This window comes from Mya arenaria, chromosome 5 (genome assembly GCF_026914265.1).
Source record: "Mya arenaria isolate MELC-2E11 chromosome 5, ASM2691426v1".
Lineage (NCBI taxonomy): Eukaryota > Metazoa > Mollusca > Bivalvia > Myida > Myidae > Mya > Mya arenaria.
The window spans coordinates 79,818,179-79,961,935 of record NC_069126.1 but is presented as its reverse complement, the minus strand read 5'-3'; the positions used below and the strand labels follow the sequence as shown (position 1 = coordinate 79,961,935).

Below are 143,757 nucleotides of genomic sequence, written 5' to 3'. Positions count from 1 at the left end.
TAATTAGATGATAATACAGAGTTGAATCTTGGCCTTGAATGCAAATAGCCCGATTTACTGCAAACGGGCCGTTCTGTAAACGAAACGAAACTATCAATAATATAAAATACGCGTAGAAGGTTTTTACAAATTAATGTTTGGATCAAAAAATATTTTGATGTGTTAGGTTCTATTAAAAGATAATTTGTAATATTATTAAGCTATATGTTCTAAATAAAACTGGCAAATTTAATGAAACACTAAATTATTCAAACATATCCAAGGTCGTCTATTCATCAAATGTCCGTATTCCCAAACATCTTATTGCACTTATTAATTCAAGTCTTGGTACGCCCTACTTTGACATTTCGAGGTATGCGCTAGCTAATATTGAAATCGCCAGACATATCACAATTTGCTTCCTATCACTTTTTCATATGCTGTTTATTCTTTCAAATTCCATATAATGATTAAATAGTATACATACGTAGTATTACTCATTTCAATGAAATTATACTTTATTTCGTGGAATTATTCCTTTAAATGTTGTACTTACAAGATATCTCAGGCGAACAGGAAGATTCTCACGCTGGTTTAATTGGCGGATCCGTAGGTGGAATTGCTGCAGTTTTAGTTATCATCGCAGTAGTCTTCATTGTAAAAAAGTTCAGAACATCAGGTAAACGATAATTGATACTTTGGTGTTGAGTGATTGTGGCTGAATATTTTGTAGGTAAGAAAAATGATGAAAGTAACATTTATGACCAATTCATATTGACTGAATGTAAAAAACACACAATTGAATTGAATTGAATAACAATTATTACACTGTATAGTAGGCGCATCCAGTAGCAATGACCTCTCAATCAAGTCTAGGTTTACGGCAGCAATATCATACTGATATTTTATCTTTCTGATACTGCTTTTTAAGGTATTGTGTTAAAGAACCGAATATACCGAAATAAGCGCAATAAAGAAGCACAATGTAATGAAATAAAATATCCGAAACGGCGTAAAAAAGTTAAGATCTACTTCTGAGTATTTCTTAAAGAAAATTACGGACCAGGTCGATATTGATCGTTTGTTTTTCTCTTCATTTCTCTTTATTCTATATCATAGTATGAAAAGTATTCGACAGGATCTGCTATATTGAATTATACTGAGATTTATGATATATAAGCATGTTCTTACTCTCTGTGTTGAAAACAGGTTACGTGTTGTAAACAAAGATGAAATTTATGCTTGTATACGGACCTTTTTCCATTGTTATATTTAATAATTACTTTTCCTCTTATCATTTACCTTCGAATAATATACAGCGTTGACAGTGGTGATTTTTCGGACGGCATGTGCGGAAGCCATCCGACCACTGAACATGATAAACATAAACTTTCCTTCGAATTTTGAAATCTGGGCCTTTTCTGAGTGCGGGGATGATGTGCGTTTTCGAACGGCGGAGTGTTGTTTTGTTTCTGGATGGAGGAGTCAAGGCCATGTCTCCTCGGCTGTAATTATGCGAACGAGAACTTGATCGCATTCCCACGCATAACGTCTGATAAAGCTCTAAAGTCATGAGCTCATTTTCATTTTTGATATTCCTTGTGTGTTACCAATTTCCTGTAAACCTATGGAAGTTATCAAATATTATAATAAATTATACATAAGACATATTTACTATTTCTATAAACACGTGGTATATGATTTTATAATCAATGCCTGACCATCAATCGTCTATCGACATCAAGCTCGTCGCGGAATGACGTCAATATCGTCGCGTTGTATATATTATACTTTATTCTGCTGCTGATGGAAGTTTATTTTGTCGTCTACTTAATAATTCCATAAGTCTAAAGGTGTTTAATCAATATATTCACAAAACTTTATTGTGGCCCGTATTTCAAGTTGATCAGGCGACGAAATAGTTAGGTGACACTCGTTGATACCACAGCGATGTAAAAAATGTTCATTTCAAGATGTGACGTCCCAATTGCGTGAAACTTTACCATGACGTCCTATTATATATTTGCCGTAATGCGACAACGTTTGTCGGCCTTTCCACATTTCACTATTCAATAAGGTGTCGTTTGAAATTTTCAACGAGTACGTCTCTAGAGAGAGATAGAGAGATAGAGAGGGAGAGAGAGAGAGAGAGAGAGAGAGAGAGAGAGAGAGAGAGAGAGAAAAATAACATGAACGAGAAACAATATCATCATAATATTATATATATATAAAATATGATAACATAATAATTCACAATGCATGTACTTGGTGTTTTAGTTATGAGTTGAAATATCCATGTATAAATTGAAATAATTGAAATTGAAAATTGAAAATAATATGTTTGTATTTTGTTATAACTTATATACTTTACAAAAATACAATATTTATTTCATCATTTTATAAAGTTGTATCACAGTATTATTTTCCTTTTACGTCCTTCCATTTTGAATTATATGACTCGCATTGTATATATTGACATGTTCGAATGATGGGTCATATTGAACTAATTCAACTATTTGGGGTGTATATAATAAAAAAACAAGTGTCAAAGTGTGTTATTGTCTTTCAATGAATTATATATTTCAGCTAAGCCAGCTGGACAATCCGAGTAAGTGGTTTCTATTTCGTGAGGAAATTATTTAGTCTGAAACACGTTATGGGTTTTCCTCTTTAGCCAGTATGCATTGACAGTAAACTAATTTTCTAACTGTCTTCTTACTACCTTGCTTACGGTTCTTCTTCAGCATGTATTGACAGTGTACTACCTTGCTTACTGTTTTTCTTCAGCATGTATTGACAGTGTACTACCTTGGTTACTGTTATCCCTCAGCATGTATTGACAGTGTACTACCTTGGTTACTGTTCTTCTTCAGCATGTATTGACAGTGTACTACCTTGGTTACTGTTCTTCTTCAGCATGTATTGACAGTGTACTACCTTGCTTACTGTTCTTCTTCAGCATGTATTGACAGTGAACTACCTTGCTTACTGTTCTTCTTCAGCATGTATTGACAGTGAACTACCTTGGTTACTATTATCCTTCAGCATTTATTGACAGTGTACTACCTTGGTTACTTTTATCCTTCAGCATGTACTGATAGTGTACTACCTTGGTTACTGTTATCCTTCAGCATGTACTGACAATGTATTACCTTGCCTACTGTTATCCTTCAGCATGTATTGAAAGTGAACTACCTTGCTTACTGTTCTTCTTCAGCATGTATTGACAGTGTACTACCTTGCTTACTGTTATCCTTCAGCATGTATTGACAGAGAACTACCTTGCTTACTGTTCTTCTTCAGCATGTATTGACAGTGAACTACCTTGCTTACTGTTCTACTTCAGCATGTATTGACAGTGAACTACTTGCTTACTGTTCTTCTTCAGCATGTATTGACAGTGTACTACCTTGCTTACTGTTATCCTTCAGCATGTATTGACAGTGTACTACCATGGTTACTGTTCTTCTTCAGCATGTATTGACAGTGTACTACCTTGGTTACTGTTATCCTTCAGCATGTATTGACAGTGTACTACCTTGCTTACTGTTCTTCTTCAGCATGTATTGACAGTGAACTACCTTGGTTACTATTATCCTTCAGCATGTATTGACAGTGTACTACCTTGGTTACTTTTATCCTTCAGCATGTACTGACAGTGTACTACCTTGGTTACTATTATCCTTCAGCATGTATTGACAGTGAACTACCTTGGTTACTATTATCTTTCAGCATATATTGACAGTGAACTACCTTGGTTACTATTATCCTTCAGCATATATTGACAGTGAACTACCTTGGTTACTATTATCCTTCAGCATGTATTGACAGTGTACTACCTTGGTTACTGTTATCCCTCAGCATGTACTGACAGTGTACTACCTTGCTTACTGTTCTTCTTCAGCATGTATTGACAGTGTACTACCTTGGTTACTGTTCTCCTTCAGCATGTATTGACAGTGTACTACCTTGGTTACTTTTATCCCTCAGCATGTATTGACAGTGTACTACCTTGCTTACTGTTCTTCTTTAGCATGTATTGACAGTTTACTACCTTGGTAACTATTATCCTTCAGCATGTATTGGCAGTGTACTACCTTGGTTACTGTTATCCTTCAGCATGTATTGACAGTGTACTACCTTGGTTACTGTTATCCTTCAGCATGTATTGACAGTGTACTACCTTGGTTACTGTTCTTCTTCAGCATGTACTGACAGTGTACTACCTTGCTTACTGTTCTTCTTCAGCATGTATTGACAGTGTACTACCTTGGTTACTGTTCTCCTTCAGCATGTATTGACAGTGTACTACCTTGGTTACTTTTATCCTTCAGCATGTATTGACAGTGTACTACCTTGGTTATTGTTCTTCTTCAGCATGTATTGACAGTTTACTACCTTGATAACTGTTATTCCTTCAGCATGTATTGACAGTGTACTACCTTGGTTACTGTTATCCTTCAGCATGTATTGACAGTGTACTACCTTGGTTACTGTTATCCTTCAGCATGTATTGACAGTGAACTACCTTGGTTACTGTTCTTCTTCAGCATGTATTGACAGTGTACTACCTTGGTTACTGTTCTTATTCAGCATGTAATGACAGTGTACTACCATGGTTACTGTTCTTCTTCAGCGTGTATTTACAGTGTACTACCTTGGTTACTGTTATCCCTCAGCATGTATTGACAGTGAACTACCTTGGTTACTGTTTTTCTTCGGCATGTATTGACAGTGTACTACCTTGGTTACTGTTCTTCTTTAGCATGTATTGACAGTGTACTTCTTTGGTTACTGTTTTCCTTCAGCATGTATTGACAGTGAACTACCTTGGTTACTGTTCTTCTTCAGCATGTACTGACAGTGTACTACCTTGGTTACTGTTATCCTTCAGCATGTATTGACAGTGAACTACATTGGTTACTGTTCTTCTTCAGCATGTATTGACAGTGTACTACCATGATTACTGTTCTTCTTCAGCATGTATTGACAGTGAACTTCTTTCCTCACTGTTCTTCTTCAGCATGTATTGTGATTTATTTACCTTGCTAACTGTTCCTCTTCTATGCCATTATTGCTTAATCCCAATAAAAATAATAGTACGTATCATTTTTATGAAATTGTTTTTGAATGTAGGGAAATATTGTTTTATTTGACGGAATTTTCTCCGTTGATATGTCTTAAATTATACATTGACATTGAAAAATGAGGTTCAATACAGAAATAATCCAATTAACGAATAGGTTTTATTGTTTTACAGTTTCTAGTTTAAGTGTACGTGTCCGTTATTTAAAGCACACGATCCGCAAAGCTACATTCATCTTGGATCCGTTAAATAACAATTAAAGTGGATACTACTACTCGAAATATACATTTTCACTAGACACTTCATTTCAATTAATACACTATGACATATGCATTGCAAGTCTTACATTTAAAATAATTTGTTTAAAAAATGCTGACGCCATACTTCTAATTCTAGTAGCCTTTGCATGCATATTTTGAGTGAAAATGACCACGATTTTCAATTTAAATGAACTTTAAAATGCCAATGCGTATACAATAAATGGTTTACCAAATCAATCGCAATGACAATAAAGGTTATCTTTATCAAACTCACAACAGAAAGATATACTTGATAAAGATACACGTTTGTCTCGATTCATTCAATAAACAATGACCTCAAACTAGAAAATCAATGTAACTATTTCCCCCAATTAAATTACCAAAGCATAACTAACATTCATTAAAATGTGGGCACATGTGTCTTTGTCATTTAGTAGAGCTGGTAAAGACAGCCATGGTTGTAAGGCAGCCCAGGCGTCCGAGCAAATGATCACGGCAACAGATACATCAGTTTACGACGCTATTAGTAAGTTATACAACTTAATTTGGTAATTTAATATAGTTTTTAATATTTGATTAATGCAAGCACATAGGGGGGCTCTGTCTTGAGCAGAAAGTGTAACAGTTACCACATCGTTCTTAATATAGCGCCAGAAGCTTGTATCACATATGATATGTTTTTAATTACTAGTCTTTGGTTTTTACAATATTGGCGTATTTCGTTGTTATTTATAGTTACGTATATAACTATATGTCACATTTTTGATAAAAAATAATACTGGACAAACTTTCACATTGTAATAAAAAAGCACACTATGTATTATTTGCAACTACAGTCGAAACTCGATGGCTCGATATTCTAGGGACCGGCCAAAGTACTTCGAGTCTCGAGAATATCGAGCCTAGCGGGATTGCTTACAGAATGTTATTGTTTCATTTGTTACATAAAGTCTTATTTACCTCGTTTGTTCTTGGCTACGCTATCTCCGCAAGAGAAGGAAGAGTATTTATTGGGCATAGTTACGCACCCTAATTTTCGTAATATGACTTATTCGATTATTAGAAAATATCATTTACTTTTTTATTTATAATACAAATACATTTATGCGAAAACAAGCAATTGTAAACAGTTGGTAACACAAACATAGCTTAAAAGTTATATCAAAATGCATAGTAATTTAGGGATGGATAACAATTAGAGACATAACTTAAAGTGATGGCATGTTTATTCAAACTGTTAAACCATTTAAATTCGATAATAATTATAATATCAGTCAAGCAATTTTAATCGATTAGCGCCTTGTGCTAAATGAAGCCAATCAAACAAATCAAGGCGTGGGATTCTTAAATGAACCCGCGAAAATGACATCGACCCAAGCAACCAAATCAAAGTGTGAAACTTCGAGCGTGGAGAAATATCGACCCTCAAGATATCGAGCCATCCGAGCGAAATTTATATGATCAAAGAGTAAATAAAAATCGGTCCTTTTAATTTGGTTCGAGCCAACGAGGATATCGAGCCAACGAGTTTCGACTGTATATGAATACACTGATTTACGTGTACAACGGTTTTGATTGCTTACCATCGAATTTAATTTTCAGAAAACGGTGACAATAGGTAAGATAAAAATAAGAAAATAATATAATTAAACTGTCAGACGTAATGTTGTGCATAAATCAGTCATACTTAAGATATTTGTAATGAGTATGAAATTGAATGTTCAGTAGCCAATTGAAACAAACTTTAATACACAGGTTATCCTTTGCATAGTTTTCAGATTGCATATAGTTGATTGTTTGATACTGAATATTTTATAACAAATAAACCATTCAATTAGTTATGAAAATAATCGTGTATTTATATCAAGTTTTAAACAGAGAAAGGGACGATTCATTGCATTAAATTTGACCTCAAAACCTTAAAAAAATATGTGAAACCATTTCCTTAATGAAATTTACGAAATTGAATTGATAATAATGAAGATAGTCTGGGCACATGACTGTTTCATTTTATAGATCTGGTACAGACAGCCCCGGATGTAATGCAGCTCAACATTACGAGAAATTATCAAAGGAAATAGATACGTCGGATTACGATGCTTTAAGTTAGTATAACAATTTTATTTGGTAATTAAGTATTATTTTGAAATTTGATTAATACAATACCATAGAAGTGGTACTGTCTTGAACAGGAATTGTTACAGAAACCACACCATTTCAAACGCAGCTTCAGAAACATGTTCCACGTATGTTATGTTTTAATTACTAGGCGTCGATCGTTAAATAATTAAAAAAAATTATTGGTGTGAATATAGGTAACAATGTATCACATTTATGTCAACAAAATATGTTCTAAACATGATAAGATTTGACATGTATTTCAAAATGCGCACTGATGTATATTTTCAATTATATTTAAACAATGGTATACATATTTGATGGTATATTTGCTTATAATCCAATTGTGTTTTTTTTTTAGAAAAAGGAAACAACGGGTAAGTTAAGATCATGAAATTAGTAAATTAAAGGATTTTTGATTGGAAATAGTAGGGATGCAAACGAATGGTAAAATTGATATTCGAATATTCGATTACCAAAATACATCTTTAAGAAGTTGTGGTAAACTATTAGTTATATTCTTTTAAGTAATAGACGGGGCATTTTAACCCTACTTTGTCGTAGCTAGTATTCGCGATTTCCCGGATTTCCCCCCAAATGGCTCTGAAATTCCCCATTTTCAAAAAGAAAACAAAACAAAACATTTTGACCAAACAAAATCGAATAATTTCAATTCCGCTGCCTTCATATTTGTAAACAATGTGAAATTAGACGGAGTCCTGGTCAAATGGCGTTATGCGTCAATGGAGGGTCTTTCCGTAGGACATGAAACCTCGTTCTGGGATTGACATCTACTAGATATAACTACGGAAAAAACACTTTGGAACTAGGAAAAAATAAAACGAAAACGTAGGTGGATTTTGACTACATTGGATTTTGATTACATCAATGGAGGAAATATATACTAAAATGCTGTTCTATATAGTAACATTTTAAAGCGCGAGCATTTTATCGAAACATTGAAACAGTTTACATGTAACTTCATTATTGTAGCACGTGTCATTCAAATTAGCACAGCAATTTGTGCAATGTTGCACAGGTAAATATGCGACCAAGTCAACACATTCGTGTAAAGGCCAATTCCTTAAATCCTTAATTGGCATTAGCATTGGCATTTAAATTTCCCGATATTTACCGATTTTTTTAAAATCACTTGTCTTATAGCCAGTTATTGTAAAATTTCACGAGACTTTTTATGTTACCCGACGATATTTCCCTAAATGTCATATGGCGCGTGTATAGCGTATTGTCATCACATTCACACCTCTGGCGTTGTCAAAACAAGTAAACGAACTTCATGCACAAGAACAGAGTTATATACAAAAGGTTTTTTTATTCAACAGTTTTTTGTCGAATATTCGAATACCGATTTTTACATTCGAATACCAAACGTTTGATCGAATATTCAAAAATTCGTTTGCATCCCTAGTAAATAGTCATTATTTAATAAATACTGACCAATCAATACGTAAATAGAATACAAGTGTATCCATATCAGGTCTACAGCGCAAGGAAGAAACTCTTTTTAATGCAATGACTTAAAACTGGTTAATCTGTGTAACTGTTCTCCATAATCAAATTTATATAGCATAATTGCCATGAATTAAATCTGATTGAACAAAGTTTCTTTGTCAATTTATAGATCTGGTACAGACAGCCCCAGGTATAATGCAGCCCAGGCTTACGAGGAATTGTCAATGAAAACAGAAACATCGGTTTATGATGCTCTTAGTTAGTATTTCAATTTTATTTGGTAATTTATTATAAATCAATTTTTGATAAATGCATTCCATACGACTGGTTCTTCTTGAACAGTCATTGCATAAGTACCGCATCTCTCGAAATGTAGCTCAAGAATCATCTAACAAATGCTTTATGTTTAACCGTCATACCATTGTTGTATGTCATTGATGTTCATGTGTATTGAACACATTTCTGTTCACATATTCTATTCATTTCTAATATTGGCATGGTATTTTTAATTCACATTCAAATATATATTAACTTTGCAATAAGAGATAACCCTTATATACACGTATAATAATTTTGATTGCTTACTCTAATTAATTTTCAGAAAAAGGAGACAATGGGTAAGATAAAAGCATGAACATATTGCATTGAAACTCTCAGAGGTGATAACGAGCATATATTAGGTATACATACAAAAAAAATAAGTGATAAGTATGGAACTTAATGTAAATACTGTTTACGAACTAAGGTGATAGCCTTTCGACCCAAATGAGTGAAAAAACCTAAGACTACCTACAGTTTCCTAAATATCACACTAAGCTTTTTTAAACCTGATATCGTTCAAGACTTGCATTCAGTTACAGAGTAGGATCTTACATGCTCCCAGCTTATACAGTGAAGTACACAACTAAAAGATACTCTTGTTTTATGTAAAAACAATATATCAGTGTGTGTGAATGGAACGAAAAGTCAATATAAGCGTTCTATTTAAGGTGTTATGAAGATCAAAACAGGAGTTTAATAGTTTTGATTATCCAATAGGATTACGTCAAGGTGGTAATTTGAGACTAATTGTGTCTGCCTTGTTTATAAATGAATTGCATAGCTTGTTCTTAAACAACAATGTAAGAGGTTTATAATTATCTCCTGATAATACTGAAGAACTTTTAATTCTGTTTGCAGATGACATTACATGTGAATCTGAAACAGATGCACGCATTTAAATGCAGTTTAATATTCTACAGTATTGTTTGCAATTAATGCAAGCTTGTTGTTAATATGGTATTTCAGAATCGTCAGCACTTATCAAGGCATGAAATTTGGTCTGATGGAAATAGCAAACTTGATGATCTCAATGGTTTTGATTATGTTGGTGTTCATTTCTCAAGTTCATTATCTCTGTATAGAATGGACGAACATAAGTTAATTGAGGCAAAATGAGTATTATTGCTTGTTTTAGTTCATTTCAGAATTATAGTCATGTACCATGTACCAGACATTTTCGAAATTATTTTATGGAAAAGTTGTACCTATTATGTTATTTGACTCAGGATAATGGGGGCTAAAATATGCTTTGCATTGATAATGTACATAGGTTTGGATGCAAGATGTTTTTGAATGTTAGTCAAAGTGCTTGTAATGACGCGGGTCTAGGTGACTTGGAACGTTTTCCTTTGTATATAAATTTATCATAACTTTGTATTAAATTCTTGACTTGTTTTCTTAATATGCCAAATACTAGATACTAAATTATCCAAAATATGCTTTTATATTATGATAGCATTAAATTTTATAATTGGATGACTGCTGTAAGAGAACATTTAAAAAGTAACGGCTTTGGCTACTGAAGTTTAAGTTTGTAAATATGTCATTATCACTTTCTATCACGTTTGTAATACATATGTATGCTCTTGTGTTTGTGTATGGGCCGGAGGCATTTCGTTTAAACTTTGAACTGAACTTTTGAACTGATGAATTTGTGAATTGTATGTGTGCCTGGTACCTTGGTCAATGTTAATGTCTTTGCAAATTCCAACACACTTTCTTTCATTTTTGTTAACCCTTAGCATGCACATATGAATATCGAAATTGTGGTTACAATGCATTTAACGTTTTTTTTAAGACCCGATAACTCTCATGTGTACACGTCGTTGGATGAGTCGAAATCACAGCCGCCCATGTACTACGGAAATGTCAAGAAAGGTATAAACACTAAATATATTAAGACAGTTGGTGGTATATTTCAGCGGATTTGAGTAATCTGTTGATGGATGTAAAACGGTCATGATATGCTAAAATATCATATGTATATCAGGATTATGATAATATTGTTTTCTACGGACTGAATGAAGACAAACGATTAATCACAAAATGCTCTGTATCTACTCAAACGTAAGTTGAACTTAATATTATCAATATTTTTTTCAATATACACCATAAAATTGAAACAATTTGTTTGGGTAGCAGTTTTACATCGTTGTTTTAATCCTTTCTTTGTGTTTGCAGAGGATCCCGTTTACAACAATACTGTGCTGTAGAACTCCGGGACTAGCAGTACCTTATGTGGATAAATAAAAGTATAACACAGTTAGACATTGTAAATATTTTTACTTTTTACAATCATATTTGTCTATGCCAGTGAAGTATTGAGTGATTGTTTGTCTTTACCATTTCCAATGATCTAGCAAATGATTCCCCGAAACAGATATTGCAAAAGTAGAAGAAAAAATGTGAATTTCTGCATTGATATTTACAGTTGTGTAGATATGTGTTGCTTGACATCGTGTTGGGATAAGTAGTATTTAGAAGAACTCACAAACGGAACAAAATATTACGACATAAATACAAAACAGGCAAAGTTAAAGTGATATTTGTACCGGAAGGTCAAATGTCAAATATGAAGGTCACAATGACTGTGGACACAAAATCTTTGTCCGATCAGTAGAAAACGCATGGACCATCAGTCCTCAAAGTTAAAAAAAATCCGAGAGTAAATGAACATTTTAATTACTATATCGTTTTGTATGTCAAAAAAGATTTACTTTATAGGAAAAATACCACATAATAATAATTATTACATATGAATCACCCGGTGGTGATGAAAATAATGAAAGCAACAGGATTTCTTTACTTAATGAAAATAAAACAAAAATCTGATAAAATCAGATTTTCCGGATACGTATTAATAATTGACTGGCGAATACACGTGTTGAAGGTACATTTACCTTCATTCAACAATACAATGTTGACTACAACTATACGACAAAAACAGACTATCCTTGACATGAATACATGTTTACCGCGTAATCTTAAAATACTTGGTGTTGAACAGATTTGGGTTATCACTTATTGAATTATGCTGTTCACATATTAAGCATTTATTAAATGGTCTTCTTTTTGATAACACTGAGGAAATGTTTTACTTGAATAAATAATGAAACAATGTTGTCAATTTTATTGTTGCTTCAACTGAAGTATTTAAGCACCTTTAATTGAATCGTTTAATGTATCTCCATGTTATCAAGAAGATGAACATATTCGTAAGTACGGTGAGTACAAATGGCGCGACGAGTGTAAAGATAGCTTTATTTATAATAGAACATTTTCAACATTATACGATACATATTAATCCTGATGGTAAGCATAGTCCATTTAGAGATTGACAGGTGTATTCAAAACCAATGGTGATGATATGTGTATTAAACAAAATAGGTATTCGCGTATAACTATTCAAAATGAGCAGTCAGACTGGTGATGCAAAGCCTGGGATGAGACGAAACCGACCAAAAACAAACAAACTTATACGTCGTTGGCGAAACTCGAACCTATTACAGATTTTAGAAGTAAATTGACGCTAGAACTACATTATAGAATCTTTGCAGATCTAAATATGCGGAGCGTAGAGTTCTAACAGAGAAAAAAATCATTGACTCTCGAAATTACCCGAAATAAATCAGGTGGCATGTTTAGGAATCATCAAATAAAGGTTGTAAAAGTTTACAATATATCACATCAAACACGGGGAGTGCAGCTTTAATGAGAGTCTTACAAGTAAAATTATTAAAATAAACAAACATTACATACATCACAGCAACATATGCATAATAAAATTTAAAAGAAACATGCCCCAAAAAGGCATTCATATCAAAACTAATAAATAAATATTTATTTGAATTTTCAAAATTAAACAGTCAAATATTGGTGCTTACATTTTTTCTTATTAAAGGCCTATACTATTAATACAGAATGTGTCTTGGATAGTCAAAAAATAATTTTATTCAACGATTTCTAAAAAGAAATAATAAAGGAAATTTGGCGAGCATACCTACATATTTTTGCGACTTGAATATTATTGGTTATTATCTGATGACGAGTCTCCCATTCGTCTTATTAAATACAACAATGGAATAAAGTTGTTGAAATATAGTACTCGAAATGATTTCAAACAAAATATATAACGTACCGTTGTAATTTCATTTATAAGTTGAATGAACACTGAGATGATAATCAGTACATGCTATTAAGCATGATTCGAGTTCATATGATCAGAGTGTTCGGTTAGCATAATTCGTGTACATGTAAACGGAGTGTTAGTTTAGCATGATTCGTGTTTAGATTAATGATTCGTGTAGATGTTAACGGAATGTTCGGTTAGCATGATTGGTGAACATGTAAACGGAGTGTTCGGATAGTATGTTTCATGTTCGTGTCAACAAAGTGTTCGGAAGCATGATTTGAGTACATCGAAGTATTCAGTTAGCATGATTCGAGTACATTAAACAGAGTGTTTGGTTAGCATGATTCGAGTACACGTTAACAAATTGTTCGGAAAGCATGACCGGTGTACAAGTAAACAGAGTGCTCGGTTAGCATGATTCGAGTATATGTAAACAGAGTGTTCAGTTAGCATGATTCGAGTACATGTAAACAGAGTGTTCAGTTAGCATGATTCGTGTACACGTTAACAGAGTGTTCAGTTAGCATGATTCGAGTACACGTAAACAGAGTGTTCAGTTAGCATGATTCGAGTACACGTAAACAGAGTGTTCGGTTAGCATGATTCGAGTGCATGTAAACAGAGTGTTCGGTTAGCATGATTCGAGTGCACGTAAACAGAGTGTTCGGTTAGCATGATTCGAGTACACGTAAACAGAGTGTTCGGTTAGCATGATTCGAGTACATGTAAACAGAGTGTTCAGTTAGCATAATTCGAGTACATGTAAACAGAGTGTTCAGTAAGCATGATTCGAGTACATGTAAACAGAGTGTTCGGTTAGCATGATTCGAGTGCATGTAAACAGAGTGTTCAGTTAGCATGATTCGAGTACATGTAAACAGAGTGTTCAGTTAGCATGATTCGAGTGCATGTCAACAGAGTGTTCAGTTAGCATGATTCGAGTACATGTAAACAGAGTGTTCAGTTAGCATGGTTAGCATGATTCGAGTGCATGTCAACAGAGTGTTCAGTTAGCATGATTCGAGTACATGTAAACAGAGTGTTCGGTTAGCATGATTCGAGTGCATGTAAACAGAGTGTTCAGTTAGCATGATTCGAGTACATGTAAACAAAGTGTTCAGTAAGCATGATTCGAGTACATGTAAACAGAGTGTTCAGTTAGCATGATTCGAGTACATGTAAACAGAGTGTTCAGTTAGCATGATTCGAGTACATGTAAACAGAGTGTTCGGTTAGCATGATTCGTGTACATGTAAACAGAGTGTTCGGTTAGCATGATTCGAGTACATGTAAACAGAGTGTTCGGTTAGCATGATTCGAGTACATGTAAACAGAGTGTTCGGTTAGCATGATTCGTGTTAGTGTAAACAGAGTGTTTATGGTACCATCATTCGTGTATAAGAAACGCCTTTGCTGCCTCATTATACTGGTCTTCATAATATCATATGATTACCCCATTATGCTTTGTATACCTATGCTATGATTGGTGCGTATTCCATTTTTTATGCGAACAATTCATTATGTTATATATACTTATCAATATTTGAAGTGCATTTCGTTATGTGCCCACTTCATTATGTCGTGTGTACTTATCAATAAAGTATGTTATGTGTACACTTAATTGTTTTATGTGCATTTATCAATATGGTCTGTGCATTCTCCATTTTGTTATGTGCACACTTCATTATTTAATGTGTCCTTATCAAAATGGTATGTGCACATATCATTGTGTTTTATGCATTTATCAATATGTTAGATGCATTCTCCATTTCTTTATGTGCACAATTCATTATGGTATGTGTACTTATCAATATGTTATGTGCATTCTCCATTTCGTTATGTACAAACTTTATTATAAATTGTTATGTGTACTAATCAATATGTGAAAATGCTTTCTGAATTTCGTAGTGTGCAAACTTCATTATTTTATGAGTACTTATTATTTTGCATAATGCAGTCTCCAGTTCGTTAGGTGCATACTTCAATGTGTTATGTGAACCCATCACTGTATCGTTTTAAATTTCCATTTCGTTACGTGCATACCTCATTATGCTATGTGTACCGACCAATGTGTTAGGTTCAATCTTCATTTCGTAATGTATTTACTTCATCACGATAAGTACATCGATCATTGTGTCTTATCAATTTTCAAATTCGTTATGTGCTAGCTGCATTATGCTATGTGTTTGACAAGTGTGTTAGGTAGATTTTCCTCTTCTTTATGTACATACGTTGCTATGTTATGTGTACTGATCAATACTTGATGTGGTGACGTCACTATGTTATAGACAGCGAACGCCTGTTTTCGCCTCGATCGTGCTATAGTATATTTATTCATTAGACCGCTTGTGAATAAGTAAAAAAATGACCGATTATGAAATGGAGACAGTTTTAAATAAATTAGGATTAGATGCGTGCATTCCGGCATTTCGAACCGAAAATTTCACCGGATGTAGTGTGTAAACTTTCAATGCATGGAATGAAATATTTGGGCCTAACAAACAGTGCATATATGATGAAACTTCGAGTTGAATGCGGCACACACGGCCAGATGGGTAACGTGCAGACCAATCGTGCTGAACCGCAGTTCAACATTTGAAAGCAAATTATTGAATCTTTGATCCAATCCGGTTTATCAAAACTACTATTTGTTAATTAAATGACAATATACAGAAGAATGAATAGATATAATTTATCGGTGAACAAATATACACGATGAGGACCTTCGGAGTGAAGTCATCAGAATCGGGGAAACGGTATTCAGACAGGTTCTACACCAAAGAGGAATTAAGGTTTGATCATACAAACACATTATTTCTTTTTTGTATTGTTAGGTTTCTACAGAGGGCAGCTTGGCTGTGTCGCTCAATCGAGAGTTCCAGCTCAGCATAGGGATCCATTCTTAATTGATATATCTATGTTTTCTACGAAAAAATGTCCGGTGTCATGAATATAAATACAAGTACAATTAACATTAGAATAATACTTCCAGATGGATGATTTTCGATTTAAATGTATCAATTTTAACCCACACCAAACGTCAAAACGTGTTGTTATTTTCGCGATAGAATCTACTACACATATATAGTGCCCCAAGTTGTGGTAAAATACAAGTAAAAATACTGCCTGTATACAAGCAAGAGTATGTAATGGTTATTCTTTTCTTGAACAGAGTACAAGGTGTCGCCTCCGTGACGTATTGCACGATATTGATGAAGTGGGATCACAGAAAGGCTCCGCCGAAGGCTTCACCGAAGAGTTTACAATGTGGCCGCTCCAAATCATCTCTGGCATCTAGCCACAAACCATTAGCTGATACGCTGGCATTTCATTACTTGTGGAGTGTTGATGGATTAAGTCGTTTTATTGTGTTTTTATGAAGTAAAAGCAACAAAAAAGCCGCAAACGTTTACAGATGTTTCCAAGAAGAAACATCTAAATATGGCACTTCACTGAGGGTCCGCTCTGATCAGGGGATGGAAAAAATGCTTGTTGCTGAATATATGGTTCGTAAACGGGGAGTTAATAGACGAAGTATGATAACGGACAAAAGCTCTCATAATCAGCCTATGGAGCGGTTGTAGGAAAATGTCTATGAAGGTGTACTCTGGGTTTTTTATTATGATTTGTTGCATGTAATGTAAGATCATGGCATCTTTGACCCGCTGAATGAGCAACATATATACGCTCTACATGTTTGTGTTCATTGGAAAAATTAATGAAAAGCTTGAAATTTAGAAAGACGCCTTGGCAAGACATCGGTTGCGAACTGCACGGTCTTCACCACTGCGACTGTTCATGGCCGGTTCCATAAATTACCCGGTTGTCCTTCCGCTTATAAAGACAGACACAGAATTGTATGGGGCGGAGGGGAGTTAATCAAACAAATGATCACGTCCATCACTAAGTCCACTTGTCCACTTGGTGCAGACTGTGAAAACGAATTATAACAAAACTGTCATTAAGATTGGAATTCGGACAATTATGGTATTGATATTTAACTGAAAGCAGTTGACATTATACAAAAGCATTACATTTTGTTATTGTGTGGTGTAAAAATATTTGTAAACATGATCTTGCGATGTTTTAATTATGCTCGATATTTGAAATATATTTCAAAAAGCACATGTCAAAAAACAGAACTTAACAAAAGTTAATATCTGCCAAAAGAAATGTCGCCTTTAGCGAAGGTGGTATCTAAGATGATGCAAACCACAAGAAATGCAAATATCCAGATATATATGTTTAAATTATATTTCACTTGTGCAAAAAGACAATCTTTACAATTATATTTCCCCGTTTCAAAACAAGGTCACTTTCGGTCACATTTGAAAATAAATACAAGGTCATAACTTTGAAAATTATTATCAAAATTTTATGAAACTTTATTAGAATAGTTGTCTGCATGATATTTGGTACATTGATGAATATAGGTGTGGAATTGACCATTTCGTGTCAAAATCTAGGCCACTAGATCTAGATGAATTTAGATAATAAAGACCATTTCAAATATGAACCATCGTTAGTCAAAATCTAGGTCAATTGGTCCAAGCTACGAAAAAAAACTGTCATAAAATTTACAGTTATTATTCTAACAGCATGATATCTTAAGGCATCAAGAATATGGGTTATATCGGTCAATAACTAGGTCAATAGGATTTTCGCCTGTTCCAATTCAATATTTTATCAAATATTCATGAAACTTGTTCGAAACATTTCTTTTCATTGCAATCCTCACGCGCAAGGTTCCGCTAGTTAACTTTCCACTGTAAAATAAAAAGTTATTTCAAGAGTATAATTTAAAGGATAATCGTATACATTTAAATTGCAAAATTGTTAGTAGCTTTATAGACATAGGTTTTATAGCATGGTACATTGACGTGTATTTGGTTTAAATGTTATTATTAATCTATCTTGATAGGAAACATCTTTGGAAAGTGTTACTTGGAGGAGGTAGTGTATTTATCATGTAATTTAATTACTACCAGATTTTGCTGATATTATCAGCAACAGTAGCGTACAAAAAGCATAGCATTGTTTCTGTCATGATTAGGTCCCTCTTTGCCCGGCCACTGTTCTGACAATATCAGCACCAAACACTGCGTAAAAATGTTAATCTGATGATATAAATGTATATACCTACCCCCCGCCCCCGCCCCCGCACAACATAGTATGAACCCCAGCCGTATCCACTTCGCATACTCTATTGTATACAATGATGGTGTTCTGTTCTTTTTTGCTTTCATCTTATTCCACCGACCCCTTTCACCACAAGTTTTTCTTGTGGGTAAACTCAAACCGGAATTATATTAACTGAAATTCCTGCAAATTGATAGACTTAAGGGTTATCGTGTGAGCATATGTTATTGTTGGGTTACGTTCAGTTCCTACATGATATCATTGATAGCGTTATATGTAATGAGCGTTCGTTGACTTTTCAAAGTTACCCATTTATTGAAAATCAGATTATTATAGATAAGAAAAACATCCTCCGAAACGTTTTTACTGAGCTTTGATGAATCGAGTACTAAGGTTTGAAAACCAATATATAAAAAACCGTAGCCTACGTGTTTGAGAACAAGTTATTAAATGTGCTCAGAGGTTTGTAATACGGAAAAATGCAAAAGTTTCTTTGGTATCTTGATGTGTCCGGGTTTTTTTTGTAGTCAGTTTATACAATTGTTTTATTATAAAGCTTGTTTTTTATAGTTTTATTGTACCATGATAATAAAGGCTGGTCCATTTTGATCAAGTGATCCTCCATCGTTCAATATTGAGACCTATCCAAAACGTCACTGACAATTGCTCTCAATAAACAATATTAATTATGAATGTTTAACCACTTTAGGAATACAATCCGTTGCTTTCTGTTGTCATTTACCCAACAGAGGGCAGAATAATTTGTTGACCAATGCTAACAATCGTTTGAATCGTATCATTAAAACAGTTATACTTTGCACTCTTACTTCCAAATATATGATAACCATTGATTTATTTTACCGAAAATGCTGAATAAAATATCGAAAACATTGGTTGGTATGAAAGATACCGTGTTAAATTTGAAAGAGAGGAGCAGAAAACACGTTGACATTTCTACTGTACCATTTTTTGACGTTTTCTTTTAAAATTCTGCAATTAAAGACATCTTAGTATATTTTTTACATCCAAAATGCCACGTCAACGAGTACTTGTAAAGAGTATTTATGGTATTTGGTGACGTTTTCATAACAAATTGTTCAAAAGTGTGTATACAGCATACAGCGTTTGGAAAATATTGTTTGAATGTTTGTAATCACTAAAACGTTTCTGAAAAACAATACGCAAATTTTCGGAAAACTTATGTATGGTGCAGTCGGTAGGCTATGTTTCAAATAAATAACGTAGAAATATGCAAATAACTTAACCGGAATTTGCTCCTTTGCCATACTTCCTGTTTGTAGAGCGTAACAAGGCTCATAATGTTAGACTTGTGACCAGTATGAACTATTTCAAGACAAACATACATGTCAAAATCGTTTTAGATATATACTTTTGCGGGTATAATATTATTTTTATTATTATTATTATTATTATTATTATTATTATTATTATTATTATTATTATCACCGTCATCCATCACCATCATCATCATCATCATCATCATCATCATCATCATCATCATCAACATCATCACATAATCATCATCATCATCATCATCATCATCATCATCATCATCATCATCATCATCATCATCATCATCATCATCATCATCATCATCACCATCATCATTATTATTATCATCATCATCAACATCATCATCATATATTAAATATATAAAGAGTGTAAGCATTAATGGTAAATGAAACTCATGCATGTGATAATATTAATAAGAAATCCCCCTGGAGAATTGTAATTAGCATGTGATTATAATCATACTACAAGAAACGTCGTTCGTACGTAACATTTTAAGATATGTTTTTATTATGTTAGATATTGAAATAAAAACTATTATTTCTGTTATCATTTTTAAGTGTTAACGTTTTATATGTATTGTTATTATTATTATTAATATTATTGTAATAATAATAATTTTCGACGAAGCGACCGTGGTTTCTTATTTGCGAAGAAACTACTTAAAGATGCACTCTTACTCCCAAATGAGATTTACCACAATTTATGTTATTGTATTAATATTCCAAAAAGGATGAAAAAATGTCGAAAACAAAAGTTCTCATGAAGGATACTGAGTTTAATTTGTAAGAAATGAGCATAGAACACTGTATTTCTACCTCATGAGGCCATAGTAGATCGCAGTAAATCTTTTAGCATTCACCTATCATTTAATTTATTTGCTCTTTCTGCTATTAAAAACACGGTAACAATCTTGTTATCAGTAATTAATATTTTCATAAGTGCATTATTTAGTAAGTAATTAAAGGTTTATCAATCAAATATTGATGTATGTTATACATGTGTATGTACTGCTGTTTAATAAGAGTGTCACTTTATTAAATTATAACCGACTTAGTGTAAACCTCCCAAATGCATTAGCTTTAAAATAAAGCCGTGCGCCTGTTTAACCATCTCTGTGCCAAGGGCCTATTTTTGTATACTACGTTGAGTGCCACGGGCCTATTTTGGGCCTATTTTTGTATTCTACGTTGAGTGCCACGGGCCTGTTTTGAGCCTATTTTTATATACTACGTTGAGTGCCACGGCATATTTTGTGCCTATTTTGGTTGGGTCATTTAAGTTCAAATATCATATAGACGGCAACAATTACCAAGGAAACCGTCACTATATATAAGTTGTTTATCGTCCGTTACGTCATATCCGCCCGTGCCGAACCGCTCCAAGACGTACGCGACGTCATTTCGTTTGTCGCGTATTTCGTCATTACTATTTTTGGTCTTGCTTTTAAGTACTTTTAAACATATTATATTAACTTCATGTTATGCTTCATATCAATATAAATATATACTGTAGGACGTCATTTCAGGCACTTATAAAGCACAAATACGCTTAACAGAATGTGTATACGATATAAACTAAAAAGTCAGTACAAAAAACTACAGTTCGTAGAAATTTCCTTTAAATTTGAAAACAGGGGGTAGTAAAACTATGTACGGAAAGCTGTTTAAAATATATGACAAATGTTCGATATAATTGCAGACCGGAAACAATGTGATTGTTGTGTATGCAGCAATAGCATGGGTGCGAAACAGTGGCTCCAGCTTTTTTAGAAGCTGTATATGAAAAAGAGCCACTGACACTTCCGAGCTAGAGCAAAAGAACGGACATCATCATAAAACGTAAAAATGACTCGTTAATTTATCTAATATCACAATTATGAGGGCTTATTTGAGAAATCGGGGAAAACAGTGTCATATAAATATGTTTAATCTTCACACGTATTTCGCGTATTTTTGGAGTTATAAGACCAATTATCCCATCAAGCACATGCATGTTTACAAACGAAAAAAGAACATTTTCACCAATTTACAGCTGAATTTCACTCAAAAAGCTTTCATTTAAGATAAAACCAGTATTATCGAGCGCTTTTATTTTGTCGGGAATTAAAATGATCGCCTGTATACCGGAATAATCATGTTTATACTCTTTTTCTGGGTTGAGCTGGAGCCAAAAGTCAGGGAGCTTTATTTTAAAGCTGCACTCACACTCATATACTGTTTTTACAACTTTTTTTATTTTTTGTCTTGGAAAGAGCAAACTTTTGCGTAAATATCTGCAAACCAATGATAAAAGATTGCTGACAAAAGATCAGATCGCAGATTTTCATATTTCCGTTCGAAAAAATAATGTTTTATGGCTTAAACCTTTACTAACGGTTTAAGACAAAAGCATAAAACATCATTTTTGAACTTAAATATAAAAATCTGCGATCTAATTTTTGTCAGCAGTCTTATATAACTGGTGTCCATGCATTTTCGCAAAAAACTGGCTCGTTCTAAGACAAAAAAATAAAAAAAAGTTGTCAAAACGTTCAATCTGTGAGAGTGCAGCTTCAATTGTAAAGCATAACTACATGTATCTTGACCTTTTGACCTACAAATAAACAACATACTTTACTAAGTATGTCACACAGGTGTTGACGTACACATTTTATGAGCTGATTTTCAAAGGAACATGTCTAAACACTGTTCATGATAAACATACATTTTACATTCATGTATGCAATAGATGTAACATGATCATGTTCAGGAGCAAAACGTTATGTTGCAAATTAATAAATTATCGACATCAAAGTTTGGAGTGATGAAGACATACACAGCATGGTGCCAACTTAACTGCTTGTTCATTTTAAAACCCAATCTTTAAGCCCTGCTTGCATGAATGCGGACCTAATTACCCTTCGGCCCAAAACAGCGGTCCATTTTATTAAAAAATAAAATTACCAGGCCAATTTATCAGTGTTTATGTGTGTACTTTACTATAGGGAAAAAGCACTACTTACGTTATAATCCTCACTTCACCGATTCAGAAAAGTGATATTGTTGACACTTTGCCATTACATCCAAAATGTATGTACATGTGCATAGAAAATAGACGGAAGCAGGTTGATAGAGGAGATGTCGAATATTTCTGTGTGTTTGTCAAAAAATATTTACGATTGACTTACTTTAGAAATCACAGAGATTTGATGATTACAATGAAGACCTGATTCGGCCACCGTTTTGTTCCGCTATTAGCCATTCTCAAACAATATTCATGTATGTAAATTGTATTCTGATTGGCTATTTATGTCGTGCGCACGACTTAACCATCTCGTAGCTCGTACGCACGACATAGTATCTCGTGTGCACGCTGACTTAGTTTGTCGTGCGCACATACACATGTCACCTCTGTGCCACCGTATCGGAGAGCCAATTGATAATACACATAATGTCTGCCCAAAGACATTTTGGTTGCTTTGGCAGGTCTTTTTTGTATTGCTTGGCCAGTTTGATTGATTATACGACTAAAAAACCAGCAGAGCTATTGAAAAGGTGTCTTCTTACGGTTGTAAGCGGACAGTGAACGAGAATTTCGTACATTGTATTTAGAAAAGCCCTGATAACAATCTAATGTTTATCTTTCGATTAAATATTTCTATTTATAAATCTTTATTTATTTATTTATTTATTAATACATTTATTTGCTCACTAATATATGCAAAAGAACGTAAGAAACCGGATCGCTAGGACGAACACCAATTTTATACTTTGTATCTTTTAAATAACTGATACTAACACTGTACATATTTAGGTGAATATATATAATGAGTTCACTAATATATTCAAAAAAGTAAACCAAATGACTCAACACTGATTACACAGTGCACTATAAGGTCGTTCGGCTGATTGCATATATCAGGGATATTGGAAAGACTTCAAGTAGATTCGCTAAATGAACGGTTACAATCTTGTTATCAGTTATGAATAGTTTCCATAAATGCATTATTTAGTAAGTAGTTTAAGGTTTATCAGTCAAACTTTATGATGGTTATACATGTGTATTTTGAATAAGAGTGCACTACAAGGTCCATGTCGGCTTTCTTAAAACGAGGTAAATTTCCTTGCTAGATAGTGATTGCACGCAAACATCTTCCTGTAGGGTAACCAATTCACATTTGGACCTTACTCAAAAACCTTTACTGGGTATTCCCAAAAACTGAAATATTAGGTCATCAAAGAATTAAACATAACGAAAAAATAATCTTAATATTTATTAAGTTGAAACGAAATCAATCTAGTTTGATACAATTCAATACTGTAAAAGATAAGTCTTAACGTCCCTCCCCACAAAAGACAAACACATGTTTGCATGGGGAAAAAGTTCGATATTTATTTTGGCACATGTTGCAGCAGTGTGGCACACACAAACGCATACAAACAATTTTCTTTTAAAACAAATTCTCTACATAAATACTTTAACAACACTGAAAAGCTCGAACATACTGTTTCATTCTGTCTAAATGTTGCCGGCCCCTCCAGCACATGCCCTGATCAAATCTGTATACTACCAGGCGTCAACAATAACTAATTACAAAGTTTCAAAGAGTCTTAATTGCGCCTCTTAATTCTTACTAACGGTGATACAGATTTGATCATATATCCTTCATAGGAATGACAGCCGCCCACGAAAAACACCCGGTGGTTGAAACGTGTTACCGTAGCGATGCACGTAGGGCTTAACTAAAACAGATAACCCCTAATTCATTCCTCAGAATATAGGAACTACGGTATCTATCCGGACATGCATGCATATATAAACACATATCAAACATGTATACAAACATCCTTTTTTCGAATTTGAATGAAATCGTTGTTCGCTATTAGAGGTCAAGACTAGAACTGATTTGCCGCCCAAATAAAAGGGTGTATACAGCATGAAGTTGAATGACAACATAACAATTTATACCTGTATCTTAAAGAACTCGCTCAATAACTTACTGTTAAACTGACAATGGAAGAATGTAACATCACAATTAGAAGGTTACATAAATGCATGGTTGAACTATCAACATAAGAATGTCACATCGATATAAGAATGTCACATCAATATAAGAACGTTACATCAAAAAAGAATGTCACATCAACACCTTAATGTCACATCAATATAAGAATGTCACATCAATATAAGAATGTCACATCAATATATCAATGTAACATAAACATTGAAATGTCACATCAATATAAGAATTCACATAACATTAGAATGTCACATTAACTTAAGAATGTCGAATCAACATATGAAAGTCGCTTCAGTATAAGAATGTAACATAACAGTCAGTATAAGGTTGTCACGTAAATGTAAAAGTCTTATCGATCGACACAAGGCCCAAAAATAGAGTATCAATGTATTGAATATTTCATTTTCCATTGTGTTTCCCGTGAAAAGGCCTGATCCAGTTTAGCAATCAAGCCATTGTGTCATCAGTGAGGTGTTACCCATTGTGTCATCACTAAGTAGTCACCCATGATCAAAAGTGCTTAATGGAAGACAGGTACGTGCGGCCTTCGGGCTGAAATTGTATTAAACAACAAAATGTCAATCGTGTCTATGCATCTTGATGACAAAATCATTATCCTTTAACATAACAAGATCAGCATCATCACCAACCATACCAACATCATCGTTTTTACCATCTTCATTATAATTTTATTTATTAACTTTAATATCAAATAAAGTTTACATCTTTATTGTACGAATGCCATTCGAACGAACTAGAGTGAAATTTCAATTATGATATTTTCATTAAAAAGTATCTTTATTTAAGTTCTAAAATTCAATCAAGCAATGTTTTGATCAATTCGTACCATTGCAAATGCCACTGATGGAGCATCATTCAGGTTGTAAGAAGTATCACTTCGAGTTGCAAGGTGGGACACTTCCGGTTCCCTCGATACTGAAATATTGAACCACATATGGGTAAAGTGAGGGTTAAGTTAAAAATCATCATCATGATTAAAAATAAAGTCGATCAAGGGTAATAAATTGTATTTAGGATAATATGGAATTATGTTATCTTGTTAGATGGCCGAGTACAACTGTTAAGAATAAAATCCATTTAATGAACGTCATTTCATATCTAGGTAAAAACCCAAAGTTTTTAAGCCGATAACATGGAGTCAACTGAATGAAGAGTATAAAAGTTATTTGTGAAAATCCCAACTTATCTTAAACATTAACAAGGAAACACTGTACCCAAAATATAAACCCAAGGTTCCAAAGTCTATCAGGGGTCATAATTTTTATTAAGTATAATATGGAGGTATGTAACCTAATTGTGTGATGGTTCTGAACAACACTTTATAGTATGAACGCTGACAACAACGCTTAAACGATAAGTATAGCCCTCCTTATTCTTCGAAAAGTCAAGCTAGAAACAATACGATCATTTTGTAAGACCGAATTGACAATCAATAACACTAGTATCCCCTGTACAGTGACTGTAAGCATTTTTCATCACTATTACAATTGACCATGTATAACCGAATCATTGTTATATCATTTATTTCAATCTCAAGTTGTATACACAATGCTCACCTGCTCCTGTCTAAGTATCATACGTGATATGTCATCCAAAGCTTAATGCATGGGGCGTCGACTCCAAACCGGATGGTGGGACACATGCTGAAACATTGAACAAACGCAGTCACTTATATTTAAAAAAACGCTGAATGTAGTATTTTATCAAGTTTCATTATCAAATAAACAAATGTTAACCATATGAATTAAAGAGCTAATAAACAAATATCATTCAAATTCAATTAAAAATATGCTCATTTAACAAGTTTATTCATATTATCTGAATATTTTTAGATTGCTTTTAACATCTATTTCATGAGCATTTCCTACAGTCTAAAATAAACAACAATCAAACTAATACAAACTAAGCCCCTCCAATGTGCAATATAAAATTACTATATATAAACACGAGAATATGAAATAAGCATTTTCTGCTACTCGAGTTCGGTTTAAGAAATCGTGGGAAAGGATGCTGGCACCTTTTAGCATTTTCACTGTAAACTTTCTAAAACCAACAGAAAATGCCTTTTCAATGTTCGTGCATTCAAAAAAAAGAATCATTAACTCGAAGAATCATTGATACGTTGAATATAGTCATTAATTTAAGAAGAACATTTAAAAATGTAATCTATATATTTTAACTAATTCATCATGAGGCTATGAAATATAAAGTGACATACTGAGTGAACACATTCTTTCAAGATAAATTGTTTAAAAAAAAAAACCCAATCCTGAGCCTAATATTGCAAAAAACAACAAAGGACATCTCTTATATATAAAACAAGCAAGTATCATAATTAAATAAACAATTGTTAAACATGTAACTAAATTAGTTATAAACAAATATCATTCAAAATCAATAAAATTATGTTCATTAAACAATTATATTCATATCAATTAAATCAGTTTTATATTGTTTTGCACACATATTTCATGAGTCTTTCCTACCAGTTTAATTATTAACAATGTTTAGACTTATACAAACAAAGACCTTCCAATGTGAAACATTTTATTTAAAAATATTATATTTTGACATACACGAAAATGAAATAAATATTTTCTGCTACTTGGGTTCGGTTCAAGAAATCTTGGGAAAGGATACTGGCACCTTTTAGCATTTTCACTGTAAGATTTCTAAAACCAACAGAAAATCCCTTTTCAATTTTCGTGTATTTGGAAAAAAAGAATCATTTATTCGAAAAATCATTGATTATTAAATAAAATAATTGATTTACTAAGGACCTTTAACAATGTTAACTATATATTTTAATGTATTCATCATAAGGCTATGAAATATAAAGTGACATACTGAGTGAAAACATACTTTCAATATGAATTGTTTTAAAACAACAACAATGCTAAGCCAAAATAGTGCAAACAAAAACTTATACAAAAAAGTTAGCAAAATAATACATATCTTTGTTGATGAAGTTGTCCACATAATCTTACGCAAACCTGACTGCAACTGTAGCCGCATTACGCCTCTTCGCCAACTCCACTGCAAAGGGCATCTCTTCCGGTTGGATGGTTGGCCACTTCAGGTACCGTGGACGCTGTAACATTGATATTTATATGCAAACCAATGCAGTAACTAATTTCAAAAGGTAGTTTATATATAAAATAAGCAAGTATAATAATTAGATAATCAATTGTTAAACATGTGAATTAAAGTAACTATAAACAAATATCATTCGAAATGATTTAAATTATGTTCGTTAAACAAATATATTCATATAATTTAAAACAGTTTTATATTGTTTTGCACACATATTTCATGAGCCTTTCCTACCAGTTTAATTATTAACCACGTTTAGATTTATACAAATAAAGACCCTCTAATGTGAAACATTTTATTTAAAAATATTATATTTTGACAAACACGAAAATGAAAAAAGCATTTTCTGCTACTCGAGTTCGGTTAAAGAAATCTTGGGAAAGGATGCTGGCACCTTTTAGCATTTTCACTGTAAGATTTCTAAAACCAACAGAAAATGCCTTTTCGAATTTCGTGTTTTGGGAAAAAAAGAATTATTTATTCGAAAAATCATGATGATATAATAAAATAATTGATTTAATAAGAACCTTTAAAAATGTAATCCATATATTTTAATTAATTCCTCATAAGGCTATGAAACATAAAGTGACCTACTTAGTGAAAACATTCTTTCAAGATGAATTGTTTATAAAAATAACAATGCTGAGCCAAATAGTGCAAACGAAAACATACACAAAAAAGTGAGCAACATAATACATATCTTTGTTAATGAAGTTGTCCACATAATCTTACGCAAACCTGACTGCAACTGAAGCCGCATGACGCGTCTTCGCCAACGCCACTGCATAGGGCATCTCTTCCGGTTGGATGGTTGGATACTTCAGGTACCGTTGAAGCTGTAACATTGATATTTGTATGAAAACCGATGCAGTAACTTATTTCAATTAGTAGTTTATATATAAAATAAGCAAGTATCATAATTAAAATAAACAATTGTTAAACATGTAAATTCAATTAGTTATAAACAAATATCATTCGAAATGAATTAAATTATGTTCGTTAAACAAATATTTTCATATGAATTAAATCAGTTTTATATTGTTCTGCACACATATTTCATGAGCCTTTCCCGCCAGTTTAATTATTTACAACGTTTATACTTATATAAATAAGGACCCTCTAATGTGAAACATTTTATTTAAAGATATTATATTTTGACATACACGAAAATGAAATAAACATTTTCTGCTACTTGGGTTAGGTTCAAGAAATCTTGAGAAAGGATGCTGGCACCTTTTAGCATTTTCACTGTAAGATTTCTAAAACCAACAGAAAATGCCGTTTTAATGTTCGTGTATTTGGAAAAAAAGAATCATTAATTCGAAAAATCATTGATAATTTAATAAACTTGATCAATGTTATCCATAAATTTTAATTAATTCATCATGAGACTATGAAATATAAAGTGACATACTTAGTGAAAACATTCTTTCAAGATGAATTGTTTAAAAACAACAACAATGCTGAGCCAAATAGTGTGAACAAAAACTTATACAAAAAAAGTGAGCAAAATAATACATATCTTAGTTGACGAAGTTGTCCACATAATCTTACGCAAACCTGACTGCAACTGTAGCTGCATAACACCTCTTTGCTAACGCCACTACAAAGAACATCTCTTCCGGTTGGATGGTTGGCCACTACAGGTACCGTGGACGCTGAAACATTGATATTTATATGCAAACCGATGCAGTAACTTATTTCAATAAGTAGTTTATATATCAAATAAGCAAGTATAATAATAAAATAATCAATTGTAAAACATGTGAATTAAAGTAGTTATAAACAAATATCATTCGAAATCAATTAAAATATGTTAAAAAAACACACAAATATATTCATATGAATGAAATCAGTTTTATATTGTTTTGCACTCATATTTCATGAACCTTTCCTACCAGTTTAATTATTCACCACGTTTAGACTTAAACAAATGAAGCCCCTCTAATTTGAAACATTCAATTTAAAAATATTGTATTTTGACATACATTGTACACGAAACTGAAATAAACATTTTCTGCTACTTGGGTTCGGTTAAAGAAATCTTGGGAAAGGATGCTGGCACCTTTTAGCACTTTCACTGTAAGATTTCTAAAACCAACAGAAAATGCCTTTTCAATTTTCGTGTATTTGGAAAGAAATCATTAATTCGAAGAATCCTTATTTAATAAAATAATTGATTTACTAAGAACCTTAAAAACGTAAACCATATATTATAATTTATTCATCATAAGGCTATGAAATATAAAGTGACATACTGAGTGAAAACATACTTTCAAGATGAATTGTTTAAAAACAACAACAATGCTGAGCCAAATAGTGCAAACAAAAACTTATACAAAAAAAGTTAACCAAATAATACATATCTTTGTTGATGAAGTTGTCCACATAATCTTACGCAAACCTGACTGCAAATGTAGCCGCATTACGCCTCTTCGCCAACTCCACTGCAAAGGGCATCTCTTCCGATTGGCTGGTTGGCCACTTCAGGTACCTTGGACGCTGTAACATTGATATTTATATGCAAACCGATGCAATTACGTATTTCAATAAGTAGTTTATATATAAATTAAGCAAGTATATTGATAAAATAATCAATTGTAAAACATGGAGTTAGCGTAGCTATAAACAAATATCATTAGAAATCAATTAAATTATGTTCATTAAACAAATATATTCATATAATTTAAATCAGTTTTATATTGTTTTGCACTCATATTTCATGAGCCTTTCCTACCAGTTTAATTATTAACCACGTTCAGACTTATACAAATAAACGCCCTCCAATGTGAAACATTTTATCTATTTTGACATACACGAAAATGAAATAAACATTTTCTGCTACTCTTGTTCGGTTAAAGAAATATTGGGAAAGGATGCTGGCACCTTTAAGCACTTTCACTGTAAGATTTCTAAAACCAACAGAAAATGCCTTTTCAATTTTCGTGTATTTGGAAAAAAGGAATCATTAATTCGAAAAATCATTGATTATTTAATAAAATTTAATAAGAACCTTTATAAATGTTATCCATAAATTTTAATTAATTCATCATGAGACTATGAAATATAAAGTGACATACTTAGTGAAAACATTCTTTCAAAATTAATTGTTTTAAAAAGCAACAATGCTGAGCCAAATAGTGCAAACAAAAACTTATACAAAAAAGTGAGCAAAAGAATACATATCTTTGTTGATGAAGTTGTCCACATAATCTTACGCAAACCTGACTGCAACTGTAGCCAACGCCACTGCAAAGGGCATCTCTTCCGGTTGGATGGTTGGCCACTTCAGGTACCTTGGACGCTGTAACATTGATATTTATATGCAAACCGATGCAGTAACTTATTTCAAAAGGTAGTTTATTTATAAAATAAGCAAGTATAATAATTAGATAATCAATTGTTAAACATGTGAATTAAAGTAGTTATAAACAAATATCATTCGAAATCAATTAAATTATGTTCATTAAACAAATATATCCATATGAATTAAATCAGTTTTATATTGTTTTGCACACATATTTCATGAGCCTTTCCTACCAGTTTAATTATTAACCACGTTTAGATTTATACAAACAAAGACCCTCCAATGTGAAACATTTTATTTAAAAATATATTTTGACATACACGAACATGAAATAAACATTTTCTGCTACTTGGGTTCGGTTCAAGAAATCTTGGGAAAGGATGCTGGCACCTTTTAGCATTTTCACTGTAAGATTTCTAAAACCAACAGAAAATGCCTTTTCAATTTTCGTGAATTTGGAAAAAAGGAATCATTAATTCAAAGAATCATTGATTATTTAATAACATTTAATAAGAACCTTTATAAATGTTATCCATATATTTTAATGTATTCATCATGAGGCTATGAAATATAAAATGACATACTTAGTGAACACATTCTTTCAAGATGAATTGTTTAAAACAACAACAATGCTGAGCCAAAAAGTGCAAACAAAAATTTAAACAAAAAAGTGAGCAAAAGAATACATATCTTTGTTGATGAAGTTGTCCACATAATCTTACGCAATCCTGACTGCAACTGTAGCCGCATTACGTCTCTTCGTGAACGCCTCTGCAAAGGACATCTCTTCCGGTTGGATGGTTGGCCACGCTCCAGGTACCGTGGACGCTGTAACATTGATATTTATATGAAAATCCGATGCAGTAACTTATTTCAATAACTAGTTTATATATAAAATAATCAAGTAACATAATAACATAAACAATTGATAAACATGTGAACTAAAGTGGTTATAAACAAATATCATTCGAAATCAATAAGATTATGTTCATTAAACAAATATATTCACATGAATTAAATCAGTTTTATATTGTTTAGCACTCATATTTCATGAGCCTTTCCTACCAGTTTAATTATTAGCCACCTTTATACTTATACAAATGAAGCCCCTCCAATGTGAAACATTTTATTTAAAAATATTATATTTTGTCATACACGAACATGAAATAAACATTTTCTGCTACTTGGGTTCGGTTAAAGAAATCTTGGGAAAGGATGCTGGCACCTTTAAGCACTTTCACTGTAAGATTTCCAAAACCAACAGAAAATGCCTTTAAATTTTTGTGTATTTGGAAAAAAGAATATTAATTCGAAGAATCATTGATATATTTAATAAAATAATTGATTTAATTAGAACCTTTAAAATTGTAATTCATATATTTTGATTAATTCCTCATAAGGCTATGAAATATAAAGTGACCTACTTAGTGAAAACATTCAAGATAATACATAACTTTGTTGATGAAGTTGTCCACATAATCTTACGCAAACCTGACTGCCACTGTAGTTGCATTACGCCTCTTCGCCAACTCCACTGCAAAGGGCATCTCTTCCGGTTGGATGGTTGGCCACTTCAGGTACGGTTGACGCTGTAACATTGAACAGATGCAGTTACTTATTTCAATAGTTGTAAACAATTATAATTTACAATCAAATAAATGAGCCTTGCAAGTTGTATGGTAATTAAGATAAGGTCAACGTTTTAGAAAAAGTGTTTAGGTCCTAAGAATTAGTACATGTAGTACAATGGAAAAAAATCTGAACAAGTCTCAAGTGGGTTTGTGGATTGATTAAATACATCTAGAACGTTAGTAAGTTCTTTTTCCAGAATACTATTTTACAAAACGCGGTAATAAAGGCTCCTATATTCAACCAAAGAAAAATATTCAACACATCAAAATTACAAGTGCATTTCTTAAAGCAAAAGATGGAAATTGACAGAGATACAAAAAAGTATATAACAATGTGCAAATTATATGTGAATATTTTAAACGATTGTTACACCTTATCGATGATACACTGCTCACCTGGGTCTCAGTCATCATCAGTGAGTTGTCGCCCATAGCCATCTGGTCACCTAGCCAACTCCACTGCAAGGGGAATCACTTCCGGTTGGACGATTGGACAATTCTGGTACCATGGACGCTGAAAGTAGTGAACCATTGAACTGATGCAGTCACTTATTCAGAAAAAATAGTTTACTAAAAAATTAGTATAATGAAATAAAAATCTTCGTATATTTCTTAAAGCAACAGAAAAAGACTGTTTGCAATTCTTGTTATTCTATAGTTAAATTAATTATAAATACACTATTTGTTCTCTCAAACAATTATCGATTTCATTATGAACATAAGAGTATTTATGTACGTCAGCGACTATTTGAACTATATAAAACTGATTTTAAATACATCTGGACAGAGCACGCATATATAAAATCGTTCGACAGAAAAATGTAGATAAAGCTGACATTCTTGTAAATATTTCGCTATTTAACTGGTACCTTTGGAATGATCGAATGTCCTGAACGAATTGTTTCACAACCAGCAAGTGAAAGAAAAGTGAAAACTCAATGGAAACAGTTCCGCATAATCCAACACAATATTAAATCTAAGCTCAACGCAAAAGAAACACATGGAAACAGACAAGATTTTCCTCATGGCAGCCACTATAAGAATTTCTTTTTAGTTTGCTTTCCCACTTCAACTGACCATGGTAAAGCTAACACAGGTATATATTTGCAAGGTTGACCACATATGACTCCGTTCACTCAAACCTAATTGTACACATGTCCAGGGGCTAGAGTACATTGTTTGAATACAATATAATCCTTCTACCGTCTATTTTTGTTAGGATACTTAAAAGTTAGAGTGGTTGCCGTCCTGGCACTGATTAGATGAATTATGTTAATATAGCGTGTACTGTCGTAGTGGAGCGAAGTTAAAGTATGCATTTTTTGTTTAAAACAGGTCACAAGTATTTATTGGCCAATCAGCATTTTGCCTTTTGCCGATTACACAAAATACATATTGATATGGCCAAGACACAAACGAACATGAGCAAAAAACTTTATAGCATCTGATATGAATTATTAAATTTAACTCAGCTAGACCAGCTTGATTTATTTCAATGTTTTCTACGTATATCACGCTAAGTGGAACAACCTAGTAGAAACTGAAATTCTGACTCAAAAGAATTCTGTGGACATAATTTACATTTACGTTCTGCCCTTATTCCGTTGAAGACTTGTCGACGGATCTACTTTGTCTCGAGAGAGGTCTACGTAATAGATACAATAAATGCATTAATGAATAAATACAGTTTACAAATTGATAAATAGAAATATTTTTCCGAAAGATAAACATTAGATTATTATTATAGCCTTACTAAATACAATGTAATGGCTAGTGGGATTACTCGAAATTCTCGTGCACGATCCGCCTACAAGCGTAAGAAGACATTTTTTTCAATAGCTCTGCTAGGGGTATAGTCGTATAACTGCAGAAATCAATGATGCATGTAACATCGATACGTTAACTCTTATATTTACAGACTATTTTTGCAATAAAGGTAATAGATATTTTGCAAAATGTCGAACAGTGCCAATCGTACCATGTTTAGTGAAGGCGATGCAAATAAAAAAGATTGCGTGATAACGAAAGCAATACTTGCCTTTGGCCATTAGATTTAGAAACTACAATTAGCTATCATTTTATATCATTTTTCATTATTTGTGTATTTATGAATTACTGATTTGTGTATATGACGATAAGCTGTATATGCTTAAATTGAAATAAATTAATCTTATCTTATCTTTATATCCCTAATATGTAACATATACTAAAAAGGAAAAGAATCATCTGTCAGAACAAAATGTCTTATTTTGTTGTTGTTGTTGTTTAATGATTCATGTTACATTTTACGGTACGGTTATCTTAGGCTACCATTATGAATACACTACGATACTGAAGATTGCAGCAAGGTGGACCACACGCATACAATTTAGAAACCAAGAGTGTCTATCCTTGCTTATTTCTTTAGCAAAGTTTCGGACATCGTCGTAGGTGGCAACGGCGTATACAAACGTCATTTAGCGCTTGTAGAAACGTAATGGTAAGCCTTAAAGGCAGTGCAATAAATCGTCGAGATGGTCATTGTCCCTATGTCATGATTTTCGGGACGAACTTTAACGAAGTCGTGAGAGTAAGAGCTATGCTGAACGAAGAGCACTTTTATTGACTGAATACTGGTAAGTATTAACATAACGAATTATGCCATTCTGTCAGTTTCATGATATCTGTTTGTAAGCTGGTTGAAGGTTGCCTTTAAAGATGCACTCTTACTCCCAGATAAGAATTACCACAATTAATAATATTGTTTTGATATTCCAAAAAGGATGAACAAATGTACAAAACAATAGTTCTAATGAAGGATACCGAGTTTCATTGGAAATAAATGTGCATAAAGCACAGTATTTCTGCCTTATGATACTATAGCAGACAACAGTAAATCTTTTAGCATTCACCAATCATTTGATATTTTTCGCGCTTTCTGCTATTACATACAAGGTTACCATCTTGTTATCGGTTATTAATATTTTCCATAAATGCATTATTTAGTAAGTAGTTAAAGGTTAATCAGTCAAAATTTATGTTTGTTATACATGTGTATGTATTGATTTTGAATAAGAGTGTCACTTTAATAGAAGCAACTTGCATCAGTTCACATACGAGTCTAGTTGTAGATTAATAAATAATACTAAATTAAACAATAAAACACCTTTAAAGTAAGTTTAAAGCGTTGAAAGGTATTGAATTATTAAATGATCGTCGAGTGAACAGTGAACCACATTAAAATACGTCATATACTTTCTCAAATTTTCCATGAATGCGCAGACGCGGTTGCGAGGCGTTGGCACTACCATGTATGCTCGACGCACGCCTCCAGCACTGAGAGTGCTATACGATTATACTGAAGTGTACGTCTTTCGGTTGTGGTGGTCCGGGTTGACTTAATTGAGGTTTCACTGTGTTGCAAGTTTTGGGCCATTTTCATCCATTTGATCATACGTTGTCATTCCACTAAATTACTGAAGCAGTTACCATGTACATTTTATGTATTCAAAAATATAACGAAGAAATCGCAACTTTCCTCCCAGCATATAGCATGCTGACGAATAAGCTAAAAAATGGTGATTTAAAGAACGTATTCATTTATCATACATGCCATATCCCCCGAAGGGAAAAAAACCGATATTTCGAACTATCCACTGTTGGGGTATTAATATCCTACCGAATTAAAGATTATGAAAATGGCGATTATGAAAATCCCCTGGTACTGGACTCAAATTCTGAACAAAATCCCCTCGTGAGCCTTTCAATAATATGGCATGTATGATTCATGATTAGATTTAAGGACAAGTTCTTGATACAAAACCAGTCATCAATGGGAATAAAACTAACTCTCCTAAAACGCTTTTATATAATAAATGGTTAACGCTTTTATATAATAAATGGTTCTTAAGGTGTGCACCTAATACCGGCATTGGCTGCATCCCAAACTCAGTGTAATATCATGTTCTCCCATCTCCTGTGTATGCTTATCGTTTAAATACCTATGTTTATCTTAAAATAACATGAAATGATGTGTGTTTATATTTTAAATTACCAAATGTAACCTGTATAGACTATGTTTATCTTTAAAAACATGTTTACAAAATAAAAATGTGGTAATTTTTAAAACTTTCAAATGTGTTCATCTTTAAGACCCTCAAAAGCTTACATTAAACAAAAGGCCCATCCCTGCAAGCGGCCAACGAGGGCCTATGCTCTACTAGCATGGCTTATTTGGTCATTTCCCATCCAGAGAATGTACTGTACTCCGTAAGATAAAAGAGCGAAAAAAAAAAAAAAAAAATTGTCGAAAACCGACATAAACTTGGCATCGATGTGTACAATGCATTGAAACTTACTAACTGAAGTACCACATAGTTTACAATTTATTAAAGTTTAGCAGTTAAAACGTATTTTTCCATTAAAAAAGATTACTGGGTATATCTACCAGGTATAATTCATTCCTTATGCGTGATTGGCTAGTCGGTGTTATCACGGGATATTACCGAGGTAGGTGTATAACTTATGTCACCCGAATAGAGTAAGCCGTCGCAACTCAGTGGATACGACGCTGGACTGCATTTTTGGCGACACGGGTTCAAACCCGGTCTCCGACACAATTTTTTTTTACATTTTGGTACTTTTTTTACAATTATGATATCGAAGCGTAACACATTCTATTAGATAATTGTCCTGAGATTCGTTACAGAAAAAAACTTTTTTTGGTGCCAATCTGGTGTACAGTCCCTTTAAATACACTCTATCCAGCGGTGTTCAAATGATGATCCGAACTGGGAAGATTGCAATGGACTGACCGACCACAATTGACACTGACAAAATGACTGACCAACCACAGTTGACACTGACCAATTGACTGACCAATCACAGTTGACACTGACCCTCTCATTTCCTCATAGTTCATATCAAGTCCTACTACAAATTTAATATATTGTTGCACCAAACTATAAAACGAAATGAATAAAATCTTGATGTCATTTATTACAAACATTTTATTATAATTGTTATTGCCTCCATTCACTGAAGCTTGCATAAGACATAAACCAGTAAAATGATAACAGATACACATGACAAGGTAACGCATGAAAAGGGCATTTAAAAAAACATTCATCCAACACATGATCAATAGTATATGGTAGTTTCCAAGTGGGCGGCTGTAAGATACCAAAATGAGTGTACATGTGTGTGTTGTCTACAGATGTGTCCCCATACATTATCTGGCTGGGCTTATCACCCTGGCTGCGTTTTCTTCCCATCTCCATATTCGCACATTTTGCCGTGTAGTAGGCAAAACTCCACATCTAGGCTTACTCGTGCTGACCATCAGCTAAATGCCAAAATGACTGGTGAAAAGGATGACAATGTTGTCAGCTGGAGTTGTAGCGAAGATAAGCTGTTCACTTTCAAAGTATTAACCAAATTTAAACCTGCAACAGAGACATGCATATGCTACCTTGCCTAACGCAATTGTCTGAATCCTGCTGCTAAATTTCAATGGAAATGTGTATAGTGCAACACGTCTAGGATTGTTTTTTTATTTCTGTTTAAAATCGAAATTACTATTACTAGATGTCCTTGGTACAAGTACATACAACTTATGTAGTATTTCCATCCTCAACAATTGAACTGGGCATTTTGTGTTTCATTGACTGGTGTAACTCTTTCAATTTTCTTTTAACTAACAATATTTAAAAAAACAAGAGCTGTCACAGTATGTGACGAATGCCCCCGAATGTGACATTGACCTACGAACAAGGTCAGTACATGAAAAGTTGATCTTGCCTTTATGTGTCAAATACATATGGCAAGTTATTTTAAATTGCCTCTGAACATAAAAAATACCACCCATACTTGACAACCTACACTGTTATGTCCTTATATTCAGAATTCCATTGTGAATAAACACTTAGTGTATCTTTCACCTTAGAGGTAGGGACATGGGTCTTGCACACGACACGTCGTCTTCGTATGTGGAACACATGTAGCAAGTGATTTTAAAATCTGTCCATACAAGGGAAAGTAACAGCCCTGACACGACAACCTATACTCTATGTACTTATATGCAGCACTCCATTGTGAATAAACACTAGGAGTGTCCTTGACCTTTGAGGTAGGGACACGGGTCTTGCACGCGACACGTCGTTTTGGTATGTGGAACACATGTGGCAAGTTATTTTAAAATCTGTCCATACAAGGGAAAGTTACAGCCCGGACATGACAACCTATACTCTATGTCCTTATATGCAGCACTCCATTGTGAATAAACACTAAGTGTGACCTTGACCTTTGAGGTAGGGACTTGCACGCGACATGTCGTCTTGGTATGTGGAACACATGTGGCAAGTTATTTTAAATCTGTCCATACAAGAGAAAGTTACAGCTTTGAAACGACAACCTATACTCTATGTCCTTATATGCAGCACTCCATTGTGAATAAACACTAAGTGTGACCTTGACCTTTGAGGTAGGGACACGGGTCTTGCACGGGACACGTCGTCTTGGTACGTGGAACACATTTGGCAAGTTATTTTAAAATCTGTCCATACAAGGGAAAGTTACAGCCCGGACATGACAACCTATACTCTATGTCCTTATATGCAGCACTCCATTGTGAATAAACACTAAGTGTGACCTTGACCTTTGAGGTAGGGACACTGGTCTTGCAGGCGACATGTCGTCTTGGTATGTGGAACACATGTGGCAAGTTATTTTAAAATCTGTCCATACAAGAGAAAGTTACAGCCTGGACACAACAACCTATTCTCTATGTCCTTATATGCAGCACTCCATTGTGAATAAACACTAAGTGTGACCTTGACCTTTGAGGTAGGGACACGGGTCTTTCACGCGACACGTCGTCTTGGTATGTGGAACACATGTGGCAAGTTATTTTAAAATCTGTCCTTACAAGAGAAAGTTACAGCCCGGACACGACAACCTATACTCTATGTCCTTATATGCAGCACTCCATTGTGAATAAACACTAATTGTGACCTTGACCTTTGAGGTAGGGACACGAGTCTTGCACGCCACACGTCGTCTTGGTATGTGGAACACATGTGGCAAGTTATTTTAAAATCTGTCCATACAAGGGAAAGTTACAGAGGCGGACGGACGGACGGACGGTGCGATTTTAATATGCCCACCTTCGGGGGCATAAAAATATATATATATATATATATATATATAAAACTTGAACGCATTTCACACGCAACTGTTGATTTGCTTAAAAAAATCTTCATCTATGAGAAGAAAAAACACAAGTGAAATTACCCTTTAACAATCATTAACCATTACTTTAAGACTTATTAACATATATATGTACGTACACATATTAACACCAACAAAAAAGAACTAATCATTCAAAAAGTAATATAAAATATTTTAGTAAAAATCAGGATGCAGATTCTTAAAGCAGTGGTTATATTTCTCGTAAAATATGGCACATTTATTCAATCAACAATATTGGTTATTTTTATTGTTGGCTTAAGTGCCAGCCATGATTATTACTCTTTATTTGTAGAAAAACCATTAATTTTAATATATATTTTATTGCCAAAATAAAGTAGAAATTATTTGGACTGATTATTTTCAAATTCATCACACTTAAACAGACTTAAAGCATTAAAGGTAAAAACCAATCAGCAACTAGAAAACAATATCATTCAGGCAGTAAAAGAACGGCAACAACATGCTCAGAAACAATTTAGAATACAACCTACATTTTCAGCCAATGAGATTGCAGATAGGCAACCATTAAGTAGTTGACTTAATCATTAAGAGTTACAACTTCAGCGCATGTTTAAAGATCCGCCTACTGCCAATAATCCGATACACACTCCCTGCGTCAGATATTAAGTCGACAATGTACCGGTATCAGCCAATGAGATTGTATTCTAAGTCAGTTAGATGACACAAAGTGAATTCTAAATGATTAAGAAGGACCCGTTTGCTACTCCCTCTCTGACCACTCTTAGTCATTAAGAATTCACTTCATGTCATCTAACTATTACTATGTTCACATTGAAACCTTTAGTCTTAATCATAAATCATCTTAATTTGAAGCCATACGTGTTTACGGTAAATCTTTCAGTTGAGCCTTAGGAGTGAGTGTAAGATGGTTGATTTAATATCGGTTGCAAACTTTTTGCACTTTCATTCCTTGATGCCTATCCAACATAGTGTACATGTCATATTGTGGTACATCCAATTACATCCATCTACCAGCCTTCTGTGTTCCATCTTATTTTCTTCATCTGGAAGAGTGGGGTCAGCAGTTGTGACCTACAACAAATAGGAAGAACATAGAATACATATGAAATAGAATGGTTTGTGGCAGCTGGATTTACCCACAAAATTTGTGTCAAAATGGTTAATGAAGCCTCATTAGACAGTTTCACGAGAGTTGAATTAGACTGTGTATAATGAATTCTGTCTACAATAAGCATTCGGACAACACAGTATTATTCAGTCACCACATAACACATTCCAGCCAGTTTTGAACCCAGAAATCAATTTTTATTACTTAATTTTGGGTTTACAGAAGGTGAAACAAACAATTATTGTGTCAAAGTACAGAATATTGGAGACAGTAACAGTGATTCTCTTTGCTGCTCATTGTAAGTTTACATTCCTTTTTTTCCCTGAGGATTCATTTTTCTTCAACATGTGCATCAGCAAAATGCATTATTTTCAAAATGTGCACATATATATGCTTGGGACTCTCAGATTGCTTCCCAAGACAAATGGATGTCCTCTTGACAGTCCTCTTGGTTATAGCAGTAAATATTGATGCTAAGTAAGAAAGATAAGTTACATTTCTACAGTCCCCTTGACAGCCCTCTTGGTAATAGCAGAAAATATTGTGGTTTTAAAAGAAAGATAACTTACAAGACTACAGTAGTCTTGACAGCCCTCTTGGTTATGGCAGTAAATATTGTGGCTTAGAAAGAAAGATAACTTACAGGCCTCCAGTCCTCATGACAGCCCTCTTGGTAACAGCAGTAAATATTGTTGCTTAGAAAGAAAGATAACTTACAGGCCTCCATTCCTCATGACAGCCCTCTTGGTAAAAGCAGAAAATATTTTAGTTTTAAAAGAAAGATAACTTACAAGACTGCAGTCCTTTTGACAGCCCTCTTGGTTATGGCAGTAAATATTGTGGCTTAGAAAGAAAGATAACTTACAAGACTACAGTCCTCTTGACAGCCCTCTTGGTTAAGGCAGTAAATATTGTGGCTTAGAAAGAAAGATAACTTACAAGACTACAGTCCTCTTGACAGCCCTCTTTGTTACGGCAGTAAATATTGTGGCTTAGAAAGAAAGATAACTTACAAGACAATAGTCCTCATGACAGCCATCTTGGTTACAGCCGTAAATATTGTGGCTTAGAAAGAAAGATAACTTACAAGATTACAGTCCTCATGACAGCCCTCTTGGTTACAGCAGTTAATATTGTGGCTTAGAAAGAAAGATTGTGGTCAAGTAAGAAAGATAACTTACAGGCCTCCAGAGTTCTTGTAAGCCCTTTTGGTTAAGGCATTAAGTATTGCGCCTGAGTAAGAAAATTATCTTACAAGTCTACAGTCCTCTTGATAGTCCTCTTAGTAACTCCGGTCCTCTTGACAGCCCTCTTGATTACAGCATTAAATATTGTGACTAAGTAAGAAAATTATCTTACAAGTCTACAGTCCTCTTGACAGCCCTCTTGATTACAGCATTAAATATTGTAGCTAAGTAAGAAAATTATCTTACAAGTCTACCGTCCTCTTGGTAACTGCAGTCCTCTTGACAGCCCTCTTGGTTACTGCAGTCCTCTTGACAGTCCTCTTGGTAACTGCAGTCCTCTTGTCAGCCCTTTTGGTTGTGGAAGGCACTAATCCTTGAGCTGTGTCTGAAATGTCACAATAGGGAAAACATTTAAGTAAAGGCAAAACAAGAAAATTCGTTGAATTGATATCCCCCGCCTGATCAGGCAAAGTTCATGGATTGGAAATGAAAAGTAGGTGGAATATTCCTATATTATATATGTAATATGGCTGCAGAGAAATTGACCGTTATGAACATTGGATATAAGTTTGAGTTTTTTTGGAATTATTTGAAATAAAAGTTTTGTGTATAGAGTTACATTTGTAATAGTTTCTATGAATTTGAATGATTTCAAAGTGAAATATCAGATATGTCTGTATTGATAACAGTAAATATGGGAAAATTACATTTTAAGGTACCTGTTGATCATGTTCACTGTCATAGGAGCTTCATATTGGTGATTATTGATTATAACCTATCATAATCGATTAGAATGGAAGTTGATGGAAGTAAATCATCACAAAATACATATATTTATTATCATGCTTTCAGTCAAACATGTATAAACATAATCCGACCAATCACTACCATGAAATGGTTTCAGACAAGATTTTTGTAAGATTTGACCTAGTGACCTAATTTTTTATCACATGTGACCAAGTTTTCTAATTTTTTTATCACATGTGACCCAGTTTTAAACATGTCAACGAGTTAATTAAGGAAAGCATTCTGATCACATTTCATGAATATTAGACCATACATAATGCCTCTAATGTGTTCCAAATATTTTTCTAAGATTTGAGCTAGTGACCGAGTTTTTGACCAAATGTGACCCACTTTTACAAGCGGACCATATTTCATCAAGTACATCCTGACCAAGGTTAAACATAATCTGACCCACTTTTACAAGTGGTCGAGATTTGATCAAGGGGAACATTCTGACCAAGTTTAAACATTTTCTGATCAATGCCTACCAAGATATGGTTCCGGACGGACGGACAACGGAAGGACAGACAAAATGACAGACAATGCCAAAACAATATCCCCCTCCCAAAACCTTCGATTCGGCGGGGGATAATAATTGTAAATTATTAACTAGAACTCTGCGAGTCGGGTTTGTCGACTGATGAATTATTTACTGTCGACATTACAGCTGTAAGATTGGCATTTTATACATTTGTAGACATTGATGTTGCCATTTAACTTTCAAGTGCAGGTGGCATTTGAACTGATAGTTACAGGGTTAAGCCAGACAAAAATTAGCAACGAAAATTTACAATGGGCGAAAACTCTAAAAATATGGAAGCAAGAGTTACGCTTCTTGTACACTGCACTTGCCCTCAATGAGATTTATCTACCTATTAAGTTTCAGGTTGAAACCTCCTATAGTTTGCTATATATGCCCCTGACACAATTTAAGCTTGAACATTAACAAAGGGCAATAACTCTAAACATATATAGATGTAAGAGTTATGGTTCTTGTGCACTGCACTTGCCCTCAATGAGATTTATCTAGCTATGAAGTTTCTAGTTGATACCTCTTATATTCTTTAAGATATGCCCCAGACAAAACTGTTAAGCATGAAAATTAACAAAGGGCAATTACTCTATAACAAAGAAACCAAGAGTTACTGTTATTTTGCACTGCACTTGCCTTCCATAAGGTCTATCTTCATATCAAGTTTCAAGTTGATAACTCTTTTATTCTACAAGATATGCCCCAGACAAAACTTAAAGCATGAAAATTAACCAAAGCCAATTATTCCGAAAATATGGAAGCAAGAGTAACAATTCTTGTGCTCTGCACTTGCCCTCAATGAGATCTATCTACATATGAAATTTGAAGTTGATACCACTAATAGTTTCCAAGATATGCCCCGGACAAGCGAAAAGGGGATGCAACCGCCACCGCCACGACAAAAGTAACCCCTATATGTCGGTGGAAAAATGGCAAGATGTTCAACAAAGTATAGAGGTAAATAATCTTGTTCTTGTGTGTGATGAGACACTACCAAGTGGATGTTCACCTCTCAGACTGTTAAAAGAGGTAAGTAAGGGACAAGATTGTTTGGTTCGCTCGTGCAAGGTATGTGTTAATGGATCGGTGAAGGTGAGACCTGTTACGAAATTATGTCTGCTAGAAAACAGCGCATAAACACGTACATGTTGCTTAAAACTAAAGAAAGGTAAAATTGTTTTAAAGTTAGTCGTTGGTCATGTAGTATATGATGGTTGGTAAGTATACAACATGCATTTGTGTACGTCCTATAATCACGAATTTTATAACTGTAAGTTCCTATTTTGTTTTGGAGCATTTTATTCCTAGTTGCTTTAGGTAACTTGTTGAATGAACCTCAAAATGAAGGTTCATTGAGGGGCGATGTGCCGCAGCTAAGAATATGTTTATTAAATCCATAAGCTTTGTAGGTCCCTAACAAGTATGATTCATTGTAATAATGATAGAAGAAATTATTCAAACCCATTGCTTATTAATTTGGCCGGGATATGTAAGATACATATACAAAATATACTTAGCATGGTTACCATAGGCTTGTTTTGAATTTTGTTGGCTGGCTGCTGAGAGGGCTCTGGGTGAAAGTAAATTAAATATTATCCTCAGCTTCCCCTCGTACAAAATTGGTGTCCGTCCCAGCGAAACGGCTTCTTACTTCTGTAAGAGGAGAAAAAAGAGAAAACTCATACTGTATCTATTGCTTATCCAAACTGCTATCACAAATACTGAGTTAAGGAGAGAGGTACTTAATTTTTACTTTTTATCTTCTCAATCTTTATGATGATAGATGTACATATTATATGTGTTGTTTCAATGTATTTTGAACAAGAAACAAATAATGTTTAAACTAAATAAGAAATTCATAGGCATTAATTGTTTGAAAACCAGAGCAATAAATTTTTACATTGACTCTATTGATTATATTGAAAGAACATTCTACCACATGTGTGTTACGCAAAAATAGGTGTTTATTCCTTACATAGCTTTTATTCCTACAAATATACATATCCTTACATATTCCTATCATAATCACTTGCTCATATCTTTTGCAAATATAAGGACATTAGCTTAAAACTTTTAGCTCAAATTAAAAAAATTACTTCATAAACGTAAACAATATATATTAAAATACAGCCTGTATGTAATGTGCAAAAGTTTTAAACATCTCTCTCACCTAGGGCAGTCTGTTTCCCAGAGGGGTTTTTGTCCCCACCCCGACAGTGCTTTTGGACTTCTCCATGAGGGCTTCATACAGAAAAGACCTAAAATGGTTTAAAGAGTGTATATAGCAAAAAGAGTGCTGTGGTGCAAACCCCAACAGGTATGTTCTTGATTCCTCAGTATCATTATAGCCAGAGTTAATAATGCTCCTCACCATATTGTATGTATTGTATTTGCTAACATGTCTCATGATGTATACCAAGTTTCATTTGAATATCTTGAATGGTTTTTGAGTTATGGCCAAAGGTAGGTTTTACACACCGGCGTTTCTGACATCAGTGTCGCCAATGCTATGGTTTTTGAGTTAGGGCCAATTAGTGTTTGAAAATCGGACTCAATTTGCTATCAATAATCGAATGGAATCGGACCAATATGAGCATTTTGATTTAATATCAGACCATAATCGAAAGTTCAAAATTTAACTTGGGAATACATTTTTATACATAGTATCATCATGATCATTTAAATGGTATAACCTGGAGTCATTAAGTGTGATACTATAGTCATGCTTATTGGAGCAGTTAATTTTTTTTCATAAACTTGTAGTGACTTTAATACCTTCACAAATAAGCAAAACAACAAAACACATATATATCAGATGCAAAATGATGCACACCGCATCAAGAACATTTTAAGTTACCGCATTACAAAAAGATAGGTTATTACTGGAAGCAATATTAGCGACATCGATTTTGGACAACCACTATCGATTATCGCCGACATTACATTGTAAGCGACCATTTATCAATTGTACTCGATAATCGTTTCATTACTAAATCCTTTTATTTTCAGCAACAGGTGCACAATTCCATACAATGTAGATGTACGTTGTAACATTAAACTGTAGAAAATGCAAGCTTAACTCCTGTTTGTCTTTTAAGCCTAGATTTAAATCTAGACTTATATAAAACTGATGATCTTACGAGTACCTACTTGTCAGGTGAGGGTTGTAGCACAAGGAAGTTAATGTTTGATGGGAGATCTTTGAGGTAGTCCATATGAGTTGTGTAAACCTCCTGTTTCTTCCAGGCCTGTAACAAAACATAGAAATGTATATCATAATTAAATATAATGCTTCCCAATGGTTAACAGAGATTTATCAGTGAAATTAAACTACATGTTTCAAAGCCTTAAAATATCTACTCCATATCTTTCACTGCTTTAAACTTTAGCCCAGACCATTGACTAAATCAAACTCCACCCCAATTAGGGCTGGCACATAATATCAATGCAGTTCTTTTCCAGATGATTTTACATCTACATACAATTTGGCATGCATTTCAGATAAATCCAAATAAATGTTATAAATTTCTATTAGCATATAATAAAAATAATCCTAAAAGCAAATATGTAAATTCAACCATGTGACTTTCTACAATTTTTTTAATGTTTAAAAGTTGTCAAACTACATCATTAAGAAAAAGAGTGAAAATTAGATTCAATGATTCATAAAATCACTGAGCTCAGTGTTCAGTCACACTTAAACTCTCATTTTTACAAACACAGGCCAACACCTGTAAGTTATTCTCAGTCCATCCTACAAATGTATATTTAGAATATGTATTATTATTTTAAAATGGTTTACAGCCAAGGTAGAAGTTTCTGCATGATGATGGAGCACCAAGGGTATGCAATTACATCAGCTTTTTTTCGAGGAAGGAGAAGCTCAAAACCAAGTTTTTCATTTCATTTCCAGTACCTGCCAATCCCTTTCAAGAGCATCTTGCACCGACTGGTATGCTTGACTTGCAAGGGAGTTGGATGAAATCTCCCTTGACAGGAAGTTGGCTCGCTGTCGGAGAAGTGCGGCCATGTGTGACTGGGTTGGGTCAAGCTGGGTGACAGGTCAACAGGTCAAAAAGACGCTTAGAGGTCATACAGCTCTGATGAAGAGCAAGGAACCGGCTGGCGATCGCTGGGTCGTACTGGCCAAAACATTCCACTAATTCAAGGGAAGCAACTCCTGCCAAGTCCTGTGATAAATATGAAATGTTACATAATTTATTATGGTACACGAATTTCATTTACTTAACTGAGTAAAATTCTGTATTTAGTGGTTCATGTGACACGACTTATATGTTTGAAAGAGGGGTTTAAACCAGAAGTATATCAGGACGACCTGCAGAAAAAACGAACAAGTATATTTACATAGTTCATCCGCGTTGATTTTATATCATCATTAATTATAGTAAGATGTGTGATACTTTTTCCGATGATCAGACGGAGTATACAACTATGTTAGAATCATGAAGTGCCATTTTGTTTATGGCAAGAGAAATGGTTCCAATTTTTTTCTAGGGATATGGACAAAATTTATAACAAGATAAAAACATTTTTACCATTATATTTCTTGTTTAGGGCAAGGACCAGAGTGTGTACGAGACTCTCTGTCTTCCATTCATTTATATTATACATATAACATGAAGCCCATAAAAATGACATAAATGTATCTATTTTTGGCACATGTGTAATGTAAACGCTCTACTTAACATAAATATTTTAGTAAATGCAGATGGTCGTCTGCGTCAAAAAAGGAAGTATACCGAACAAATAGTTTAACCTAACTGTTGCCCTTATTTTAAGTTGTGCTTTTTGCGCATGCGCACTACAATTGTGATTCCCAGCGTAGGTAATATGTGATTTTGTAAACAACTGGAAACTTTTGGAAATTATCGTCTTATAATCATTACCTAATGAAAAGATTTGGTACCTGCTGAAACTTTTTAAACACCTGATTGATTTATATCAGGTGCTTGATATGTAACTTCCACAATAAGGCAAAAATCACGAGTGTCAGAGAACTGCTAGTGTCCGAGAACTACTCGCTGACTGGTAGATCCTCTATATATATGTAATGCACCAGTCAATTGTAACCATGCCCCCCCCAGGTCCGGGGAATAGCGGGGACTTTGACTTTCGGTCCAGCCAACCCCGGTTAAAATCCCTGCCCGGCGGGGAGGAACTGATGGTAAAACCCCGGCCAAATGCCCCCACACCCCAAAGACTCTGTATAAGGCCCAATCTCCGCTAAATTTGGCGCAAAGACAAAACCACCGCGGTCACCCAGCCATGCGGGGCCACCTGGAAAGTAAAAACATGGCCCATTTCCCCGGCTATCCCCGGTATACACCCGGACCTGGGGGGTCCGTGGTTACAATTGACTGGTGCATAATGTACACATTTGGTATTTTGGCACAAAATTTAAATCGCCCAAGCATTACGGCTTAATTTAATTAGTACAGGTCTGGTAAAAAAGTGTTGTGCATTAGTTAATTGCTGCACTTTAGTGAAAAGTTTATTTATTGTTCAATTGCAAAACTACCAAAAGATTAACTTTTAGGGAACTTTTCCAGTCTGCTATATTCTTATATGTATTAATCAAAATATATATTTTTTAATATAATTGGCATTTTGTTCTCATTTCAGATCTGGGACATGACAACACACAAGAGATCTAGGATATTCTGCGAAACAAGCACATCTACATGTGACACTAACTTAAACTGGGATAAACTACAAACACTGCATTATAAATGTTCGGACTTGTATGCTCTTGCTTGCATAAAATAAATTAAAAACGGAATTAAAATATAACTCAGATATCGATTTTTTTCTTGTACTCTTAGATGTAAGAACTGATACAACTTTGAGAAGCAACCGCAAAATTTTGCGAGTGCCTTTTGAGGGCAACTCGCAAAATGAAAAATCAACTTGCAATTTTATTATTTGCTTTATTCCCTTATAATATTGTCAAATTAAAGTAGAAATTTACACTTAAGACATACATGTAGTATGAATATTAAAAAATATCAATCTTGAGTGACTCAACCACTAGAACTTGTTGTCTGGCTTATTCTTTTTGGGGTACGGAAAGACTCATCAGATGCTGGCCGCTTTTTGATAACAAAGCTGTCCAATAATTTGACATTGTTCACTTTGTATATTTCAATACCCTCGCCATTGGGTAATACCCATTCGGCAAGCACGCTACAGATTTCATTAAGTCTATAAGTATCAAAAACAATAACATTATAAATTTAAAATAATAAAAGCAACAGTAAATGTAGCGTGGATTCTTTGGACCATGATAAATCGATCGACGAAGTCTATTCACTTTGATAGTTGGGCAGAAATATATTCAAAGGTTAATGGGGTTTACATTTAGTGTGCAAAAGCGCTAAATTTAGCCAATGATTGAGCTAGGTGATTACGTCATTTGTTAGACGCGGCCTGTCTATAGGGATACATGTTTGCAATTGTCAATGGGGAAGTGTATATGGATAAATTTTAGTTATGAAAAATAAGAAGATTTGTTAATGATATCAACTCTTATTCAACTTTACTTATAATTTGTCGTCAATAACCGTTTTGATGCGTGTAAAGCTTCCAAAACGTCATATAAAATGAATAAGCCTAATGTTTAAAACAGGAAATTAAAAAAAGTTATTCTCTGTGTTTTTGTATTGACTGGTCGCCGGTCATACAAATTCGTTATTTTAGAAATTTACTTTCTGTGAAAATGATTTATATACACACTGTGGTAGTAAAATAAGCATGTGAGAATTTACGGGCATATTGTGAATAATAGTTTAAATTATGCATTTAATAACAAACATACACGATTTTACTAACAAAGATAAGTCGTAATAACAAAATTAACACAATTTAATTTTAACTGATATAAAATGAAAGTTCAAAGCGTAATTCACACGATTTAAAACAAACATTAATGAATAAAAGTAGGCCGAAAAGGATCAGGTCGAAATGATATCTCGGCCGAATCGACCCGACACCAATAATTTTATCGGTGATAATGCAAGGTACCAGTCTAAATAATTTACGCATGCCAGAGACGACCGAGTAACTACGATCTAGAAAGTTAATTAAAGCATCATAGTTCGGCTATGTCCGTGTTTATTCGGAATGTTAACAATTGTTTACTCTTGAATGTGTTTCTGACAATATGACGCATGCCATGCCCGCTTTTTTCAATCATTTATATACAATGTATATTAAGTGTTAAAACTTATGCATGTTTATCGTTATTCGAATTATGCTGAAAACATATATTCACACTTAAACCTATTCTGCCGCGTCTTTGATGTCTTGCTTCGAAATTCGTCTTGTATTCACTTTGTATTATGCACGCCTCGGAGCATCCCGGAAAGAATTGAGATAAATCTCGGCCTTTTCCGTATTTGTTTAATTTTTGAAACCTTACTAGAGCTTGACTTCGTACTGTTTTCTTTATACTGGTAGTGTAAACATGCCACTTATAGGCTGTTTACACTCGACTACGTAGCGGAGTTAAGTACATGTTTATTCTACTATCCGTTTAACATTTTGTGGTCTAGAAAAAGCCATTCGCAGAATTTTGCAAACTTGAATAAAAGTCACTCGCAATTTGCAAATGTCGCTCGCATTTTGGGAGTATTGCGAGCTTGAATAAAAGTCACTCGCAATTTGCAAATGTTGCTCGCATTTTGCGAGTATGGCGGCGAGTCTAAATTCGAACCCTGAGTATGTGCAATGTCACTTTAAGGATGCATGTCAAAATCCCTTTCGAGCTCAGGCAGATACAGCTAACCTCAGACAAATAACTGGGCGACGCTTCAGGTCACATCAAGGTTAAAACCTGTCCATAACAAAAACTGGGGCTTGGGGGTATCAAACAAATAAATCGCTATACACCATAACAAGACCACATCATCCTCTTTAAAGATTGCTTTAAGCTTGAGAGATAGTAGAATTCCATTTTGAAGAATGTTATAAAAATTTACAATTCAATATTTTGAATCCAATTTCTTGTTTTTAAAGAGATATTTTAAAGTGACTCTCTTACGTTTTATTGGGATATAACCTTGATTTCATGAGTCATGTGGACAGACTGATTGCAAAAATGGTAAGGCTTTATTTAAAGATTATCCCTTTTATGAAAATACCACATTTTGCCAAACGGTTTGTAGGATTTTAGGTTTAATTAACGATTTTCTGTTCAAATAAGCTGCCCTATTCTGTCTGGTGTTTGTTTATATTGATCAATAAAATAACCTAATTCTAACATTATTTGAAAGGTTTCCTTAAACAGTCTTCTTTACTTTGTAAACCCTTCTACTTTTGTTTGTTTGTAATTTCAAAGTTTCCCTAAAAAACAAGATGCCACAGACACGTTTCAGTTTTGGGTGTTAAGTTTGATAAACAATAAGCTAATCTATGTATTTGTACTGAACATATTATTAACAACAGCACAATTTTTCCAGAATGTCTCAAGTCTGAGTTGAGACTCAAGACTGCAAATCTTCATTGTATTCATTCTAGCAGAGCATTGATATGAGAAAAAAAATAGATATTGTTATCAAAATAGAGCATAATCTTATCATGGATAAACAAGGAAAAATAATATATACATTTAGTTTAAACTTATTTATTTTACAACGATTGTGAAACAAGCTTTTGCAACTTATATTAATCACTCTCGTTGGCACGATGTTACGTGAGAGTGTGGTCTTGTGTAGTGAGGAATTTAAACCGGAGTACCCGGAGAAAACCCACTTGTCCGACTTGGTGACCACAAACCAAACTCACATGCGCCCAGGCCATGAATCGAACCCAGGTCACCTAGGTGAGAACCGAGTGTACTAACCACTGCGCTTACTGGACAACCATAAATACATTTAAATGAGGACTGCATGAAAGATTTCTCTAGCTTAAGTACGTAGTAACCTACTTTACAGTATCGACCCATTCTCGTTCCATGTGGGTATAATCTGGTGTGGAGCTGATGAAATCTTCCACCATATTCAGCACGGAGCCATAACGCTGGTCCCAGTAGCGCGCTGGTTTCCCGGGCGTGAACCAGAATACCTCCAGCAGAAGTTCCTCACATTGAAATTTTAATACCTCCAGCCTCAAGTTGTACAGGAAGTGACATGCCACGTGTCTGCAAATCAAATTGTAGATGATAGTAGCGCATTTTTTATAAGTACAAACCATTAAAGTTGGGATATGTTATGGTGTGCTCATAGATTTATATCAAAGAAGAAAAGCTGAAAAAGTTGGCTCAAATTCTGTTAGAAAAACTGCAGATTTTAAGGAAATTTCCATTAAATATATTAAGGGCTGTTCCAGGAAAAAATGTACTGGGGGGGGGGGCAGGAAATGAGATGAATTAAAATTGTCTTGGTGGTGGACTGTTAAAGGAGTTCCAATTGTCTTTTTAGGGGTGTTATAGGAGTTAAAATTGTCTGGTTGGGGGGTGTTTTGGAGTTAAAATTGTCTTGTTGGGGGGTGTTTTGGAGTTAAAATTGTCTTGTTGGGGGGTTTTTTGGAGTTAAAATTGTCTTGTTGGGGGGTGTTTTGGAGTTAAAATTGTCTTGTTGGGGGGTGTTTTGGAGTTAAAATTGTCTTGTTGGGGGGTTTTTTGGAGTTAAAAGTGTCTTGTTGGGGGGTGTTTTGGAGTTAAAATTGTCTGGGTTGTGGATGGTAAACCACATATTCCAATGTGTTGGTTGGGGGGTGTCAAAGGCTGACATACAGATAAAACATTCATTTGTAATATATAAAACCACTCCTTTAATAGAAGTTATGTGAGGCTACTTGAATACGTGTTATAAAGCTTAAAATATTCAATAATTAAGACATATTAAACAAGATAATAATTGCAAATGTAAAACCTTTATGGGGAGTTATAAATATGCACTGATAAACATGAAATAACCAGGTTTAATTATGTATTAATATTACATAATTCTACTAAATTGTGGGGTGTCTGCCCTATTCTTGTTGTGGCCGTGGGGGTGTTGGCTGTATTCTAGTTTTGGCTGTAGGGGTATCTGTCATTTTTTTATGGTGGTGAGGGGTGAAAACATAATTATAATTGTCTTGGTGGTCCCCCTTTTTTGGAAGTTCAGTTCCTGCCCCCAGTACATTTTTCCTGGAACAGCCCTAAAGATTAAAAGGTTAAAAAATGATGATTTAAACAACATTGCTTACTTCTTTAACACAAAGTTCAGAACAATCAGCCCTTTGTTTTTATACAATTTTCCACAATTGTTACAAATGTTTTATTATTTTAGGGCAAAGTTGAGTCAGTCAATATTAAAGTTCATAATTCAGAAAAGAAGATTTGTAAGAAAACATGTACTTTCTATGACAACTTCAACTTGATACATAATTGCACATAGGGATACCTTTATCATGTTTAAACCATGTTGTTGTTCTGGATCTGGATCTGGATGTATACGCTGCAGAGCCTTTCAGCATGTACGCAGCGGGAGAGAGAACACTTAGTAAGACTGTTGGACTGCTCTTCTGAAGCAGTTCACTGTATCAGCACACACAATGGAAGGGTCCAGGTTATTCCACTCGGTGATAGTCTTAGGTAGGAACGATTGCCTAAATTGTTCAGTTTTACAGTTTATATGTTTGTAACACTTTGAGTGGTTTATTGCGTGTTTTTGCACTAGGTTGTTTGATACAAAGTCTTTAAGATTTCTGGGTTTAATCAGGCGTTTGCCACTAATGGGGGTCAGATAGGCATTTGCTGGCATAGCTGGCACCTTTCCCTCGGTCATCTTGTAGAGGAAGGTCAAACGTGACGTTCGTCTTCTATCTTGTAGTGGTGGCAACTCAAGGGTCTTCAGCATGTTCGTCACACAGTCTGGATCTCGGGAAGAGTAGTCGCCGGTTATAAATCTCGCAGATCGGCGCTGTATCTGTTCAATTTTGTCGATATCCTTTTGGAGGAAAGGGTCCCATACAGTAGAACAATATTCCAAAGAAGACCTAACTAGGGATACGTATGCTGCCTTTCTGCATGATAGAGGACAGTGTTTGAGATTTCGTCTAATGAACCCTAGGGTGGAGCTGGTCTTGTTGCAGATGTTGTTTATGTGGTTTGAGAATTTCAAGTTTTCAGTGATCATAACACCAAGATAAGGGTTTTGCTCGACTTGTTGTAAGATCTGCCCGTCGAGTTGGTAGAAATTTGATGACTTATTATCTATGCTCATGATGTAACATTTTTTAGCATTAAAGCGCATACCCCACGTTTCTGCCCAGACTTCTAGTGCTTGTAGGTCCTTCTGTAGTTGAAGGTGGTCATGTTGAGACTTGATATGTCTGTATAGGAGACAATCGTCAGCGAACAGGCGAACGGTGGATCTGACGCTGTCTGGAAGATCGTTTATGTGGCAGAGGAAGGCTAGGGGGCCTAAGACAGTACCCTGTGGCACGCCGGAGTCTACTGGTACAGAATCAGACGAATCACCTTCAACTACCACTCGCATCCTCCTATTTGTCAGAAAGTCTCTTAACCAGAGGTTGATGTTGCCATCAATGCCGTAGAGATGCATCTTATGGAGAAGACTTTCATGAGGGACAGTGTCAAACGCCTTCGAGAAGTCAAGGATGATAACGTCAACTTGGTCACCTTGGTCGTAATGATGGAGTAGGTCGTGAACTGTTGTGAGGAGTTGAGTCTCGCACGAGTAGCCCGATCGGAAACCATGGTTCAAAGATGTAAGAATATCGTTTCGTTCCAGATGGTCTAAAATATGTTTACTGATGATATGTTCTAGAAGTTTACTTGACACACAGGTGAGAGATACAGGTCTGTAGTTTTCAGCAGAATGGATGTCTCCTTTTTTGAAGACAGGTGAAATGTTTGCGCTTCTCCAGTCTTCAGGCAGTTTACCTAGGTCAACGGAAAGTTGGAATATGTGGCGTAGCGCTGGAGCAATGCTCTTCGCGCAATTTTTAAGGAGGATGTTCGGGATATTGTCAGGACCTCTGGCCTTACTGATGTCAATGTTCTGAAGAAGTTTTTCGACTCCTTTGGTGGTGATATGGAGTTTTGGGATTGATGATTTAGCCCTCTTCGTGGTATTCGGTTTTGAAGTGTCTTGTTTAGTAAATACGGACTTAAACTGATCCAATAGGATCTGCGCTTTGTCTTTACCACTGCTGAATAACTGGCCCTTTCTTTTTAGGGGGTGCACTCCTATGCTCTCCTGTCGCTTGGATTTAACATAGCGCCAAAACGGTTTGGTGTTATTTTCTTCGAGTCCTTTCTGAATGGTGTTGTTAACAGGGTTTATTTCTGCGAGTTTAAGTTCACGTTTACATTGGCGTTGGTAAGCTTTGAAGTTGGTCCAGATACCTGTCTCTTTGGCGTGTTTGTACAGCCGGGCTTTGCGTCTAGTCATGCGCTTGAAGTGGCCATTGAACCATGGGAGGGACTTTCTCTTTTTGCTTGTACATGATGGTACATGTTTGTTCAAAATGTTGTTTATTCCATGCTTCACTTGGTTCCAAACGTCTTCAATGTTATTAGTAGGAGAACTGATTACTTCAGAGGTGAGCTTATCTACTTCGGTATTGATGAGTTCCCAGTCCGCTTTGGAATAGAGATATATTTTCCTAGGCTTTTGTTTAATATAGTATGGTATGATATCAATGTCGGTGACAACCATGGCGTGATCGCTAATTCCAGGGAGTGATGATGATGACTTAACTAGTGACGGGTTTGTAGTCAGGACAAGATCAAGGATGTTGTTATCTCTTGTAGGTTGTTTGTGTACTTGGACGAGTCCATGTTCTGTTATGAGGTCAACCAGTGCTTGTTGGACTTCGCGGTCAGGGGCGCCTTTGTCGACTGATAGGGTTTCCCAATTAATATTTGGGCAATTGAAGTCTCCCGATAGGATGATGTTTCGTTCTGTCGCACTTTGTGTTAATTTCTGCAAGGATTGGTTGAGCTGATGTAGACAGTTACTGTTACGATGTGGCATGTAAAAGGAACCAATGTACAGGTCTTTCCTGTTTTTAAGTCGAAGTTTGGACCAGGTCAGCTCACAGGGGGTTGTTAGGTGTGGCTGGGCCTCTTGGGTTATGTTGTCGTTTGTGGCAATGAATACTCCTCCTCCAGGGCCTTCGTTTCTATCATTTCTATTTACCGTTAAGAAGTTGGGGAAAACTTCTGCTGTTTGGATGGCGTTTCTGTCGGGGTCCTTACCAGGTTGAATGCCTCTAAGCCAGCTTTCTGAGCCACAAATCACATCTGGTTTAGTGTATTCCAGGGCTGCAGCAAACTCGGCCTTCTTACTTCTGATACCACAGCAGTTTAGCGTCAATACTCGCAGGTTTGCTTTCTTTGTCGGGCATCTGCCGTTAGCTGTATATGAGACGGAGGGGTGCGGTTCAGATGATGAGAGTTTACTCCTGTAGCGGCTGGCAGTGCTACCTCTGCTGCAAGGGCTGCTAGCATGGATGGGGCTGAAGCAGGATGACGTCACAGATTCAAAGGTACAATCTAGGTAGGTAAGAGGGAGAAAGAAATTGGAATTTGTCATCTCAAAACTGTTATATGTGAAACTGTCAACATTTAGGCTGTCACATTTATGGCAGTGCCACACGACATTTGATTTGTTTAGATGGGACATGCTATGAGGAATGTCTTCGCAGTTTTTGTGGTACCATACGCTGCAATTGTTACAACATACTCCATCCTGGGACCAGGTGACAGGAATATCGCATGTACCGCATGGAAAGATAGAGGCGTTTGCTGGACCAGGGTTTTGTTGTATATCACCTGCCAATAGGAGTAACAACATGAATATGCATGGTCTTGATTTGCATTTCGAAATCCGGTCCGATACATTACAAATGTTCAGTTTGCATGAAAAGGAGAAACTCCGTGGGCATGAGAGGTTAAATGATACAGCTGCCTGTCTAGTAAACTGTTCTTTTTCAAATCGGGTAAGGATCCAGTAAAACATGACATAAATGAGGATGAACTGGAGTGTCATTCCGTATGACGGTGTTTTGGTGGCCATTTTGGCTAGGGGACGTTACTCTTCAAGTTCGGTTCCAGGGGAGACCACTCGTGTTGTGCTTGGATTTGACCGAGGGCGGTTACCAGCTATATGTGCCTCTAGAGAGCCATACTGACAGTGGTGGCAAACATTATATACTTATATACACTTCAGCTAAAGCACTGATCCAAAAGAAACTCGAGAAATATTTAAAATTATGAAAAAGTTTGTGCAGTTTTGCACATGGAAAAAACACGACTTCTTCCGGTTGCGCGCGCACTCTCGCTCTCACAAAAATAAAATCTGTTATTTTTTGTCATGTCTGTTCTGTTTACATCCGTTTAAAACCTTGATTGTTGTTTTTTCCATATACTACCTTATAACATTATATAATAATTAATCATAATTTGAATCTGCTGTTTTCATAGATTAAACAAATGGTTGATAAGGCCCATTAAGTGGTATTTGTCACATTTTGATGATAGCTAATGGTTTAATATTTTAATTGTGCATCCAAGAAGGACATCTATATCAGGGGTGTAGAAATGGGGCGGGAGCAGGTAAAATAACCCGGTTACTTTAGCATCTCAACCCGGCTAATTTCCCCACATCAACAAAAATAAAATCTGTTATTTTTTGTCATGTCTGTTCTGTTTACATCCGTTTAAAACCTTGATTGTTGGTATTGTTTATTTTGCTTTCCGCGCGTTCCGACTACAATACAGCATTAGCTCGATACGTGACGTCATTAGTCGCATCCCCCTCTGGGATGTTTTTCAAGTATTAGGTTTGGGTTTCCCAGTGTTCCGAATACAATAACATTAGCTCGATACATGACCTTATTAGTCGCATCCCCTCTGCGGATGTTTTGAAATTAATAATTTGCGAAGCAATGGAGGGTGAAATAAATATTTTTTTCCAGACACAAAAAAGCGTAGTAAGTATGCAACATGAGCGTATCTGGCCTTCTGTTAGTCCTATTACCATTTACGCAACAGTAAATTTTATATACGCGTGTTAAACTTGACCAGGTGTAAACAAAATGAACAAGCTTGCGGTGATGTCACTGCTAAAAATAATCCATTATTTTGATGAATTTTACATGTACGTTGGGTGAAATATAGCACGCTTTAAATATCACAAAGTGTCCAGATATTTATTTTGGTTATTAAAATGGAATAAGTTAGCTGCAGGTGAAATATCTAGAACCACAGAAAATGAAGTTAAATGTTTAATTTTCAGAGGTTAATAGTGATTCAGTGGCTATAAGTATATAATTGGTAGAGAAGAAATTACATATATTATTAGGAGGGAATAGCTAGCAAATGTCAAGGCATGTGGCCTGGAATGTTATAATATTATCCTGAATCTGAATTTGACAGAGGTTTGGTTCATTAGTTAGCCCTCACTGGTGGGTGGGGGGATAGTACTCAGTTTCGGTATCATATTATAGTACATTTATGTTAAGGTTCCCTGTTACAAAATAAACATGCACCAGAAGACTAGAATGTTTGGTTAAAAAGGCTTAAATTAATCCCACAAGGGGCGTTGCCTCCTTGACCCTAACAGGGGGAGGACACCCATACTCCCCGCCTATTTTTAGGATATTCCCTGCTACATGTACTTATATTAATTTCTACACCCCTGCATTACACCAATTCGGATGTGACTACTCATAACTTTACATTTTAATAACACATGCCTGTGAATAAAGGCATGGTTACACCATCTCAGACTATTCTGTTACTTTCCATTTGTATTTGTTTTGAAGATAAATGGTTTCTGATTTTAGGCTAAACTTTTTATGTTTACAATTTCACCGCATTGTTTGTAGGAATGACGTCACCATTACGTCATATGTACTTTTGTTGTGTGGAAAATTCTCGATAAAAAACAAATGTTCTTATGATTGATAGACATGTTTGCACATGCTCAATACACTGTAAATCAAAACTATCATTATTCCTGAAACTTTTATACCTTAAGTATCTATTCTTGCTTGATTTATCATTTAGAGTAGAGATTAAAGCATAAACCGCTGCCCTATAGTTGAAAGGTCATTTTGGAAGATCTGTCATGGCGGACAATGCAAATTTCAGAGTTTGTTTTTCAAGTGGAGTGATTTTTCTTAGGAATAACTTGACCCCCCTTTTTTATTGGCTTAAAAGATAATTTAAAGCTTGTACTTTAAGAATATATGTGGTTATCATAGCCTGCATTCGCTCGAAATGCCTTTAAATGTTGTCTGAAAATTATAATTTTACATTGAATTATATAGGGAATAACAATGGTGGTGTGTAACCTAAAAGGGACCAAACTGCTTTGTTTAAAAAGTGTTATTTTTGGTAAGAAATGTATTGCATTTCACTATTTCTGGCAAATTTTCACAATTAAATGCATTTATCTTGTCCGGTTGATCAAAATATGCTATTTCCTGGTTTTCACAACTTTCGCCTATTTTTTGTTTAAAAAATGAGTCGTCTGCAAACTTACGAGCACTGAAAATGTCCAAATTTGGTGAAAATTTGACTGCGAGAACTTGAAATGTGTGCAAAGATGTGTAGAACTGCCCAATTTGATGCTTAGAATGCCATTTGAGTCAAGGTTCAGTTGAAAAACCTCAAAGAATGGCATTTTGGGCCCAAACACCTTAGAAAATACAGACGCACAGGCACTTGGGTGACAGGCAGTGAAACTGAAAAACCTGACACAGACTATCAGATTGAGCTAGCTTTGGGTGTATTTATGTATGAAGGACTAATCGAAAGTGTTTTTCATTAAAAATGCAGGGACGGGTTTAGTTATAGGAATGACGTCACCATTACGTCATATGTACTTTCGTTGTGTGGAAAATTCTCGATAAAAAAAAAATGTTCTTATGATTGATAGACATGTTTTCACATGCTCAATACACTGTAAATCAAAACTATCATTATTCCTGAAACTTTTATACCTTAAGTATCTATTCTTGCTTGATTTATCATTTAGAGTAGAGATTAAAGCATAAACCGCTGCCCTATAGTTGAAAGGTCATTTTGGAAGATCTGTCATGGCGGACAATGCAAATTTCAGAGTTTGTTTTTCAAGTGGAGTGTTTTTTCTTAGGAATAACTTGACCCCCCTTTTTTATTGGCTTAAAAGATAATTTAAAGCTTGTACTTTAAGAATATATGTGGTTATCATAGCATGCATTCGCTCGAAATGCCTTTAAATGTTGTCTGAAAATTATAATTTTACATTGAATTATATAGGGAATAACAATGGTGGTGTGTAACCTGTACTCTTTCACCGGATGTGGACACTTGATCGAATACACAGCGGTTACGTTCAACCAATTTTATTCTTCTCATAAGAAACGTTACTTTTTTCTTACGTTGTTTTATGTCCAAAAGTGGAAATGTTGTTGGGGGTCGTAAAACATATAGAAATCAGAGTTACTTCGCGTGAAAATTGGCCAATTGACTTTGAAATATATAGGAAATTTATTTAGTGGTCCTTGACCTTCATGTATATGTTATTCGAAGCACGTGGTATAATCATCGTGAATAATACCATACTTACTTCTCAACACCATGCTTCCGATCCATGTGCTGGTAGTAATGATACATGGAAATAAAACCATGTTGACAGACGGGGCAGTACGCTGTCTTCTCGCCTACTTATTTTTAGTACAGAGAATGATTGAATTATATTTATTTTTTGATTTTATCCGGTTTGTAGCATATTCTTCCTAGACTAAGAATTCAGATTAATAATTGCTCAAAAAATAATTACGGAAACTTATTGATCAAACATAACTGCAATAATAGAAAGATAAATGAAGAATAGCAATTTTACCTCATTTTAAGATTATATTCAAGTCAAGATAAATTCGTTTCATCTCAGACAACATAATCCTTTATAAATCATTCAACAAAATTAGACCATTAATTTTACGTTTAATGTTTGGTTAATCCAAGTAGAGGGTGAAAAAAAAAACAAGTGACAGGTTACATTAACATGTCTGGTACCAAGGGACTTAAACGTGCTCATAAAGAAAACACATTATAGGTACACGGGCACTTGCGGATCGGGTATGGGGGATGAAGAGGAGCACCCGGCGCGCACCCCTACCTAGAATCACCCAATTTCACTTTTATTTTCAAAATAGGAGAAAAAAGTAATAAAATACACCCAAAATGCACAATTTCGAACTAGATATAGTAATATTTTTCGAACCCCCCATCTCAACACATTCACCCAAATAAATTTTGGTTCTGGGCGAGGGGCGCAAGTCAAAAGGTAACACCCTTAAAGTTATTTCCCCTCTTACCTGGACCCGCGCCTGCACGGATACAGTAAAGCTATAACTCTTTCTTATAACTGTACAACCTTAGTTAAATATTGACAACCTAGCTACATCTAACCATTTATATACAAACATAACTTACAGTTGATGTTATTTTTAGAATAAAGAACTAGAGCTGAAACTGTGTTTTTGGCGTCAAAAATGTATTTCGTAAAATGTATTGTTTATAGCAACAGCTGTAATACTAGATTGCAAACATCATGCATTACCGGTATGTGTCTTCATATGCCGTTGAAGTTCGGGCAGGATTTTGAATGCCCGCCCACAGTGCTGACATTGCAGCTTCGCCTCAAAATGCCGCACCCGATGGTTCTTCATGTGGTCAATGCGGAAGAAGCGTTCTTTGCACACGTCACATTCGTACTTGCGAAGCTGCTTGTGGGTGTGAAGGACGTGGCGATTCAGGTTGGTCAGGCTCCTGAATATATAAAGGTAAAATGCTTTTTTTTTATTATACCGGTGCATTATAGAGATTTATCAGTGAAATAAAAGTGATATTTCAAACAGCAAAATAACATTTTGATATTTTTCACTGCTTTGAAAGTTTAGCCCGCTCTTAATTCCAAAACAAACATCAGCGCGCACAGGGCTTGGACGCAAATCATCAACGACGTCATTTCGGAAATGACGTTACGTTCGCATACGTTTGGGCACGCTTTTCTGAAAAAGAACAATTAACTGCCATTTAACATCCTTTTCCAGGCATAAAATAACAGTTACAAAGACCTTGACCTTGACACATGCCCCTCAAAGGCAATCCCAAACTTGCTCTTCACATAAGCTAATAACACACACACTATCCATCAATTCTAAATTAAGTTATTTGACCTACACAACATTTTTCATTACTATCCATCAACCCCAACTAAAGTTGTTGGATATAAACCATTTCTCTATTTAGGGTAACAGTGACCTTAACCCCACACACCTCAAAACCAATCTTCTATATTTAGTAACAGTGACCTTGAACCCGACCCCCTGGAAAGGAATTAAACGCTAGCTCTTCACATGAGATAACTACACACAAACTTTCACTACTATCTATCAGTTCTTACTTAGTTGGAATAATAGATAGATAAATGGGTGGAAACCATGTTTTTACTTTTAGAAACAGTGACATTGACCTTGACCCCGACCCTCTCAAAAGCAATCCCAAACGAGCTCTTCACATAAGCTACCTACACAACAACTTTTAAGTTATTGGGAGGAAACCAGGTTTCTACTTTTTAGTAACAGTGACCTTGACCTAGATCCCACAAAAAACAATCCCAAACGAGCTCTTCACATATGCTACCTACACAACAACTTTCAGAACTATCCATAAATTATAACTAAAGCTATTGGGCTGAAACCATTTTCTATTTTTAGTAACAGTGATCTAGATTAACCCTTTCAAAAGCAATCCCAGGCTAGTTCTTTACATAAGCTACCTACACACCAACTTTCATCACCATCCATCAATGCTAGCTTTAGTTATTGGGCGGATACTTTTGTCTGACACCTGCCTGTCCACCTGCCCAACCACAACCCGAGCCTAATAACCAGGTTTTTGTTGACAACCTGGTTAAAAAAACATAATTGATAGGTATATTTCCCTTGTCGTGGAGTAAATAATGTCGCTGATTACCTCATTCTGCCAACATTTTTTTTTTAAATAAATGATATTGTTTTGTTTCTTCTAAATAAAATCATTGAAATATGGTGAGATGATTAAATAATATTAGCTTTGACGGAGTCAACAGCAATACCACTTAGATGCACATATTTTTTACAAACAGTCAACCAATTTCTTCATTTTCAACATGAGAGAGGTTGCGAATACACTTCTATAATATGTAGGTTTACTGTAATGCTTACAAGTAACAGTTGGCCTTTAAAGTTGTTTGCGAAACCTATATTTTCACTAGAACCGGTAGGCTGACCGACCCTCGTAAGACCAGTTCCACGTGAATTTATATATGTCATTTCCTTTTACCTTGCAAAAGCCTTCTCATACCATACAAGGTACATGTAGATAAAAAATTGTGCATGTGTCTTACAAACTGTAAACTTCTGTAAAGTACACATAACTGAATGACGTAGCACTCAGAAAGTAGACCACATATACATGGACAAGTAGCATTTCGCAACCTCTATCATTTTAGTGGTCAATGTTATATTTTGTCCAATGAGGCAGTATTTTTCAAAAAATTTGCCAATATATATATTTCAGCAAATCAGCAGTCAGCCGTTATTGAGTTTAACCAGGTAAATTTAAATAGTGATTAGCCAAGTTAGTGGGTCAGTAAGGTAGTTTACACAACATAGCGTAGACCACTAAAATTCTTAAATATTGTTACTACCTTATGTATTTTACAAGAAAATAGTGGTCACCATTATATCGTGTCAAATACGAAAGCAGTATTTCTGAAGTTTTCCAATACTTTTTTTCAGTTGCCCATTATGAATTTAAATCAGATGAAGCAGTAGATATAAACAGTGGCTTGCCAAGTAGTGCGTTGTTTACATGATATAATGTAGACAATTAACCACTTAGGTATTGTTAGTATGCACTTCAACAAAATAAATGGTTACGCGACTGTAAAACATAAAACCATTTATTTATTTAAGTACACACTAACAATCTTCAAGTTTTAAGTTAAACAGATGCACATGGTAGCCTAAGTTTTTGCAAGGCCTTTTTCTCAAACCAACTTGTGTCATAGAATTGCTTCAAATGTGCAAATTGTCACATGTAACATGTTAGCAACAGTGGCGGATCCAGGACTTTCTAAATGGGGGGGCACAACTAATTATAAACATATAAAACTACTTTGAATGCATTATTTTAATCATATAATGACATGGAATTCACATTTGTCATCACTGTCAATGATGTTTGGCAGATCAATTGAATTAAAAAGATCCTACTTATAAAAATGCCCCGACCCTAACTATTTTTTTCCGTTTCTGAGCAAAAAAAATATTCTTTAGCGAATAGAGAGTTACGAAGGGCGGATAAATGTAGATTTTAATCAGAACTATTGTTTATATGATAAAACAAAGTCAGGCAATGACAGTAATGTAGGAAAGACTGCCATGTGCAAGAAAACACCCTGAACTTACGACAGATTTTGAAAATAAAATAAAAAATAAAATAATAAAAAAATCCCTATCTACCCTACCTAGAAATTTTGGGAAGGTTACCCTAAACAAACAAATATTTTTTTTGGCCTTATTAAAGTATATTGATTGCACTTAACGATATTGTACTTCTGATGCCATTGTCATTTATGTCAACTGAAGTAAAAACAACTTGACAACACATTCTGAACGTTTTAAACTTGTTAAATGCACTGTCATGCACACACATATTTTGTTGACACACAATGACATTATTTAAAACAATGAAGAACTTATAATGTGCACATGTTAACAGTTTAAAACAACTTATATTTCTGGTATAGGATATATTCTGAAAACAGTAAACCATATAACTGCAGCCAAATTTGTTTACATTTGATCAGCTGTCTTTATCATTATCGAATGTTCGGGCCCCAATGTCATTTTCATGATACTTTTTCGTGACATATTATATATTATACTTTGAAATTGGCATACCATAACTAACGGAACATGAGAATCAGGTTCAATTGTATATTTGTTGAAATATTTATATAAATTTTACATTGTGACAAAACAACTTATTTGTACAGTTAAATCAATAAAGATGTGCCCCCAAAAATTATTTGCCGGCAAGCTGGGGGGGGGGTACAGGCCCTCTGTGACCCCCCAGTAGATCCGCCACTGTAGCAATGTACTAACATGTAGTTGCTTGCGATTATCTTCAATAGTTTTGAGTAAGAACCAAGGTTAAAGCTTTTACAAAACGCACAAAGCCTATTCCAATTCCTCAACTTTGAAAGTAGACACTCTAAACACATCTAAAGTATTACTGTCGAGCATGTTAAAGCACAAATGTAGCTAAGCAGAGGCAACATTTATTCATTTTAAACTATAAATAAAAATGTGAACAATTTCTGGTTTGTTGGGATAATTAAATGAGGCTAAGACAATAGTTCATGCATGGTTCTTGAAAATAAGAGGACAACTAAATAAGGTCCTAGGGATGTTGACAGTAGGGATGAGACGATACAGTCGAGACGTATTGATAGAACTACATGATATTTACCAATAAAAAATGTTATCATTTAAAAAAATATACTTATGATTTTGACCCGACTACCATATTCGTATTGATATACCTAGCTTGTGTATTGACAAGCCTTTTTCTATAATTCCCACTGGTCTTTTTATTGGACCCATTCCCCCTAGCAAAATATGATATTTATCCAATCTGGAGAAAAAATCCATATCAAAAGTACTTGTTTTTTACCAGTCTTTCTCCTCTAATGGTTAATTCAACATCCTAATGAATTGTATGATGTAAAGTTTGGGGATTATTCAACTCAGAAATCATTGTTTTACATCACATTCAGAGATCAGTATGCAATTATAACAACTGTCATGATTTATTGCAATAGATATTTATACTCACATGGATTGATATTTCAGCCATTTCAGGTCTTTTGAAGGGGAATAGAAACTTATATTTTAATAATTTCCTCATTTGCAGGAGACAGAAAAGCTTATTGTTTTTTAATGTAAAATTACCAATTTTTTATGTAAAGAGATTTTTTTTTTTCCAAATGGCATATTTGAAGCGCAAATTTACACAAATGTCTAGGGTCTTTTCCCTGAAATGGACGTATATTTAAGGCCTGATTGATATGTATTGACGACCGCAAATATTGGTACAGTATCTATATTCCCTGTATAGTCTCATCCCTAGTTGACAGTGTTGCATATATCATCATTATTGTCAATGCACTGTTTAAATTAAACCAATAATGCTGTTTTCATGCACCAAATATATATGTGTGTACTTAAAAAAAATCTCTCAGCCAGAAAACATATTACTGAAGAAAGTATTACCTATACGACTGGCCGCACTCCTCGCACATGAAAGGTCTCTCGCCCGTATGGAGAAGTTGGTGTGTTATCAAGTATTGTTTACGGTAAAACTTGGCCCCACATTTCTCACACGTAAACTGTTTAGTCTGGTGCTGCAGTAAGTGTTTCTGTGGATAAAAATGTGAACTATCAAAACTGATTACCTTTAAAATTACACTGTGTGACAGCATTATATACATGTAACTGGTACACTTAACTCTTTCGAGACTTCTTGTTAGTCAACAAACAAGTTATGCATAAACTTGCTTTATAAGTTAACATCAATCTTCATCAATAGGTATATTCATATAAGTTATATAAAATATCTTTTGGTGAAGATTGATGTTAACTAAAAGAGCTTTTAATATATCTCCAGAAAGCAGAAGTGATATCAAAGGTGTATAACTGTTTCAAAAAAGGAATACTACATGTAATTTACTTTAATACCTGATTACACAAACCATATATGTAATTTTCAAATACAAGTATAAACCAATTACATCCATAAATACCTGTAAAATTTTTGGGTGCTGAAATTGAAGACCACATCTTTCACAGGAATAGCCAGGGCCATGCAAATGTTTATGGTAAGATATCATAACAGAATTACCAGCTTTACCACAAACTGGACACTTCTTCACCCTTTGTCCTTTTTGACAACTGCTGTCTTCTTCAACACAAGTGTGTGATTGCTCTCCACTCTTTTTCAATTCACACTTTTCACTTGAAATAGCCCTTTCACTTTTTCCTATTTCAAGAAGTGCTTCTGTTGCTGTTTGTTCATCATTAGATTTATAATTTTGAGATCCATGCATTTTACTTTCAGTACCAACATTTACTTCTGTTGCTAAAGCTAAATGTTCATTGTTGACATCTTGTTTGTCATCCTTCAAATCATCCCCATTGGTGGTTTTTAAATTCGTGTTCTTAGAGGCTATCTCTTTGTTAAGTACAACACTTACAGTTATGTCCAATTCTTCTGCGACAATATCATTTCCAATTCTATCACAATGGTCATTTTCTACTGATAATACATGACATGCACACTGTGTTGCATGAAAATCAATATCGCAATCAATATGTATATCTTTTGGTGATCTTTCAGTTCCATCTAGCTTTTTATCCTTTTGAACAAAGTATGATTTAAGCTCTTTCCCAGTGATGCATGCTTCATATTTTTTATTTGGCTTAGATAACCTTGTACTTTTTCTTTCTTTGCCTTGATTTGAAGATTGTGACAAACTATGGTAGTCACCTGGACCTTGGTGTTGTAGAGCAGATTCATGTTCATTACATCTTTGTTTGTCATGTTTTCTATCAATGAATGTTTCACAAGCATCATCACGGTCCACCTTTCCTGAGTGGCTATACTGAGTATATGAACAAACCATGTCATATTTAGGAAAAGCAACACCCGTGTTATGGTGAAAATAGTATGAACCACCTTCAACATGATTTGAAAGGTGATTGTGTAACATACTAATGGTTTTAAAGCGCATATTACATGCTCCACATTTAAATTGGTCTATTCTGGAGTAAGGTAGCAGTACATTCTCGAAATCACTGTCGTTCCTTGTTTCATCTTTTAAACTTAAATTCTTCTGTTTGCCTGTCATCTTTTTTTTTGAATCCTTCAACAAACAAACAAAAAATAATTGTATAGATATAAAATTAAAATAACTTTTTCTCCTTCATTTCTATACTGCCATAAATGACAAAGTGGAACAATTAAGTCATGTCCATTATTTGTATCAATTACCAGTGCGCACAACTTCTACAATATATCCAGTTATCGAACAGTTTAGTTTGCCAACCAAGTGCCCTACTATTGAACTGAGGAAATAATTAATAAATATCCACTCATGGAATTTTGCGAGTCTAGTCATAAGTCAGTTTCGATATTTTAACTTTACTTGCAAAAACATGCAAGTCCAAATTTGAGCCAAGTAAATGTATAATGTATTTTATAACATTAAAAATGTAATTAGTGCTGTTTGCTATGTTTGTTATAGACAATTATACAATTCATTTTTTAACTCTAAAACATTTGATCTCAAACTCATTGTTATAGTCTTTATAGTTATAAATATTTTATACAGTCCTTTTTAACATCGTGTTTTTAATGTATATTGAAACAAGTAGTTTTTCTTTTCATCTTAACTATTCATTCTATTTCTTATTTCTTGTAGCCATTATACATCTATTATATTTCTACATTATGCTAAAACATAGTGGGTTAAAAAAGTTCTTTGCCCTTATGTTTTTTTGTTTTATGTTTTGCCAAGTTTAAATAATACTTATCTAAATTGTCAGTATCATTTAAATGCCTTGAATAATTAATTCTTTGTGAAAAGATAGTTATTCATATTCATTAGTTGAAGACAGGTTTGCAATTTAGAACCCTCTTTGTACTTTGTCTAAGATTTATAGCAAAATCTTACACATATAAAGCTGCACTCCCACAGATTTACTGTTTTTACAACTTTTTATTTTTTTTCTTGGAAAGAGCAAATTTTTGCGTAAATATCTGCAAACCAATGATATAAGACTGCTGACAAAAGATCAGATCGCAGATTTTCATATTTCTGATCGAAAATTAATGTTTTATGGCTTAAACTGTTACTAACGGTTTAAGAAAAATGCATAAAACATCAATTTTTGAACTGAAATAAAGCTTCTGCGATCTAATTTTTTGTCAGCAGTCTTAAATCACTGGTTTTTTATGGATTTTCGCAAATATTGGCTCGTTCCAAGACAAAAAAATAAAAAGTTGTCAAAACAGTAAATCTGTGAGAGTGCAGCTTTAACAGACTAACATATTTACCAACATATTTATTGCTGATCATGTGTGTATTGGGTGTGTATATGCCTATTAGGTTTTCCCTAGTCCAAATATAAATTGTACATCAACGGATTATTATACGCTTTTTTATATGTTAAATCCTTCATTAGAGATAAAGAAGAATCCTATTTTTTTAGGCTCAGGTTTTTGCAAGATACTCTAGATTGCGGATTTTAAATTAAGGATGTTTATTCAAGAATGTATATCAATAGACAGATCTATTGGATTTAATAAAATTATACCATAATTTGTAGACAACATTGTTGGAAGTATAATAATTGTGGGTAACTTGTAAATGATAATGATACATGTCTACCAATTCTTTAGTTAAGGGTAACTGATTGAATCACATCTATTTTGCAAGTTTGTCAACACATATCCAGGCATACGCACATACGCCAATGCATAGCATTCATCAGAAAAGTGAAAGAAACTCCAGATATACAATAAAAATTAAGGGCTAAGGGGGAAAAGGGAATATTTGCCGAATTATTTCAGTTGCTTGACACTGCGTTCTTCCTCTTTCTTCCACAGTAATAATGTTTTTGAAATTAATAAATGTGTTTCGATGCTTTTTCTTACTTTAACAATGAAGTATACAAAATGAATTGTTTGTGTGCCTTGGACCGTAGGTATTTTATCACTGTTATTGTACTGGTATCGAATGATGTTAAAAAAGCGGTAATTTTCAAAAAAGCAACATCATCTGATCTGCCATGATGCCACTTTTGAGGAGACAATTGATGAAAGTCAAAAATATAAACTGTTAATGGTTAAATAGTGACTTGGTACAAAGTATACGTTCCCTTCTTGGTTAGTATCTACCTAATGGAATTGGTATATTTTCCAAATACATGTATACATGTACATGATACTAAGTTGCACATTGACTTTCACATCACTATGTCAGTATGTGTGCACTATTGACATTGTATAATGTAGATTATTTCCTTTTGAACAAACAAACATTGTCATGAAATTTTCTGTTATAGTGAGCAGTTTATGATCCTTCAATATTTGATGCATTTAAAATTGATTGAGTTTGTTTGCTTAAAGTTTTAAACTTGTAAGTAGTACGCTTATGAAAAACAAAATAATAAAATAAGTAATTTCGACACTGAAATATAGCATGTGAACGCATTCTTTGACTCCACAGGGGCAGGTTACGTTGTTTTGACACACCACGCCCCCGTCTCGTTTTATTTTTTTTAATATATCAATTTCTTTTTTATCAAATTTTAGTAAGAATATGATGCGGTAACTGTAACTTGTCAGAATTGGCAAAAAATATTTTTTTCTAAATTTTTATTTTATTATCTTAAATCTTAAGTCCCTGTTTGATTTATCTTTTAGTTAGTAAGCAACAATACCACTCGCAAATATATATCAGTGCATGATTTGGCTTAATTTTTACCGTGCTTTTGTAGGATTTATACAATAAGTACCTTTGAAAACATTTATAAATCCAGGCTACATGTATTTGTCAACAATAAAAAGTAACAAAATTATAAACAAGGGGCGCAACTTTTGTAATGTGACTATCATCCGGGTTATAGACAACCAATAAAATTTGATAAAATTCCGTAATTTAATGAAAATCAAAACTACATTTGTGAAACTTAAAATATTTACATAATAAAATATGCACAAAAAATATCAAAATATACAACAATTATCTAATTTCGAGTGTGTATATATATATAACCACGGAACCAAAAGCCAGTCTCCAATTTTTGAAACATCTTAAGAGTTTTACAACAGGATTAAGCTAAGATTGTTATGTGTGTGTGGTTTTTTTTATATAATCTACGTTATATTTACTTCCTTTAGACGTTTTTAGACTTTGAATAAGAATTATCTTTATGATAATTACAATAAACCATTTATACGAGTATTTATCAAAATTAAGTTTAAGTTTGTATTTAGCCCGGCTTAACTGATAATTTTAAGATTAAGCCAGACAATGACATTCTAGGGTCTCCTGCGTCCGGATTAATCTTCTCGATTTGGCATAACTTTTTGTAACATTCTTTGTCATTGAATGATGATAGTTTTGGCAATTCTCTAAAAGTTGTGTCTTTTCTCGCTTGAGTCAGTTTTAATTGTTGGCTTCGAAGTGTTTCATCTCATACTAAAACGAGGAAAAGACACATTTCTTGATCATTTTAAGGAAAGAGTTCTGCTTATTTGTATAAGTTATATCTTTTTTAATGACTAACAGTTGAATTTGAGACTTAAATGTTTCTGTTTTAAGAAACATGATGTAAAGTTATTTCAATGATATCAAGGTATTAAGTAAAGATAATTTGGATGAAAAATCAGTCTTGATATGTTTAAAAATATACAAGTATATTTCTTATAATTATCATGTTCTGATTATGAATAACTGATTTATGTAAGAAGCGTAAATAATATTGTCTATGGCTTATACACTCAAGTCGTTCTTTTGGCTCTATTGCTCGCTTTTCGTGAGATAGTTAACTTAGTCGTCCTATGATCAGGAAGCGATTGAAATAAGCAGACATTTTTCAGTGAACAGGTTTTAAGACTGTGATTCTTTTAAAGTGACTCGCTCATGGTTTGTAAAATGCACTTTTTTAATTACGAAATAAAGTGCTGCAAATCATGAGGAGTGTTAAAACAAAACACCGAAAGCTAGAACCTTTCAGCAAGCGTTGATATTTGCTAAAATACATGAATCATCTTTGAAGACCACACTTTTCCTTAGCGTTTATAACGCGATTAAAAAAAATATTACGGCGGTAGGAGTGTGTGATTTCAATTGATTGACATTGGCCCGGTTGTTGGAACAATCGTTAAATACTTAACGAATAAATTTATCGTTAAAATGACTAAAATCGCTAAATTTTCGTTAAATTCCTTCGTTTAATTATTTTCGCTAAATTTCGGTTGTTGGAAATTTTAACGATAACGAAAGCGTTAAATCAGTCGTTAAGTTAACGAAAAATTTAAAGTACCTCATAATTACTTTAAATTTTAACGAATCAGTTAACGAAAACCAAAAGGGCTGCCGTAATTGGTTGTTTAGTAAATATTCCACGGAAAAATAGAGAATTTAGAGTAATAAATTTAAATGAAAGGCTAAATGATGAAGAATTGAGAAGAAGGTTCATGTTTGGAAGTAGAGGAATAGAGTATTTGGCCGATATGCTGAGAGAGGACCTAGTTAGGGAAACAGACAGAAGTTGTAGCCTGTCAGTCGAGGAACAAGTCTGTATAGCGCTGAGGTACTACGCTTCAGGATCATGTATGCAGGTTGTTGGCGACACACATGGTATACATAAAAGTACTGTCTGTAGTGTTGTGGACAAGGTAACCAAAGATATTGTGAAGCGTCATAATCAGAACATTTAATGGCCAGTTGATGAAACTACCAAGGGACGAGTGAAGTCTGAGTATATCGACAAAGCTGGATTTCAAGGTGTTATAGGGTGTGTTGATGGTAGCCACGTCCGTTTGATCAAGCCATTTCCAGACCAATAGAGAGGTTTTATCAACATAAAAGGATTCCCGTCCATAAATGTGCTGGCAGTTTGCGATGCAAAAGGTAGTGTATTTAAAAAAAATATATTAAACTGTAAATATTATACAGCTCTCTATATAACATGAAATAAACTGAAACTTACCCGTCACTGTAATGCTGGTGTTGCTGAAGAGCTCAAATAAGCAAAATCCAGCCACATTTCGTTTGGTATTTGTTTTTAAAACATAATTACTGTTTCAGTACAATGCTGGTTACTGCCATTAGTAAGTGCTTTAAAATTATTTGATAAGGTCAACATATCTACCTCTTGTTAAGTCCCGGTGGCCGTTTGGACTAGCAGGCTGTTTTCTATTTTTTTCTTGATTTTACAGGCGTTGGTTCGAATCTCACTTAAACCAAATTACTTTTTTATGCTAAAACTGTATTTTTTCTGCAATTTCGATATCATGGAGTAAAATAATGATAAAATAAGTATTTTCAGACGCATTACCGGTAAAAAAAATAGTCCAAAAACATGAGCGAGTCACTTTAAAACAGCAAAAGATGTTGATGTGTATGTACATTGCTTCTTTGTATACTTTTGAAACCAACTTACTCAGAAATTGATTTGAGACTTTGCAATGAATTGTTTGTTCATCTAATTGCTAATTGTCAATCAAGATTAAATTGTACTTTAATAGTAACTTATTATTAGACAATATTGAAAACATTATTCTTTATTATGAAATGCTGTTCATGATACTTATGATGTATATGTTATTCACTTTTACTGTTGACTTTGAAGTGTTTCATCTCATAATAAAACGAGGAAATAGACACATGCCTTGATCCTTTTTAGATCTCGGGAAGGAGTCACTAAGAGTCGTGGCACATCGCAAAACAAGGAAGTTTAGGTTGAATTTATGAATAACAAATTATCAAGTCGTAGAGACACCGGAATCTCAATTTCCATACTTACTCTGCTCGTCGGATTAAGGGATTAATTTGGTATGCCGTATTGGATTTGATATTTCCCTTCATTTTCAATTATTTACCGGATATTTATAATGAACAAAAACAGTTTAATTTGTTGCTAATGGATTTATGAATCTTCGGTTCCTTTTAAATATTGGATTATTTAGCTGCAAATAAAGATATTGACATCGCATATTTTAGCTGCCTGGTTGGCGCAGTGGTTAGCACACCCACTCCTTGGTTTTCCGGCCTTGGCATATGTGCGTTTGGTTGTTGGCAACCAAGCCAGACAATTGGGTTTTCTTCGAGCAATCTGCTTAACATCGTGCCAACGAGAATGACGTTACATGAGGTTAATTAACTTTCTGTACAATCGTTGTAAATTTTAAACTGAAAAGAAATCTTGATATACTTTAGGGTGCTTACATTCATACTGCATTGTACAAACTACATTTCGAAGCCATGAGGACGCCAGTTCTGCTTGCGAGTATTGTGCTCCTATTAAATATATATTGTGGGATCGCGTACCACCTTGACAACAACGAAGTAAAAACAACGTCAAATCTAGGAGATATCGTTTCCGTACCCGAGGAAGAAAACGAAACTTTATCACCTAGATTCAATGTATCACCTCCGAACACTCATCCAAAAAATATAAAACAAACCGTTACTAGAGAAAATGGTCACACTGTCGATACATACATTAACCACGACACAGTGTCAAGTGTTGAAAAGGCTGGCTTAAACGGAAAAGAAGATTCTGTGTCCGAAGAATGTGCAATTGAAGTTGAAACGCGTTCAGTGGATAGATTTCGTCATTTGGTTTTTAGATCTGACAGTAATTTCGTCCTTTTAAATTTAACTTCAAACTATGGTTCAGGAATACATTTAAGGAAAGCAGAATGGACAATTGCAGAAAATATTTGGATATGGACATTTTACGGGAAAGAAGGTGCATTAGAATTTCTCAAATGGCCAACTGAATTTGGAATTTGGTCCATGGGTCTATTATACGAATCTGTGATCAGAAAACCAATTGAGATATCACTGAAACGAATTACTGGCAATTGTTCGAAATTAGAAGTCGGAAAAAAGGATGATGACCTTGTTATTGCGAAAGCCTTAACAAAATTAACACTTGAAATGATGTCGCTTGACAAGGAAAAGTATGCACCTAGCTTTTATTGCTACCGAAAAAGAATGATAATAGACGCATACGTACTCTGCAAACATATTGTGTGTCCGATTGAGGCAGTAAAACACTCTTGCTGCAATTTCTTCTACAACAAAACTTTAAATCAGAGAGTAATGAACTGTAATGAACTTGAATTCGAGTACGACGAAGTGTGGTGGATCTTTCCAAGCATTATTTCGACAGTGTTGCTGATGTATTCACCTTTATTTCTTATGTACATATTGTACCACTTTTCAGAACGGGAAAGCGGTCGTCTGCGATTAAATGTTTTGAATGGACTTACGGAGAACACTATAACTTTTACACAAGACAACAACGAGTCTATGATTATACATTCTCACGATGAGTATATCTTATTCGATGGTATTAATCATGTCACTTTGTTAAACAAAATCTGTATTCCTTTGAACATGAGTTTGGCAGCAATGGGTTGTTTTACGGACGTATTAAAGCGTTCGGTTAGACTTCTCATTCCTGCATTAAGCCTTACCTTTGTTGGACTGCAGGTGGTGTTAGATTATAAGGTATTGTACAAGTTTGTACACGACTGTGTCGAATCCGGCGTACCAATGGGTTTTCGCTCAATACTGACGGGCTATGATAAAAGTAAAAATATTTTTCTACCCTATATTGGTGGCCCTTTCGTTGCTCTGTCGTGTTATTTAATCATCACTGGTGTGCTTGTTCTTGCGCCCAGCGATCCAGCTAGACTATTGTCCGATGCTGCAGTAGCTTCGAGATCGTCACAAAGTATTCCTGAAGCTTCGCCACTTTTTTTGAGTCTCAATAATATAGAAATATTCGGTGCAATAAATCTTAAATACAGCAAAGGCTTTCGTAAGATATATAATATTTTCCTTGCTCAATTCTTTATGCTTATGAATGTGAAGTTCTGGAAACACATTTTCAAAATTCAAACCGCTCGATGGAATGTTTATAATAAATGCTGTCTTTGCGTCACTGTCTTTCCTTTGTATTTTATTTTGTGTTGTGTAGAGATTTTTTTATCCGTAATAATATATGGCTTCCCGATTGTATCATTTGGAATGCTGATAATTAAAGCATATTGTATTCCTTTTAACAGAGGCGTTCGTAGATGTAGAGATCATATTTGCATGTATCTTTTTACAGGTTGTCTCATTCTATCAGTTGTATATTTTATCTTTATGTTTGCTACTATTTTTTCTGACGCTATTTTGTTTCTCACACGCGTTGCTATATTTACATTCACTGGCATAATCGTTTATCCTAAAACGGCGTACGGATATATGATATTTGGCTTTACTGTGTTTTACTATCTTTCGAACTGTTTTAGTGACTTTTCTATGAACTATAGCCGTCTCATGAAGGATATTATCAAACTTACAAAGGGCTTTCAGCGGCATAATGAAAACACCCAGAAAAAGGTGCTTTTCAAACATAAGGACAAATGGGGAATTAGAGAGTCCCTTTTTGAACTAGCCATAGAAAACCACAGCCCTCGACGAAAATTGTTGTTTTCGACGCTCCTCCGAGCATTTGTTGTTCTCGGGTTACTGGGAATTTGTATTAACATGCTTTCCAAAACGGACAGCTTTCGTGAACTTCACGTCATAATGCATGTTGGTACGGCTTTGTTTATCTGCGCTTTACCGCAGATAGTGAACCGTGTTTGCAAGAAAGAGGACAGCGCTAAGGTATTAAAGCGACGCAGAAAAGCATTGATCAACACAGTTAAGGAATATCTTGGTTATTTTGCTGATAGTGAAACGTCTGATTCGGAAGATAATGGCCTTTAAAGGCAAACCATGAGAGCATGGGCTTGCTGCTATACTTAAAGATTTGGGAACTTCAGACGAACAAGCTCGTCGCGTAAACAAGAGATTGATTTACGATCTGGGCCATATTCATCAAGCACTTAGTTGAATTGTTCAGTGAGAACAAGCCTTGTCTTATATAAAGTTCAAAATAATAAAATAACTATGTTACGAAGATAAGCTAGCAAGAGGTCTAGATTATAAAGGCACATGATTAAATATGATGGGATAAAGAGTGTATTCAAACCTTTCGTCACTAAAAGATCGAAATATTCATGTATGAAACTTCATAAATACCGCCCCTAGCTTATATTTCCTGCAACAAATAATAGGCAACAGTGGTAACAATGGTTACATAACCAGTACTCTTAGAAGTGATTGTGTGTTATTGTGTCTTGTTTCATCTCTTAAACCTCAACTGCCTGAGTTTTCCCCTCACCCTTGCTTACTTTCGCTAGTAATCCCTCGTTTGGCTGTATGTCGAAAGGTTAGTTGGCTGTCGGGGTTCTATAAGAACAGCACGGATCTGATTCCCCTTATAGAGTGGTTTTGTTTTTTCTGAACTTTTTTATATTGCATTATAATTATGAAATCATATTGATATATACAATTTTATAATTTCAGTTATCGTAATATTTAGTGTTTGTTTTGTTATTGAAAGTATATTTCATTATTATGATATATCACATGGTGCATGTCCATTTAAACCCATTATACTGGTTGAGAAGCAGTTTCCGACAGTTTTTACAAGTGTTTATTGATTTATTCATACGTGTTAAAATTCCTACTAAAATTGTTCATATTTTAGATAACTACAGCTCAAGCTGCTATTGTTGATATATTTTTCACATGTGTGACGTCACATATAGTGTATCTAATGGGGGCGCCAAGAGGGTACTTTCACTGTTCTGATTAGCTGTTGACGAGAAGCAGTTTCCGACAAATCAAATACGTGGCAGATTTTAGGTGCCTATTGTGTGTTTTTTTATCCATTTATTCAATATACTAAATAGAAGACTATAATACGAGAACTATTATTTAATTTTTCAGCATTTACCAAAAATTAAACCTAAAAACTTACGCCAGTCAATCATCATTCTGGAAATCAGGCAGACACTAAATATCAATGATATTTTGTTTCATTTCTAATAAGAACTTGTGTTTGTAATCATTTTAGTGAATGTGGGTGTGAAACTAGCATGACAACAGTGTTCGCAAATATGTACACAATGATCATTGTTTGTATAAGTCAATTAAGGACAACCTTGTAGCTATTCATAGATATGCAAATAAGGTTTACACGCATGCGCAGTGCGCTGCGCGTGACGATCCCCCACGTGCAAGTTTGTGTACAAATTGAAAAATAAACATTAACCATTAAATAATAATAAAAGTTATTTACGTGTCTCGGTAAAAACTTCAACTTTTGATTGCCTAGTAACCATATAATTGAATTGCAATACCTTCTTTATGAAGATCAAAAGAAAGTACGCGAAAAAGCGATTTGTCGGAAACCGCTTTCCGTCGGAAACTGCTTCTCAACCAGTATAACCCCAGTATCGTTATATTGATGGCTTTGTTTTTGAGAACAACATATAACATTATAATAATGAAAACATTTTATAACACCAGTTATAACTATTGTTATTGTAGTTTTAGATACATGTTGTATATATAAAGTATTATGAAAACATATTGATACATTTTCACTAAGTTTAAATTGTACACTAAGAAGGTATTGATTACGGCCCAAGGACTATAATTCCTGCTAAAGTAAACAGCTAATAAACATAGTTACACTTCCAATAAATCGTAATGGTGATTGTGTTGTTTCTGAAAACATATAACATGACATTTCTATTTTTCAACACATATTTAAACGTTTTTTGTATCTAGATATTCTTACCGTGCCTTTAAAGGGTTTATACTATAAGTACCTTTGTAAACATTCATAAAATCAGACTATTCGGGATATTTGTCAACAATAAACAACAAAATTATAATCAAGGGGCGCAACTTTTGTAATGCGATTATCATCCGGGTTATAGACAACCTGTTAAATGTCATACGGTGTCCATTTCTTCATGAAAACCAAGACTTCATTTATGAAACGTAATCTATTTTCATAATGAAATATGCAAAAATAACCAAATATACAACAGTGATCTAAATTAAATCTCGAGTGTATATATAACCACGGACCTACAAGCCAGGCCCCAATTCCTCGGAACATCTTAAGTCTCTTATGACCAGTGTATCTCAGTGAAATGACCACTTACATCGATACTCTTTAATCCTTTTCAGTCTGTCTGTCTTGCTTTAATGAATTTAATGTGCATATATTATTTATCTGTGCCTTAATTCATACATGTCATTGTACGATCCCTGTACCATTCTGTGTCAGTATGCATTAGAGTCAATGAATTATATTGGACAGATTGGTTTGATAGTACTAGTGGCTTGCGACAAGATTGTTCCTTGTCACCTTTGTTATTTAATTTGTTTCTGAATGATTTAGTAGCAAAAATTAAGGCTATAGGAAAAGGTATAAACATAGAAAATGAATTTGTTTCTTTCCTGTTGTATGCCGATAATACTGTCTTATAGCTGAAAATGAAAATGATTTACAGTATTTTTAAGAAGTATTATCCAACTGGTGTGCTGTTAACACTATGGCAGTAAAACCTCAGAAAAGTAATATAGTCTGTTTTAGACCACCATCTGTTGACAAAAGATCTTATACTTTCACTTGTGGTGACCATACTTTACAAGTCGTCAGCCAGTACACCTACTTGGGTCTTCTTTTGGATGAGCATTTATATTTTAAAAACCCCTGCAAAGTCTGTGGAACAAAGTGCTGGAAAAGCACTAGGGATCCTGATAGCAAAATCGCATGCCATATAATGTTTGTACAAAACTATATGAAAGCTCGGTGTGGCCTATTGTTGCTTATGGTGTCTCTATATGGGGTACTAAGTCCTACTCCAGTATAAATGCGGTGCAAAAGAGGGCTATGCGCTTTTATCTAGATTTGGGAAAATATACTCCAACTGCTGCTCTATATGGTGAACTTGGTTGGCGACCAGCTCTTGTGAAACAGTGGAGCTAGACAATGGCATAGATTTAATAGCATGAAAAGAACTAGATTGAACTATAAAATATATGAATACTGTAATAAAAAAGCAAGTCCCAAATGCAAAAACTGGCAATATATTTTTGTACAACAATTAGAAAAAAAAAGATTTGTCAAATCTGCTGATTACACATTCTCAGTTCTCATCGAAAAGATTTTGTGATTTCGTTGAAAACAATAGCATGGATCTATGTGTTAATAAATGGAAAAACTGTATAACCAGTGCAACTGGTCCTAGTGGACGTGGCAGAAATAAGTTGAGAACATATCAATTATTAAAATCTCAATTTGAAACTGAGTCCTATGTATCAATTCCAATGCCCTTAAAATATAGAACAGCACTTGCTAAGTTTAGGTGCGGGGTAGCACCTCTTCGTCTGGAGACTGGCAGATATGAAAATCTGGTAGTGATCTATAGAATCTGTCCTATATGTAAACAAGATGTTGAGTCAGAATTAAATGTGTTAACTATATGCTCTGCTTACCAACCACTTAGAAAAGCACTGTATGATAAAGCTAAGGATATCAATGTTGAGTTTGTTAACATGGATGATGTACATACGTGTATTTTTTAACTCTCCAATACAGATATTGTTAAATTAACCGCCAAAACCTGTTTTAATATACTTTGTACACGTAGTTAAGTGATAATCCTTTTAAATGTATACTTTCTTAGCTTAAATGAGTCATATAAATAAGATTAAGTTTTCAGAATAGACTTAATTGTTTTTATCCTTTATCAACAATGTCGAGATATGTTTTTTAGTCTCCTGTAATTCAATTTTATATATGGATGTGCACTTAACTCTTAGATATTTGTATATTATGCTTTGTTATGCTGTGTACATATGAAAAATGAATAAACTATAAAACTGTCAATTTAGTATAGCATATTGTATATGTTTTGTTAATTTATAAGGTAGTGTTTATGCTAACATTGGGTTAAAAATTTAATTATAATTATTTTTTTACTTAAAACGCGATGTCTAATCACTTATTATTCACATTTAAACTTGTGTAATACATTTTCATTAAAAATTGTTAAAGCGCTTTTAAACTTAATGTTATCTTACTATAGTTTTTTTTTTACTTATTAATGGTTCTGCGTATTGTATTGCGTAACTGTGTAAGTGTGTATATACACACGAGAGTGTGCCAGTGTCTCTCAAGTTGCATACATTATTTTTGAATATGCTTAAATGTAAACATTTACAAAAAAAATCGCTATTCATTTGTCCTAATGCTAAGCATACTACCTAATTTGTCATATAGATAGAAACCTATGCGACACTGCACGGATATACATCTTTTCTCGCACTATCGTTATAGTTACAGCATCTTAATACTGCGTGTATGTACTGCCTACTATACTCTTGATGATAACTTGATTTTACTTATATATCTCGTTTGAATTACATCCATTTCAATTTTAAGTTAATTTAGGATCTTTCAAGAAAATTTATGTTAAATAGGTTATGACTTGAAGTGTTCAGGTATCCTTTGGGTCTATGTACAAACTGACTTGTTTTTACTAATTTTATCAACTTGTGCATACGATTGATTACCAGTTAGTGTAAATATATGTTCAATTCTTTACGTACACAGTTTATACTCTTCGATGAAAATAAAAATAACTATGACAGCAATATGCTCTTGTAAACTTAAGTTCATTGTTCTGTAGGCGTTAAAACACTTTCCTTGTTCTTTTTGCATCAAACATCTTTTCCTGTTCTTTTTTCTTCTAGTAGTCAGTACCACTTTACTGGTCAATTGTACAGCTATAATATTAACATTTTCGATTTTATTTAGAATGGATATTTTTTTTAATCATCGGCCTGTTAGAACGTTACCCAATGCTTACTCTTGAATTGCATTTATTACTGTTTTATTTTCTTCTCTCTCTAGATAGATCCAGTTTCTGTGTTATTTGGTGGTTAGAGTTGAATCTTGTCTTTTTTGTTCAGCTGAAGATTTATAGTATAGTTCTGATAGGCATGCCAATCGTAAAAATGTTTTTGTTTATTTTTTTGCGCGTATCATGACTGCTCGTGATATACCATCAATAATTGTCATGCCTAGGTACTGTCTATATGTTAAATTATTTTTGACAATATTTTTCGCATTAGTTATAGTTCATAACATTCATTGCAGATACTTAGTCAAATTAAATATTGTTTGTTCAAATAAAATAAACCTGTCTATGTCTGATGGAGCTCGCTCTTATCACCAAGTAAGACGTATCATAAAAATGCTTGTTTTGCGAAGCAATTATAGGGATTTTTACTTTCCATGGTTATACCAGCTGGGTTGTACACTATTTTTTTATTGTCCGGAGATATTCACCCAAATCCTGGTCCTAGTTCTAGTTACAATTCTTCCACTGTCAGTTCGAATGGTGAAAGTTCTCTTACTATCACTACCTGTCCCTTATATACACTGCAATATTCAAAGTCCGTTTGGTATTCCATTCATATAAAATGTTACCATGTTTACTCAGAGCTGATAATGAATAATGAAAATTAGGCTCCGCCTACTGCGTAATGGTATTTTTATTACTGCTGCAGGCTTTTGTACATAGCAGAGTTGTGTTTACTATCATGAGATGTATGTCGTTATTAAAGTATAAAACATTGAATTGTGTTTATATACACTGACCACCCAAGTTAATAACAAAGTCTTTAACCGAAATTGGACTTACTTACAAGTGAGCTAACCTCATTTGATTTTCTTACCTTTTCGGAAATGTGGTTAGCTTCTTCAATATTAGACGTCCGAATTCATATTCCTGGATGTTCGCGACCGGCCCGGCGAGATCGTTGCAGTGATTCGTATGGTGGAGGTGCCGCTTATATCAAAGTATGTATCAATTTTAAAAGAAGAAACGATTTAGGATTAAATGATATCGAGTGTCTTTGGTTGGTAATAAAGACCCGCACAACTAAGCGTGTTCTTCTTGGTGTCTTCTATCGTCCTCCTAATTCTTGTAACAACTACTTTAATAACATTGAAAACTCAATTGACGAGAGATTGACGAGAGAAAGCGGTATTGATGATATTATTGCAACGGGTGATTTCAATCTAAACATTCAAGTTAATAATTCAGGGCGTAAAATTCATTCTCTGTCACAGCAGTATGGTTTTGAGCAATGTACTAGTATCTCAGAGCCAACATACTTACTGAGCATTAGTTCTCAATTATAGATCTCTTTTTCGTCTCTAACTCAAACTCTCTTGTCCATAGTGGTGTTATTGAGCCTTTTCTCGAGCAAAACATTTGAATTCATAGCCCTGTATTTGGAATTTTCAGATACCAAAAAAGCAGTAATTTAAACGAAAGTCTCTCGTAGTAAAGTATGGAAATATGAAAATGACAATTATGTAAAATTACGACAGAGGCTTTAGGATACAGATTGGAAAACTGTTAGAAATGCTAATATAGACTTGTCCACCTCTAATCTAATACAAATTATTACTAATATTGCCAGCAGTTGTATTACACGCAAGGTAGTAAATATATATCCAAATGAACCTCAATGGATGAACGCTAGCTTTAAATTAAAAATTCGACAGCGAAAACGGGCCTTTAGAAAAGCTAAACACTAAAATAATCTGACACATTGGACAAGGTTCCGCAGCTTGCGAAACGAAGTAGTTGCCCTCGTTCGTAGTTCTAAATCTCTTTACTGTGATAAACTTGCTTCGAAACTCAAATCCAGTGAGCTCAGTTCAGGTGGAAAACTTGAAAATCATTTATCACTCCGACATCATTAAGGGACATTGCTACACTAGTCAATCCACTTGATGGTGAACTTGTTACGGATAAACAACATAAGGCTGATATTCTCAATGATTATTTTGTCCGCCAAACATACGTTGACGACTCAAGTCAAGTTGTTCTCCAACACAAAATTAGATCTGAGCAAGGAAAACTAGAATCTTTTATTATTCTACCATTTGAGGTTGAGGATGCAATTAACTGTCTCTCGACAGGTAAAGCATCGGGTCCAGATGGCATTAATAAACGTATTCTACATGAAGCTTCTGGCTAATTTAGCCAACCTTTATGTGAATTGGTTCCTTGGTTCTTACGTTCTTAGGTTATGTCATTAGAATGGAAATGTTCAAATGTCTGCGTCGTCTTAAAAAAGGTGATCCTTCAAACTATCGATCAATCTCTCTTCTTAATAAAATGGAAAAGGTATTTGGGAAAATTGTATTTAAACATGTATTCACTATTTTTCGTGATTCACACTTCTTTACCAGTTTCAAATCAGGTTTATGCCCGGTGACTCTATTGTTAACCAGTTAACTTATCTCTATATTAATACATTTTGTCAAGCTCTCGACGATGGACTTAAAATATTTGTCCTTTGCGATAGGACAAAAGTTGTCTTTTTCGATATAAGTAAAGCGTTTGATAAAGTTTGGCATCGTCGTCTTCTGTAAAAACTTGAACAAGTAGGACTTTGTGGTCGTCTACTATCTTGGTTTTCCAATTACTTAGGAAATAGGTCTCAGCGCGTTGTAATTCCAGGAGCTACATCCTCATTATCTGAGATCGAAGCGGGAACTCCAAAGGATCAATTCTTGGTCCCCTTTTGTTTCTTGTATACCAATGATATTGTTCAGGAGGTTGATTCGTATATAAAACTTTTTGGGGATGAAACGAGTCTCTTTGTTATTGTCAAATCCACTCAGTCCACAACCTTAAAATTACAGACTGACATTAATGAATTTTCTCTCTTGGCTGACAAATGGCTTTTTAAGTTCAATCCATCGAAATCAGAATCAATAGTCAAATCTCGTTAATAAAATAAACCCATTCACCCACCAGTGCATATGTTCGGCACAGCTATTTCTTCCGGTGAATATCACAAACATCTTGGCATTTTTTCTCACTGATGATTGCAGTTGGCACGCTCATATTAACTACAGCAAAGATAAAGTCTGGTGAAGAGTAAATATAATGAAACGTCTTTGTTATCAACTTGATAGGCTGTCTCTGGAGGTAATTTTTCTCTCCTTTATAAGGCCAATATTGGAGTATGCAGAAGCTATCAGGGATAATTGTACACACTACGAGATGGCCGAACTGAATAAAATACAAAACGAATGTGCACGTATAGTTACTGGTTGTACTAGACTTGTTTCTCTGCATTTCCTACAGATTGAATATGGTTGGGAAACTTTAAATACTAGACGCGAGAAACACAAACTTTTTCTCTTCTTAAAATGAAAAATGGCTATACGCCAGATTATTTTTCTGTTTGGTTTCCCAGACAGTAGGACAAGCATCATCAAGACCGCTTAGAAATTCATCCACTATATCTAGTTTTCGAACCCGCACATCTTTGTATATGAATTAATTCCTTCCTTTTACAATATCTGTAAGAAATTCTCTTCCAGTTGAGGCAAAGGCTGTAAACAATATCGCTGGTATTAAATCATACCTATATTCTGAGCATAAAACACAATTTTATTACGGGAACCGTCGGCTTCAGGTTCTGCCCACTCAACTACGCAACGATTGTATTCCTGAATCCCCATCGCTATGCTAAAATTAATGTTCCCTTATCATTTTGTAGGTGCGGAAACAGGAGACTATATACCAATATCTCTTTATTTGTCCTCTCTTTACTTAACAAAGGCAACATCTGTTTAATACTGTTCAATCCCTGACTCAGGTTATACTCCATTCATTACTATATGATTATGAAACACTGACGGAAGAGCAAAATAGTACTCTGTTTGATGCAGTTAATCGTTTTATTTTTTGTCAAAAAGATTTGAAAGCCAGTGATCGACTTAAACCACCAACACTCACACATCTTTTACTTTGCCTCTCTTTCTTTTTCTTCTATTCTCAAACTTTTTTTCCAGCTTTAAAACAGTTGATTAATTTAGAATACAAATTTGTTTCTTTTATATTTTCTTTATACTAGGTGATTGCATTTAAAGTCTCTCATTCAATCACCTGTATTTAAAACATGAATTAATATGAGCTTGTATACTACTATTATTATAACTTCTTTACTAATACCTGCCTCAATTGTCAATTGTAATTTATCATAACAGGGAAAGGAACTCTATTAGTGTATTTGAACTGCTCCAATCCTGAAATTTGATTATGTATTTGGATTGAAATGTTGATTAATTTTGCTCAATAAAATATGTTTAAATCAACAGGATTACGCTAAGCTCACTATATTTTTTTCTATAATTCGCGTTATATTTTCTTCATTGAGACTTTTTAGACTTTGAATAGGAATTATCTTGATAATTACAATTAACGAAATTTTATTTATCAAAATTAAGTTTAAGTTTGCATCTTGGCTTCTTTAAATAAGCTACTTAAGCCTGTTAACCTTGAGAAGTTTCGAGAAAATGGGGCCAGGTTAATAGGTACGTGATATTAATGAGAGGGAATAAAAACAACAGAAACCGGCAGTGAAATATCTACGGCACGTTCCCTCAGGGTCGGATATTCGAACCCACCCACTAACACATGGAATATGCCATCAACAAAATGCTTAATTTCTACTTTTCTTGCAGTCAAATTCCAGAAGAAGTTGAGAAATGCTTTTAGAGTCGACAAGTATCACGCATTTATCAACTCGCCGACGGTAGAACGAAAAGTTCAAATTGTCGCGATTAGAAATTACAACGACAACTGAAAAAGTAGAATATTACTGCTTAATGTCAGCTTGTCAACTTTCGGTGGCGAGCTACCCAACTGTAAGAGCTCTAATTTCGACTTATCGCGCAACAGAGATCACGGCTAGTGTCTTTCTTTTTTAAAGTTAACTTCAAAAACGAGGGCCATTATAAAATATCCGTATGCTTTTGTTATAACTTTAAGAATATAATCTAAGGTATGTGCGTTTGGTTGGTGTTCACCAAGCCTGACAAGTGTGTTTCCTCCGGGAAGTCCAGTTTCCCCCACAACACAAGTCCAGTCACGGCTTGGGTGCCGACGAGAGTGATAAATATATTGTTGAAATAACTTGTTTCATAATTGTTGTTAAATAAAAAGTTTAAACTAAAATTAGCTGACAAAATAACGCCATTTAACATCATTCATTAGATATTTTCACCTGGTATTTGCGTTGAATACCTCTGTAGTTCAATGTATTATAATTATGCTTTCCGGTTGTTGATAGAGATTCATCAATGAAACACAAATTATGTTTCACTGTTTCATTTAATAAAAAGAAAAGTCATTGGTTACAGTGCAACATCCCTTTATGTCTAATCTCTTGAACACTAAAAGTAAATATTTCACTCGTGGCAACGCTATTCGTGAACTATAGGTTTTGGTGCTCACTCGGTGAATTATATTACGATCTTACGCTGCCACAAACAACTCTCTTCTATCTTATAATCACACGTGCACACTTTCTGTCTTACTATGTTTTGACTCTTTAAAATTATTTCAAGTTGGTACGTATTGAATTAAACAATAATGTTATTGAAGGAAAAGTTAGACGAGAATGATGTTTTCAAATGTGTTTGATGATAATTTTGTGGTGGGTTTTATGTCGTTTAATTCCACCACCTGCCGTATATCACGTATATCACGTTTGCGCGCATGTTTTCAGCACTGAACATTTTCAAACTCTTAAGATTTGGCTACAAAATTACTCGCATTTTTGAAACCTCTTTTAATAAGGGGTACAAACATAACCACGGACTGATCAACGATTGCTGTTTAGAATCGATATGTCTGAGTAGTTGTTATATCGATTTCGAACCTAATACCTTTTTTGGTCAGTTAAGGAAAGGTCTGTTTGATTTTGCTTGTAAAAATCATTCATTTTCTAAAACTCACTAAATATCGTGTTGTACTTCTTGATCATACGATTGTTTGTCGAACGCATGTTGATAAATGGCCCAATTCGTAATCACGTGAGCAAAGATGCGCAATGAAGCTGTGCGCAAGTGCGGAACATAAAGACAAAGGGATCAAAGTAGTCTAGTACTTTCTCTGATAAGCCCGCCTCAACTGGATGTATGAAAGTTGTATAGAATTGTTTTGAATATCAGTTCTGGTTCGACGAGCGTTTTTGGACGGTTGACCATAGCTGAACTTTGGGAACACATCTATAACACTAGCAAAATAATAAATTATGTTCAAATTGCACAATTTCGGTCTAGATATTATTAAAATCTATGAAAGAGAGTTACCCCAAGCACCAATGCAAACATTTTATACATAACTATTTCGTTTCTGAGGGAGGGGCGCACGTCAAAAGGTTGCGCTCTTTTATTACATTTACTCTGGCGTCAAGTCCTGGATCTGCCCCTCTATACAACCTTAATGTTCTCAATCATATGAGGTCATTTGTGAAGCAGTAAACCAGGTCACGGCCCATGATTCAGACTATTAAGTCCAAGTCTAAACTCAGACTCAGAATCACTTTTAATAAATTACAAAGAAACGTTTTCATTCCGCTGGTTTTGCAAAAATTGTATAATTCTTTATAGTAATAACATACACTGAAGTGCATGCTATTTCAGAACATCCAAATATTGTGGGATATTCCCCTACATTGTCCAAGTTTATGTCTATTCTACCCTTTTTACCTACTTGGATTTTGTTATCAAAGCCCCATTATTAAACAAGGAAGTTTAAGTTTTACTTTTGAATAACAAATTATAGATTCACCACTATCTCAATTTACATACCTTTTATGCTCGTCGGATTAAGTGATTAATTTGGTATGCAATATTGGATTTGTTATTTTCCTACAATTTTAATGTTTTACCTCATTTATAATGAACAACAAAGCAGTTTAATTTGCTGCAAATGGATTCATATACCTTTGGTTCCATTCTAAATCATGGATTATTCAGCAGCAAATAAATGTAATTTAACTTTCTGTACAATCGTTGTAAAGTTTAAACTGAACAAAATACTTGATATATATCACAGTGCTTACTTTCATACTGCATTGTACAAACTACATTTTTTATCTTTGGTTTTCATTCAGTATCGAAGCCATGAGGACGCCAGTTCTGCTTGCGAGTATTGTGCTGCTACTGCTACATATATGTTGTGGGATCGCGTACCACCTTGACAACAACGAAGTAAAAACAACGTCAACGGAAGAAAACGGCACTTTGTCACGTGGATTAATTGTATTCCCTCATTCAAAAAATATGAAACAAACCGTTAAAAGAACAGATGGTCACACTATTGACACATACAGTAACCACGGCACAGTGTCAAGTGTTGAAAAGGCTGAATTAAACGGACAAGAAGATTCAGTGTCTGAAGAATGTGTAATTGAAGTTGAAAAACCTTCATTGGATAGATTTCGTCATTTGGTTTTCAGAGCCGACAGTAATTTTGTTTTTTTAAATTTAACCTCAAACTATGATTCAGGAATACATTTAAAGAAAGCGAAATGGACAATTGCAGAAAATATTTGGATATGGACATTTTACGGAAAAGAAGGTGCATTAGAATTTCTCAAATGGCCAACTGAATTTGGAATTTGGTCCATGGGTCTATTATACGAATCTGTGATCAGAAAACCAATTGAGATATCACTGAAACGAATTACTGGCAATTGTTCGAAATTAGAAGTCGGAAAAAAGGATGATGACCTTGTTATTGCGAAAGCCTTAACAAATTTAACACGTGAAATGATGTCGCTTGACTTGGAAAAGTATGCACCTAGCTTTTATTGCTACCGAAAAAGAATGATAATAGACGCATACGTACTCTGCAAACATATTGTGTGTCCGATTGAGGCAGTAAAACACTCTTGCTGCAATTTCTTCTTCAACAAAACTTTAAATCGGAGAGTAATGAGCTGTAAGGAAATTGAATTCGAGTACGACGAAGTGTGGTGGATCTTTCCAAGCATTCTTTCAACAGTATTACTGATATATTCACCTTTATTTCTTATGTACATATTGTACCACTATTCAGAACGGGAAAGCGGTCGTCTGAGATTAAATGTTTTGAATGGACTTACGGAGAACACTATAACTTTTACACAAGACAACAACGAATCTATGATTATACATTCTCAAGATGAGTATATCTTATTCGATGGTATTAATCATGTCACTTTGTTAAACACAATCTGTATTCCTTTGAACATGAGTTTGGCAGCAATGGGTTGTTTTACGGACGTATTAAAGCGTTCGGTTAGACTTCTCATTCCTGTTTTAAGCCTAACCTTTGTTGGACTGCAGGTGGTGTTAGATTATAAGGTATTGTACAAGTTTGTACACGACTGTGTTGAATCTGGCGTACCTATGGGTTTTCGCTCAATGCTGACGGGCTATGATAAAAGTAAAAATATTTTTCTACCCTATATTGGTGGCCCTTTCGTTGCTCTGCCGTGTTATTTAATCATCACTGGTGTGCTTGTTCTTGCGCCCAGCGATCCAGCTAGACTATTGTCCGATGCTGTTGTAGCTTCGAGATCATCACAAAGTAATCCTGAAGCTTCGCCACTTTTTCTGAGTCTCAATAATATAGAAATATTCGGTGCAATGAATCTTAAGTACAGCAAAGGCTTTCGTAAGATATATAATATTTTCCTTGCTCAATTTTATATGCTTATGAATGTGAAATTCTGGAAACACATTTTCAAAATTCAAACCGCTCGATGGAATGTTTATAGTAAATGTTGTCTTTGCGTCATTGTCTTTCCTTTGTATTTTATTTTGTGTTGTGTAGAGATTTTTTTATCCGTAATAATATATGGCTTCCCGATTGTATCATTTGGAATGCTGATAATTAAAGCATATTGTATTCCTTTTAACAGAGGCGTTCGTAGATGTAGAGATCATATTTGCATGTATCTTTTTACAGGTTGTCTCATTCTATCAGTTGTATATTTTATCTTTATGTTTGCTACTATTTTTTCTGACGCTATTTTGTTTCTCACACGCGTTGCTATATTCACATTCACTGGCATCATCGTTTTTCCTAAAACGGCGTACGGATATATGATATTTGGCTTCACTGTGTTTTACTATCTTTCGAACTGTTTCAGTGACTTTTCTATGAACTATAGCAGGCTCATGAAGGATATTATCAAACTTACAAAGGGCTTTCAGCGGCATAATGAAAACACCCAGAAAAAGGTGCTTTTCAAACATAAGGACAAATGGGGAATTAGAGAGTCCCTTTTTGAATTAGCCATAGAAAACCACAGCCCTCGACGAAAATTGTTGTTTTCGACGCTCCTCCGAGCATTTGTTGTTCTCGGGTTACTGGGAATTTGTATTAACATGCTTTCCAAAACGGACAGTTTTCGTGAGCTTCACGTCATAATGCATGTTGGTACCGCTTTATTTATCTGCGCTTTACCGCAGATAGTGAACCGTGTTTGCAAGAAAAAGGACAGCATTAAGGCATTAAAGCGACGCAAAAAAGCATTGGTCAACACAGTTAAGGAATATCTTGGATATTTTGCTGATAGTGAAACGTCTGATTCGGAAGTTAATGATGTTTAAAGGCAAACAAAGAACCTGAGAGCGTGGGCTTTCTGCAACATTAAAGATTTGGGAACTTCAGACGAACAAGCTCGTCGCGTAAAAAAGAAATTGATTTACGATCTGGGCCATATTCATCAAGCACTTAGTTGTATTTTTCAACTTAGTGAGAACAAGTCTTGTCTTATTTGAAGTTAAATATAATAAAGTAACCATGTTACAAAGATAAGCTAGAAAGATGTCTAGATTATAAAGGCGCGTAATTAAATATGATGGGATAAAGAGGGTATTCAAATTTTTCGTTACTAAAAGATCGAAATGTTCAAGTATGAAACTTAATATGTATGGCCCCTAGCTTACAACAACTAATATGCAAGAGCGATAACAATGGCTACATCACCAGTTCTATTAGAAGTGATTGTGTGTTATTGTGTTTTGTTTCAACTCTCAAACTTCAGCTGTTTGACCTTTACCTCTCACCCTTGCCACGGACATATAAACCATGGATTGGCAACTGGCCCATATCGGTGATACGATAAGAAATAATAATTTACCCACAATCCTTAGCGTGCGCTCGGCAAATATCGGAAAATCCTGCCGAATCTTCGATCGGTGATTAATGCCTTGTTCGTTATAGATTTAATTATAATTAATAACTGTGATTGCAATCAGATTCAATTGGACTATTATCAACTCAAATGAAAGTACCGCGCATTTGAATCAATTTTAAATAATGTTTTCCTACACGTATATATTCGGCCGATGTCGGACGTCTCGAAAATGACCACACGGTAAGATCTCGGAATGAAATCCCGCTGCACGCGTGAGTTTGAGATTATCGCATTAACACAGATGAGAGTTGCCAATCAATGGTTTATAGGTCCATGCCTTTGCTTACTTTCGCTAGTAATCCCTCGTGTGGCTGTACGTCGAAAGGTTAGTTGGCTGTTGGGATCTATAAGATTGCCCATTAAGTTTCCCCGGAACAGCACGGATCTGATTCCCCTGAAAGAGTAGTTGTGTTGTTTCTGAAAAAAAAAACACAATTGCATTATAATTATAAGATCATATTGATACATACAATTTTATAATTTCAGTTATCGTAATAGTGTTTATGTTGTTATTGAAAGTATATTACATTATCATGATATATCATATTGGTATATGTCCGTTTTAACCCATTATCTATCATCTGTAATTGTTATACTGATGGCTTTGATTTGGAAAATATATAACATTATAATAATTAAAACATTTTATAACACCAGTAATCATTATAGTCATTGTATTTTTAGATATATTAAATTTTATGAAAACATATTGATACATTTTCACTTTATATCTGATTATGCTTATTTCTTCTTCGTTTATCGTATTTTAATCAGAACACTATTATGTGTTTTTGTTTGTTTTGCTTTGTCTGTTTTGACCTTTGATCTATGCGACATTAAATAGGATAATATTTGGGTTAAAACATCCTGTCATGTCACTGTAGCTAAGGCGGAAGAAAATGAAACATTTGGACTTATCTTTTACTTCCTGATTAAAATATACAAAACCTACTTATGCGTATGTTTGATGATCCATTCAGTTTTTGTATCATTTTAAAGATTATTGCTTGTGGATAACACGTACTGTAAAATAAAGGACCGAAACAACATATATGAAGTGATTACTCTCTGTAATTCGATCGTTAATTTTTAATGAAATCTTGAAAACTGTACATGAGCACTTTTGATGTGCAGCAACTGCTTTAGAAATATACCAATAAATAAGAAAAAAAGGAATTCTCACGAAATAATTGAATTCAATCCACGATTTTAGAACTGGTAAACCTTTTATGTACAATGTCAATTGATGGACAGGTATGTTTTAATGGTTCCCTCCAAAGGCAATGGATGGACACGTATGTCATAATGGTTCCCTGCAAAGGTTATTGATTGAACGTCTGTTGTAATGGTTGCCTGCAAAGGCAAGCAATTGATGTACACGTATGTAATAATGGTTCCATGTAGAAGCAATGCATGGACACGTTTGTAGTTATGTTTTCCTGCATAAGCAATGAATTGAGAATATTAAACTAATAGTTCCATGTAAGGGACAAAGGATGGCCACGAATGTAATGATGGTTCCCTGAATAGTCACGCAGTTGACAGACACGTATGGAATAATGGATCACTGCAGAAGAAATCAATAGCTAGACTCGTATGGAATTATGGTTCCCTGTTAAGGCAATGGTTGACCAGTACGTAAAAAGAGTTCACTGCAAAGGCACTGGCTGATTTTGTAATAATTGTTTTCTGCCGAGTCAATCGATGCACACGTATGTAATAAAACCTCTCTGTAAAGGCAATGGACGGACACTTATGCAATAATATTTCCCTGCAGAGGCAATGGATGGACACGTATGTAATGATGGTCCTCTGAAGAAGCAAGTTATGGGCACTCGTGGTGATTCCCTGCGGACAGAATGATTTGACATGTATTTAATTCTAGCTACTGCAGATGCAACGGATATATACATACGTATGTGTGGTTCTAGTTGTGTGTTCTCTTTATGTCCCACAAAGTTTAAGCAAAACCTTTTGGAGAGAAGCAAATTTCACATTGAGAATATATATTAAAATCATTTGAAAAATGAATCACCGTTTGTTTTACCAATGTAGCATCGCAATAAAGAAAAAAACATACATGTATATGTATGCAAAGTCTCTTCATGTCTTAGTCTTAAGATCTTTATACAAAAAAATAAAATCCATGTTTATTCAATGGTATGAAAACCGACACAGGAATGCTAAACACATACGCTATCAATCGCAGTCAATAATCTATGGATGATCTTTGTATCTTGAGATTTTCATGCATTTTTAACACTATTTAGGTTTAAAAGTAATACCAGTTTTATAAACGGATTTTAGTCGTAATCTAGTAATGTAACAAGTTGTTTTGTTTGAGATTATGACGGTCTGCCGGCGACCATTGGCTGCATTATGGCTTGTTCATGATGTAGAGAGAGTTTAATTCCCAGGTACATCTAGATATTATCATGGTTGAAACAAGTGAGTGAGATACAACGCAAGGTGATACGGGTGCGAGAGTGCGATACTCTATCGCTTTACTGAGGTACATTTTTTGTTCTTTCACGTGCGCGGCGTGAAACTCTGGTACTGGTAGCGTATGTAAAGGCTTAAATACTAATTTTATTCATGCTTTTCGATTAACTTCGTTAATTGTACCATTTAAAATGCATTCAAATACACTCACGTATGAATTATCGACTTTGTGTACATGATTGTGAAGCGCTATGTTCATTACAGAATATTTTTTTATTGCATATACATTGACGTTCTGTTCATTGTCGTAATCATTTATCATCGAAACAAGCAATAAGAACTGTTCCAAAAGATCTAAACAAAATCCATATCTCTTGGCTTTCCGAATGCAATTTTGCTGATCCGTGGTGTTCAGTGATCCAAAAAGGAATTGTTAAAAACAGAATATGTCTGAAGGCAGGTAACTGGTCAAACAAGCTAAGTCGTATGTAGTTGTAGAACGGACAGGTATAGGTGACATGTATCCTCTATTTCACCACATTGACAATATGGGCTATTTTTACTTTAGATTTAGAAAACGAAAGTTTATTTTGGTTGCTACAAATGCAGTCTTGCATGAGTGAAAATCGCATAGCCGACCAAGTGAATTGGTCTTCTTGTTCTTTGCTTAGTTTGTTTCAAAGCTGGTAGGGATTGCGAAGGTATCGTATGGTAAATGTTGATCGAAGGAAATGAATTGTAAAATAATTTGCAGGCGATGTTATTGGAATTATTGGAATTGTGAAGATCGTATGAAGTGGTATCGGCAAGAAAACGTGAATGAAACAGACATGTTAGATATGTTGGAGCCAAAGAGAAATTGTATAAATCAGTGTGAACTTATACTTTGGCGTATTCCATCTTAAAGTTCCAGACAAATTAAGTTTCATTATGAATTAGATATGGTCACCTCAACTTCCATTCCTTCAATAAACAGCCTTTCGGTAATTGCGAATAATTTCCGTTTTCGGATATGTTCGGATCGCGAATTATCGCGTATAATATATAATAGCGTACTATTATTGATATTGTGTCAGCATACCTCGAACATTTTAATACTTACGTGAAATACTACAGAAACAAGCTCAGTGGACAAAAGTTAAAACATAAATCCCGTTTGATGGCACAGGGTAAACGCCAAAGACATAGAACAGGAAAACAAAAACAAAATCACAAACAAGAAACATGGAACTACAGCACAAAAGACTACAAACAGCACAACGCATATATTCTAAATAAAAAATTTAAGTATGTTTATCAAGGATTATTAGGTACCACCTTGGAACGGTTAGTAAAATGTAAATTTACTGGGGGTTTAAACGAGTTTACGTGCACAAAATCTCACTCTTATCCGAACAATCCTAAATAAAGAAAAAAACGTAAAAGGTAAATCTTATTAAAGTATGCATTAACTTGAGGAAACTTATAATAAAATAATAAAACAAATTATTATAAATTAATAGGTAAACGCCAAGTACTTCAATGATTAGCGATCCCAACTCTATCTGCAGACGGAGGAATACAATACAGAGCACCTAATGCAAAAACTTTTCAAAGATACGATGCAGTCATTGTTTAAAACTATAAGCATCACATACAGTCTGACTTAGCATCATTGTACCGTCTCCGTGGCCTTGTGGTTAAGGCGTCCACCTACGGAGCGGGAGGTCGAAGGTTCGAGTCTCACAAGGGGCTTGTTCTGACATGGCCGGTTGCCGACCCAGCAGCTAGTTAAATAGAGGGGTACCGATTGCTTTCTTGCCAGGCGCCTTGCTTTTGGAATAAGGAATCGGGGTAAAGATGTTCACGAATGTAGGTGTCTCATAAGTCCAACGGGCTGGCCCTTAACTAAGAGGGGTGACACTATAATAAACAAACACTTTACTTTTTACTTTACTTTATAAAATAAAAGGTTTAAAACTGTGTGATCATAGAGTTTCATAATAAAAGGCATCATTGTACTAAAACAATGTACTAAATCAACATGTTGTTAAGTATTGATTCATGATTTGTGAATTGAACTGTTGTCATTTCCGTTTCAACTTTACGTTGAAACGTGATTTTAATTTTGGACTATGTCTGTAGCAATAAGATGTGTAAACCGGTTGGGTCGTTCTATTTACAGCATGGGTGAGAAGTAATACGCTAAGGTTTTCTTAAATGAAATGAAGTATTCTATTAAAAATTCTTGAAAGAAATGTAACAAGTAACAAATTGATGTCATTATCGGGTGGTGAACGCAATAGGGCTGGTTTAAGTACGCGTGGAGTCATTTGAACTCCGGTTTCAATTGACTGTGAACAGAATGATAAAAACTAGATAAACCCGCTTGTTCCTCATATAGCCTTTCAATGCTTTCAGTGTTTGCATTGTTATCAAAGCAAGGAAGATAAAGATATTGATATGCATTACAAATAATTTTAGTCATCGCATTCTGCGTAAACACACGTTTTGTGCTAGTCGGATTAAAAGTATTACTTGGTATGCCATATTGGATTTGTTCTTTTCCTAATTTACAATCATTTGCCACAATGGATTTTCAATCCTATTCTAAATAATGGATTAGTCAGCAGGAATTAAAGATATTGACATAAAGTCATGTCTTTAAAAAACACAGTTTAGTTAATAAGTTAATTTTTACATTTTTTTAACCACTTTAATTGTTATTGTGTACATACTGACCAAATGCACATCCAACAGGTTTAAAAAAGAATAATGCTTTGATCATCGAATCATGCTTACATGTATTTTGGCAGTCTGAACAAGGGATACTATCTAAACAGATATATATATAAATCTTGAAATTATCTATTGTTTTACAAAAATAATTTTAATGATAAAGAAACATTTATCGCAATAATCTTGTTAAAGTGGCATATTTTTGCAGTGGTTATCGCACCTGGGTTCGATTCCCGGCCTTGGCGTGTGTGCGTTTGGTTGGTGGTCACCAAGCTGGACAAGTGGATTTTCTCCGGGCAACTTTCTTCTAAGGTTCTAGCTAAGAATAAAATGGTTTAGGAATGTATGCATTCATACTGCATTGTACAAATTACGTTAATTAATCATCGGTTTCTTTACAGGATCGAAGCCATGTGGACACCAGTTCTGTATGCGAGAATTCTACTCCTATTAAATATTCATTATGGGATCGCATACAAACAATACAACAACGAAGAGCTACCAGTGTCAGACATAAAAACAAAGTCAAATCTTGGAGATACCGTTTCCGTTCCCGATGAAGAAAACGATAACTTGTCGCCTGGATTAATTGTATTCCCTCCGAACACTCACCCAAAAATTATAAAACAAACCTTCACAAGAGAAGATGGTCACAATAATGACACATACAGTAGCCACGACGCAGTGCCAATTGTTGAAAAGGCTGGCTTAAACGGAAAAGAAAATTCAGTGTCTGAAGAATGTGTAATTGAAGTTGAAAAGCGTTCAGTGGATAGATTTCGTCATTTGGTTTTCAGATCTGACAGTAATTTTGTCTTTTTAAATTTAACTTCAAAAAATGGTTCAGGTATACATTTAAAACGCGCCAAATGGACAATTTCAGAACATATTTGGATATGGACCTTTTCCGGAAAAGAAGGTGCTCTAGAATTTCTCAAATGGCCAGCTGAATTTGGAATTTGGTCAATGGGGTTATTGTACGAATCAGTGCTAAGAAAACCAATTAATATATTACTGGAAAGAAAAGAAGGCAACTGTTCGATATTAGAAGTCGGAAATAAGGATGATGATCATTTAATTGCGAAAGCGTTAACAAATTTAACACTTGAAATGATGGCGTTCGGCCCAGAGAAATATGGACCAAGTTTTTATTGCTACCGAAAAAGAATGATAATAGAACCATACGTACTCTGCAAGCACATTGTGTGTCCGACTGCGGCAGTAAAACACTCTTGCTGCGATTTCTTCTTCAACAAATCTTTAAATGAGAGGGTAATGGTCTGTAACGAATTGGAATTCGATTACGACGAAATGTGGTGGGTCTTTCCAATCATTCTTTCGACAGTATTGCTGATATATTCACCTTTATTTCTCCTGTACATACTGTGTCTCTATTCCGAAAGGGAAAGCGGTCGTCTGCGATTAAATGTTTTGAATGTGCTTACGGAGAACACTATAACTTTTACACAAGACAACAACGAATCTATGATTATACATTCTCACGATGAGTATATCTTATTCGATGGTATTAATCATGTCACTTTGTTAAACACAATCTGTATTCCTTTGAACATGAGTTTGGCAGCAATTGGTTGTTTTACAGACGTTTTTAAGCGCTTGGTTAGACTTCTCATTCCTGTATTAAGCTTAACCTTTGTTGGACTGCAAGCATTGTTAGATTATACTTTTTTGTTCGAATTTGTACACGATTGTGTTGAATCTGGTGTACCTATGGGTTTTCGCTCAATGCTGACGGGCTATGATAAAAGTAAATATATTTTTCTTCCCTACATTGGTGGCCCTTTTGTTGCTCTGTCGTGTTATTTAATCATCACTGGTGTGCTTGTTATTGCACCCGGCGATCCAGCTAGACTATTGTCCGATGCTGCAGTAGCTTCGAGATCATCACAAAACAATCCTGAGGCTTCGCCACTCTTTCTGAGTCTCGACGATATAGCAATATTCGGTTCGATGAATCTCAAGCACAACAAAGGCTTTCGTAAGATATTTGACATTTTACTTTCCCAATTCTATATGCTTATGAATGTGAAGTTCTGGAAACACATTTTCAAAACTCAAACAGCGCGATGGAATGTTTATAGTAAATGTTGTCTGTGCTTTCTTTTCTTTCCTTTGTATTTAATATTGTGTTGTGTAGAAATTGTCTTATCTGTAATAATATATGGCTTCCCGATTGTATCATTTGGAATGCTGTTAACTAAAGCATATTGTATTCCTTTTAACAGAGGCGTTCGTAGATGTAGAGATCATATTTGCATGTATCTTTTTACAGGTTGTCTCATTCTATCAGTTGTATATTTTATCTTCATGTTTGCTACTATTTTCTCTGACGCTTCTTTGTTTCTTACACGTGTTGCTATATTTACATTCACTGGCATCATCGTTTTTCCTAAAACGGCGTACGGATATATGATATTTGGCTTCACTGTGTTTTACTATCTTTGGAACTGTTTCAGTGATTTTTCTATGACTTATAGCCGTCTCATGAAGGATATTATCAAAATTACAAAGGGCTTGCAGCGGCAAAATGAAAACACTCAGAAAAAGGTGCTTTTCAAACATAAGGACAAATGGGGGATTAGAGAGTCCCTTTTTGAACTAGCCATAGAAAACCACAGCCCTCGACGAAAATTGTTGTTTTCGACGCTCCTCCGAGCATTCGTTGTTCTCGGGTTACTGGGAATTTGTATTAACATGCTTTTCAAAACGGACAGTTTCCGTGAGCTTCATGTCATAATGCATGTTGGGACGGCTTTGTTTATTTGCGCTTTACCGCAGATAGTGAACCGCGTTTGCAAGAAAAAGGACAGCGTTAAGGTATTAAAGCGACGCAGAAAAGCATTGGTCAACACAGTTAAGGCATATCTTGGGTATTTTGCTGATAGTGAAACGTCTGATTCGGAAGTTAATGGTGTTTAAAAGCAAATAAAGAATAAGATAGCATGGGCTTGTTCATTTAGTTAAAGATAAATACCTTGAGGTTTACGTGCGAACTGCTGATAAACAAGCTCGCTGCGTAAAAAAGAGATTCAGTTAAGATCTTGGTCATATTCATAGATCATCTTCGTTGATTTTTTTTTAAATTTTATTAATAACATTATTTATGTATATTTAGGGTATTCAAAATATTGTAATAGTGGCTGTGTGTTGTTGTTTGTTGCTCATTATGAAATGTTTGGTTTAACAACTTTGTTAATGTCTTCAACTTTATAATAGAGTGTTGTTTTTTTTAATCAATTACCTTTTTATGAAAACATATTGATACATTTTTCTGAGTTAGCCCCAGCCGTACCCATATTTACATCACCAGTAATCATAAAAGTGATTGTGTTGTTTTCGGAAGTGTATTACATTATTATGAAAATATATTTCATACTTTCACTAATCGTTAAAGTGATTTTGATGTTTCTCGAAATATACTTCATTATTATTATAACCTTTCCATTTTAAACACAAATAACTCTAAAAGTGATTGTTGGGTTCTGAAAATAGATTCCATTATTATGAGAACTCATAAACACTTTTTCCTTGTATACCATCAATGATAGTAAAAGTGATCATGATTTCTCTGAAATTATGTTACATTATCATTGAAAACATACTTATACATGTTTGTTTCAAAACATATCATTTAATGTTTTTTTTTTATCTTAATATGATTGTTTTTTCATCGTTTATCGTTATACAAAATTGTGTATTTGTTTTTTGTTTGCTTCGTCTGTTTTGACCTTTGGTCTGTGTGAAATTATATAAAATAACATTTGGGTAAAGGGCCTTCCAAAGTTGTTTGAAGTACTGGGTATGAACTATTTAGTTATCAGGTTCAATATTTCGAAAGCATTATACAAACATACGTTGCAACTCGTGTAGGTGTCAATTTCACAAACGAAGATTTTATCAGATTTACAATAAAAAACAATCTTTTTCAAAAATGTGTTAATATATATGTATAAATATATATAAATATATGTTTTTGTTTAAAAACAAGTAAACCGTGCCCACTTAATAATGTCTTGTGATTTGGTGGTAATTACAGCGACTTTAAGGAAGAAAATTGCGTTTATATAATCCAGGAAATGAATTTAATCCTCTGTTTCGTGTTTCATTTCTTTTTATTAAACAGCGTACTCATTTGAAAAAGAAGAAACCACTAGACATTGTTGGTTGGATAGTCTGGGAAATGTTGACACAAAACACATTTATATTGTCGACATACTTTTCCGAGCTTTTTGATCCGAAAACTGATAAATCTTCTGCCGTAGAATTAGGTCAACTCTTTAAATAATATGTTTTTTTCCAAACGTAATGAAACATTAATATTTTGAACACTTTACCTGTTGACGTTCCCTTACCACCTTTGTCCTGTGGAACGCTCTTAAACGGATAGGGTATGCCATTGTAGTAAAGTAGGATCAGACTTTACAAAACCTACCCGAGCATACGTATGTCCGGATACTCCATTCAACTTTGGTATCATTTGAAAAGTTATTGCTTGATGATACACATATGTAAAATAATAACCGGTAGTTCATCATATATAAAATTATTACACCTTGTATTTTGTTCTTTATTCTAACCGAAATCTTGAACACATGCATTTTATTAGGTTATTAGGTGCAAAAACATGTTTAAAATGTTCCCTCAAAAGATTTAAATGTTATCTCACCTAATAATTTCAGTATATCTACGATTTGAGAACTGGTGAAACTTTTACGAAGTATTCACTTTCCAAATAAACTTTAGTGTTACAATGAACGGACGCGTATGTTATATAGGTGCACTGTGCACAAAGGCAATCGATTGGCACTAATGTAATAATGGTTCCCTGCAAAATCAATGAATGGAAACCAATGTAAAAATAGTTCCCTTCTGGTGAAATAAATGGCCATGTATTTAATTAAGGGTCCCGCAGGGGCGATATATTAACACGCATGTAATAATGGTTCTCTACAGAGGCAACAGTTGGAAACTTTTGTTATAATCGTTACCTATAGAGATTATGAAGGTACATGTATTTAAAAATGATTCCTTGCATTTGACTGGCACCTGTAAAATAAGGTTCACTGCAGAGACACTGGAGGGACACACGAATGTAATAATAGTTCACGTCAGCAGCAATTGATGGGCACATATGTAATAAATAATAAAACTTCACTGCAAAGGAGATGATGCACATGTATGTTGTACTGATTCTTGGCATAAGCAGTGGATGGCAATATATAAGTCGTTATATTTGTAGTTTGCTGGTTTGTTTGTTGAGTTTATGGTAGTCTGCCAACGACCATTGGCTGCATTTCGGCTTGTCCCCGTCCTGTGTGACTTGATGAAGATAAACCTCTATTTCCAATAACATCTAGATAGTATCAGAGTTGAACAAAACAACACACACAATCAGAGTGAGATAAAAGGAGATACTGCTGCGATACACAAGCTAAAATATTAATATATATTATTAAATGTAATGAATTGCGTAAACATAAGTAAATCTTGTCGGCTCGTATTGGATTGTTCCAAGGTTTTCTTTCAACAATGACCACGTATTTATGTAGGGTTTTGTGAAGATGGCAGATAATATTTAGTATGATATATGATCAAGGACATACTCGAAATAACGTATTATGCAAATACGCTGCCAGGCCGTTTGTTTGACGGATTTAACGTTAGCATGAAGCAAAATGAGGCGCCTCTAATATCTCAATACATGTTTAATGTTCATTTTTATTTGAATTCCTTCAGTTTTTTTTTATTCCTGACATAAAATAAGAGTTTATTGGTTTAAAAAACGGATTGAACGACACTAAAACTATTCGACAGTATAAATTCTAACTTAAAAAACAACTGAATCTGTTTTATAAAGGAAGCGCTCATTTGTTTTTATCTTAAATTGCGACTGATGAAGAGCTACGGGAATCATTTATCCTTTCCACGGGGATTACTGGCTATATTATAGACATTAGTGCTTAATGATGTTTCTGCGATACTAATTGTCTAATTAAAAAAGATAAACGCTTTAGTATAAAGCTAAAGCTATATTATGGATACCATGAATTGTCCTCGAAAGAACGATTACAAGGAGTTTTAAGAACACTTAATGAGCTATGATCAATTGAGACCAAATATAATGCCCTTTGAATAAAAGATCCAATGTCCTTACGGAAAGCTTATTTTCAAGATAATTGGTACACCGTTTGTTGTACGACTGTTAAGTCCACCGGAACTATATTATCTCATTTAAGGTAAAAGAATATAAACTAAGCTATAATCTTAATTGTCCCCTGAGGCATTTCTGAGCCCCAATTACATGTAGACGTCATATATTTCGGAATGCATCAACGAACCGTATTGTACTAATTAAGTAAAACCTACAATCTAGTTTATCGGTCAGTGGCTTATCGATATAGAATTTATATTAAATTTAGAAAGGCAAATTCGCTTGATCTTTAATTTCGCTACAACGGTATTCTATATCGTAATTGCATTAACGGCATAATACTATTTAAAATCGAAATTTTCTTTAAGTCATATTTATGAACATATTGTTTTACGATTTAGCTTACCTTTTAAAGTTTGAACCATATTGTCTGTTAAAAGCCTGTATAATACCGCTAAAATGTACTAAATTTAAAACAAGTCGAATGAGTTTCGTCTTTTGATCCAGCAGTGCATCCATAGTTTAGTCAATTATGACCTGTTTCTGACTAGCGTATATATCAGTCAGAAACATCATGAAATTAATATTGAAATTGTCATTATATGATATTTTGTTTCCATTTTCGTGAAAAAAGAGTCTGTCCCCTAAGGAAGTAGACAGGTATCATCTAGGGCAAAGAATGGTCAAAAGTCCCTGTTCGCCAAGACCGTAATACTATAATTCAATGCAACAAGAATATTATTATTAAGAAGATTATAAGCAACACAGTGATTAGTAATTTAAGATTAAAGATTAAGTCATAAATGAAAAAAAATACACAAACATACTTTAAAAAGCTCAAGTAATGAAACATTTATTGTCTTTTCGAGAATATTGTTTAAGTCACTATAATTAAATACTTGTGCATTTATTTTTTAACTTTTAATGATTTTGTTATACTTTTATAAATATTCAATTAAAATATTTGTAATTTGGTTTTTCGGCTCTTAATTTTGGTTTTATAGAATGATGAAGATTTTCCAAATTCGAAAAGAGGTGAGGATGATTATATTTCCCTACTTTAGGGTTGAGAAATAGTTCATTTCAAATTTGCAAAAAAATGAATAGGTCATAGAAGGGAACACGATGTAAAATCAACAACAATATTATTAATTAATCATAATATTTGAAAACAACATTCCTAGTCACAGTGATAAGCATAGGGGTCCTTACTTATAATTGGAAACAGAAAAAGAGGTTGAACAAGTAAAACTACAAATACGTGACACACGGAAAGGAATCCTAGAGCTTCAATAGTCAATGGAATTTTTATAAGAACTATAAAGCACACCTGTCGTTCAGGCACGTAAGGTCTCAGCGCTGTCATTGAACCAGCATTGGACAGTTACTTACGCGAAGAATAGTTGGTTGATGTCGACATGCTGTATTTCCTATCTCATGTTGAAACATATTTGAATGTTCGGATTTAAATGAATAACATCATTTTTTTACGGTTTGATAAATATATAGTATTTTATAAAGCGTTTTACCAGCGTGAGTCATTATGTTATGCGCAAACAATACTACAATAATTTGTAACAATGACACAATTGCTGCTAATTTTAAAGACAGCACAACTCAATTCGTTCAGCTGGAATTTCAAGCAACGGCAAAGAACGTTATTCTAGCGGTCGTTTTGACAATTCTTGACGTTGTTACAATTTTCGGTAATCTTTTTGTTCTTCTTTCCTTTGTTATCGAGCGACGTCTGCTGCAACCATTTAATCTCTATATTTTGAACCTTGCGGTGACGGACTTCTTCGTTGCCATAACGGCAATGACGTTTTATACGTTAGATACGCTGCTTGGATACTGGCCGTTCGGACGCATCATGTGCGGTGTGTGGATCTACTTTGACTTTGCGATGACATTTGCGTCTGTGTTTACGTTAGTCGCAATCTCCGTGGACCGATTCTGGTGTGTAACATGGGCTATTCATTATAGGACACACAGCAACCGTTTTCGAACGGCTATGGTTCTTGTTTTCATTTGGTAAGTACTGAATAAAAGGAATTAGCATATGCTTTCCTTTAAATTATTCAGCTTATAAAAAAATAAGAATATCCATTAATTGTAGTTTTTCATAAAAAAGGCAAATTTATATGTATTCATTTATTTCAGATTTGAACCGCTGTAGTCATAAGATAATTAATACGGCTTGGCGTCTTTCACTAGAGCGTAAAATTGTTGTTTTTGCATCATTTGCTTTGTGCAATAAAACACATCAAAATCGTTTTAGAAATATTAAATGGTAATATAAATGTTTGATAAATTTAAGAAATATATCACACCACTTGGTCAGACAGTCCCCGAAGGTGAATGTATCTCTGCGAACTCCTCGGTCTATATACACCTTTCTGGAGCTGAATGTCCTGTCCTTTTAATGTCATATGAAACTCTTTGGTATGTTCTACGTCTTAAATATAGCACAAACAAGAAGTATTTTGGATTATAACAATAGTAAGCATTATATTGACTGTAAGATTGTCAAACGCGATACTGAATATGCAAAATTACATTAAGATTCAGCGTAACGCAACGAACGCAAAACTATATGGATCATCTTACTGTGTACAAATTTAAATGCGGATATACTTTTCCAGTTAAACAAAAGCGATTATATTTGAGAAGCATGTAACCATTCTTAGATCATAAGATCTTATAATTGTTTAGGAAATAAAAAATAAAACAGTGAAAAAAATTATAACAAGAGATGTTTGTCAAACATTATGCACCCCCCTGAGCGCCATGTTGTCAGGATTATATGGACAATTGAATGAAATATGCATGGACCGAAATGACACCTGATTTGTCACTGACATTGGATGCCGTTGAGGCAGTTTTAAGATTATGACCATTCAAAGTTTGAGGATAGAGTGTGTTATGACCATGACCTTTGACTCTATGACCTCAAAATCCATAGGAGTCATCAGCTGGTCACCAAAAATCAAAAGGCAAGTTCGAGGGCCATGGATGCAGGCATTGACAAGAAATCACACAGACAAGCTTTTTTCGTTGAAGGTCACTATAACCTTGACCTTTGACCCGATGACCCCTAAAATCATAAGGGGTCATCTACAGGTGACACAACACCAAGTCTAGTTTGAGGGCCATGGGTGCAGGCATTGTAAAATTATCACTTGAAACATTTTCGCATTCAAGGTCACTGTGAACTTGACCTTTGACCCAATGACTCCTAAAATCAATAAGTGTCATCTCCTTGTTAGGCCCAACTTCCATGTCAAGTTTGATGATCATAGGTTCAGGCATTGTTGAGATATCACTGGGAGAAGAATGGTTAACCTTTTTGTGTTAAAGGTTACTGTGACCTTGACTTGGCCCGATGACCCCCAAAGTCAGGAGGGGTCATCTACTGGTCAGGCCCTACCTTCATGTCAAGTTTGATGACAATAGGTCCAGGAATTGTCAAGTTTGCTTTCAAGGTCACTGTGACCTTGATCCCCTTAAAACAATAGGGGTCATCGACTGGTCAGGCCCAACCTCCAAGTCAATTATGAGGGCCATGGGTGCAGGCATTGTTGAGTTGAGTTATCAATCGGACAACCTTTTATCGTTAAAAGTCACTGCGACCTTGACCTTTGGCCCAATGACCCCTAAAATCAATAGGGACCATCTATAAGTCAGGCCCAACCTCTGAGTCAAGTCTGATGGCCGTGGGTGCAGGCATTGTTGAGTTATTACTCAGACAACCTTTTACCATTCAAGGTCACTGTGACCTTGACCTTTGGCCCAATGACCCCCCAAAACAATAGGGGTCAGCTACTCGTCAGGCCCAACCTCCAAGTCAAGTTTGAGGGCCATGGGTGCAGGCATTGTCGAGTTATCACTCGGACAACCTTTTACCATTCAAGGTACATGTGACCTTGACTTTTGGCCCAATGTGCCCTAAAATCAATAAGGGTCATCTACTGGTCAGGCCCAACCTCCAAGTCAAGATTGAGGGCCATGGGTGCGGGCATTGTCGAGTTATCACTCGAACATCCTTTCACCATTCAAGGTACATGGGACCTTGGCCTTTGGCCCAATGACCCCCAAACTCAATAGGGGTCATCTACTGGTCAGGTCCAACCTCCAAGTCATGATTGAGGGCCATGGGTGCAGGCATTGTTGAGTTATCACTCGAACAACCTTTTACCATTCAAGGTCACTGTGACCTTGACCTTTGGCCCAATGACCTCCAAAATCAATAGGGTTATCTACTGGTCAGGCCCAACCTTCATGTCAAGTTTGAGGGCCATGGGTGCAGGCATTGTCGAGTTATCACTCGGACAACCTTTTACCATTCAATGTACATGTGACCTTGACTTTTGGCCCAATGAGCCCTAAAATCAATAAGGTCATCTACTGGTCAGGCCCAACCTTCAAGTCAAGTTTGAGGGCCATGGGTGCAGGCATTGTCGTGTTATCACTCGAACAACCTTTTACCATTCAAGGTACATGTGACATTGACCTTTGGCCCAATGACCCCCAAACTCAATAGGGTCATCTACTGGTCAGGCCCAACCTCCAAGTCAAGATTGAGGGCCATGGGTGCAGGCATTGTTGAGTTATCACTCGAACAATCGTTTACCATTCAAGGTCACTGTGACCTTGACCTTTGGCCCAATGACCCCCAAAATCAATAGGGTCATCTACTGGTCAGGCCCAACCTCCAATTCAATTATGAGGGTCATGGGTCCAGGCATTTTTGAGTTATCACTCTGACAACTTTTTACCATTCAAGGTCACTATGACCTTGACCTTCGACCCGATGAGCCCCAAAAACAATAGACGTCAGCTACTGGTCAGGCCCAACCTCCAATTCAATTATGAGGGCCATGGGTGCAGGCATTGTCGAGTTATCACTTGGACAACTTTTTACCATTCAAGGTCACTGTCACCTTGACCATTGGCCCGATGACCCCCAAATACAATAGGGGTCATCTACTGGTCAGGCCCAACCTTCATGTAAAGTTTGATGACCATACGTCCAGGAGTTGTTGAGTTATCACTCGGACAAGCTTTGGTCTACCGACGGACCGACCGACCGACCGACCGACATGCCTGTTCAAAGCAATATACCCCTCTTCTTCGAAGGGGGGCATAATAATACTCGAGATGAGCAATTTTGTGCAAGTAAGGGGTGAATAAAAGCGGCTTCCACTACTTCTATCGCTTCGAAGAAACGCTTGTTTACCTAATCATATGGCACGAAAAGCAATGCATCGATTATTGTTACTATACAGGGCAAATGAATAAATATCAATGAAATTGCAAATAAGAATGACTTGTCGAAATTAATGTCAAGCGTGGCCATTTTTATAATTTGAAATCATGTTTAAATGCAAATCAACTTAAGAAACCGATCTGTTTTAAAAGACAAACGTTTGCTCGGGTTTTCAATATTAACCAGCAATGCGCATACCTTTTTGGTGATAAATTATTGGCACAATCAATTAGTCTAGTGATTAAAACTATGATAACAGATTCATGTGTAAAGATATTGCTCAATAATTCACACACTATGATGTTATTTGACCACAAAAATGTATGTAGGCTATTTGACAGACCTAAGAGTACGTAAAACCTGTTCACGCGCAAAGGAACTTGAATGTTCACAAAAACAACGTTATTTATATGTCTATAACGATAATTTGGCAAGTTGGAAACGATTTGATGCATCCATGTCAAAACATTGGCCGTGAGACTACGCCCAAGCAGTACGAAATTTTACCAGTTTGTCCCGCCAAAAAAAATTGCAATTGAAATGAAAGGGAAATTGAATGGAAATGAAATAGTTTGTTGTCATTTTTCAAAGAAATAGAATCATTCTAACTAGCACGATTTGTTGTTACGTAATTTGCATTGATCTATATGATCCGCGCAGAACGTTTGTCCTTAACAGTTGTCCATGGCTTACCCCGCCCCCCTGTTGTTTTTTTTTTTAAAATTTAGTTAATCTGTGGATACATTTAAGTAGAGGCGGTTAGATTTTTTTAGTCATTGGATGTACATTGTTTCTAGCAATTATTGGCCAGGCAGCGAATATCATTTTGTTGATGAATGTTATATATAGAAGACAATTTTCTGTTTCAAGTATTTACTCTTGGAGTTCTTAAATTGGAATTTATTGCGATCTTATACGGAAGAAAAGTCTTTTTCATGTTACATATGCCTTTAATGGATATAAAATGACAGTAGATTGTTTTTTTTAGAAAATCTCGCCAAAATGTACGCGAATGTAACGTTATTTTACAAATGAAGTCGTTTAAAGTGTGTCCATGCCCTTAGCGTGGTGACTTTGATTTTGAAATGAGAGTGTGCTAAAATTAAAAAAAAACAACAGAAAAATATCAAAATTATATTTTTACTGTTTCAAACAGTTTTATTTCATTTTTTTAACTAATAAATCTATGTAACCCGCAGGAATTTATAAAATCAATACCGAAAATTTGATAGTAGTATTGTGTTTGACCTAATGTGATTATCGCTCCTCGTGTCACTTAAAAAACAACGGTTGATATTTAACTGCCCATGGGCTGTGTTTTATAACGCACCTTTTTGTTTTTATGTGTACGCATCCTGTTTTATCTGTGAAAATAAACTGTAGTCCTGAACAATTGCAGGTTTTCTGTGATTGCAATCTGGACACCACCCTTTATTGGCGACAGACTGCAACATAACGAGGACCATTTCTGTATTTGGGAGCCGTCGGACAACCTTGAATTTGTCATATTTGTGGCGGTAGTTGGCCACTACATTCCTTGCCTCATGATGGTGTTTTCCTATGTCAAGGTATTTTTGGTAATGCGACGTCAAGCTACTATTGTTGCCGCAAATTCACAGGCACGAACGCAAACCGCTGTATCGACCGTTAAACTAACTGTAAATTCTGCAGAGCGCAGCGAGAGAATCGGAGAACCCAGTGGCAATTCCGCAATCTTAAACGAAGAAGGAAATCGAGATCACCTTCGAGTGGAAGAAATATCGCAGGGCCCATATAGGTCTGCGGAGACGACACAAACAGGCAGTCATGATCAGTTCCAGGCTACTTCGCAGTTTGGTGGCAGTGCGTATGGTAATGAAAGATTACCTCCGCGAAAAACTGGTCGTCCAAAACGCCAAAAGGAAAGAAGTAACAGTCGTGAGCGAAGAATATTCATAACACTAACATACGTTTTAAGCAGTTATTTGATATGTTGGTTTCCATTTTACATTGCATTCGATATGTACGCATGGGCACCAGACCTAGTTCCGGCAGAGATGTACACATTTTTCTTCTGGGTGACGTACGTCAATTCTACGCTTAATCCTTTTATTTACGCCTATACAAGCAAGGAGTTTCGTGATGCGTTCATAAAAGTCTTTAAGACATTGTATAAATGTAAAATTTAGTTAGAATTACTACTAGAAAGCAGATGTGGTTCCATGATTTGTTCTTAGAGTGGGTGCAACTAGAGAGTCAAGCGCCTTCTTTGTCAGTAACCGAAATATACATGCTTTAAATCTGTTTTTATATCCATATCGAAGGAACAAAAATACATTGCACAGTTTTAGCTTAACCCAAATGCGTGTGTGATCTGTTTGTATTTGTATATGTGGTATTTAGCGTTTGTGTCTCTATATCATTGTAAATTGGACCCTTATTTTGTGTCTTTAAACACAGTGAATTAGAATAATAAATTTTTCAGAATGTGTATATCGGACAAATTATTTCTTCGAGACAACGAATATTCGAGACAAACGAATTACAAAAAAAAAACAACTTTGATTTGATTTATGTCCGACATCCGACTTCTGCAATTGAACGGTCTTGTTACCGTTGTGAAAACCGCAAACGTATTATTGAAAAATAAAGTGAAAAAAAGAAGAATTATTTGTGTAAAATTAATTTAATTCACGTTTATGTATTACACAAAACAGATATAAAACACAATAACATACAAATTTACATTGTAAGAAAACCGTAAAACACATATGACAACATCTTAAAATAGTACACTCGTTTATGAAGTTTTGTTTTCTACATGCGGTATAGAGAAAATTCTTATATGTATATGTATAAACTTATTGCATATTAATCTTGCATTTAATTGTAGTGACAGATACGTAGACTGGTTTTGTTGCTGATTAGCCATATTGTTATTATATTTGTTGTTTTCCTCCAAATGTGCAAGTAAATGGTGAATCAAAATCGTGTGTTATTCATCAAAACAGCCCTCTTTCCCAGTTCCATCACTTTAAAAGTATTTGAAATCGAACGTTTGTTATAAGTCGTATGCTAGTAAAGTATGTGACGCGAACAAATTTGGTGAGAAAATAAAGATTAACGAACATGCAATTAGACAACAATCAAAACCACTCGGTCAGCAACCATCAACCGCTCAGTTACCGTTCATCATGTTTTAGACTTGTGACAAGACAGTAAAAATAGCTGACCGCATCAGTCCACTATCATCATGCAATGGCAAATATGATTGGATTGGCATTCATTCATATTTCCTGTTATGTTACAGCAATTGCCAGCTGTAGAATAATGCGGATAAATTGTCGATTAGTTGTCAAGTTATCAAAATTTGCAAAAGCGATCCGCTAAGAGTTCAGTATTCTTATATATTTAATGATAAACAAGTTTCACACATATTAACTTGTCGTCAACCAATTACTTATTAAAACATCTGTAATATTCTGAACATAAGAGTACTTCTTAACCTCTTTTGAGCGAAATGAAATGAAAAATGTTTTACTGAACTGAACTGAATAAGGCATATCAAAAACTGTTATTTTTTACGTTTTCCCGAACGACCCTAATTAATTTGTTTATAAGCACTAGAAATGTTTTATTCCTCCTTTTGGTAAAGTTGGTTGGAAGTATATGGAGGTTCCTAGTCGACAACGTTGACCCTAACAAAATTTTAAGCGTATTTTAAGAGTGAAAATGACGCTTAGACAAAGCTTTATCTTAAACTGAAGATTCTGACCTACCGAACCTGAAGCGGAAACAATCAACTCTTTGTTTTTGGCCTGACTGAAAAGGCTAAAACTATGTGTATCGAACATATTCTACAAGCATTCAACCTTAATGATGTCTTAAACTCTACACTAGCGGGGCTGGGGTGGGGTGGCGAGATTGGGGGCGTGTTTGCCGCATAGTAAAACAAGGTTTTGATTTCAATGTAGGAGAAAAAAGCAATAAAATACACCTTTTTGGAGTAGAAATTGATTATTCCACCCTCCCAAAACGTTCAAATAAATTACGGATCTCAGGGAGGGGCGCAGTTTTGTACAACAACAACATCATCATCAACAACAAAAACAACATATACATATCTACACTTTTTTCGCAATAACAATGTACTTATCCGACACTTTAAAACTCGTGATTCTGTGCCTGGTTCCTATTGTTTGATAAGTGTCACATCTTTCCTTGAGGAAGTTTATAATCACAGAACCTGTTATTATTTTTTGTTCAGACGCACTTTTTACACATTTATAATCTGTTTAAAAAACACTAATAACAAAATGAACGTAAATTAAACTCGTATTTTTCAAAATTTTATTGTAAACATATAAGGGTGTTACTTTTGTAGGATTGTGTTTAAAGTGGTACTGTACTGACGGAAGGATCTTTGGTAGAAAACAATACTGTTACATTAAACTATATCCATATTATATTGAAAACGTTCAGATTTCAAAGACTAATTGATTTCATTTAAACCGAAAACGTTTCTGGTGCCAACACTTATTAAATACGTTTAAAAAAATCTCGTTTTGAAAGAACTTTTTACCAATAAGGTGAGTAATGAAAAGTACTCGCAACTCCGGATAGTAACAAAGGCCTTAATTATTGAACTCTTGACGCAAATATGCTGTAAAAACATAAAATATTTTAATATATTAAAGAAAAATACACATTATCCAATTTTAAATAACCAAACCTTTGACGACGCGTAAAGAAATAAACAAATGCACAGTAAACCGTGCTACGATTGTTCACAAGCTTTCGGACTTAAATAAGTAAACCGGTACTTCCAACAAAATGTTTTTATTGAATCTATTATGTACACTTATTTTACAACGATTGCGAAAATGTTGTATTAACATATACCAAGTTACTCTTGTAAGCACCGTGTTTTGCGACATTTTTGAGGTTTTTGTTGTGAAAATCGGACAGAAGCCTTTGGTGGCGTCGTGACCTCAAACCAATCTCCTTTACGCTCCATCCGGGAATCGAACCCGGGACACATTGGTGATTAGCAGGTACGTTAACAAATGTGCTAACTGATGATTCTAAAATTATTTAATAATTCACAGATATATAAGCTCGCTTTGAGAACCATGGAATCGAAGAGGACGTTTCCGGCTGTTTTGATTCTTCTGATTAGTGAAATAACGGCTTATTTTTACAAAGGAGACGTTAGAACGAATGTAGTTGCACATTTTGCTCTTGAAAAGTATCTTTTGAAACGTGCAACATATCGGGCAATACTGTTGATGTATTGCTTAACAAAGAAACACCCTCAAGGATTCTATCACACTGACGGTGCAGAAGACTCTATTTACGAGCGTGTTAAAATATCTGGCATACGGAACAAAGCAAAAACAGCTACAACAGATGGCGCTGAAATAGCTGTAACGTATGGTATAGATGTACTTGGGACAGGAAATTGTAAGATTGTGGTCACTAAGATGTCAATAAACTATTTCTGGCATCTGCTAGTCAGGGAACAGTAATAACGTCTACATAAAGTTGCAACAAAGCAAAGGCTTTCGTAGACTTTACAATCTCGTTCGTCAATTTCATATGCTTTTGAATATTAAGTTTTTTAACTTCTTAAACTCAGATGACGAGGTGATTTGAAATATGTTTATTATATCATTGTAACCTCTTTACTTGGTAGTCTGTGTGTTAGATGTTTGTCATGAATCATTTATGGAATGCCTTTTGTATCCTTTGGGTACATAGTGATCAAGGCATACTAGTTGCAATTTGATCGCGGACTTCAGCACAAATATGGCAGCATGAATATTTACAATATGCATTCATTTCGCAGTCCTTTATTTTCTTCTGGTGTTTGGTACTATATACAGTGACGTAATAACACTTTTAACACGCGTAACTATTTTCATGTTCATTGGAATAATAGACTTGTCACGAGCTGCATATGGGTATATTATATTTTGTTTCACTGAATTCTACTGCCTCTGGGACAGCTTTAGTGATTACTCTATTCGTAAATAAACGACATTTTATGGACAAAGTCAGATTAACTAAGCGAAGACTTTGCAGTGGGCGAACGCCGACAATAACAGAACAGTTATTGCATAAAAGCAAATGGGAAATAAGCGAGTCCATTTTCGAAATAATAAAAGAAAACCACTACTCTCACAGAAAGTCAATGTTTGAAACAATATTGCGAGCTTTTCTTGTTCTCGCGTTACTTGGGATTTGTATTAACATGCTTCTGAAAACGGACAATTTCTGACAGCTTCATGTTCATGTTATAATGCATGTTGGTACGGCTTTGTTTATCTGCGTTTTATCGCAGATAGTGTAACGTGTTTGCAACAAAGGAGACAGCTTAATCGACATAAAATATTGTTACTTTTGTCAATAAAGGCGTACCAGGGTTACTTTAATTGCGGATCCGATACCGACAACATTGGTGCTACATAATTATGTATTATCGTTCTAGCAGCTCTTTTTTGCAATCTTTTGCAGTTAAATTTCTTTTTTGACAGTTTTCACTGAATTAAGGAATACTTTTCATATTGATTATCAAAATATTAGGCTAGTGTTTGTTTGACTTTGTGATTTTATGTTGTCTTCTGTGGTTATCGTTTGGTTTCGATTAGTGTTTGAGTGATTATTGTTATGTGTATATGGATTATGTTATAAGACACCTTTGCATTGGCATTCGCCTTTGCAATATCTTGTCCGTGCTTTATAAATTTATTCAATCTTATCTACATTAACTTTTGTTTATAATTTCTTGTCTGCACCTACGGTATCATCTAAGATTATCGAAAATGAGTAACGTTTTCGTTTCATTTTAAGTTGTAGAATTGGCTAATTTAGTTATATACATTGCTTAAAAAACTTACTATGATCTGCTATCGTCTCAACAATAGAATAGCAATTGTATTAATTGTGGTAACTCCTACTTGGGATTAAGAGTGCAACTTTAAAGGCAACATGAAAAACAATGGGAACTAAGGGATACACACAATAGAAAACCAAACTAACCAAGCTCCCTTTTCAAGGCACAACCAGTGTGTATATACCACGTGATGAATTGCGTCATAAATGCTACGTCGGAAGGAAACATTTGCTTCAAATAAATAATTCAAATGAAGATAACTTCCCTATTTCTCACCTTTTTATCTGAAACATAACGCAGTCGACGCCGCCTCTGGAGCCCCGCCTTCGTTTGTTTGAGTTGCTTAAAACAAACCCTTTCACCGTATTGGCCATGTGACAGAACACTGTTAAAACATTATTTTGGAAACATATTTGTTGAAGTGTTTGATGAAACTAATCACCTTATCAAACTCCGGTAATAAAACGAAAGCGGGACTCTTTCACCGACAAAGTCTGCCTTTTATTTAATTTAAGATGGTGTTGAAAAAGAAAAGTGATCTTTGTTTTAAGTCTTTATTTTAATAATTAATTAACACTCGTAAGAATTGCTGCAACTACTTTCACAAAGTTAAATTTTAAAGTACATAGTTAAGTGGGGATTAAAAGTGTTTCCGAGTACTTGAAAACAGGCATGTAAAGCCTATCCTGCATGCGTAATGTAAAGAGGCTGACTTGTGCCCTTTCATATAGCCGCGTTATACTTAAAATAAACAAACGCAAAGATTTCTTCCTTGTAAAATGCAATTTAACTTGTTTCATTTGAGTTAACAGCCCCTTTCTGTAACCATTCTTTTTGTAACCTTATCGTGCTAGTGCGGAAAATAATATAAATAAGGTTTCTAAATGTAGCTTATTGAACAATAGAAGCTGATCATCTGACAGTTAGAACCGCAATAACCATCGTGCAGTGTTTCAATACATGAACACTTGTTATCAAATTAAAAATAATATGCACTTTGCAGTCAGCGTGACTGATCAGATCCATGTCTAATCACTGGGATTGTCTTATTTAAAGAGCGTACGACCAAGATCAAGAATTAAATTTGCCTTAAGTAAAATTAATTGAATTTTAAAAGGTAATTTCCAAATTAAGCAATTTGTTTAAAAATGAATCATATGGCTACTAGCAAAAGTAGTTGTATGATCTGATCGTTGGTAAGAATGTAACTCTATTTTTACGAACGGCCGTCTTAAAACTCCCGGAATATCAAATAAAAGCACTGTATTATAGTTCAATGAAACTTCGTACATATGTTAAAAACGTCACCAGAGACGCAATCATGCATTTTTGTATTAAGTTAGAAAGCAAAAGTACTGACGAATTGATACCATTAACGCTACTTGTAGCACTACAAGTTACAGATATATCTTTAGAGTTTAACATCATAAGCCTCGCTAAATACGCATTTATAGGGTTATAATCGCCTTACTTACTGACAGGGAATTTCTGTACGTTTGCAAAGGACACATTATTGAGCTTTTAGATAATTCAGCTGGGAGCTTATCAATACAATGGATTTTTATTGAGATAAAATTGCCTTTCTAATTTCGTTTTCAGGGATCGATTCATCTAAACTGTGATCATGTTTAGTTGTTTAAGACGTTGTTTTCTCCTTCATTAATTGTCGAATATGTCTTTAAGATAACTACATAAATCTCCTGCACTCATTGAATTTCTGTTATAGTATACTGTTTCTTTGTTACTTTCTAGGGGGCTAGAACCTTATTTGTAAAATCAGTGTCCGGCTTTAGTGCTTAAGCAATTGTGATTATTTTTTTAGTTCTTTTAATTTGTTTTCTTTTCTTTCTTAATTCGCTTACTGTATTGTATACAACACATGTCACGGTCAAATGCAAGTTACTTACTTACTTACTTAATAATTGATTGGCTTTAAAATAATTCAACCTTATCTGTATTGAACAAAGCGGGGACTATGTTTTCAGAATCTTCACATCTTAGGTACGCATTCATCATTAATGAAAGAGAAACATATGTGTTGTCAGTAGATAATCTTAATTTGTTGATAAAAAATGTTCACTTGTCAATAAACTATGCAAAAAGTAAACTCGCCTATATAATTCTATTCTAACCAGTTATTGACTTTTAATAAGTCAGGCACGTAATATAATTCGAGTAATCTCGAAATGTACCTTTACTACGGCGTCGCAAAATACTTGCATGTTAATTCATAGAAGGTTGGGATTATTTGAAGTAGTTATCGGACATTATCACATCGTGACGTTTCTGTCAAAAGCTGGGGAACCAAAAGATATAAGTGATATAGAGGATATTTGTTGAATTCAGTGTATTTTTATTTCACGAGTGGTCACAGAAAATATCATTTTTCTGTGACCACGAGTGAAAGAAAATACAATCTTACACTGAATTCAACTAATTTTCTTTTCATTTCATGCATATACTTTTTCAATATATTTTCCCGCTAGAGTAAATTGCTGTGGCCTCTTTGCGAAGGGAAGTAACTGCGGCATACTCGCTATGTTAAAGTTACCTCCTCTTCGCGCGAGCAGTCCCTCTACTAAAAAAAAAGTTCCACACTTAATGGAAATGGTTGTTGGAATTGAAATTATTTTTAGATAAAACCCTACTTCCATCAACGAAACTTATCATTATTAACATTTATAGAGGCACATAACAAGTATTGCATAATTTGATTTTGACAATTCAATACGATTTGGTCAATGTGTAATAATACTGCATTACAGACGATAACAAACACGTACTTGTGACATGCATGTATTTTTTCAAGGGAAGCAAATCTTATAAACGATGAAAAAATTGTCCCGAGTTGTCTGTCCAGAGTGGAATAAGAAGTTTAAGAACACACTCATTTGCTATACAGAACTTATGGCCATAGTCAATATCTGATGATACACACATGTGGTAAAATGTCTTGGATCATCTTGTTCTTAAAATGTCTGTACAATTGAATAATAATGTTTTTTTCAATATAATTATACATTTTGTCACAAATATTGAAGGTCATTATGACGACATACCTGAATAAGATGCAGACTCACTTGACTTGTAAATTAAAAACGTTGGTGCATGTTACATATAGCGGAAAAAAAGACATTTCACAACTAATTAAGGAAAGGAAGAAATGTACATACTTCATTTGACTCTCTGTGACCTTCCAATTCATTTGTACATACTTAGATCACTAATTACCAGGACAATACTTAAAAGCATAAAACATTTGGATTAATAAATTAATAAGTGTTTAGTGGATGACGTATTACTGAAAACTAAATCTTTGTAATTAGACCATTTAAATATATTTATATATCAACGATACATACGACTAAAGTTAAGACTAAAGTGAAATGACTGGTTAACCGCAAATAGTTTTTAAACATTAAACTGTAATTGATCCTGCCGGTGACCTTCCCGGTCATTTACATTTATATTACTTGCGTGCGCTATGACAAGAATTTGTATACTCAGTATTGCTGTTTTATATCGCAACGGAATTTCCAACAAAGTGGGAGTTATGCATCAACGCAGTAAAATTAGTAAAATGAGAACTACCATGTATTACTAGGCTGTAAATAGGGCTTTGCATTTCTGCGTTCCAAAATGCAATACTAAGGCAATCCAAATTGGGATTCGAACCATGCGTATTAAAGCGGTTGCATATCCACCAGGCCATAAGGGTTTGTCAATTATGTTATTTGGGAACTCAATATGATTAATAACATGACCGTGCACTTACTGATAATTAGATAGTTTAACATAATAATCAGAAATGATTTCTCAATTATATATAAAGATGACAAAACATTCTCATATCACGTCGTGCTGCATAGCAGTACTTGGTGCAGCGTAGTTAACTTTGTGAGTTGCTGTTTGGTATTTGTTCATAAAAGTCATGATATATAAATCAGTTTAAAAATAATGTTGCGAACATAAAACAGTGGAGGATCTGATGTTATGTTGAAATGATATACTTGTATCAGCTATTTAAACTGTATATGAGCAGATTCTTATGGAAATATGAGCTTTAAATATTACTTTATTCCAAAATGGTGACATAGAAGGTTTAGTTCCTTGTATTGGTCAATGTTATATTGTTCATTTAACAGCTTGAGGTAAATGCAAGGTATAATATAGTCAAGTTCAGAAACTGCTCAACAGTTATAATAATAAACCCTTCCTCTCAATATGGTGAACATTTGTGGGAAGTTATATCAAATCCTTCAAAAGGTTAAAGAGACATGGAGCAGACATAATTTGTGACGGACGGACAGACAGACAACTCGAGCTAAAAGAATTAATCTATTTCAGGAGGAGACATACTTAGCCAAATGGTTCTTGAGAAAAAGTCATTGAAAATAATTTATAAAAAGTACAATAAACAGGCAGTCGTAAAAGTTAACATGAACACTAACTTAGGCTTAGATGAGCTGGATGAAAAATGTCTTAAACAAAATAATTGAGAAGTTGCCCAAAATGTTACAGCTACATGTAAGAAATGAGCCAAGTATCAACAAGAGATGTTTGTCAAACATTATGCCCCCACCTGAGCGCCATGTTTTCAGGATTATATGAACAATTGAATGAAATAAGCATGGACCGAAATGACAGCTGATTAGTCATTGACATTGGATGCCGTTGAGGCAGTTTTAAGATTATGACCATTCAAAGTGCGAGGATAGAGTGTGTTATGACCATGACCTTTGCGTTTATGACCTCAAAATCCATATGAGTCATCAGCTGGTCTACAAAAATCTAAATGTGAAGTTTGAGGGACATTGGTTCAGGCATTGACAAGTTATCACTTAGGCCAAAAAAAAAAATATGTCTGGTTCAGGAAACCCGACCGACCCTATTTTTTACCCGCCGACCCTAAACTTTTTTTTCGAAATCGCGGCCGAAAACCGCTATACTGCGTATTGAAAATTTTCTTTTCTGTAGTTATTGCTCTTTGGGTTAATAGAGCGCGTTTATATCGATCTTTGGGTTAATAGAGCGCACAACAATGGCGGCGCCCATGGCGTGTTCACCAGCCACTTTGATGGCCATAAAACTCCAAAAATGTGAACATGGAGCAGAGCGGCAGGTCATGAAAGCGGTCCAGCATGGTTGCACAGCTTCGGAAGTATTCGAGGAGCTCCATGGGCCAACCAACCCCAAACTGTTTGCCACCAAATATGAAGCCGCAACTAGTTTAGGCCCGGTGTATGTATTGAAGAATATGAATACATAATGGGCAAATGTTAAACTGTAAAACTCTTTTTAAGATTTTTTCCATGTGCTTTCTGTCAGTACATGTAGTTGAAAATGCAGTGACTAGTAACTGTATCTATCACTGCTAGATTTTTTGGCAAACATTTTATCATTGGAGTGTTGAATTGTACACTGTCATATGTTTGAAAACTTATATAAAGTAAAAAGTACCAACCCCTTTAAGTAAAAGTATCAGAAGATTTTCAGTGAATGTCATTAAATATATATCAGTGAAAAAATTGCCATGTCATTGAATGTACGCATTTTGTACTTTAATAATTGTGTTTGGGAAATATATCAACAGTCAATTAATAATATTAAACTCACAAAGTATTGGATAATACTTTTGTTGCTCTTCTAACCTGGACCCCTAGGTCCTCAGTGCACTAAGGTTGCCTAGCTAATGCCTTATATGATTTTGTGCAACACCACTCACAATGTGCATTTGTTACAATGACAGAATTCACAAAAGAGATGTATTAAAGTGACTTATCTTTACAAGATATTTTAAACAAAATTGTCGACAGAAATCTTTAAAAAATGGAATTTTTATAAAATACTAGGTTGTACATGAATCTCTTTTGTGAACTCTTTGTGCAGGTTAGCATTGTACAGAGGGTGACTAAAAGGCATAGGGTACATAAACAGCAAGCATAGAAAAGGAAAATAATGTGAATAAACAAAGATGATACATGGTTAGATAGATTAGATAGATTAGATAGATTTATTCGACATAAAAATTGCATATAACATGACAAATACAAATTTAAACATGTATAAACATATATAACATTTATGTCAAGGATAACACAAAAAAGAGGTAAAATAAAACCTTATTTCCATTGTGGTCCTTACAGATAATACAGGGTTGAAATGCTCTGTTATTATGTGGTTAAATGACTGCATTGAAACAAGCACCCATCACAATACCACATGCTGGGAGTTACAAAGTGATCTGACTGCTCTGTGCATCGTCTACACATAGACAACATACGTCAAAAAAAAAAAAAAAAAAAAAAAAATGGAAAAAATGCCTACCCTCCTAATTTTTTGGGACAACGTTTCCTGAACCAGACATATTATTTTTTTTGGCCTTAGACAAGCTTTTTTCAATCAATGTCACTGTGACCTGGACGTTTGACCCGATGACCCCTAAAATGAAAAGGGGTCATCTACAGGTCAGACACAACTCCAAGTCAGGTTTGAGGGCCATGGGTACAGGCATTGTCAAGTTATCACTCGAAACATTTTCACATTCAAGGTCACTGTGAACTTGACCTTTGACCCAATGACTCCTAAAATCAATAAGCGTCATCTCCTTGTCAGGCCCAACTTCCATGTCAAGTTTGATGATCATAGGTTCAGGCATTGTTGAGATATCACAGGGAGAAGATTTGTTATCTTTTTTGCATTAAAGGTTATTGTGACCTTGACCTTGGCTCGATGACCCTCAAAGTCAAGAGGGGTCATCTACTGGTCAGGCCCAACCTTTATGTCAAGTTTGATGACCATTGGACCAGGAATTGTCGAATTTGCTTTCAAGATCACTGTGACCTTGACCTTTGACCCCTAAAATCAATAGGGGTCATCTACTGGTAAGGCCCAACCTCCGAGTCAAGTTTGAGGGCCATGGGTGCAGGCATTGTTGATTTATCACTTGGACAACCTTTTACCATTCAAGGCCACTGTGACCTTGATCTTTGGCTCGATGATCCCCAAAAGCAATAGGGGTCATCTATTGGTGAGGCCCAATTTCCATATCAAGTTTGATGACCATAGGTCTAGGCATTGTTGAGTCATCACTCGGAAAAGCTTTAAAATTAATTTACCATTCAAGGTCACTGTGACCTTGACCTTTGACCCCATGAGCTATAAAATCATCTACTGGTCAGGCCCAACCTTCATGTCAAGTTTGAAGACCATACATCTAGGAATTGTTGAGTTATCACTTGGACAAGCTTTGGTCTACAGACGGTAGACGGTACCGACCAACCGACATGTGCAAAGCAATATACCCCTCTTCTTTGAAGGGGGGCATAATAAAAAATGTCTTATTATGCACAACAGTAATTACATTGACAGAGACATTTTTTTCCTTTGAAGTATTTATAAATTGACTCAGTAGCTGAGTCCTTGGATGACATAACAGTGCAGTATGTTGGTTATAAAATTTGGTTCCTTTTTAAATGATATGCCAGCTTGTATAAAGATGGTCTCTTTTTCCTGTATAGAGTCAACATCAAAGTCCACAGTAAATAGATTCATGTGAGTTGCGAGAAGACAGAATTTTCAAGTTTAAACAATTTACAATGTTGAACTTGAACTGATGTAAATAGTTGCTCAGACCACAGCAAGAGTAAACTGAATCAGAACGAATCCATTGAAGGTGTTGAAACAGTTTCTGTTTGAAGGCTGTTCAACTCAAGCACAATCTTTTGATATGAGATGGTGGCATAAACTGTTTTGTGAATTCTGTCCTTGAAAAGTCTTTGGTAGTCTCAAGTATCACCTTGAAAAACAGTTAAGATGAATTTTGTAGAGATTGGAAAGTCTATTGCTCTTTCGGTAACTTTCATTCTAGGTTCTGAAGTATTTGTGACATGGCGCTGAGTCCCTGAAACGAAAAACAAAAATTATTTAAGAGCAAAAAAAATAATGATAAAAAAAAATTGAGTACATATACAAGATATTTTAAATTTACACCTTTTAACAGTCACAGAATATTTCACAGAGCCACTTGTAAAATATGTTTAATATAGCATCTGTTGTTTTCTCAGTTAGATAAAGGGCACAACTCAAAATCTCTTAAAGCTGGATTTATAGACCTAATAATTAGGACCTATACATCATATACAAATATTATACAATTAACATTAGTGTATTGTCTCTGACATGACAGACGGCTATATTGATACCTTGAATTTGGTTCTTTGACAACAGACTTATCTGCTAGAAATCATTAAAAACCCTTTTTATTTCTTTTGTGTTCTTTAAGGCTGCAGTCTTACAGATTAACAGTTTTGATAACATTTTATCTTTTGTCCAGGAATGAGCCAATTTTGTGTTAACATCTGAAAACCAGCGATACCAGCATGCTGACAAAAGATTTTATCGCAGTTTTTCATATTTCTGTCGCAAATTAATGTTTTTGAAATATGCATAAAACATCAATTTTTGAAAATAAATATGAAAACTTGCAATGTGATTTTTTCAGCAGTCTTATATCACTTGTTGCTATGCATTTTCACATGCAATGTTACATATATACAGTATCCAGTGATGTGGATCATTCCATATATATATGCTGCACCTTTAATATATATTATAATTATAGAATGTGCATCAAACTATATGCATGATAAGCTTAAAAGTTTGTATTAAATTGAGATTTGGTAAAAAAAAAATCTACAAACTGACTGTAAATACATACATAATGCACGATTTCCACTTGTGGTGTATTTAAATTATCTTGCTTATAAATAACACAAGTAAACCGGAAATATGCAAATTTAGTTACCCATCCAGAAACCTGCAGTTCTGTGAAACAATCCGTCCCGCCTAGTTACCAGCATCTTGGATCCATGTCAAGATCTGAAATGAAAAATAAATAATCTATTTATTTATAAACAGGCACTTCCTGAAGCTTAAAGCTGCACTCTCACAGGTATACCATTTTTACAATTTTTTTAAATTTTTGTCTTGGAAAGAGCAAGTTTTTGCATAAATATCTGCAAACCAATGATATAAGTTTGCTGACAAAAATCAGATCGTAGATTTTCATATTTCCGTTCAAAAATTAATGTTTTTTTGGCTTAAACTGTTACTAACGGTTTAAGAAAAATGCATAAAACATCATATTTTTTTTAACTTTAATATACAAATCTGCGATCTGATTTTTTGTCTGCAGTCTTATATCACTGGTTTCCATGGATTCTCGCAAAAATTGGCTCGTTTCAAGACAAAAAATAAAAAAGTTGTCGAAACGTTTAATCTGTGAGAGTGCAGCTTTAAAATATGGTTGACATTTTTCTTTAAATGCAAGGTGGTTTCTGTTTTAATAAAGCCATTGCTTGAGCTCAAATATTCATCAGTCGTGGGGTTCAAGATCTGAACATGTCCCACTTTTGCACCCAGGTTTACCGTACTAATATTATACCGTTCATGAGTGTGTCCCAGTACTAACCCACAAAGGTCAGATTGTTTGCAAATTAAGTTATCAGGAACAGTTTGTAGAGCTGGTTGAACAATTCAACTGCAAGCTTTAAGTTATTTTAAGTTTTAAGGGCCTGTGAGCCTAGTTGATAGAGCACTAACTTGCAAACAGGGAGTCCCCAGTCCAAGTCCCATTACTAGCTGCACTGTTTTCAGAACCGCTAGAAAATTGAAAAAAAAATGTAGTTTGGAACAAACAAGTCTCCCAACTGTGACCAATAGAGCTTATGTTTACCTTCTGGCTGCTCTGGATATTTTAAAAATACTTTTTGACTATCTACAATAATGAGCAATCAGGGATACTTTTTTTATTATTTTGACATTTCTTATGTATCCCTGTAACGCTACAACTCTCTACCATTTAACACTGAGCGAAAGAATAAATAGTTATATTATGCATCGATGTTGATTAATAATGACAAAGTTGTTCAATATATACCCGACAATGATCTAAACTGGATTTAATTTGTCATTAGTCGTTATTTACACATAAATATATTCTTGGTCACGAATACCGTTATACCGTACATGTACACAACCTGTCAGATTTGTCCCAGATTTACAGATATCGGGACACTTGATAAAAAAAATCTGTCGTATTATTTATTAACTATATAGGGATGATAGATAAAGACTGCTATGTAGTTTACGATGTTTATTCGACCCTAGCTAACTACAGACTGCTGATAAGCCCGGCCACTCGCAGGTAGCCGATATCATATTACAACACCTCCCTTTCAAGTTAATAAGTAATTTGATGAATGTATTATTTAGAGGTGTTTACTTCTGAAACAAATATAACATTTTTATATGAAACATATGATATATTTTAACTAACACGATTCGATTAGTCTTTCTGGGTTTCTTGACAATCTTCCTGATCTTGTTACGTAACCATTCTCTGGTTCCACGGTCTCCTCCTCACTTTCCCATGAAGATAAAGAATTTTCACTATCACTCTCATTAATCTGAACCATCTGTTCTCCTTGACCATCCCGCTGACCATTAGGCCGCCTGGGAGTTTCTATAAGATGGCGCCTATTCCGGCGGATAATACCTTCATCCGTCTCAACATTGTATGAACGTGGGAATACAGATTGTGATTTAATTACCCCATACTTGTTTTGATCTTTTACAAGAACTCGGTCGCGATTTTTTAGGCAAGGCAAGTTTTTGCCTTGTGTCTTGTATCGAAATTTCTTTTTTGTTGACCTTTAATTCTGACGGACTGAATCCATTGTGCAATGGCGTTGCACGATATGACAACAGTGCTAAATACGGGTCGTCTGATTTCTTTAGCATCTCTTTAATAGTTCTTACAGACCTTTCCGCAAGACCATTACTTTGAGGCATTTTTGGGCTAGAAGTATGGTGTGCAAATCCATACTCACGTGCAAACTTTTTAAAAGTCGCTGCGTTGTAACACGGCCCGTTGTCACTAAATACTATTTCTGGTATACCGTGTCGCGCGAAAGTGGACTTCATGTGATTTATTACGCACGCTGCTGTAGCATTTGAAAGTTTGGCCAGCTCAATATAACGCGAGAAATAGTCCACTACTAACAAATATGTGTGACCTTTTAGTTCAAATAAGTCTGTTGCTACGCGTTGCCAAGGGCGTTCTGGAAATTTGAACGGCATAAGCGGTTCTGCTCTATCGCAACCGTTTTCAATGCATTTATGGCATGACTTTACAACCTTTTCTAGAGCCGAGCTCAAACCAATCCACCAAACAGATTGTTTTGCCCGCTCCCTACATTTCGAAATTCCCTGATGCGCTTCACCATGAAGTCTATCAATCATTTCTGACTGTAATGTGTTTGGTATTACTAGTCGCGTTCCTTTGAACAATTGACCTCTTTGAACAGTTATCTCACCCCTATAACACCAGTATGGTTTCATGTATTCAGGAAGTGCTGACTTATCTGGCCACCCTTGTTTACAATACAACAAAAGCTGTGTACAGATATTATCCTCTTTGTAAAGGGACTTAATTTGTTCCAGTCGATTAGCGGTCGCTGGGATGTCATTGAAAATCATTTGAACATATGCGTCACTCGCGGACTGCTGACTTTCGGATTCTTTATCAATTAACGTACACAGAGGTGCCCTTGATAGACAGTCGGCTGTAACCAGTTTACATCCGCTTATGTAAACCATGCTAAAATCGTAACGCATAAGGCGCATGCGAAACCTCTGGATTCTAGCAGGTAAATCGGTCAAGTCTTTTGTACTTAATAAAGGAACTAACGGTTTATGATCCGTTTCTAAGACAAACTTGGATCCTATTAAAAAGTTTTGAAACTTTTCGCAAACCCATGTTAATGCAAGGCATTCTTTCTCTATTTGAGCATACCTTTGTTCTGCTTCAGTAAGCGAACGAGAAGCAAACGCTATTGGTTTCCATGTACTTCCCTGCTTTTGCCTAACAACTCCCCCCATGCCAAATGAAGAAGAGTCTGCTGAGACCATTGTTTCCTTATTAGGATCATACTGGGCCAAAACCTTGGGAGAACTTAACTCCTCTTTCAATTTCTGGAAGGACGATTCTTGATCTGGACCCCAGAACCACGAGTTTTTGTCCTTTAAAAGGTCTCGCAACGGTTTAGACATTTGTGCTAAGTTTGGCGTGAACTTTGCTAATTAATTGCACATTCCAAGAAATCTCCGGATATCTGAAATATTCTGCGGGTTTGGCATGTCAATAATTGCTTTCACTTTGGCTGGGTCGGCCCCAATTGTGCCCTGGCCTACAATATGACCTAGAAATGTCAAACTGTGTTTACCAAACTGGCATTTTTCTTTGTTCAGTGTGATGCCAGCCTCAGAAATGAGCCCTAACACGCGAAATAAACTCTGATCATGTTCATCTTTATTCTCACCGAATATGAGGACGTCGTCCATTTTGCAAACTACGCCCGGTACTCCTTCTAACAATGCTGACATTTTTCTCTGAAAGAATTCTGGCATAGCATTTATACCGTATGGCGAGACATTAAAGCAAAACCTACCGAATGGGGTTATGAATGTAGTTAAATGTTGCGATTCGCGTGCTAATCTTACTTGCCAGAAACCTTGGCGTGCATCAATTTCGAAAAGAAACGTCCTCCAGCGAGCTTTGCAAGTGACTCGTCTACGGATGGTAATTGATAACGCTCTTGTTTTACTGACTGATTCAATTTTGACAGATCTACACATATCCTAATTTGACCATTTGGTTTTGGAGCTACTACCATTGGCGAACAGTACTCGGTCGGCTCTGATACTTTTGAAATAACCCCTGATCTCTCCATTTGCTCTAGCTCGGCTTTGACTTTTTTCATTAGAGGCAATGGTACTCGACGCGGTGTAGACAATGAGTACGGCTTTGAGTTTTCACTTAATGTGATTTTGTATTCCCAATCAATTTTACCTAATTTGTCGCTAAAGACAATGGGGAATTTCTCATATACTTGTTCATACGATGCTTTGACAGATGAAATGTATTTAAAATCATTTACCTGAACAATTTGTAAAGCCTCAATAGCAGGTCGGCCAAGGAGAGGAAATTCCAAACTTTTTACAACAAACACTTCTGTAACACACATTTTTGATGAGATTCAATTGTTGTTTGGAATTTACCGAGAACTGTTAATTTAGAATTGCCTGCGCCAAATAATGATCTGTTAGTTTTCTGTATTTTCACTCCAAACATGTGTTTTAACAGTTTCTCTGGGATAACTGTTACGTCTGCCCCGGTGTCGATTTTGAACGTCACGTCCGCTTCATCATTTACGGTTAGTGTCACTTTCCATGGGTCCGTGGTCGTTGATCCCCGTACTGTACCAAGGAAGGACTCGTCTTCGTCGGAATGCTCGGTGTTGCTAGCCTCGTTCACGGCTCCAACGGTTGAGCGGCATATCTTTTGGAAGTGTCCTACTTTTTGACATTTACGGCACTTCGCATCTTTTGCCGGGCACTTGTTTCGAGGGTGCCCCGGCGTGTTGCCACAACGCTGACAATCCCTGCTTGCTGGCGTAGATGGGACCGGTTTTTTCTCTGGCTTCCAGTTCCGGTGCCCCTGAGTCTTGTGTTGCCGTCTTGTCACTGCCTCAACTGTAGATGACGGTTCGCCTCTTAGTACCGCTTGTTGGGCTCGAACCGACTCTCGTTGTATGGCCTCAGTCACCGCCTTTTCTAGCGACAGTGTTGGGTCAAGCTGCAGTCGGACAATTTGTGGTCTCGGATACCGACCACAATCATGTAAGTCTCTAAACTCACAATTTTCTGCCAAATGGTACAGTTCTGTGATGAAGCTGTCCATGCTTTCACCAGCCATTTGTGATCGTTGATTGAATTTGGCTCTTTCGAAAATAACGTTCTTTTTTGGAATGAAATGCTGATTGAGTTTTTCCACTACAGTGTCATATTTCTTGCTGTTTTCATTCGAAAGATTGAACGATGACATAATTTCTTCTGCTTCTGGTCCCATTGAATAAATTAAAGTGTTAACTTGCACTTCTTCGTCTTTTTCTCCTAACTTCGTCTTTTTCTCCTAATCCTGATGCAAGCCTAAATCTCTCAAACCGTTTTAACCACTTTTCCCACTGTTCCTGCTTTTGGAAGTCAAATTTATCCAGATGTTGGAAATTAAAATTTGCCATTTTGTTTATTAACACTAGTGCAAATAGTTCCAATATTATTGTTGAGTTTAATCCCGCGCTGCCACCATGTTGTATTACTTATTAACTATATAGGGATGATAGATAAAGACTGCTATGTAGTTTACGATGTTTATTCGACCCTAGCTAACTACAGACTGCTGATAAGCCCGGCCACTCGCAGGTAGCCGATATCATATTACAACAAAATCGACACATGTATACCTGAACATGTTTTTTGGCATAGTGACATAAATAAATATGTGTTTAAAAGTAGGCAATAATATTTTCATAGAAATTTGAATTTATAAAGGAGATAATTTCAAAATTGTGGCCGGAAGGTTCTCTGCGCAAGGACTGTTTGCTACTTTATGCTGGGATGGTGGACGTCACGAGTCTGCCATAGTAAAACAAAATCGTCAAAAGACTCGTTGACGGCCATTTAGGTGGACTAACATTTTGACCCACCCCACCTCCCGCATCCCCACCCCCAAGCAACTATTAAATTTATAAGCTTCAATGTTGATTTAGAATTTCTGAACACTATTAGAGACATGATAATCTTGTAAATATAAGTCAAAGCAAGTTATAGAAAAATGATAAAAACTTTGACAAATGAAATGACAGATCAGTGTAAATACTGTCATAAAAATTAAAATCAGTCTGTTTTTAGCTTGATTGTTTTACTTAAAACACCGTAAAATTCATATACCATGAGTCTAATGGTTGGATAGTATTTCAGTCTATATTCCAGTGTTTTTATCACAACAAAACTCTTGAAATGCATCGAAATAAGAGCATTTTGTTTTTCAAAACATTTTGACAGTTGGCGCGAGGTTGCGTCCCCTTAAAATTTAGTCAAAACGGCGTCGTAACCATTTGTTAATTTACTCACCGGGTTGCAGATTCCACAGAGTCGTCTTCTGTCTTGAAATTGACAGTTGGTTTTGTTAAAATACGCCATAATAAATGAGAGATCGCTAATATAGAATATTTCTGTTGTTGTGGCGGACATTTTTTAGTGTACGAAGTTCGTACGCCACCCTAAGAGCTTTCGTAGAAATTTTCGTAGATCTACGAAGAAACAGGTGCTTGTTCGTACGAAAATCTTAATAAAACGGCTAAACAGCTAGTCCATCTAAATGGCCGTCAACGAGTCTTTTGACGATTTTTTTAATATGGCAGACTGCAGGGATACATAAGAAATGTCAAAATAATAAAAAAGTATCCCTGATCGCTCATTATTGTAGCTAGCTAAACAGCCTGCGATACATCGTACGAAGTTCGTACGCAAAACAGACTTCGTAAAACTGGCCCTTATTCTAGTATAGCTTGGAGTCCGGATTTATTTCCTAGCAAGTAATTTGATTGGTGCCCAAAAAAGAAAAAGTCCAATGTCATTAAATGTAACGATCAGCTCGCGCAGAAAAAAATCAAGATAAATAAATCATGCATTCTTAAGTAATGTATTTTAAACATATCCTTTATGCTTTAGAATTATAGATTTATTGCATAATTATTAACGTTCTTGTAAGCTATTGAATATTACTGGCGTTTTAAGCATTGAAAAACCGCACTCTTTCTTCTACCGAGACAGAAGGTAAATCGGTTTGTAACTTTTCAGCCGATTGCCCCTACTATGAACGCTGCCCTGAGCGGGCACCGTCCAAAAATCCGCGATCTCGACGGATACGCGTTTACACGCGGAACTCGACGTGATACAGGCCGTCTGAAGAGCGTCTAGTCATAATATGTGTGGAATGGTACGTGTTGTTATGGTGTGAATAAATTATTGCCAGCAATGTCGTATATTTGCAAAGCACGGATAATATCAACAAAATACATTCAAATCAAATAAGTTCTGAAACCACACAATTTGTTTATCTAGCTTTTGAACCTTACAGTAGACATATGTTTTACCACATGCCGTGAAATAACTCGTCGAGTCGACATAATTAACGCTTCCGTACATTCTGGAAAATATTGTTAATGCCTTATTTTTCATGTCGCTTGCCTAATTGTTTTACTAAAACATTCTTTCTCTGAACATATCCCAAGATAAGCTACTGAGCACCAGCACGCTTTTATATTTGTTCATTAAGTGCTATTCAAGCTCTGCAAGTGTAGTAGGACTCTTAACATAAAATACTCATTATTATGTTAAACTAGAAATATTCCTGAATCGAGACTATCATCTACTGTGCAACAATGTGTTCGTGCCTGAAAATTGACGTTAGTACGTTATTCGTATAAAGGTTATACGACGTCACAGAATGACAGTTTTACTTTTATAATCCAATAACCCATACTGAAGAGTAAATTGCTGTGATATAGGAAATTCCATGCTGGGTGCCTTTAAGATCTATCATCTTTACATAATTTTATGGTCATATTGTATGGTCACCGAAATTTTACTTTGTGCCAACATACAGAAACAGTTGAAAATTTCTTTGATTTGAAAATATACATAATGCCAAATAAATGTTTTAAATTTATATTATTTAAGCCAGATACAGTTAGTTTGGCAAGGGCAAATGCAATTAGCCACGGGCGAATTAACTGACTGTTCCGGCGGTAGGCGGTGCTAGAAATGTCCGACCAACTCATCCACATACTGACAGTTCGACGTTGGCTAATTGTCCGCGCAACCGTGGATTTCTAAAATCGCCTTAAATGTTTTAACAACGTATGCTCTTTATATATTCATGCACGAAAACATATCAAATGTTAAATGAGTTCAATTATTTAGTGAAGGAGCCAGATGGGTGTTAAACGTTGACTGGTTTCCCTATGTGTGCCATAATTTACAGTATAAGCGCTCTCTATATCTCTGTATTTGCCATAATAATTATATAGAATCAGTCAAAATTCTACAAATTGTTATGTGTTCGTATAACATGAAATACAAGCGAACTGTAAGGACTCTAAGATGGTCCAAACTTCCCAATGAGATGGTGGTTATGGTGTGCCTTCAAAGGGTGTATATGCGGGTAAATGTGCGCCCCCTATTATATTACAAAAATCGGTAAATATGTGTATCACGCATTAGGAATACGGTGGAGAAGGAATATCAATTTTTGCTTGTCTGATATAATTATAATAAATTGAAGTTTAAGTTCTTTTAACTATATTCCTACCGTTGATGAAGGTTGAATGTCTTATGAGCTGTTATTTTAATGTGGTTTATGTAGTGTTCAAACATACAAATAATGTTGGAATATGTTTAAATAAAGATATGCACATATCTCTAAAACAGTGAACAGATGACGTCCGTTCGCAATCCTTATTTTTTTCAAATATACAAGTACGCAAAATTATGCTGCTACCATGTTTTACGATTCACTTCTACTCCCCCAAAAGATGTAGCACAATTAATACAATTGTTTTAATTTGACGAAATTTATATACTTATACTCAATAATTTTAAAGATAACGTTTTTTTTATTTAACATTTAAAAGATGTATTTGATATCTGAGTTTGGAAGAGTGTAGATTCACTTCGTGTTCATACATAACTGCTCAAAGAATCGCAAACAAAAACAACAACATTTTTTATGTCAAATGTCTAAATTAAAAAGTACTATAGAAAAGGTAATTCATATTTTAAAGCGCATATTGTAAATGGTGTAAGAAATATCCATTAAATGAAATTCGATCCAAATACTATACCGAATCGTTATTTAAAAGGGTCTGCCGAAGTAACATTATATTTTATTGGACAATCAGAATGTTGTTTAATGTTTACAAGTATAAATATAAAAACTTTAAAGGGTTTAATTGAATCCTAAGATGGATAGATATGCTAGAATCTTGATTTTAAAATTGAAAATCGAAATATCACTCCGAACAGGGTGAGGTTTTCCACGATGATATGGAAACACTCAAAAGTCTGGGCAAAAAGAAACATATGACCTGAAAGTATGATTGTATGGCCACATCCTCCACCTATTCTTATTAGAAAAACAAAAACTTTGTCGATTACTTTTTTCAATTTTCTTACCTTACCCTCCGAAAATTAGCCGCACACTGGCGTTATTTAGCCACTACACAGTCGTTACATTAGCCACCGCTACCAGTAACGATTGGACACGGTGGGTAAGGATGTTTTGTTGGTCATGGTCATGGTAAGTGACGTGGCACTTTCGCGGTTAGTATTTAAGCCCTTGTGCACGTGGAATCGCCATTCGATGTTCGTCATCGAAGCAGATTAGTTTTGCAATTCCCACCCTTTCGACCAATGTATTCTATTACATCAATGTTAATGTGACTGTAATAATAGTATTTTCTAATCCCGTTGGAGGCTGAAATATTTAAATTCAGAAGTACTATATCAAGGATGACTTAAGTATATACTAAATGTTTAAACTTGTGATTGTACTTTACCGAATGAACGTTTTTCTATGGTTTTAAGCATGAAAGCATGCTACCTTATTCAGTCACGTGCTACGGGAGAATGTAAAGGTTTCATTGACATGTTTTCGTTTTTGAAACTATGTATATGTGCATGGCCACAACACCAATTTTCTAATATGGCATTTTTTATATTTTTTTATCATGAAACCTATGAGAGATTGTGTATAACAATAAAACATTCTGCCGCCTGCAATGCATGCACCTTTGTATTTGTTTTTGCTGTATACGTTTATTTAGGGTCAATTTATTCATTTGAATATAGGTAGTGATAAAACATACGTTGTTTTTTTATACCCCAGGAATAAACACCATAAACATGTAATTCAAGTTGTTCAATCTTAAACCTCACCAACTTAATAAGCCAGGGTTACATTAGCATTATATTATAAAGCTGATTATATATGAGAATAATATTGTTGTTTCTTAAATATCATAAGCTTTATGGCAGGAATGTGGGTTTTTTATTACCGGTTTTTAAAAGCAATTGATAATTCATATAAAATAAGTAATGACATAGTTCTAATTTTTAATTGGCAATTCTGGTTGTTGTAAATAAATTAAGTGAATACAGACTGAAGTATGCAATAATCTAAACTATTTTTTCCAATGGGTTTGTTGTAAAACTTCAACATTTAACATATCAAATGATAAAGTAACATTTTACGAATACACATATTACAAACATTATGTCCAAAAGTATTCAAAAAGATTAAGATAAAAACATGAATGTTAATGTGCTGACTGGTTCCTATGTGTGTCTTCCTTTATAATTATATATCATCTATAAAGATATATGTTTTTAAGACCCGATATATGGGTAGTCAGCGTACTGCATCCCTGGCAACATTTAGTGTAATTTAGTTGGGTTTGCAAATGATGAACTCGTGCGTATGGTCGTAGAAGTTAGCCCATCTTCGTCTCATACTTTTCCATTTGTATGCCATAGGACATGGTCTTGACCTAGGGTTGAATTTCTCGTCGATATCGTTAAACCCCGGGACATACCAGCCAGACCATTTCCCACTAAACCAACGGATCTTGTAGGCAACGATTTGGCCCCTTTCTACTGCCAGATCTGTCATGTCTAGTCCTGCAGCCCATTGACATTTTCTGGATGGTCCAAGGTTGACTACTGCGCATTTAGGCTAGAAAAACAAAACAAAATTAACACGAAGGTGAGTCGTTGCGATGTTGTGGTTAGGATGTCTTTTTTTACACGAAATAAACCAAGGACACTTTAAATTGAGTTTATAAGAAATTGGACTCGAACATGGCTTACATTACAACCACCCAAAATGCGTGCAAAAACTATATCAAACATTGATTATTCTCAATATATTTATTCAGTTATCGTTCGAGTTGTATTTTAAATAAAATATACTTCAAAGACTATTTTGTAATTGAATCAGCATGAAAAATGATCATACATGTATTATTCTATATATGATCACTCCATGCGGATCCTGTTTTAGTTGCTTCAACAGCTACATGAGTTAGTGAACATTTCATGCGCACGAAACGGAAGTTGAATAGTTAAAACCACCACGGTTGTAAGTAAAGGTACTGTTTGTAGCATGTTGTCACAGACGACGTTCATAACTAGCGTGCTTTTAAATGAATTGAGTTGTAATTTATCCGCACGCTAGTTAATTCACGGTTAAGCTCCGTCTACCTGTTACTGTTCTAATAGAGAGGGCCTTAAAGACAACACTTCTCAAAATGGTAGACAAGTAATTTGTGACCTTCTTCATCAACGGTATTGCTTCTTTGTAAGGTCTTTTTACTGAAATTGTATTACAGCTGTTTCGATATTTGATTAACTTGAGGGATAATTGTTTTTTGTTGAAATGTGAACATTAAACATTAAAGCTGCACTCTCACTGATTGACCATTTTTACAAGTTTTTTGTCTTGGAAAGAGCAAATGTTTGCATAAACATATTCAAATCAATGATATAAGATTGCTGACAAAAAACAGATCGTAGATTTTCATATTTCCGTTCGAAAATTAATGTTTTATGGCTTAAACCGTTACTAACGGTTTAAGATAAATGCATAAAACATCATTTTGTGAACTTAAATATAAAAATCTGCGATCTCAATTTTTGTCAACAGTCTAATATAACTGGTTTCAATGGATTTTCGGAAAAATTGGCTCGTTCCAAGACAAAAAATAAAAAAGTTGTCTAAACGTTCAATCTGTGGGAGTGCAGCTTTAAACTACACACAACAAGCCTTTTGTACATGACAGAGCATAAGGCTGGATGGAGCACGTTGAATAATCATATTGTCTACAGAATCGTAGAATTAAAGTTGTGAATAATTTCACACAGACACAGTTCACAAATCTCTTTATTCAAGATTAAAAATAGAACTTCTATTGATTTGATTATTTTTATCATATCTAATTATGACAGTTTGTTTGTATTTCATAGTTAAACACTTGCATGGGGTTAAACTTTATTAAAACTGGCGGCGTCACGGGTAATTACTTTACAAGGAGATATGAATTAGTTTATCAATGCGCGAAGATTGACTGAATACAAATTAAGTTTATTTATCAACTTTAAAAATGATGAACCTATATACTTAACGCTTTTACAAACAAAATGTACAGAAAACAGCAAAGTAAAACCAACGATAAGAATGTACTTTTAGAACGAAAGCATGAGTTTAGAATTTATTTTACAAAACACATCCAGGCAAAGTGTCCATGTGTGATGACAAGAATATTACAACATATGGACAATGTACAACATAAATTACAGAAGCAAATACACATTTAAGGGACTTCCATATTGCAAAAGTCGTTTGAATGACCAAAACATAAAAGGTTAAAAAGCATTTTTCCTTTAGTTTAAAGGTTCATTATTAAGCAGTCAAAAAAATACATCCTTTGCTGCATATGTAGGTGCAACTTTTACGAAATAAAATTCAGAATTTCAATAAAAAAATTTTTTTTTAAAATTGCTTTGTACAAAATGATTTTGTTTTCGTGTAATATAAGGCAACACTACCCTACCAAAAGTGTCGTGGGTTCGTGGCAATACTCCTTTTTTAAGAAATATATTTGCATTTTTGTTACAATGAAATGAATTTAATCCAATTTTTCCTATTTTTTTAATATCTGTCTTAAAAGAAAACATAACATCAGAACAAAACCTTGACATTGTTGACTGGGTCATCTCGAGTACCTTTACACAAAAAAATACTAATATTTTCAAAAGACTTTTCCCCAAAAACTGCAAATGCTTTTTGATTCAACATCTGATAAATGTTTTTATGTAAAAGTTGGTCTACAGCTTATTACCGCAAAACAGATCGCAACGGATACATGTTTTACTCTTTGCACTTGCCACCCGCTTTTGTACTGTGGAAGACCCTTAGTTTAAAATCATCGCCGAAACGCAATATATTCATAACTAATGTTGCAATGGTACACCGTAGACAAACCAGATTCCGTACAAGACTGCTAGATTCCCAAAACATTTCTTCATGATGAAAACCGCTTGCGTTGAGTCCAGTTATAGTTTTATTTTTATACGTGCCGTGTGCCAAAACAAAACATGGACATAACAATAAAAAAGATGATTTCACAATTGACTGGTTTAATAGTTATGCATACATATGAAAAAAATATTTAATTAACTGTACCTGTGAAGTTGTGTCGTAAATCAGCCTATCCTGGGCCTTTACGACACTCCACACCGACAACAGTAGCAAACTAAACACCAGCAGTAGTATAAAAATAGGTGGAGCGATCTTTATAAAACTAAGATTTGGCTCCTACTGCTGGGGAGCGATCTTTGCTTTTTGCTACCGTATAAACACAATACATGGTCTATGGGAAATAACTCGTACAATGGAGTACATAGGTGTATACAAGAGTGACGTACCTGTGAACTATGGGTTCTCGGCTTAGTGTGTCATATGAAGATTAGGTGTGGAAATGGAAATGATTTAATCAGCATATCCATTGTCCTAGTCATTCTAAAATGCCGTCCAGGCTTTTTTTTTAATGATGGTTAGCCTGGACGTCATTCATAACAAAATTCGTAAACATGTTCAAAATGCCGATCAGAATTTGGTCGCACATTTATTAAGAATTTTCCAATTTAGTCTATTTAAACAAAAAAAGAACACTGTACCTGTTAAGAGTAATCCTTTTTACATCAATTGCACTACATATTATAAAATAATCACGTTCCGAATTGTTAAAACAACATACATTTTCAAACACCATCAAAATTCACCAAACACCATTGTTTTTGTTAACGAATGTAGCCGAGAATATCCAAATGCATTTTCTTTTCTGTGCTTAAGGTTACACATGACTATTAGTTACTTTAGTACAGCTCAGTACGAGCTGTAGTGTCATTGGCAGTAGTTTTGTTAAGGCAACTTCTTGTAAACCTGTAAATTATTCAAAATAAATTAAGAATGAAGTGTTTACAAACATTTATTACTTTTGTTAGTATATTGGAATAAAGACATTTAGTTTTTGCCAAATGAATCAAATTTCTATTCTTGTAATTTACCCCTCATTTGCGCTCACTTGGATGTCTTTGAACTTTTGTATGCTTAATATCCTTTGTTTGGTTTCTTTAAAGCATCCAGATTCTGACACACGACAAAAAAACTTTTTCAAGTACTACTTGTCACAAACTTGTGGTAAGAGCAACCTCAGGTACCAACTGGTGATTGTACGAGCTCTCTCCTCCCTACCTTTTTCCTACCAGTAAGCGAGTAAGTTTTCTGGTGTTCCCCAGTGAACGACCATTTGTATGTATGTTGACAAAAACCTGCCATGACGGTTTGAAATTCGGTAATTATTTGGAGGTTTTTGATTGCCATCTTTTGACATAAAAACATTTCTACATTTTTTTCCCCTTTCCCACACGCACCTAGCCTCCCGTCTAAAAACGACCATACATTATAAATACTATATGTGTGCTTTTACACTGTATGACAGAAATTAGAATACTGGGTAAAATTACCGGTTTGCCTTTATAAGCTTTGTTAAATTTTATAGAGTCTCTTTGAACCGCTGGCGCGTTCACGTCACAAACTGGGCATATGACCTTCTATAAGATGACATTTTAAATGTAAAGTCGGCGAATATTGCACAAGTGTCCCATAACAATCCGAGGCATATTCTATAAGAGCATGAAGGCCAATTCTCACACAGAGTCCCGGCTTTGTCCTGTTTTAACCCCTTAAACACATAAGCGTTACTTCTGTTTACCAATATAGTTCTTTAAAAAAACACACAACAATTCTAACTCTAGTTGTTTTCCTATAAGCTTTAAGCTTGACGATAAAACACACTCTAGTCGGAAAAAAAGCAAACAACAATGTTCTGTAATTATGTTTTTCTATCAATTCCTTTAAAAATAGTAATTTCCTGAAGATTCCCTTTAGTTGAGTTTTGTATAGGTTTTCTGATGTGAGGAATAAGGTATTTGTTAATATAAATATCATCATGAAACATCTGTTCTAGCGAAACTATATATATACACATAATAAATTGATAAGTCAGCAAAATCTCTGATTATTGTAAACTTGGATTGTCGTGTTGAAGTCAAATTTTGATTAATAGGTTACACAATAAAACATTTTGATTCACTTAGTGTAACAATGCCGTTGATATACATGTTTTTTTAAATATTTAGTCTTATTTTAAATACATGTGTATAGTATGCATTGTCCACATTGCCCATAGAATAGTTTGTAAATAAATCTTGAATCCTGTATGTGATGATAAATGTTTTTCAAATTTATTAAGTACAAAAGTGTGGTAACTGATAATGATAGTGTTAGGGGAAGGTAATCCATACTAAAAATACTACTTCAGATTGAAACCTTAAAGTATAGTTGTGTGTAACCGTTTTTCTTTTTGGCAGTAAGAAAGCTCCTGTCAACTGAAATCAGGTATTTAAATTACTTTTTTGAAGAAATAGCTTGTGAATTTGCAAAATGGATATGGTTATTGATAAGAATTAAGGTATTTATTGGCAGTCTTAAGCAACAGAATACAAATGAAGAACATTTCATTTCATAGACAGTTTTTACATGTTTACGAATTTTGTTATGAATGACGTTCCAGGCTAACCATCATTAAAAAAAAAAACCTGGACGGCATTTTAGAATGACTTTCCATTGTCCGTACTTGTATTAAGTTTTACAGATGAAAGTTTAGTAAAGTGTATACAATGTTTGTTTAATAACATACAAGAGCTTACACTATCCCCGTTTACGTAGACTTTAGAAAAATGCCATATTATACCTATTCCCCGCGTTTGACGCAGGAACAAATGCTAGATACAACAAGGCATTGTTTCCTTTTCCTCTCACGATTTTCTTTTTCCTATCCGAATTAAGGTCTCCGGATTTCACTTATATTTATTGCTAAGATGATTACTTAATGATCCGAAAATATTTGCTTTATTTCTAGACAAGCAATGTTAAATTGAGGTCAATCCAATACATTCTTCAGTCACGTATTGTGTCTTAAATTTTGTAGTATGTTAACTTAATTACTCCTTTTGGCGCACAAGAATAGTTTTATCCGAAGTTTAAGCCATTGTAGGTCACTCGATTTTACCATCATTTACTACAAGATCTTGCGATGTATTACCGATATTTCTTCTTATCATTTTTACGCAAGTACTATCAAATTGATTTAACCAACTTCAAGCCTTTTTTATTCTTTTATCATTTAATAATTTTAGTTTTTAAACCTAAATAAGCGATCACGAAAGGTAACTGACTAGAGAAGCAGTCAATAGTTACATTGGCGTTTGATTTTAATTGACAATTTCCTACTGAGTGATATCCCTTTTCGAGCAGAGAAAATCTGTGACACCGCGTAAGACCACTAACTTGAATTGAGCTTATTATCGGTTTATTTTTGATAAATAAACATGTTGCGTGTATTAATGTAATATTGTACTTAAGTTTTACGAAATAACTTTTTACATTTAATTAATGTATCAGAAAATTTACTGTCTGTTTCTGTGATTTTCAATTAATCTTAATATGCAAATCACTTTGCAGTTTTAGCTCCTGTCCTTTTACTTATAGGTTCTTGTTCTTTTTCAGAGTCTTCTTCCACCTTATCAATGCGTATGTACTTCACATACAACAGGAGACGGGAGGGATTGACGAGGACTTAGGAGGTAGGAAGGAGTGACGAGGAGGCTTTAATGAGTTTCTAGTAGTGTTTTCCAAGCATTTGAGAAACGTGAGGGTTGCATTGTGCGCATTCCTTTAACAAATATACTTGTGTCGAATTAAAGTCAGTGTACGGCGAAATACTGTTGACAGATCTGCATTTATAATGGAACCAAACGAGAACGAGATTCGTCTATATTCGTGCCTCAAATGTAGGTACTTTTTCTTTTCCTGGAGGAATCTGTTGCACCATTTACGAGTATGGCATACCTGCGCGTATTATTCCTACAAATGTATATGCTGTGAGCAAACGTTTCAGGATCGGAAAACATTTTTGTTGCATTTGAAGAGAAGACTTAGTACAAACCCGCGCGGTTAATGATGCTACTATAAAATCAAGTGTCATGAAGTTTTCAACCTCAGTGAGTGTTTGGATGACAAGTAGTCAAGTCGTACATTATTGGTAAAAAAATGGATCTATTGGATACACGAAAATATAAGATGAGGAGTAAATTAAAAAACAGTGCCTCTCGAAACAGACATGAGCCTCTCTCCAAAATATATATACGGATGGTTCTCCCGGCTGAACAGACGACAGCTATCGCAAAAAGCATGCTTGACCGTCAGTCGAAACATAAAGGGACTTGGATTGACTTGGAATTACAAAAAATGAAAGAAGCCAGCAAAAAACGAAAGGGCAAAGTGCTCAGTGCGGGTGTTATCGGTAATAAGGGCAACAAGAAACCTAGAAAGGTGGCACCATCTAGACAGAAAACGCCGAGACAAACTTCAGAAAAGTCCAAAAACATCGTTACCATCGGGCAGGTATAAAGCTGAATGCTTCACTCACTCTCCTCCTCATTAGCGCTTAAGGATTTTGTTGCGATGCACCAGTGTGATATTTGTTTGAAAAGTTTCGGAAGACGCGATAATATGTTGCGACATAAAAGGTCTGTGCATTCAAACGAAGATTCGGATAAAGACGCTATGTCTGACGTTACTGACCAAGAGGATATTTTTGGATCTGTTGATGAAAACGAGTCTGATAACAGCGACGACGACATGTCTGTAACCTCGGAGAACTCTTCGGGTATTGATCCTTGGCAAGAGGTTGTCCATGAGGCTTTTCAAGAGTGTCAATCGCAGTACGAGGAGGAAGTGCGTGAACTTATGCAGGATGATACCGACCTTAGTGAAAGCGAAGCCAAGAAGGATGTCTTTGAGAATATGCGAGGTACTTACAGAAAGGCCCTGATGAATAGTTTTGGGCAAAGCCGATGTGGTTTGACCCTATCAAGCGAGATACCATCTATAAAACCATAAAGAAAACAGTTAATCAACTTAAAGACACAGAGGACTACGACGAACAGGAAGCCGTAAAGTATGCCATCCTTAAGCGGAGATTTCTGTTCGATAAGGTCTTGGACAGTTACGACGTTCCTCAGTTGGATGCAGAGCAAGAGGAAGAAACAAAACAGTGAAAATCATTCAAAGATACTTTAATTCGTTCGGACTAGAGTGCTTTGGGAATTTATTTGTTTTCAATCCTTACACAATGCAGAATACAGACGCCATTTAATTCAATTGTATCTGATAGTTTTGCAACACTTACTTGTTTTTAAGTAAAATAAATGTCTTTAATGATGTAAAATAAAATGTCTTATAATACGAAACGGAGTTGTTGTGTGTTTTAGTTGTAGTTTTATTTATGTTTTAAGCGTTTTCCATATAGAAACAAGACAAATGTTGATGCTGGGTATCAACGACGCCGCCAGATCAGTTAATAATAATAATAATTGCATTAAAATATGTTGATATTGTATTCAGTCATATAGTTTGTAAAATGGTGTGCTTAAAATTAAACATCTCAACTGTCCAAATAATGAACTCATTTCATTGTACTGAGCATTAGGTTTAAAACTACAATCACTACCAAATTTAATCAAGTAAGTTTTTTATCTGGTTACAATTCATACATATTACATAAGTAATATTCTCGAT

The 143,757-nt window shown here is 34.7% G+C and overlaps 4 protein-coding genes and 2 long non-coding RNA genes across 8 annotated transcripts; 5 read left to right on the top strand and 1 right to left on the bottom strand.

Moving 5' to 3' along the window:
• Window positions 1–5,789: 5,789 nt before the first annotated feature.
• Window positions 5,790–7,501, top strand: LOC128233996 (uncharacterized). Its single transcript, XR_008260841.1, has 3 exons — window positions 5,790–5,851; window positions 6,928–6,943; window positions 7,342–7,501. It is a non-coding gene; the product is annotated as an uncharacterized LOC128233996 (long non-coding RNA).
• Window positions 7,502–74,273: 66,772 nt separating this feature from the next.
• On the top strand, window positions 74,274–83,065 carry LOC128233585 (uncharacterized). 2 transcript variants are annotated; one of them, XM_052947323.1, is made up of 2 exons: window positions 74,274–74,399; window positions 74,568–83,065. In XM_052947323.1, the coding sequence occupies exon 2, from the start codon at window positions 74,829–74,831 to the stop codon at window positions 77,337–77,339; it is 2,511 nt and encodes an 836-aa protein (XP_052803283.1). In that variant the 5' UTR covers window positions 74,274–74,399; window positions 74,568–74,828; the 3' UTR covers window positions 77,340–83,065. The 2 variants fall into 2 exon arrangements, with proteins under 2 accessions (XP_052803283.1, XP_052803284.1); XM_052947324.1 differs by having other exon boundaries at window positions 74,347–74,399; window positions 74,784–83,065.
• A 6,059-nt stretch (window positions 83,066–89,124) lies between these two features.
• On the top strand, window positions 89,125–92,968 carry LOC128233877 (uncharacterized). Of its 2 annotated transcripts, none has more exons than XM_052947745.1 (2): window positions 89,125–89,208; window positions 89,481–92,968. In XM_052947745.1, exon 2 carries the CDS (start codon window positions 89,491–89,493, stop codon window positions 91,966–91,968), a length of 2,478 nt encoding a protein of 825 aa, XP_052803705.1. In that variant the 5' UTR covers window positions 89,125–89,208; window positions 89,481–89,490; the 3' UTR covers window positions 91,969–92,968. The 2 variants fall into 2 exon arrangements, with proteins under 2 accessions (XP_052803705.1, XP_052803704.1); XM_052947744.1 differs by lacking the exon at window positions 89,125–89,208 and adding an exon at window positions 89,228–89,355.
• Window positions 92,969–97,361: 4,393 nt separating this feature from the next.
• On the top strand, window positions 97,362–100,685 carry LOC128233886 (uncharacterized). Its single transcript, XM_052947759.1, has 2 exons — window positions 97,362–97,520; window positions 98,120–100,685. The coding sequence occupies exon 2, from the start codon at window positions 98,130–98,132 to the stop codon at window positions 100,656–100,658; it is 2,529 nt and encodes an 842-aa protein (XP_052803719.1). The 5' UTR covers window positions 97,362–97,520; window positions 98,120–98,129; the 3' UTR covers window positions 100,659–100,685.
• A 4,748-nt stretch (window positions 100,686–105,433) lies between these two features.
• LOC128235992 (alpha-1A adrenergic receptor-like) lies at window positions 105,434–112,042 on the top strand. The gene is made up of 3 exons (XM_052950774.1): window positions 105,434–105,921; window positions 110,556–111,073; window positions 112,029–112,042. Exons 1-3 carry the CDS (start codon window positions 105,434–105,436, stop codon window positions 112,040–112,042), a joined length of 1,020 nt encoding a protein of 339 aa, XP_052806734.1.
• A 10,400-nt stretch (window positions 112,043–122,442) lies between these two features.
• On the bottom strand, window positions 122,443–131,012 carry LOC128236007 (uncharacterized). Its single transcript, XR_008261217.1, has 3 exons — window positions 130,884–131,012; window positions 124,837–124,910; window positions 122,443–123,933 (listed from the first exon to the last, which is right to left on the bottom strand). It is a non-coding gene; the product is annotated as an uncharacterized LOC128236007 (long non-coding RNA).
• Between the last annotated feature and the right edge of the window lie 12,745 nt (window positions 131,013–143,757).

Coding starts and splice junctions, on each gene's coding strand:
- LOC128233877 (XM_052947745.1), top strand. CDS start 89,491: ATGAGGACGCCAGTTCTGCTTGCGAGTATTGTGCTGCTACTGCTACAT.
- LOC128233585 (XM_052947323.1), top strand. CDS start 74,829: ATGAGGACGCCAGTTCTGCTTGCGAGTATTGTGCTCCTATTAAATATA.
- LOC128235992 (XM_052950774.1), top strand. CDS start 105,434: ATGTTATGCGCAAACAATACTACAATAATTTGTAACAATGACACAATT. Junction 105,922..110,555: donor ATGGTTCTTGTTTTCATTTG/GTAAGTACTGAA, acceptor GAACAATTGCAG/GTTTTCTGTGATTGCAATCT.
- LOC128233886 (XM_052947759.1), top strand. CDS start 98,130: ATGTGGACACCAGTTCTGTATGCGAGAATTCTACTCCTATTAAATATT.